Source organism: Aedes albopictus, chromosome 2, assembly GCF_035046485.1.
Source record: "Aedes albopictus strain Foshan chromosome 2, AalbF5, whole genome shotgun sequence".
NCBI classification, from domain to species: Eukaryota; Metazoa; Arthropoda; class Insecta; order Diptera; family Culicidae; genus Aedes; species Aedes albopictus.
Genome location: NC_085137.1, coordinates 180,791,755 through 180,929,959, shown reverse-complemented (window position 1 = coordinate 180,929,959; position 138,205 = coordinate 180,791,755). Strand labels below are relative to the sequence as shown.

Genomic DNA, 138,205 nt, shown 5'->3' with positions numbered 1-138,205 from the left:
GCTAAATATTTGTGAGTTGTAGATTTAGAACGTTAAAGAGAGTATGAGAAAGAGACATTGAGGATTCAATTACAAAATAAAAATCACGTGATTTGTGGACGCTCCCACATCTGTAGCCTTTATCAGTCACTGTTGGTAAAAAAACCATTTGTGGCAAGGTTTCACAGTGACAGGACAGGCTGTTTGTGAGTCGTTGCCAATGGCGCAACACGTGGTTTTTCCACCTGATAATGTATTAGGAACAAGGTGAGAAAACATCTACCTATAAATCGTGTGTCAATTGGAGGCTCATAAATTGAATAAAGAATTGATTCTGAGCAATAACAGACTGATGTGATAGTTGGCACAATTGTCCAATGTCACAAAATCAATTAACCCTGCTTGTGCATTAGGGCTATTTTGACCAAAATTATAATGAATTGGGAAGGCTATTGTGAAACAAATAATGTGGCATAGACAAACGAGGACTACAACACGTTACTAGTAGTATCGAGTAGTTTATGTCATTTTAAATGGATTTTATATTTATTGTGAATATTTAATGATTTAGGGCCCCCAAAACCATGCTGATGGTCAGTCCAGCATCTATTCTCAGTGATTTTTTTTCTTAGCTTCCATAGTCATTGGCAAAGAAAGCCCTTCTCCTGTGGACGTGCTCATATAACCCTTATGTTGGAAGATGTTCAACAGAGAGGGATTTTTCCGATTTAGTAATCACCGATTCACCACCGACAATAAAACAAAATTGGTTTGGATGTCATGGGTGGTATATTGGAATCCTGGGTAGATTAATAAATTCCTGCGCAAAGAACAAAAGATGTACATTTTTCAATTGAGGGCTTTTCGCAGGCATTTTGTCTTACAAACTATGGTTACATAATGAAAAGGAATACTCACGTTTAGTCTCCCTCGTATTTCTGTATGCTTTCGGTCTTTTCACTCGGTTTGGTCTTCGTTTGGTCGAATAGGAGGCAATCAGTGAAGTACTAGATTGAAAGTAGTGAGCTGGATTTTTGTATGGTGAGATGATCAATTTTCCATTTCTGCAATGAAATGGTGCAAACAGCGTAGGTTATATGATTTATTGGCTAATTTGATGCTATTTGAGCAAAAGTTTGAATAACTGTGTTGTTGTTATATTTTTTCCTGCAACTTCAACAACACAGTTATCCAAACTTTTGCTCAAACAGCATCAAATTAGTCAATAAATCATATAACCCACGCTGTTTGCACCATTTCATTGCAGAAATGGAGAATTGATCATCTCGCCATACAAAAATCCAGCTCACTACTTTCAATCTAGTACTTCACTGATTGCCTCCTATTCCCTAAGAATGTCGTTCACTTAAACTTAGGGAAATACAATATTGAATGGGTTTTCTTACCGCACATTTGTGCGCATGCAAGCTTGAGCGATTTTAGAGGTTACAAAGTGACACTGTGGGGTCTCCAGTTAGCCTAGTGGTTAAGGCTATGGATCGCCAATCCAGAGACGGCGGGTTCGATTCCCATTCCGGTCGGGAAAATTTTCTCGACTCCCTGGGCATAGTGTATCATTGTACTTGCCTCACAATATACAAATTCATGCAATGGCAGGCAAAGAAAGCCCTTCAATTAATAACTGTGGAAGTGCTCAAAGAACACTAAGTTGAAGCGAGGCAGGCCAAGTCCCAGTGCGGACGTAGAGCCATAAAGAAGAAGAAGAAGAAGAAAGTGACACTGGATCGAGAACTGTATGCAACTAGGGGAATAATTATTTCATGTTTTAGTTCACTAGAAAACTCACTGTATACTAATTACCTACTTGCAAATTCACTATTTGATATTATGCCACGGCATAGTATAAGATTTCATTTTTAAAGTGGGTCAAAATGAGCCACTACATACTGTAAAACGTGGAGTGAATTCTAGAATGTGCTTGTCCCTATAAAGTTCTTGTTCACAATGAATTTTTTTTTTTTATCTGTATTAACGAGATTTTTAGCCCTAGGCTAGTTCATCTCGGGATTCACAATGAATAGCATTGGTTTGACGTTTCGGGTAAACGGTTTGTACAATACTTGCGTGCGCTGGTGTGTGTGCTTGGTATGACGTCGGATGAGAAGGTGCGCCTCTGCGCCAGGGGCGTAGTCAACACCTTAGCCACATCGAACGTGTCCCCGTTTATCGTAAAACTACTGCCTAGGTTTGCCCTGTCGTTCGCGGTTCCACCTGCCAACATGTACCTACTTTGTTTTTTTATGCTTTTACCATTGGTCCGTCCTTTGTTGTTTCACGTTTCAGGCGGGCTGTACAGTTCTTCCACCGTTCCAAATGCTCTAGCAATGATGTCTATGTCATCAGAAAAAACAGACAAATTGGCCAGATCTCATTAAAACAGGGTGGCCAGTGACTTGCAGATTTTGATTTCCCGGTTTTCTCCCGGTTTTTTCCCGGAATTTTTATATTTTTTCCCGGTTTTAATATTTTTACTTGAATTGAAAAACTATCGGTACAGGAACTGTTCGTAATGAAAACTTTAATGACTTAGAATATCTACACTCTTCTTACATGATATAATCAAGCAAAAATATGATCAATGGCAAATAAACAAAATTAAAATTGTGGAAGTATTTTTACAGTTACACAAAAATACAGTGTTTGTAGAACCTATTCTTAAGAAATTCTAATTATACCGATTCTTGGGATTGACCTAGTAAAAATTACACAATGTTACCTTTTGACGTCTATACACTTATAAGAATTCCTAGAGGATTCCCAAAATGAATTGCTAAAGAATCCACAGAAATCCCGAAGAAATCCCAAAGACTATTCTGGAGGGAATCCAGCAGAAACTGTATGAGAAATCCAAGAACAAAAGCATGGACCAGCATGAACTGCTGCAGAAGACAAAAAAAATCCTCCCAGAGAAACTCGCCGGAATTTTAGAAAGAACCCCTGTAGAAATCTTATAAGTAATTTCTGAGGAAATCTTAGAAAAAAAAAAGATTTCCCGTAGAAACTTTTGAATAAATCCCTGGAGCAATTTCAAGAGGATCTTTTGGGTAACTCAGAAATAATTTCTTACGAATTCCATTTCCTAGTGGCAATTTTTTACAATTCCAATAAAACATATTATAGGCATCTGTAAAAACTGTACTTGTGCGTTTTTGCAACTGTAAAGCACTTCCACATTTTTTCTACTTTTTAGGTTGAACGTCAAAATATCATTTCCACTAAGGTTGACACAATATGTCTGATAGTAGTGTAAAATTTTTATAGATTTTTCTTAATAATTTAATTTAAATAACATGCTCAGATTCAGCTTATATTAACACACAGGCTTCCATGAAAAGTATTCGAACTTGATGAAGAGAAATTATATTACAGTTATAATGATACTGTTGCGCTAGCATGAAGCATATTGCTGAATTCCATTGAGAAAACGCAAATTTCTGCTGTAGAGTTCGAGATAGCCTTAAGCTAGAACATTATAGGGTGACAGTGGGTATTATCGGCAGGTTTGTTCTCTTCATCATGGGGAGTTTTTGTCAGCCAAATTGCCTAAAACTTGGCCATATAATTCAGCTTAGTTGGGAAGGATGTGAGACCAACTCTGAGTTCAATAGGTTTCAAAAAACCCCTAAAGACGAAGAGAACAAAACGGTCGAGAATAGGTAATTTGCTCTATTATGTTTAAATTTTGCATATTTTTGCAATTTTTTCACTCACAAATTTAAGTGTAAAGCTTTGGCTACATTGTTTTGTGTTCGTCTGTTATGTTCCATATAAAAGAATTATTTGTTTTGGGTTCAGTCTAGTTGAACATAACTGTTGTTAAAATTCGGCTCACTAACGACAATAACCTATTGATAAAATTTTTAACAACTCAATGTAACGCAAGCTGTATTTTCAATGCATATTGTGTTCAACCAACAACAAGCTCGGCACTACAAATTATTCTCATGGAGAATAAGAAAAACGTTAAACGTAAAACGTTTTCCCGGTGGCAATCTGAATTCCCGTATATTTCCCGGTTTTCTCCCGGTGATTATGAATTCCCGGCTTTTTCCCGGTTCTCCCGGTTTTCCCGGTTCGCTGGCCACCCTGCATTAAAATCGTGCCCCAGCTCTTGCGCCTGGCTCGTCGCAGGCATGGAAGTCCATCACCTTGTCGCATCGCAGTCCCCGGCGAGATTCCAACGAGCTAGACAGATCGCCCGAAATCTTTACGCAGTTTTTTACACCGTCCATCTTCGCTTTCATCAGTCTAGTGAGCTTCCCGGAGAAGCCGTTCTCGTCCATGATTTTATAGCTCTGTGCGGTCGATACTGTCGTACGCCGCCTTGAAGTCCATGAACAGGTGGTGCTTTGCAATCTGGTATTCGCGACATTTTTGGAGGATTTGCCGCACGGTAAAGATCTTGTCCGTTGTCCGAGAGGTCATCGACGAAGCCGGCTTGATAACTTCCCAAAAACTCATTCATTTTAGGTGATAGACGATGGAAGATGATCTGGGATAGCACTTTGCAGGTAGCATTCAGAATTGCGACTCTCAGAAGTTCTTACACTCCAACTTGTCGTCTTTCTTGTAGATGTGGCATATGACTCCTTCCTTTCAATCCTCTGGTAGCTGTTCTGTTTCCCAGATCTGGACTATCAGCCGGTGTAGATAGATAGATGGCCAACTTTTCCGGTTCCATCTTGATGATTTCCACTCCTATATCATCTTTACCAGTTGTTTTCTTGTTCTTGAGCTGCTGGATAGCTTCCTTATTTTCCTTGGGAGTTGGCTCATTGTTTCTCCCTGGCGTATTGACGTAGTCATTTCTTCCGCTGCCTTGGATCTCCATGTCTGCGCTCCTCGCACCATTCACTAAGGGCCAGAATCGCAATCTAGCGGAACTAAATTAATTACTCCAAAACGAAGCATTTTCGACACATGGTGTCTTCGACAAAGTTGTTTGACATCAGCAGGGGCATCTTTTTCTTAGAACGTAGTAGTTCGCAACTCGTCCGCAAAGGTGGCGCCACTATCTAACTTCTTTGTTTTACGTCCTAGAGACTTGGCGTCTTCGGCAAAGTTGTTTATTTTGGAAAAATAAACAACTCTTTCTCAGACGCCAAAATTCCATAGCCTACTGTTTTCGAGTTATTTAAAAAGTAAAAACAAATCAATGAAAAAACCGTTTTTAAGCTAATTTTGACATTTTTACCAGAAACCATGTGAGTTTATTTTTTTTTTCCTAATGCATATGTGTCAAACCACTCACATTGTACAGGAATATGTTGAATATTATCATTAAAAATTTAAAATAAAAATACAAATTCGAAAAAACAGTGTGAATTTTAAGCCTTAATATCTCACAAAGCGCAAAAAATCGCAACATCAAATTTTCAGCAAATACGAAGCAATACTAGGTGAACATACTGCCAAAAATTTGGAGAGGTATTTTTTGGTGTTTTTGAGATAATAGCTTTTTAGTAACAGTATAAATACAAGTAATGTCAGCATGTAACTTTTTACTGTTACACATTAGAGAGTTTATGTCTTCAAAAAAGTTGTTCATTTTGACTAAATAAACAACTCTTTCTTAGACGTCAAAATTTCGAATTATTGCATATAAACTAGATTATATTGATAAAAAATGACAATAAAACCCATTTTGATACAATACTATGAACTATTTTTATTGTTTTTACTTTTACGATACATAGTAGGTCATGAACATGCCAGTTTCGTGGAGCTTCTGTTTCACAATCTTCCATCAGCGTCCTTCCCATCCAGAAACAGATCCACAAGCTTTCGATAAGATATTTCGCGCTCTAAAATTTAAAATGATTGACAAAATAGGTTAAGCTTAAAACACTTGGAAATTAACATCCAAAACATTAAAAGATATCTTGACCCATGCTGACAATAGTAAACTGACATTTGCTTGAACTTCTATGTATCGTAAAAGTAAAAACAATAAAAAATAGTTCATAGTATTGCATCAAAATGTATTTTATTATCAGTTTTTATTAATAACATCTAGTTTATATACAATAATTCGAAAACAGTAGGCCGTGGAATTTTGACGTCTAGGAAAGAGTTGTTCATTTAGTCAAAATGAACAACTTTTTCGGAGACATAAACTCTCTAATGTGTAACAGTAAAAAGTTACATGCTGGCACTACTTATATTTATACTGTTACTAAAAAGCTATTATCTCCAAAACGCCAAAAAATACCTCTCCAAATTTTTGACAGTATGTTCACCTAGTATTGCTTCGTATTTTCTGAAAATTTGATGTTGCGATTTTTTGCGCTTTGTGAGATATTAAGGCTTGAAATTCACACTATTTTTTCGAATTTATATTTTTATTTTAATTTTTTAATGATAATATTCAACATATTCCCGTACAATGTGATTGGTTTGACACATATGCATTAGGAAAAAAAATAAACTCACATGGTTTCTGGTAAAAATGTCAAAATTAGCTTATAAAACGGGTTTTTCATTGATTTGTTTTTATTTTTCAAATAACTTGAAATTAGTAGGCTGTGGAATTTTGATGTCTGAGAAAGAGTTGTTTATTTTGCCAAAATAAACAGCTTTGTCGAAGACGCGAAGTCTCTAGGACGTAAAACAAAGAAGTTAGATAGTGGCGCCACCTATGCGGACGAGTTGCGAACTACTACGTTCTTAGCAATAGATGCTCCTGCTGATGTCAAACAACTTTGTCGAAGACACTATATGTCAGAAATGCTTCGTTTAGGAGTAATTAATTTAGTTCCGCTAGATTGCGATTCTGGCCCTTAGTGCATTGAGGTGTTCGTCGTAGTGCTGCTATCCAGGCTCCGTTCCACATATCCAACATTGACCAATGCATTGGTCTTAGGTGCGTTGTTGATGGCAGCTTCTATCGTACTCCAGCAGTCCTCGAGACGGGCTTCATCGAGTTCGCTCTCGTCCGACAACAATGTCTCGAGATTCTGCGCGTATCCGGTGACCACATCCGGTTGCTTCAGTCGCTTCAGATTATACCGAGGCGGTCGTCGGAATCGTACATTTGTAAGCGCGGAGAGCTTTTGACGCTTTTTCACCACCAATCCATAAGTCGTGACGTAGATAATGTAAGAGGAGTGCTATCCGTCAATCAGGACGTGGTCGATTTGGAATTCCGTCTGCTGTGGTGTTGTAAAGGTGTAACGATAAGGGCGGCTATGCTGGAAGTAGGTGCTACGTATGACAATCCTTTTAGAGGCGGCGAAATCATTCAGTCGTAGGGCAAAGCTCTCCAAAATTGGACAAAATTCAACTTTTTTCAGCTCAATGCACTAGTTTTCACGTGAGTATGCTTAAATTAGATGAATTGCGTCAATATTTTCCGGATTTCATTGCCATGCACCCCCCCCCCCCTCAACTTCGTCACAAGTTGGCGCGTATGACATATGCGTACATGGTTTTTTTTTTATTTACAAAGGTAATATAATAACTTATAATAAAGGCTCAAACGGCATAAATCCATATCAGAGCCAAATCTTGAAAATGGGCCAAAAATCCTAATCTTGAATGAAAATGTCATCTACCGCTGAAATATCTTGCAAACTCTGAAACGAAAGATTTAGAAAAAAAGGAATATCATATTATATAGGATATATCATTTAAAAATCTATAAAGTATTTTCATCAAACAAAGATTTTTGCTTCCCAAAATATCGCGAACAGATTCTGGAACCCTGTGATGATGTATCCTAATATTGCTGTGTGCGTTCAGGATGCAAACGGTGCCCAAATGCGCTCCAAACGCGATAACACAGTGTTACCAAAGGCAACTTAGCAACCATAGTCACAACCACCGCCAACCTAGGATTCAAAAGCTCCCACTGACATCGGGTTACTTGTTAGAAAATCTTACCGCATTTGGTGCTCCCGCATTTGATATTTGCATTTCAAATGCACACAGCAATATCACCAATAAATTTAGTTCTAGGTACAACATATCTAAAACAATTAAAAACAATATGGTCAATATCCTCATAGGTTGAGCAAATATCACATAAATTTGAATCTTTTATATCAATACGATATAAATGACTGTTACATATATAATGATTAGACATAAGTTTCAAAAATGTACAAATGAAGTTTCGTCCAACAAATAAATTTTTAAACCATCAATTTTGATTGACTATGGGCCAAATGGAATGACACCAACGTCCCTTATCACTAGAATCCCATAAATATTGCCAACTTATTAACGACTGATTTTTCAACTCCGTAAAATATTCAGATGAAGCAATTTGTCGACGATATTCAACCCCATTACGAACACCTAATTTGGCTAAAGCATCAGCTTGCTCATTACCATAAATATTAGAATGAGCAGGAACCCACACAAATTTGATAACAAAACCCTGGAGATGTACCGTCAAGGCACCATTCACCGTGGATCTAAGAGGATTCGGGGCAAATAAGGGCTGTCATTTGACACCAGTCTCATAAACATTGTTGGTGCCGCTTTTAATTGCCTTCATTATAGGTTAAAATTAAAGCAATATCAACAGAAGTAGAAAATTTTTCACAAAATTTGGTGATATAGTACAATTAGTAAAGGGTAGTAGGGTCGCCTAATCCCGTGGTAGGTCACCATTCACCGTGGTAGTAGGGACCCATTCACCGTGTATGAGAAATTTTATTCTACTTTGTTTAAAAATGATCAAAACAACCCAGCCAAGGGAATTTTCTTCGTTTAAATTCATTTCAAGTAATAACTTGCATGATTTTATTAGAAAAATGAATTTTCAAATTTTCGATTTTTTCTAGATATATGGGACAATATGGACACGGTGAATGGAGACCATTGATTTTTAGGGTACCCATTTACCGTGCCTTTTTGGTTTCAAATAAAAAGTACGAGTAATCGTACTTTCTTGTTGAACTTACTTCGGTAATGCAAAATACATACCTGATATGTGAATTTAATTGCTTCTTGGTGGAATAAAAACGTTACTACATTTAGTTTATCGCTTAAATCACCTAAGCGCAGTTTTCGTTTTTTCACTATGAATGCAGTGAACGAGCAGAACCCCGCTTCATCTAAACACACTTTAGTGTCAAAATGATACTTTAAAATGTTTTTAATGAGCGTTTTGACATGGTAACAATACATTAGTGTTGTATTGGTGAAATTGAAGGGAAATTGTCATATCATTCAGTCATAATATGGAAATAATGAAAAAATATTCGAAGGCACACGGTGAATGGAGCCCCCACGGTGAATGGCGCCTTGACGGTAAATTATATAGTTTTTCTTTCAACTTCAAAATCATATGATGCGTTTTAAAATTAAAATTAGTGGATTTGATGGCATTCAAACAACCTAAACTATCTTAACATATAACAAAAATATTTGGCGATAAATTTCTGATCAAAGTACATGTAGGTATAATATAATGCACTTAATTCAGCAATAAAAATTGAGCAAGGAGCTTGTAGTTTGAAAAAATATGTAGAAGAATAATTGTAAATACCAAATCCAGCTACATTTTGGATTAATGATCCATCAGAAAAGTAAAATTGATTAGGGTCCAAGCCAACAAATTTACGTTGAAATAAAATAGGTGCAAAACGAGGATATTCATAATTTGGAATTTGTTTTAGTTCATGATAAAGAGACAAATCAACTAGAGGATGAAATGAATGAATATCAATACTATAATTATGGAAATGACATAAGGGAACCGAACTTGGTATGATATTTACCGAAGAACAATAATTAAAAGAATCTAAAATTCTACAAGTAGGATTTATTTCAGATAAGTATTTCAAAATATTAACTACTGGATGATTATTATTGAAGCATTGCAACATAAATTTGCTATTTAATTCATTGAAACGAATTTTAAGAGGAAGGGTTCCTGATAAGACTTCTACTGTTTGAGTATGAGTAGAATTCATTAATTTTAAACAAATTCTTAGACAACGAAATTGAATTTCATGCGTACATGGTTATTTTTACAAAAATGACCATAACTCAAGAAAGGAAAAAAAGTCCATTCCAAAAATTTCAGCGATCAAAGCTTATGAAATAACCTGCTCAGATTTTTTTTTATTTTCCGCGAGTTCGGGAATAGTTTTTCCGGCTTTTCTTTTTGAATTTTCTCAACGGTGGAAAATTTTGTGGAAAACTTTTTCCACTTCATATTTTTTTTTATATGACTCGAAAAACAATGAACGATTTTGTACCGACTTTTCGAACGCTCTAAGCAGAATACCCTCTTAGAATGAGTGTAATCAGTTTCGTATACCTTTTAATTCCGCCCTAATTGCTTATCCTTTGACAGATACCTACGCGTATTTCGACTACCACTTGTAATCTTCCTCAGTGTCAGTGGCAGGCTTGTCCGCACTGAGCGCGTGAAAATTCTGCTCTTTTGATTTACACCACCAAAACCATCATATTTATGCAATCTTCCTATCTTGCCTGATAGAAGGATGTTTGAATATCCTAAATATCATTTCGAATTGTCAAAAAATCGCACCACAGTGCCGCACTGAACGCGTAAAGAGAAATTCACTGGGGTGAATTCACCCGGGTGAAATTCTTTTTGCGAGCGCAGTGTGGCACTGCGTTGTGATTTTTTGACAGTTTGAAATGACATTTAGGATATTCATACATCCTTCTATCAGGTAAGATAGGAAGATTGCATAAATATGATGGTTTTGGTGGTGTAAATCAAAAGAGCAGAATTTTCATGCGCTCAGTGCGGACAAGCCTGGTCAGTGGATTACAAGTGGTAGTCGAAATACGTATCGGATAAGTAATTAGGGCGGAATTAAAAGGTACGAAACTGATTAAACTAATTCGAAAAAAAAAGAACGATTATTAAATGGCTTATTAATTAATTAATTAATTAATTAAAAATTTAAAAAAATAAAAAATTAATCAATGGGATCGGGGTAGAAAAATTCATTTTATCGATAAATTTACCAAAAAATTGATGAATAAACTGACGGGGAACTGGTATTTCCCTTTCAAACTTCTAAATTTTCACGACATAACCTCTACTTTTTTTTATGTATGTAAAAGTATGTTGTAAACTATGTTTAGCAAAAGTTACAAATTACTGGGAAATTGTCATTGTCTTGAAACGAGATATAAGAGATACGTCTTGTTGCGACTACGGTTAAACGTAAAAGCCAAAGAGCAATTGCTCACACCGTTTATTCATTGTTTAGAATATAATACAATAGTATCATGCATCACATAGGGTGACCGTAAGGGTGGTATACACCACAGTTCTCCCCCCTCAACTTTGTTTTTTTATTTTATTCAACAATATCTGTACATTCATTACAAAACACATAATGCACTTACATGAACAGAAAATAACGGATAAATTACAAACTCAGAACTTTTTAGTAAACTCTTCTATACATATTATATATAATTCAGAACCTATTTTTATAATAGACTTCAGTTCTCCTTTTTCCAGCTCGCTATACATCTTTTTAAAGAAATACTTATTTTCGTCGCACAAATAATCATTTCGACCGCCTTTGCATTCGGTGATTCTTTTTTCTTGCTGCTGTGTGGACAACCTGTTACATTGAAAAGCGGACGTCTCCGAACACGACCATTTGCATACCATTGTATCACGCATTTCGATTCTTAGCACAAACAAAAATGCGAAAGCCAATTCGCCTTTAATTATTGTAATATTCGTAATTATTACCTTCAATGGAAGTATTGTATTGATATTTTAAGCAATCAACTAGACATACATCTACTCTTCAACACTTTTGAGAGATAAATCAGTTATGTAACATTTCCTATAACACAAAATCATAAAAAATACTTCAACAAGCATTATCACAAGGAATTTTCCCATATCACTATCAAAACGGACTAGCGCATTAACGCCTTTTTTTTTAATCCCAATATAATGCACAGGCAAATGGTTTGGCACTTAACTATACTATCATTTCTCCTGTAAACTTGTTCAGGAATCTATGGATCCGTCGTCAGAAGCTAACACAATACGTATTGTCGATGCCCGCCTAATCGGTATATGGTGAAAACGCTGGAGCAAATTGATTTTAATTTAGTCACTTTTTTGCGGATCCGATCGTTCATTGTTATCCTCGTCGCCACTTTTATGTATGTAAAAGTATGTTGTAAACTATGTTTAGCAAAAGTTACAAATTACTGGGAAATTGTCATTGTCTTGAAACGAGATATAAGAGATACGTCTTGTTGCGACTACGGTTAAACGTAAAAGCCAAAGAGCAATTGCTCACACCGTTTATTCATTGTTTAGAATATAATACAATAGTATCATGCATCACATAGGGTGACCGTAAGGGTGGTATACACCACACTTTTGATCGCCAATTGAGTGGATAACAATAATTTCAATTTTTTTCTATATCCCCATCAGGGGTGCTCATTGGGTGCTCATCTTGCCCCAATTCAGGGAACCCACTAAAATTTAAATGTTTTTTTTTTAAGAAAACATTTTTTTAATGCAAGTTGAAATGCTTTGCAGTAATTTAGTTATGTTGGCTGATAACCAGAATTTTGATCGCATATCAGTCCTATCTTTGCTGGGTTTCCTATTCATATGGGACAATTATGCGATTATAGGCAGTATGATTCTCAATCGACAACAAAATCTGTGAAGTTCACTGAAATATGATTGAAGTTACAATGCATTGCAGTAAATTTGACGAAAAGTGTAGTCACCTCAACAACAAAACATTGTCAATTTTTCGTGGACACGCATCTTACAACACAGTATAGTTAAAAATACAATGCCCAGCTATTGAATTAAAATTATTTTTGGAAATGTTAACTGCACTGCTAATCAAACTGACAGTGTTTTAGTGGAATTAACTGGAAATTGTTGTCGGTTGAGAATCATAGGTACGGTTATTAACCCTAAAAGGGATACCTGGGGTCCATTGGACCCCAGGCGCCTTTCAGAGCTCGTCTTTGAAGGAACACGCTCTGCGAGGTGACGAAACTGAGGCCATGAAGGTATCCCTTGGATTTTGGTACAGGAATGGTCAGGAATTCAGTGCTGGGAGGGGGGGGGGGGGGTCTGGTCGAGCGTTACCGCCCATACAAAAATTTTAACGGGCTATGAAGTTGTTTGGACAAAATTCATCATAAAAGTAGTAAAACAGAGAGGTGCTCATCTTGCCCAGTCCTACCCTATTTTCAGTCCGTTTGACATTCACCATCATTCCTTACCACGTGCTGGAGTCTAAGGAATATTGCCAATGAGCCATTTTACGAGACGTTTCGGATCAGCTGATCGCTCATTTCATGAATGAAAATTTGACAGGAGGTTGCGCCCAAGCCCGTGAGTGTTAATATCAACACGCTAGTTCGGGAATACCCATTAATGGGTACTTTAGTACCCATTTCGAACTAAAGTGGCTTAACCCATTTAATGGGTATTCGCCATTTACCCATTAATGGGTTTTTGGGCTGAACTTCAAAAAATGGGTATTTTAACCCCATTGTTGAGTTTAGGAAAAAATGGGTAAAAAAGCCCCATTTTTCTAGTTTTTCCAGCTAAACCTGATTTTAATATTATAAAAAGTAATCTAAAATATGAAACATGAAATAAAACGCATTTCTGATAGTCATGATAACCTTTATTTTCCAGTTTATTCCAAATAGCTTCTCCTTTCATCCAGATTGCCTCTGTCGACGGCCGCAGAATCCTGAATAGGGAAAGATGGCTGTTTGTATGAATTGTAGAGAATAATAGTCTAATCGGGAACTTACCCTCCAGCTTAAAATGTCCTTGTGGGCCTGCTGCTTGATGGCATCCATTTCGACAACACCGATTCCAATCGCCTGGTCAGCTGCGGACTGGTTTATGCCGGGAAATTCGTCGGAACGCTTCTTCACCGCTGTGCACCGCAAAGAAAAGTCTAAAAATGGCGACGCCAGCTTCAAACTTATGCATGGGTGTTATATACCCATTTATAAGTTCGATGGTCATACTTCACAATGTGGAAAATTTACCCATTATATGGAACGGAAAAAATACCCATTATTTGACAGCTCAGTACTGATGCACAAAATGGGTATTTTGAACCCATTTAATGGGTATTCCCGAACTAGCGTGAATATCAACACTGTTGTCGTTTCGATCTTTCCTTAAAGAAGGATCGCGGTAGGCGGCGCTCGCGGACGGTTGAGTTTTTTGTTTGCTGTCACGTTTTTTCACTTTCGCGGATTTTAGATTCGGCCGAGAATTTGTGTAACTTTATTTGTCCAAAAATTGAGAAAAAAATCAATGTTGTGTACGAATTTGTATTTGGATGGAGCTGTTGGGTTGAAGGTGAAGCTGCAAGTACCATCCGGCGAAGTGGATGGAAGTGGAAGGCGAGTTTTCATGAAAATTGGCAGTTCTTCGAAGAAAACTGTGATTGAACGGTTCGAAACATACCGACATTTGGCCACCGCTGGCAAGTGATTTTTTTTTAATGTAATAATGTTTCCGTCGGAATTGGTCGTCGTTTTATTACTTTTCTCTTCGTCGCGCCCGGTAGTGTCAAACTTTTCTCTGGCAGATCTGGAGCTAGTACTCGTCGTGTGTTTAGCTGAGAAACTACTTTGGTCAGTTTAAGAATTACGGAATTGTAGCAAACGAAGAAAATCATCGGAAATTCAGAAAAAAATGTGTGGAAAATTTGGTTTATGTACCAAATAAATAATCTTATTCTGAACCATTCGTGTGTGTAGGTCGGTGAATGGGGTGGTAAAATATTAATTCAATTAGTATGTTCATGTTGAAAAATTGATTCTGAAGAAAATTGGCTGGTGGTGACAATCAGTAGCCAGTTTGTTTCCATTTTGTTCTCGAGGACGTAAAAAGTGTTTGTGAAGTGTTTCAGGTGCCACTAGCAACAGAGCAATGGATGGATAAACATCGAGATTGGTGAGTTCGTTTCATGCTATTATTCTATTGTGAAAGCTTAGAAAAGATAAATGTTCTTTGGATGCGGTCATCTTGCACATTCAACCTGGGTTCAGGAATTTATAGATTTTGGTAAATCATGACATGACTCTCTGAAATAATCATTTCATGTTACTGTGATAGACTAACATATTTGTAGTGATTTCCTATTTTGGTTGTCCTTATAATGGGTTTAGTTTTTTGTATATTCGGGAATGGGACCATTATTCTTTCTTTTTCGTTTCAGAGAGCGAGTAATGGCGCTTAAGCCTAGGCTTTAAAGCCAGGACACATGGACAAATGCCTGTGCCCCATCCCAGGAGAAGATACCTCAACTATAACGGAGTGTGCATTAACCTTCTTAGCAGCACCACTCCCAACGATTTTATGTTCAAACATCAATCCCCTACACCGAAACGGTTGGTACGGTTGTCCCCGTTTCTTCCTTCATTCAATTCGAAAAGGTTTGTCAATCATGTCATTCATAAGTGGATAACCTGATTGCCTTATATTTTTGAATTATCTTTCAGTCCAATAGTCTGCACAGTGGGCCTGGCCATTTTAATATTTGTATCACATCAATGATATGCTGCAAATATTAATACTGACAAGAAAATATCAGAAGAAATTTTGATATTTCCAGGATGCTTTTCAATACTGGCTGTGCAAGCACTAGAATAGAATAGAATAGAATATCAACACTGTTGTCGTTTCGTAAAATAGACTATATCGAAGACTGTACTTCATAGTGGGCTCCGACAACACTAAACTTAAAACTTCATGAAAGTTCGGATGAAATGACATATACTTTTGACTTTCATTATTTGTGATGCAAATAAATTAATATAATTTTATAAATAAACCTAAACCGACTTCGGAAAAATACACGAGAAAAAAATCCGAACAAACTAAAGGCGCCTCCCACTATTTAGGAAACTGCTTTGACTCGAATAAGTCTGTCTAATTTGTTTTGTATTCAATCTAGAACATTTCGTACATTTAAGATCTTACCGAAAAATTCAACAGGCTGGCATGTGTTTGAGAAACTGGCCCTCGCCGGACGCTTCGGCAAACTTGTTCCTCAGTAAGTACGTTCCGATGACTTCGGCGACCTCGTGGGGCCTATCTTCGTGAACGGCATGTCCGCATCGGGCCAACACCTGTAGCTGGAACTTACCTAGGAAAATCGGTATAAGGATTAAGGACAAACGTCTTCAAATCCCGCTTCAACAGTGCCTCAGAACTTCAAACGCACAAATCTCAAAAAACAAGCTTCACACAACAGTGCATTTCATTATTCTGTTCTTGCTCACTCGTAACAGGCTTAAAATAAGAAGATCAGGTGCGCTGGTTTTGTTAACGAAGAGATTTGTGCCCTCAAAATCGTGAGTAGGTGCCAAAGTCGGCCATTGTGGCGGCCATTTTGGGATTCTAACAAGTCTGTCCTTAATATTTGTGTTGAACGGAGTCGGTGATCAACCATCATATCTTACCCTGCATTTGGCCAACCGTCAGAGCTCGGTCAAGATTGTCGATTCCAGCCAGGAGCAGAAGTTTGGGAACTTTTACGTCCAAAAACTTTTGGCTAAGTCCCTGGAACCAGCCTTCCCAGTACTTTTCCGACTTGGATAGGTCGATTCGCCAGGTGTACTTCTTGAGATTGGCAGGCGGTACGGGGACTTCAGCGGGGGCTGGACCATCTCTATCGGCTGGCGATGGCATTTCACCGTCTTCAGCTATGGCGTTGGGGTTGGCAAACTTTGTTCGCCCTTCGAGAGATTCCTCGGCGAGTGGGAGTTCATTGGTGGAAAGTTTTCCGGTCTCGATGCTACGGAAAAATATGTCTATAAGATTTAATTAGTTTTAACGAATTCCCCATAGACCTACTTCACAATCTGGCCAGGCATCGAAACCCGCGCTGACTCAATGTTTCGAATTTGTCCACTCCGCACGCTCCACTCGACGGCATGTTGAATACTTTTGAAAGTGCTCGGTCGGGAACGCAGGAAGCTCTGCATACTGGCCAGTGCTTCAAGGGCGGTTCCCTCTACGACGTCGATCACCACGATTCCGATCAGACTGCTGATAACTTCCATGTTGGCCACATGGACGCAAATCGCTCCCCCCATTGAATGACCAATTAGGATCACCGGCGGTGCAGAATCTTCATACATGGAATGCAGAACATCGGCCACGTCCCTGGAAAAAGAGTTTTATTCAATCTGAATTGTGAAGTAAATCAAATAAAAAAGATCACTTACTGTGCCAAAGTTTCCGCAGAAAGATCGTCTTCATGTTCAGTTGATGTGTCTCCATGCCCTCTGATATCAATGGCCAAGCACTGGCAGTGTATAATTTTTGAAATCTCCATCTAAAAGAATTATTGCAAATTATTAGTTAATTAATATTGAAATGCAAACAGCGATACCCTCAACTTACGCTAAAATGTGCCCAGGACAGAGCGGAAAATCCTCCTCCGTGCAGCATCACCAGCAGCGGACCGGGAGAGCGCGGTTTGTCTGTCAAGTACACCCGGAACACGCCATTCTTTGTGGTCACATCGCGGTTCTCGGTAAAATACTCGCTCCACATGATTGGATTGTAGTCCGTTTGCCGGCGAAACCCGCGGTCCCTGAGAAGTGACCAATAAAATAAATAAATATTGGCATTCAAGGTCATCACCCGCAGAAAATTTAAACCATATAAATTACTTACGTCGGCTTGGGAAACTTTGGATTTGGACACATTGGCGGCAGGCGGGACTTCATCATGACGCGCTGCAGGTTGGACATATTAGTTTTACGCCGGAGGATTTGGATTACGTTTCGTACAGGATTTGATACCCTTTTCTGCACCGATTGGTCCGAAAAGGGGAGCAAAAATGGACCGGACCAAAACAAAATCGATGCGGCACAAGAGAAGCGAATTTTGATTTGACGTTTGTTTCTTCATCGGAGTTTGTTTCAAGCGGCACGCTTGATGCCGCGGCACGGTCAGCACATTGGGACGGGCATATGGGCAAAAATTTCAATATTTGCAGTTCAGAAGGAATTTCTCTGTCTAAATATCTTGATGCATGGAAAATTCCTTGTCTGAATCGCTCAAAAAATTGTTTTTTCTTCGATCGTAATATTATTCTCCGTGCAGTTGAAACCCGGAATTTTCGACTAGCGAAGTTGGATTATTCTCCAAATCCGTGCGCCGGACTATAGGTATAGTTATTATGAATTCGATTGGAAATCAAAAAACTTTTTTATAGAAAAATATTTTTGCTAATTTTGAGTTGTTTACAACATACATCGGAAGTGACGTATATGATAGTGCATCATTGAACGCACATAGCGCACCCCACCCGGTACTGAAAAAAAGTGTCGCTAGTCGAAATGTGTCGCTAGTCAAAACGTCGCTATTCGGTTTGGTGCTGGCGCCATAATATAAGGGGCTGTCCATTAATTACGTAAGGGTTTATGGAGGGAGGGGGGGGGGGTTTGAGAAATCTTACGCGCCATACAAAAATTTTTGGGTTCTGATACAAAAAACCTTACAAGGGGGAGGGGGTGTCGAAAAATCGCTAAAATTCCCTCACGTAATTAATGGACAGCCCCTAACTTCGGTAGTGGTGCGATGTAAATATTGCGGACCATGTTTACTAGGTATAGTCCATTTTACGGGCCGTTTTAATGAATGAAATTTTGACAGAAGGTAGCGTCCTAACCCGTGAAAATTAATACCGTCTACCCTCGTTGGTTTGGCCTAATCTAATCCCGCTTAATCACTAACTGTAAACGCAACGTTTCTTATACTGTAGATAACCATTAGCAATTGTCATTGAACCATTTCTCAGACTGTGCGAGATAACAGTAAGATAACCATACCATGTACAGATTTGCTAGTTTGACAAATGATAATCCGCCAATTTACAGTAAGTGGAATAGGCGGTTAAGATTGGTTACCATAAAAAATCGCTCGTTTTCTCGAACAAATTTTTCGCAATACAAAGGATATGGTCAATATACTATTCACTTTTTCAGACAATTCACTGCATAGCAAATGATTAGAGAACAGTTTAACCATAAATTTGGAAGAAAACTAATACTATTAAGTCTATGCAAATACTGTATGTCAGGGGTTCTCAAACTTTTTCAGCTTGCGACCCACTATTGATTGCTATAGAATTTGGCGACCCACCAGCACGTATTTTCATAGCAAACAGCACTTTAGAAAATTTTGACTGACTTTTGTAATACATTTTATCGTCTTCGTATCGTGATTAGCTTACATTCCGGTAGCACTTAATCTGGCAATTTTTTTTTTAATTTACAGAAATTCTTTCATTTTTGTCAAAATAAGGTTAAGGTGCCTTAGTGATCGTTTTAGCTAACTTTTTGTCTTTAGGAGATGTTTTTAAGTTTCTTATTCAAATTTAATCAGTCTGCTTCATGAAACACTTGTGAACACCACACATTTTAGGTATTCTATCACACATTTAAGAAATAAAAAGAACATAGAATTTATACAAAGTCTTTGAAAAAAATAGTTTAATTTAATGCTTCTGCAGAACCTTCCAAACAGATCCAGTTGAAAATTTTGATTTGTATTTACGGCGAGTGGAGTTTTCAAAATTATTATGTTGCCGTATGGTCAGATTAGTCAGATGAGGTTTTGAAATTGTCAAAAGGTCAGATTTTTTAAATCTAGCAGAAGTTCGGTTGGAATAATCAGATAGTTTGATGAATAAAACCAAGCGTTCGTTGGTTCTTTGACGAGATTTGGGATATCTTTTTTTTAAATTCTACGTACTGAACTGGGCGTATAAATCTAACTAAAAATGCAAACTGCAAGCCAATACTTAAACTCATTATTTTCCATACCACTAAGGAAATCTGAAATTTTACCTGAATCTTACACCTTCTTATTAAAATCTCATATTTTCAGCGAGTTTCAGAATCGATTTCAGAACGCAGAAAGTAGTTTCAACATTAAATATTGTTCGTGCAATTGAAAATCGGAATTTTTGACACGCGAAAATCGATGTTTCTCCTAAACCGTGTGTCGGACGTACGTCGGGCACAGAGCGCTGGATAGAGGGCCAGGTCCGCTATCCAGCGCACTACGTCCGACGTTAGGTTTCATGTATAGATTTTGAGAAAATTCGATTGTCGGGTGTGGGGAAACTTCGGGTTTCAACCGCGACGACAATATTATGCAGTTAGTCTGTTAGTTATAATATAAATCTTGGAATAAATTAATTAGGCAGGATCCTGATTTCTAGAAGTGACTCAATCCATTCTCCAAGAGTGTATTTGTAAATTAAAAATAGATTACAGAATTATTTGATATAAGCAGTGCTGAAAATTTCATTTCGTCATATCTAAATTCAATCACCTACAGCTCATTTTAGAAGCTGAACCTGAGAATATGGTATATGATATGAAAACCTTGTGCAGTCAAACCAGTTCTGCAAGAAAGTCACGGAAAAACCACTATTTTTTCAATATTTAAGGTAAATGTCACGGACTACCTTTGAAAAATGCCAAATGATATTCACCGTGAATATCATTGGCATTTTTCGAAGGTAGCCCGTGACATTTACCTTAAATATTCGAAAATAGCATTTTTTCCGTGACTTTCTTACAGAACTGGTCTAGCTGCACAAGCTTTTAATATACCATATTCTCAGGTTCAGCTTCTAAAATGATCTGTAGGTGATTATGACGAAATGAATTTTTCAGCACTGAATATAAGTTAACTAAGACATTTTATTATAATATCGTCCAAGCATTCGCGACCCACCAAAAATCAGCCCGCGACCCATAGTTTGAGAAACGCTGCTGTATGTCACACTAGTGATTTATAGTTATTCATATAATCAAAAAATTTAATGATTTTATTTATGTGTGAAAACACATAACCGAATGGACCGAGTTCATTCCGACGTTTATAACCGCCACACATAAATTTTGTTGGTGTAATAGATACAGTTTTATGTGTCATCCCTTATAGTAAAAATCCATAAAATATCACACATAATTTCAAATGAGCCTCTGCACGAATCTGGTGTACTGCTCACTCCCACAGAAAATTTGAAAACAGCGCGCACAGTAAAAGTCAAATGTGACTTTTACTGTGCGCGCTGTTTTCAAATTTTCTGTGGGAGTGAGCAGGACAGGGCAAATTCGTACAGAGGTTCATAGTCGCTAATGAACCTACGTCTCCCGTGAACTTTGTAGCTGAAACATTGTGCGGGTAAATATAAAATAATTGATATTTTATTGAATATTGCTATATTACATTACATTTTTCTATTTCAGAGTGACTGGAAGGATCGAACCTAAAACCAGACATTGAGCAACGTTCCTCAGCAAGAATTTTAACCCTCGAGCGATCGCGCTGTTGTATTTTGTACAACACGTTGAAAAAATCTCGCCTTTTGTACTCAGCATTAGCGTGGTGCTGACGCAGGTAGTCAACCGCGCGAGTTACGGAAGGTTAAACGTGTTATAGGAACACAGATAGTAGGTGGACTTTGTCTCAGGGATTTGCGGGAATAATTGCTGGTAAGTTGTTGATAAATCGTTAAAAGCCTCTCTTCTAAAGCATAATTCCTTTTAATTTCCTTTGCAGTTGATTAGACTCATCGCCAAATTTATGGCTGTAGAACCCCACACGACGGTACCATCATGCCAGCAAAATTCTCATCGCTGCAAGTGGCCCCAACATATTTTTTCATCTGCTGCCGGCTAAAGAATAAGATGTGTATTACAATCATGTGTATTGCAAAGACAAACATATTGTATAAAGTGAGTGAAAAAATAAACTGCTAGATTGATTCATTTGTTTTTTGTTTTTTGTGCAAAATAAAAAAAGAATAATTGAAAATATCGATGAAGGATGCAACAAAAATCATTAAATTTTGCAAATGAAATAAATAAGTCATTGAAGATCAAAAGTAAATACTAGATAATTGAATTTTATAAGAGCCACACATACGTCCAATAAGTTGAGAGTTCATCTGAAGGTATGTGTACGGAACATTTTTACTATTTGTGAAATCTAATTGCAAAAATCCATAGTAGCTGACACATAATAGCAATATGGATATTTTTATCAGTGTAGTAGAGGCATGCTTTTTTTGTTCCTACGAAAACAGTTACGTAACTACAGCGCATTTGGCCCCTCAGCTCCAATGTCGTACACGCTTGTTATGCATTACAGCCAGCGTGTACCATCAGGGTACCAGATTCCGCTCATCTAAGGCCAGTTTCGCAGAAAAACATCATCTGTTGAATGACTGTTAAGTCAATTTGTAATGTTTTTCCATTTTATGCTAGTCCAAGCTAAGTACATTCAGATACAAATCAAGACTTATGTAAAACTTTTCATAAAAGTATGATTTTATGACATTTGGTGTGAGACCAAAGTGGTCCTAACTCCGCTTACGAACAAAGTTATGCCATCTTTTAAATAGACTTTTGCGGAAAAGTGCATTATTTTTGCAACTCTATGTTTTTACAATTATTTTTTCCTGTTCCGTAGGAGTGTATAATAGGGGTTAAACAAACTGTGTACTAAAATCGGTAGATTTTACGATTTTGACGTATTTTTTTGTGTGAACGGTTATTGGAGCACATGAAATTACCAACAGCTTTTTTGGGCCCAATAAGCCGCTCAAAAAATTTCATTGTTTTGTTTTTAAAATTTATGTTATCCGGTAAATATTGAATAAAATGGCTTTGCTCTCCTCTAATTTATATTGTCCAAGAATATCAGAACCGAAAAGAGTGTATTTATGCGTTTAAACTTGATTTTTGCCAGAGTGAGCGGCTACTGGTACACTGACGGTACGACTTTGCAGCTGGGGGGCAAATGCGCTCTAGTTACGCGCATGGTTACTTGATAACCGCAAATGGCATCGAAAAATATGGAAAAGATTAATAGGGTGCTAAAATTAAAGACGAAATCTCGCTTATACTGAATAATACGATCAAGCATGGTAAATATTTTAATCGGAATTGTACTTTACTCGTACAGCTATTCAGTGCTGTAACAAGTTACAAAATCAATATTTTCCATTTTTTTAAATGCCAGTTAGTGCTCCTGGTATTATGGATAAATGCTCAATATACTCTCTCTCTCTCTTCTTGGCGTAACGTCCTCACTGGGTTTCATGTCCTGAGGTTTGGGTTTTCTGGTGACCAAAAGATCGTGAACACTCGCGGACATAAAACAATTAAACTTTATTGAAACGATAACTATTTACATTTATTACATATTAAAAGTGATGCGCGCGAGCAGCATCGCGCTGCTGCTGCTAATTTGCACCCGATCCCGTTGGGCTTTGTTGATCGACAACAACGGGAGCACAACAATAAAATTTACGCGCCCACCGTACCATCGTCATGATGGATATTGAATCTATCATGCGAGCTACAGGGCTGTGATGTCGTTACCATTTTGGTACACAACACTGGGAGAAAGCCTGCTTCTCAGCTTAGTGTTCTATGAGCACTTCCACAGTTATTAACTGAGAGCTTCCGCTGCCAATGACCATTTTGCATGTGTATATCGTGTGATGCTCAATATACTGTTTCCCATATATGACATGTTCAAAAATTGAGTTTCTGCCAGCTTTTCTCAAAATTGGACCTCTGTGTAACGGAGGCCCAACTAAAAAAATCACCCAACTATTAAACCCCCGACCAGCGGGTCCCGACTGTACATTGTTCAAGTGAAACGAGCATTTCACTTGAAAACTCTTCAAAAACGTTCAATTCACGGATATCCAGATTAGGGAGCGTTTATAAATTACGTCACGCAAAAACTGCTCATTTTCATGTAAGAAAAATCTTACGATCATTTTTTTCTAAAATTGATGGAAAATCTCTTTACAAATTTGCAAACAAAAAAAAATCATTGGGTTTTGGAAGGCTTCATATGGACATGATATTCGGAAATGATGATGATTCTCAGTATATTTTTACATTTAAAATGTTATAATTAAAAGAAATTTCATTAAATGCATAAAAAGGCTCTAGTTAATTGCAGTTCATACTTATAATAGTCTCGATTATTTCAACAAACAACATTTTTATAATCTTTTTTTGTTGTCCGGTTGTTTTGTACCTACTGATCAATTAAAGCAGTCCAATAACTTGTCATGAAGTCTGTCCCAATCAGATACCGAAGTCGCAGAGGAAGTTCCCATCAATCCAGCCAGATTCGGTTTGAATTGACCGCCGTGGTTCGGATCGCCGGCAGTATATCCTTCTCCAGCACGGACAGATAGTCCATCTTGTGTCGCACCAGGTTCATTTTGAACTCAGATTGCTGGACGTGCTCGATGCAGCCCTCGGTTCCGATGCTATGCCCTTGGCCGCAGAACAGACACCGTTCGATTTTCGGATTGCGTTTGATTTTGCCACATTTGGATTCCCGGTGAGTCAATTTCGGTTTCACCGGTAGGCACACGCCGCAACGCGGTTTACTCATACAGTCGTTTGTCCGATGGCCGTACCGGAGGCAACGAACGCAATAAGACGGTTTACGTTTGTACAGTTCGAACGGAATAGTCTCTCCCTTGAAATTCATCGAATCGGGAAGCTCCGACCCCTGAATGGCGATCGTGACTTCTGTTTTGCCATCGTTTAGGCGTCGTTTGCGCCACTGGAGCACTTTGTAGTCTTCGGAAAAACACTCCTGGAGCTCGGAAAACTTGGAGTTGAACTTTCCGAAACGAGCCACCCCAAGGGTGGAAACGAAACTCATAGGAATGTAAACTCGAAATCCACCGCTGTCCTCTTGGTGTAGGTCAACGAACTTATTGGCTGACTCCCCGTTGCTGAACATTACGATGGCTTTGCTCGGGTAAACACGTTGAATGTACGGCAGCGGTTTTCGAGGCAATGATTTCACGGCAATATCGTTGTCAGCTTCCTTCGAAAGGGATCTGAACGGAATCAGTTTGCTCTCGAACTTATTCAACAAGTCCTTGTTGGTATATTTCACTTTCTTATCTGAAACAATGAAAAAAACTATGTAGTCTAGTATGTACTAAAGTCACTAAGCAACGACTTAACATGTGGGCGTGGGGTCCATATAGCTACAAGCTGTAGAAACTTAGCATGACCGTGCTGAGGGTAACGAATTCGATTTCCGGTTGGTCCAGAAACTTTTCGTAATACAAGAAATGTTCTTCACTTGCTTGGGTATGCCACACGACATACACATACAAAATGGCCTTTGACAGAGGAAGCTCTCGATTACAAAATCTCAGAAGCGCTCATAGAGCTTAGTAGAAAAGCAGGCTTAGTCCCAGTGGGGACGTTACACCAAGCAGAAAAAGCATGTGATGTGGATCTGAGAACCGGATGTTAGAAGAATGCCGGGCGAATCTTAAGAGCTCAATGAGGTTGAAAATGTAGAATTTTGCTAAGCGTAATTCATGGACGTTCCGTAAACCAAACCTTCACCAACCTTTATTTGCTTATCAACCCAATCATTATTTATAGTTTATAGCCTGTCTATAGTCAATCAATTCAGCAATGAATTTGATACATAATTGTGGTGGTGACCCACAATTGTGTAATGACTGTAATTTAGCTTTACTATTCCATAATCCCCAAAATGCTCGTTTACCACTTACCCCATCGGATAATTACTCCATAGAGAGGCAATTTGTTCGATTCATTGTACTTGTAGTCATCTTTTTTAACTGGAACTTCCTTTTCCTTATGATTCTTCGGTTTTGCGGGTTTCAATTTCTTTGACGGCTCTTGTTGTGAGCGCTCCATTGTTTCTCTGCAAGTAAATTGGTGGTAAGGACAAAAAACAATGATTACAAAGCCGTACCTATATACCTACCCGGGGATATACTGCCGCACAACCAATTCGTCCTGCCAACCTTCACAACCGATTAAACTTTATTTCTGTTACTCAGCTATGCAAATTTTGATTATAGGTTGTTAGGTATTTAAAATAAAATTCTATTAATTCGGCTTATTCGACAAATCCGGCAAAACATAAAACGGGACGGCCGGTTTTGTTTATCCTCAGTTTTGTTTACCTATCATATTTCAAATTAGATCAGTTTCAGAACAGTGTGACAGGGTGACCATCAGGAGTTCGATCGAGAAAGGTGCACCCAGGCCCCTGACACGGCCTATATCAATGCATTGGAATCATGGTAGACAGGCGCTAATAAATAGCGCCCACTGTCAAATGCGAAAACATCAACATCAACAATTTTTTGTTTAACTTTTTTTTTTGGTTTGTTGATCAGTTTTTGGAATCATTTTTTCCACCTCTTAGGGAACGTTCAAAAATTACGTCCAACATTTGGGGGAGGGGGGGGGTGTCTAGAAAAGTGTGACAGTACGTGTATTGGGTATAGGGAAATTGCGTGACAGAGGGGGGAGGGGGGGTCTAGAAATCCCGAAAAACGATGGACGTAATTTTTGAATCTTCCCTTATGATCACAAAACACTTCAAACTCGCTTTAATTAATATTAATACGTACACTTATAGGTACACGTACACTAATAGGAGCATGCGATTAGTTGAATAAAGCAACCCAGCAAACACGCATTGTGAATGTGATTTCGTGTGTGGCTCACAACATCAAACAAAAGCTGCGTTTTTGATTACACGCTCGTTTCAATTTGCACGAATATGAGTATAAGGCAGTTAGATGTTGGCTACGATAAATTTCATTCATGCCAGGGGCCTGGGTGCACCAAAGGAAAAAGACGTGGGCTCATGAGCCTCTGCACGAATCTGGCGTACTGCTCACTCCCACAGAAAATTTGAAAACAGTTCGCACAGTAAAAGTCAAATGTGACTTTTACTGTGCGCGGTGTTTTCAAATTTTCTGTGGGAGTGAGCAGGACAGGGCAAATTCGCACAGAGGCTCATTCACAAATGTTCAACATCTTGCTGTTCGTTGGCGTGTGACGTCATCGTGGACAAGTTTCTTGCACCAGGGTGCCGAGCAGGGTGCGATGACGTCACGTTTTCGATTCCCGCCTTTGTACCAATGTTTAGGGAACTCAAATGCATTCCCTGATAAAAAGTATCATAAAAATACGATAAATTTTATTGTTACAACACCATTTTTTCGAAAAATATTCACCATTAAACATATTGTAATTTACACAACACACTCACCATCACCCCTATTGTTCTATACCATTCGGCGAATGGTAAATGGCACTTTTACAATAAAAAATGGTGGTCGTTATGTATCTTAACCATAAAATTTTGAGAAAATTTTCATACACTTTTTCGCGAAAAACAATAGAATGTATTGTGTTTTTATGAGACATTTTTAGGGCAATTTTCAAAAGAAAACAATATATCTTAATGTTTTTTAATTGTTCTTAAAATACAAATACAATTAATTGAATGGCGTCAAATGAATCGTTGTTACAATAAAAATACAATAATATTTGTTGTTATATTTGTAAGCAGTTTTCGCTTTTGAAAATCCATAGAATTTATATTTCCCGCTAACATTTATATCCAGCATTTACGAGCACTAACGTCCGCCAGAATGATATGCACATTTTATGATAAGAATCAAACACTCTGATGTCTGTCCAGACATCATGGTCCAGATCATAGACCAGATGGTATGTATTGCTTGGCAGCTGTTGATAAGATCTATCTTCAATCTTTTCAAATAACTGCCAAATATCACAAGTCAGACCTCTGGTCGTATGATCCTTACCATAAATCGTTCACAATTCATGTGGCCATTAGTATCTGTAAATGCTGGAGAAAAATGTTACCGAGAAATATGAATTCTTTGGTTTTTCAAAGGCGAAATCTGTTTACATAACAACAAATATTATTGCATGTTTATTTTAACATCGGTTCAATTCACCCCATTAAACTAATTATATTTGTATTGTTATCAATGGTAGTTTACTATTTACTAGATTCCTTTAATTTATTGGAAAACATTAGAAAAATCATTGTTCATCTTTTTCTTGTCTTAACATCCTCACTTGGCTAAACCTGCTTTTCAGCTAGTTTTCTATAAGTACTTCCTCAGTTATTCATTGAGAGCTTCCTCTGCCAACACGGCTTGACGTCTGTCAGTTTTAGCGAACAACATTCGATAACCGAAACATCTACTGTACTCAAATTTAAAACGAAAACTATAAAAAATATGTAAAGTGATTTTGTATTTGATTATACAAACATGGTCCAAGCAACAATAATACTTATTGTTATTTATTTGTTACAAATTGTTTTTAAGTGTAATTGAGAAATAAACTCTTTTTTAATAAAAAGTCCATGAGAACTTTGCAGGCACTTTTGCAACTATTTAAAAACAACTTAAATTAATTTTTACTGATAGTAACTTTACATTATTATAGAACTATTGAAAAACAATCGAATCAATCAGTCACTAAAAAAGCTAATGTTCACTTATTGTACGAACTATATGGGCTTGATTTCTATTGTAAAAAGTAACAATATATCTACTATGTGTTTTATTGTGAACAATAAAACCAGTCATTTGTTAATAATATTTACCATGTAATGAATGGTAATTTTTTATCCGGGTTGTCAATGGGGGAACCCAAATTGATGTTGGCTGCAAACAATCCTAGGATACTGCAAGATGACGTCACGAATGAACGTTTGGTTCATTCTCGTTCGTCCCTTCCTTTTCTCTCCCACACGAATTTTGACATTTTCCGGTGGTTTGTTTTGATTCCCATTCGTTGCCATTCTTTTATTTCTCGGAGAGAAAATTGAGGTTAAATTTCGATGCAAAACTCTATTGAGTGGGAATATTGAGCTTTGCAAGGATTTCGCGACGATCGTGCAAATGTTCAATCTTTGACAGCACAATGTTAACACATCCAACAACAAAGGAAACAGTGCATAAACAAACCGATTAGCCGAAACACCACCCCAAAATAACGTTCCGTTACTGGAAAACTGTAGCGGCGACATCAACCAATGTATGCTGAAACCGGCGTGCATATTTTGTGGTGGGCCAATTTTGTTTGCACACTAAGATTCTGATTTTCCAGCTCAGTAAAATTTTCGCTGAGTTCTGTAATTTTTTCATCTTTTTACTGAGTTTTCAACAGCAGATTTAACTCGGTATTATGGCGCCAGCACCAAACCGAATAGCGACGTTTTGACTAGTGACACTTTTCGACTAGCGACACTTTTTTTCAGTGCCGGGTGTAGTGCGCTGTGTGCGTTCAATGATGCACTATCATACACGTCACTTCCGATGTAAGTTGTAAACATCCCAAAATAAACAAAAATATTTTTCTCAAAAAAAGTTTTTCGATCTCCAACCAAATTGATAATACACTCGGTAATCAATATTTACCGTTCATCTGTAATTTTTGACAGTTCATTTGCAGAACTCGGTAACTTATTTACAGAGTATTCAGTCGATATAGGGCTCTGCATGAAATTCTCTCCTTCTCTTTTACTCTTACAGAAATTTTGTATACAACAAGGCCAAGAAACGTCAAAATCCCATACAAAATCGAAACAATGCAGTGCCCTATGGACCTAGGTCTGTGCCAATAAGGGAGAGAAAAAAAAGAGAGTATTGCGCAGTTCCCACCCAACTGGACCCCTTCCGCAGTTAGTATAAGTGCGGGATCGTGAATAAAACTGCGATTTTGCATCGGATCGTTTTGGTGTCTTCTGCGCACTTATTCAGCACTTTGAAATGCATAAGTGCGCAGAAGACACCGACACGATTCGATGCAAAATCGCAGTTTTATTTACGATCCCGCACTTATACTAACTGCGAAAGGGGTCCAGTGGGGTGGGAAATGCGTAATATTCAGCAAAAGGGATAACCGAGCGTACCGAGTTAAATCTGCTGTTGAGAACTCAGTAAAAAGATGGGGGAAATATCGAGCTGAACTTCACGGACAAATCAAACTACCTAATTTTTGGGTCGATTTTACTCAAAGCTGAGTATATCGAATAAACTTGTTACCCAAAAACAAACAGAGATGCATCTACCCAACGGGGGTCCTTGAGCCCAATAAGCCAATTTTGGGTAAATGCAGGTTTACTCAAATTTGGGTTGAATGAGGGGGAGTCTTGGGTTGAATTTACCTACTCTTAAGTAAATGTTTTTGCTGGAGGTGAAGGCAATTTACCTAGTGTGAGTTTAATCGATTTACTCAAATTTGGCTTAGGGCCGATTTCTTCACCCTGGCTTAGGCGTTAAGCCAGGTTTAACTATATGGGAAAGCCTGGCTTACGAGTTAAGCCGAGGTGAAGAAATCGGCCCTTATTGGGCCGAACTATGGGATTGCGTCAAAAAAACTCAATTTTGGGTAGTTTGGCGGTTCCGCGTACACGGAGAGACGAAACTACCCAAAAGTGAGTTCTTTCCACCCAACTTCGGGGTTGCGTGCGTCAAGCCAATTTTGAGTTAATGGAATCGATGTTTTTGTTGGGTTGTTCCCGCTTGCTTCCATGTGAAAAAAATACCTAATTTTAAGTTTTTTCCACCCAACCCAAATTTTGACTAGGTTGTATTCACTCAAATTTGAGTACTGTGCTAGAAACTCAGCGTTGGCTTGACGCACGGAACTGCAAAAGTTGGGCTGTTTCTCTCTTCACTCTCTGACAACAACAGAAAGAGCGCATGAAAAGGGAGATGAAAAAGAACTCAAAATTAAGTTTAAAAGTACCTAATTTTGAGTTTTTCAGTTTCTCCGTGTAGTGTGTGCCTGTGCGTCGTATTTGGCGCAAGATCGTCAATAGGGTACTGCACTGTTTTGATTTTGTATGGGATTTTGACATTTCTTGGCCTTGTTGTTTACAAAATCTCAATAAGAGCGATAAGAGAGGGAGAGAATTTCGTGCAGAGCCCTATAGGGCACTGCATTGTTTTGATTTTGTATGGGATTTTGACGTTTCTTGGCCTTGTTGTTTACAAAATTTCTGTAAGAGTGAAAGAGAAGACGCGAATTTCATGCAGTGCCCTATAGGGATGTCATATTGAGTTCTCCAAATTTTATCTCACGAAACCTATCACAAGCCTATCCATATACGGGAGAACAAAAGATGTTTACAAAGTTCTTACAGATAGATTAACACGGGAAATCTGAACACAAACCACTACCACACAGGAATTTGGATTGGTCAATACACTCAGAAAAAAATCTATACTAAATAGTATACATCCCACACTATTTCACTATTCACCTGGTTGACCCCAAGCTAAGTTTAAATGCAGATCATACTGGCTCAGTATAACTTTGACTTACACGTAATCCAGTATAAGATTGATATACCTAGGCTAGTTTAACTCTGAATTAATGTTATTTTGCGTAGAAATTGTTCTTGTTTTTATTTTTGTAATAACCTAACCAAAATAAAACAAAATTAAAGATTACGACCAATAATTTATTCATTCGTATTTAAAACAACACAGATGCTTGGAGATGGCCAACAGCACAAATTCAAATCGATCTTACTGGTTCATCACTATCATCCAATCGTGCTCCGAGTAATGAACTTGTACTTCCATCCAGAATAAGATTCTGGCACTTGACGGGCAAACAGTACCAACAGTCGGTGGAAATAGTACTCGCACGGTTCCAAAAATCTTCCACTATGCTGAACAGATTGTCACACTTCAGCACGATCCGCCGGTTGCACACTTTCCACATCCTGGTTTGCGGGATTAAATTGCCGGAACAGGCCGGATCATGCACAAATACGATTTCGATGCAGAGATTCCATTGAAGTTTCTGAAACGAAGTTCAATGTTCTTAAAATTTGTTCAACCGGAAATGAGAAACCAACTTACCGTCAATCCGTTAATGGGTTTGAAGCTGGCAGGAACATTCCGTTTTTTTTTGTAGATTATCCGGGGACCAAAAAACGCGCAAATAACACAACTGACATGGCCGATTTGTTTTTGAATACAATGAGAAAACTTATCCAGTATAAATCTGATTAAGTTTAGGTTTTAATTTAGAAAAGTATAATTCAGTAACAAATTTTGAAAACGACGTATAATCAATGCTACACCATTGATTATACGTCGTTTTCAAAATTTGTTACTGAATTGTTATACTACGCCTACACGAAAAGAAATTTCCATATCGAATGTATAAGAAAATGTTATACATTTTTGCCATTTCGTTTTCCTAATAGAATATATCGGAAAATGTAATGTAAGGCATAACACACAATGAATAAAAAGTATAAGTTTAGCTTATGAATGTCATTCACTATTTGTAATGACTAGTATTAGAAAGTGTTATATTATTTATTCATCACATCTAATGAAGTTTATTATCGTATGTTTTGATTATTGGTTCTAATTTATTTGTTTCTTCATATTCAAAAACAGAAAGAAAGAAAAAGATTCAACATTGGCATAATGTTTTTTTTTTTTTAATAAAATCACTTCAGCACTGGAAAAAATAGTCCGGATCTTGGTCCCGGAAAATCAGGCCAATCAGGCCCCCTCGGTATGCCTTCTTGGAATCATAATCTAGGCATCTCATGGCGAATTTGAGAGGATGTTAGAGCACTTGCTTGATCCACTCAGAAAGCGATAGCGGCCGCAAGCGTTCAAGGATTCAGCTGAAGAAATGCGGGGGACGTGTGTTTTGTTGGCCATGAAGACGGAACTATGCGGGGATGGAGCAAGGAATGGAAGGAAGCACCGATTCAGCCGATGCTTTCATGAGTTCTACCGTTACGATTCTGCCGGCTTCGACTGTGAAAGAGGAAAATTTCATGAGCTATTTCACTGATAAATATAATGTACTTTTAGTACCTACCGCAATCTACCGTAATCTCTGTCTATGATGCTGCCACAGAAACCCTAATCAGTTTAATTCGCTAGCTCCGAAAGAAAACGTGCAACAATGGCTTCCTCCGTTAGAAAATACGACGGTACGTTTGGTTCATGAAGGAGTTTTTTTTTTCAAAGCACAATCTTAACAAAAGTATTAGTTAAAACTTATATATTTAAACCACAGACAAACAGACGCAACAGTTTGAACATTTTTCGATTCAAATCATAGTCACGGAATCATATTCGCCCAATGCTAAAATTACTATGTTTGGCCGACCACCAGCTAGGTGGCGGTAGTGAGCAAACGTCAAACTCGAACAAAAACGATGCGAGCGCCATGGTTGGAAAGTTGGCCAACTATCCAATTTTGAAAAAGACTGTTGAATCGGTGTACGATGGGAATTATCAGAGTGTTACGTCTGTTTGTCTGTGTTTAAACCATAACACAAAACTTATACATGGTATAAGGATATGTTATAACTGATATTAGGTTCTAACATGAGTGTAATAAGGTGATGTTATGAAAGGAATTAGGGTGTATCTAATGAAAAACATGGATTAAAACTTATGAAGAAAATAATTAAATTTCTTTTCGTGTAGTGTAAATTATCAAAATGATAAAAACGGTTAAAATTTAAACTTACTACGATTTGTAATGATTTTGAGTGTACGTGATTCCTTGCGGGTTCATTTGGTGAGTGAAACGCAAACGATGTTTCGGTTCAGTGCTCGATTAGATCTGTTTCGAGTTGTTGACGAAACCGAGGCAAAAGACAAACGTCAAAAGCACGCGTGATCTGTTTACCTTTTTCGCTTACCGTCGCCGGCGCTCGTGGCTAAAATTGGCCGGTTCTTCGCGCGGACTCAGTCGCGTAGATTCTTGATTCCGAAGTTCAGGGTTTCTTTAGTTTGCTCGTTATGGATGACACCGTATGCTACATCAAACCAGAGTAAGTAGTAATCTGGGATATCGGTAACAATGCATCACATTTTTCCTCTACTCTAGGTTCCTGGTTCCCCGGCTGCCCGAGGAAAAGAAACCCGAGGACAACCCACCGGCAGTGTCAGCCACCTCAGCGGATGGCACGGAAGAGCCGCCGTCCAAGAAGGGGCGCTTCGACAAGAAAAAGAATCGAGGACAGAACAAACATCGGGGTCTGCCGTTCAAAGAGAAGGACGATGCTCGACTTTGCAAAAGTCTGCTGGAGGGAAAGTCGAGCGACGAGTTATGCGAGAATCCGCAATGCAGGTTCTCCCACGATCTGGACCAGTTCATGCAGTTGAAACCGAAGGATATCGGAGAAACATGCTACATTTATTCGCTGAAGGGATACTGTAACTTTGGCGTTACGTGCAGATTTGCCAGTGCCCATTTGGATGAGAAATGGAACAACAAGATTGACGAAGGGGTCAAGCGGGAGAACTCTAGTCTTGTCAGTCCCTGCCTGAAGTTCGATCTGCAGTACCAGTTGCGTAAGAAGAGCTACAATTATAGCAAAGCGAACAAAATAATTGCAAAGTTCGAGCGGCTGCAAAAGGAAGACAAGAGCGCGGATGGGGAGGGGTTGAATGGCGACGGTACTCCAAAAGCCAAGCCAATTGGCTCATGTACCGATGAGGATGTGATCAAACTGCGCAGTGAAGAACGGCGGAAGATCAATTTTAAGGACAAATTGTACCTAAGTCCGCTGACGACGGTGGGAAATCTCCCTTTCCGAAGAATTTGCAAGGAGTACGGGGTGGACATTACCTGCGGCGAAATGGCCTGTTCGTTGCCGATTATAAACGGCATGATGCAGGAATGGGCACTGACGAAGCGACATCCATCGGAGGATTTGTTCGGAGTGCAGATTTGTGGGCACAGTCAAAAGTTGGTGTCGTACGCAACGCAGGTAAGTTCTCTGGGTCATTTGGGTTGTAAGATTGCTTAATGTCATTTCACGCGTAGGTAATAGCCGAAAATGCCGACGTAGACTTCATCGATCTGAACCTCGGGTGTCCAATCGACTTGATCTTCAACCAGGGAGGAGGCAGTGCATTGCTCCGCAGACGAAACGTTCTGGAAGTGATGATTCAGAGTTGTTCCAGAATATTGGCCGACTATAACAAGGAATTTACGGTGAAGACCCGTATGGGAATCTACGCCAACAAGTTTGTAGCGCACGAGCTGGTGCCGAAGTTTGAAGAGTGGGGAGCCAGCTTGGTGACCATTCATGGCCGAACCAAAGAGCAGCGCTATACGAAGAAAGCCGACTGGGATTACATCAGACAGTGCGCTCAACAGGTCAAGAGCATCCCCATCTATGGAAATGGGGACATTTTTTGCTACCAGGATTACCTGGATGCCAAGGAACGGGCTCCGGAACTGGCCGGTGTGATGATCGGAAGGGGAGCCCTCATTAAGCCGTGGGTGTTCCAGGAAATCAAGGAGCAAAAAACCCTGGATCCGTCCAGCAGTGAACGGATGGATATGTTGAAACGTTATGTAAATTACGGACTGGAACATTGGGGAAGCGATACCAAGGGTGTCGAGAATACAAGACGGTAGGTATTTGCAATGCAATGTCAGCGCTATTTTCCTTACATGTTGCCGCCGTTTACTTTTTTTCTGCAGATTTTTACTAGAGTGGCAATCGTTCCTTTACCGATATGTTCCCTCCGGTTTGCTGGAGAGGCCACCACAGAAGATTAACCAACGGCCTGAACCGTTCCGGGGTCGTGACGATCTAGAAACGTTGATGGCTTCGCCAAACAGTGCGGATTGGGTCAAGCTGAGGTATGTTTCACTTATTTAATTCAGAAATAAAAATAATTATTTTTAACTTTTCAGTGAAATGTTGCTCGGGCCGGTTCCGGAGGGATTCAATTTCGTACCGAAGCATAAGGCCAATTCGTACTGAATGGATCAATTGTTACCTTTGTGCTAACAGGTATGTTGTAAAATTTCAAAGATTTTATTTTACTTGAACTTATAATTGAAATTGACTGAATTTTTTGTTCGTGAAGGGTTTATTGAATGCCGAAATAATCCTATTGTTAACTCAAAATTTTGAATTTGCGTTTATATTTCCAAAAGCAGTGCGCCTTTTTTTGGAAGAAGAAGGTGTCTGGTCGGTTACAAATTTTCCTATATGTGATTATTGAGTAGGGGGTTGAAAATTATGCTCCACTTCGTTATATAAAGGATAAATAAACTTATGATACTTACAGTCCTGAGCACCCTCGGTGGTGCAGAGGGCCAAATTGAAAGATTTCCATCCTGAGCGATTTCCCGCCATCGCCTTGACCTGTGGCCAGATCTAATTTCTGCCGGCTTGCTTTATTTCGTTGTTAAAGCTGCGTTGGCATGAGCCTCTTTGTTTGCCTCTGCTGCGATGTCCTGCTGGGTACCAATCGAACGCTTGCTTAGGTGTTCCATGGTAATTGGTAATGGGCTGCTACAGCAACCCACGGTTTAATTCATAATCAATCGCACCTACCATGATCTCGTCGATTACGATAAGGAACAGTAGCGGTGATATTATACATCCTTGCTTCACTCCAGCAACGACTCGAATGGGATCGGACAAGACACCGTTGTACAATACTCTGCACGAAAATGCCCTGTACTGTGGTTCAATGAGGCTTATGATTTTCTCAGGGACACCTTTGTGCCTAAGCCTCCACGCATACTTTCCTGATTGACACTATCGAAAGCTTTTTCGTAATCAATGAACACCAGGTAGAGACACTCCGTTTTCGCTCATTTCTCCGAGATCATGGCGTCCCATAACGTCCTCATGATCCGAGTTGTCGGAACCAACCTTTGCGTTTAAGTCACCCATGAGCATCTTGATATCACCTTTCGGAATCTTGTCCACGACAGCATTCAGTTGGCAGTAAAAGTTCTCTTTGTCTTGCATTTCGGCAGCATTTGGCGCGTATTCTGATCTACAATATCCAAACCTCTTATATTAGGATCAAGCAGAAATTTCTCCAAAACCCCCTAGACGACGACGGCTTGGGCATTACTGGAGGAATGATACGGAGGACTTTTCAAAGCATGTATTCCTTGTTGACTCCAGATGTCAATCAGTTTGGAGTTAAACGGAGGGCCTCCATCGGTCACAATGACGTCAGAAAGAACAAACCTTGCAAACAAAGGCATGAATTTGCTTTTTACCTTAGTAGCATCCGTACCGTATCTCCTATAATCCACTTGTGTAGACACAGGTCACAATACCTTATTGGGGATAATAAAACATAGTGGATAATTACCGTGGAGGGCCCATATTCTGCGCACCTAAGACTTTTTCAATTTCAATCAGCTGTAATAAATTTCAAATCGAACCGATTTGGCTGAATTTTTGATCGCGCATAGTTATCAGCTTTGCGAATCAGGGAAAATATAATTCTTATACTAAACACTCAATTTATATGTAAAATCATGAAAATTCTAAAGTACCGTCAAGGCACCATTCACCGTGGATTTAAGAGGATTCGGGGCAAATAAGGGCTGTCATTTGACACCAGCCTTATAAACATTGTTGGTGCCGCTTTTAATTGCCTTCATTATAGGTTAAAATTAAAGCAATATCCACAGAATTAGAAAATTTTTCACAAAATTTGGTGATATAGTGCAATTAGTAAAGGGTAGTAGGGTCGCCTAATTCCGTGGTAGGTCACCATTCACCGTGGTAGTAGGGACCCATTCACCGTGTGTGAGAAATTTTTTTCTACTTTGTTTAGAAATGATCGAAACAACCCAGCCAAGGGAATTTTCTTCGTTTAAATTCATTTCAAGTAATAACTTGCAAGATTTTATTGAAAAAACAAATTTTCAAATTTCCGATTTTTTCTAGATATATGGGACAATATGGGGCACGGTGAATGGAGACCATTGATTTCTAGGGTACCCATTCACCGTGCCTTTTTGTTTCAATTAAAAGTACGAGTAATCGCACTTTCTTGTTAAACTTACTTCGGTAATGCAAAATACATACCAGTTATGTGAATTTAATTGCTTCTTGGTGGAATAAAAACGATACTACATTTAGTTTATCGCTTAAATCACCTTAGCGCAGTTTTCGTTTTTTCACTATGAATGCAGTGAACGAGCAGAAACCCGCTTCATGTAAACACACTTTAGTGTCAAAATGATACTTTTAAATGTATCTAATGAGCATTTTGACATGGTAACAATACATTAGTGTTGTATTGGTGAAATTGAAGGGAAATTGTCATACCATTCAATCATAATATGGAAATAATGAAAAAATATTCGAAGGCACACGGTGAATGGAGCCCCCACGGTGAATGGCGCCTTGACGGTATGTCTTTGTTCCTAATTCTGCGCACCCTTTTTTGGAATGTTCCTTATTCTGCGCACTAATGTTCCTAATTCTGCGCACATGGGAAAAACTTTAAAAAGATAACATATTGTAATGAGAACATGATTCATAGATGAAATTAAATTGAATTCTTCATTTTGAACTTTTATACGACAATACGACCATATTGGAACTTTGCATGTTCCCAACATTGATAGTACATACTTTGATTACTAAGCAAAGGGAATTTCAATCATGATACACAAAAGGATTTTGTAGCATTATCGAATACTACTATGTAAAGCTTTTTATCCGCATATGTATATATTAGTAAAATTTACTTTCATTTCTAATGGCAATATAAATTTTTCGTTATTGCAAGGTGGTACAATCTTAGTTTGCAAACTGAGACTTCTTTCTTTTCCAACTCCAGGGTTTCCTCTGTCTAAGAAAATTCTATGTAAACTCACATCATTTGACGAATGTTTGCATGAATACATAAAATTTCTCCCGAGGTTGATAGCAAATGTTTAAAACAAATGATTAGTCCGGTCGAACTATCAGTTCAAAAATGCAAGAATCGTAAACGACCTTTAAAATTTATAAGCTAACTTTTTGAACCGTAATTACATTCACCGGATTGCTAGAAACATAGAATAACCTAGTTATAATAAGGGTGGCATTTATATGAAGTTTGTTTATTAATTATGTGTTCAAAACTTAGTGTTGAGATGTTATTTATGTCGCAAAACACTTCAGCTCATGGGGCAACTTTTACGCAGTTTTGCTAACGGACAGATTTCAGGCAATTTGCAGTACTTGCAACACCATTTTATTTTTTTACAAAATAATGGTTATTATTTTGAAAAAAATATCTTCACAAACTTTTTCACTACTATTGAAACAATATTCGAAAAATATAGGGGAAATTGTGTATTTTCGGCAGTTTTGTTCTCTTCGTCATGGTTTTTTTTTTTTGAAAGCTGTTGAACTCAGAGTTGGCCTCAAATCCTTCCCAACCAAGCTGAATTATATGACCAAGTTTCAGGAAATTTGGCCGATAAAAACCCCCCATGACGAAGAAAACAAACATGCCGATAATACCCATTGTCACCCTATTTGAAGCTAATATTGTACTAGCGTCTATGATTTTGTGGTACATTCGAGAAGGTGCGCCGAATCAAGGACTGCGCAGAATTAGGACCGGTCACGGTGTATCATACCCTAGCGAATCACTAAACTTTTTAAACGAGTGAGGAGTGCTGCCTTAAACTTGCTGGAAATAGCGACTTCGTTAACACTTCGCTTTTCAATTATTTAAAAACTTTCTGCAGGGCAATTGTTGTGGTGATATAGCATGTACACTCCCGTTCAAAAGTTTGGGGTCACCCCCTCAAAAACATGTCATTTTTTTAGGCCAATATCTCCGCCAATTTGTGTCCGATTTTAAAACCCTAGGTTTCATTCAAAAGATAATAAGTCAAAGAAACTTTGAACATGATTTAAAAGAAACTTTTTCAAAAAATTTTGTATGTAAACTTAACCCAAAGTTGCCAAATTTTTTTAAAATTGAATATAAACTTACGGCAGTGTCGCTGGAAGTTGAGTCGACCAAATTTTAAGATGAGAGCGGAAATATGACCCATTTTCTATTAGCTTTCAACTGCTTTTTACAGAACTTAGCTAAAAAATCTAGAAAAAAAGTTATTAAGTAAATTAATTCTTGATGTCATCGACCAAAAGTTTGGGGTCACCCCTCAAAATGCTGTATCGGCCAAAAGTTTGGGGTCACTATCGTAAAACATGGAAAAGTGATTTGTTGATATCTTTGTCATCTTTCATTCAATTTTAATTCTTCTTGGCTTATTTGAAACAAAATGAATGATACTTTCTGCATAGACATTGAATCACACATATTTGTTGAAATTTACATACTAAAACTTAACGTAAAGTTGCCTCATTTTTTGAAGCGTGGGAAAATGTGCTAACTTTATATAACATTTTTATATACAAAAATCGTTAAATACGTTAAGTTGAAGACATCAAACGTAAATTTAGTTAATTATCTTTGAAATGAGCCAAAAATAATTAAAATTGAACAATAGATGACGAAGATATCACCAAATCACTTTTCTATGTTTTACGAAAGTGACCCCAAACTTTTGGCCGATACATCATATTGAGGGGTGACCCCAAACTTTTGGTCGATGACATTAAGGATTAATTTACTTAATAACTTTTTTTCTAGATTTTTTAGCTAAGTTCTGTAAAAAGCAGTTCAAAGCTAATAGAAAATGGGTCATATTACCGCTCTCATCCTAAAATTTGGTCGACCCAATTTCCAGCGACACTGCCGTAAGTTTATATTCAATTTTAAGAAAATTTGTCAATTTTGGGTTAAGTTTAAATACAAAAAATTTTGTATAAGTTTCTTTTAAATCATGTTCAAAGTTTCTTTGACTTATTTTCTTTTGAATGAAACCTAGGGTTTTGAAATCGGACACAAATTGGCGGAGATATGGGCCTAAAAAAATGACATGTTTTTGAAAGGGTGACCCCAAACTTTTGAACGGGAGTGTATGTGAAACTGGCAACACGGGTACATCTGCCTCTGAAACTATAGTGATTAGTTTATTGCTGGTTGAGGAGGGAAGCAGTTCATAGTGCACGAAGAGATACCAAATTGTATGTATTGTATCATTAGAAGTTAGCACAAATGTATATATGTAATTAAGTTAATAAAATGAATTTCAGCATTGAAGCTGCAACCACGGAAGCTGCTCTCGATAGTTGGTGTGTCGTGCCGAAAATGAATATCCTCCCCAACAGCAATTGTAGGCAATAAATAATTACCGCACTACACGTGACCAATTACACTTGAGGTGATCTAGGCGATTTGCGATTTGCACTAGGGCTGCAAATTCCTTGCGCCAGCCAACTGAACACTACACACCACGGGGATCGAACTTAACGATATCACTCGCTAATCGCGGATTACAACGCGGATAATATTTAGCGAAACCCGAAAATTTTCACATCGTTCGCTACTGAACTAACCGAAGGTTAGTTTTAAGAGGTTTCGGTACTGAGGGATTAAACTAAAACCGAGATGTTCAATTATACACGCTCAAACTAGACTGAGCTATTCTTTATTTGTTCAACTCTTCGAACCGATCGACAGATCGTAAGTCGCAGGGCTGGTATGCTCTTATTGCCACTGATACAACATGGAACAGTAGGTTGTTGGTCTAAGGTCCCCTATCCATCGTGGTGGGGCTGCCACCTTAGGTATAGCTTCCAGTGGAGGAGCATTTCATACTCAACTGCTGGATGCCAGAGCAGACGATGTTTGAGCCGCACCTCCTTGATGAACAGACGCTCGGGACGTACCTCCTCAATCTAGATGAAGTCAGAAGGACAACAGTGCCCAGGTTGCACTACCAGTTAAGCACATAACTCTTAGCTGGCGGTCTTTGTTCGCTTGACCCGTGGAAGCATGAGGTAGAAACTTGTCAGGACCAGAGCTATGTTGGACCCTCTCCTTACGACTGATTTGTCAAACAAATGCGTTTAATCGGGTCTCCAGTTAGGCTAGTGGTTAAGGCTATGGATCGCCAAGCTGGAAACGATGGACTCCCTGGGCATAGTGTATTATTGTGCTTGCCTCACAATATTCAAATTCATGCAATGGCCTCTAATAAACAACTGTGGAAGTTCTTAAAGAACACTAAGTTGAAAAGAGGAAGGAATAAGTTAAAAATGTAGGGTTGTTTAAAAATAAAAATTAGAAAAATCAAAAACCAAATTTTTATCTGTATTAACGAGTTTTTAGCCCTTGGCTAGTTCATCTCGGGACCCACGCTTTACTTCCCTTCCGAAGGAAGAACTCACATTTTGCGAGTTTGTCGGGAGTGGGATTAGATCCCAGGTCCCCGGCGTAATAGTCAAGTGTTCTAACCATCACACCAGGTCCGCTCCTTTAAAACCAAAATTCACAAAGTCACAAATTACAAAGAATCACTTTCCGAAAAATGTTTAAATCGATTTTAGATTACTAAAATTATATTTAAATCATAATCAATAATTTTGGAGATGGAGCATAATTTTGACAATTAGTGTGTTTTATGGATTGAACGGAATACATGAGGAGTCAATGTTCCGTAATGTTTTTCCTACAGAGGGTTCGGTTTTTGCAAACATTTTCTTTATTATAATGCTTGATGCAAAATTCTTAGATATTTCTTTGCAAGCTTGCGATTCTATTTTTTGGTTTCACTCGAAAGAACTTATCTGCAGATGCGCAAGTGCTCCCTTTTTGCATTATATTTTGATGATTTTGTTCTACCATCTATTATTGTAGCAAGGCATCTGCCTATAATACTGGAATAATCTGAAAAGCGATTTGATCAAGATTGTGCTGTTGTTAGTGATCAATCACTCTCCTGTATGAAGGGCCAAAAAGGGTTGTGCGGACCCACAAGCAGAGACACTTGGGAAAATAATCTCCTTCCAAAAGAAAGTTCTCACGAACAACTGCAAAATTAAGCCCACGATTGACAGTATACTCCCAATAGATGGGGTCGTAGAGCCCACTCTCAATCCACACAAAAGTTAACAACAAGGAGAAGGCAGTTCCAGGCTCCTGCCCAAATCGTTTCAATCAGGTACCATGATGGTCCCTTTCTTTCTCAATATATGATATGATATGTGTGATTGTTTATTATATGATAGAACAAAATGTTCTGTATACCTTTTTGTTAGCTCGTATGTTGACTGTGATTCCTACCCTGATTCGACCTATTCAAATCGAATGCCAGATTTATATTCATGTTTTGAACAGACGAATAAAATTTGCTTGCTGATGAGATCACTTATGGTTACATATGACCGACTGGTTTAGCTCACTTCTATGCAGTTTTTAAAATAACATGATAATAATTCGATGATATTTGATTTTTGTAGAAACAATAAAGCATATAGTTATGCGAATAGTTAATATTTACACTTCACAGAAGATAATGGGGTTCTAAATGACATGCAAAAACTGATATTATCGTTTTAGCGTCAAAAATAGGCTCTAGTAAGATTAAGAACCCCAGCTAAGGATACTCGAGGATACAGCCGAAAACATCAGGATATTCAACTAATAGTTATACAAATTGAACCTAGTGGGGTTTGATTTGCATCCATTTGCATCCAAGATAGTTATTGAGCCTTGAAAAATGGCTATTTTTTACTCAAAAATAGCCATAACTAACCCTATTTACATTTTAGAACCCTATTCACTTCTACAAAGATGTTTATTTTGACATTTTACATAACTTTGTAGAACATTGCAACTTTCTAAATCTGCGCGTTCTCGAAATATATGAATAAAACGATTTTTGGGGGGTCATTCATAAAATACTTCTGTATCTTGAAACAATTAAGAGATAGAGGGTTGGTGTCTTCGGCAAAGATATTTGTATTGAGCATATCTACAACTTTGCCAAAGACACCATGTTGAAAAAACGTGAAACAAAAAAGTTGAATTTTACAGCGCCGCCTGTGGCAAAGTTGCGAACTAAAACTAAACGCCATTGCAATGACAATGCATTGGATGCGCCCTATTTTTATAAAATTTTCATCCGAAGACACTATTAGGCACCCTACACACCAGTCAAACGGTTTGACCAACATTGCCACCGCCCCCAGGTTAGTCGAACCAGCGAATGTTTCTGCAACCGTATGACGAACTGCCAAATCGTGTTGCACCAACATGTCACTTTGGTTGCACCAACATCATCCCCCATTTGAAATCGCACTATGTTTGTGCAACAACACTACACACGGTACGATCGGTTCGTCAAACATTGGCTCCGCCCACTGTTGGTTTGAGTAAAATCAAACTGGTTTGATTTTTGCCGACCAAACCGTCAACCGTCAAATCGGTTTGACGAACTGCCAAATCGGTTCGTCAAACAGCATTACACACGGTCAAACACAGCACCAACTCAACCACCAACCTGGGGGCGGAGTCAATGTTGGTCAAACCGTTTGAGTAGTGTGTAGGGTGCCTTAAGACGCTACTGAAAAAAGTTCACGTTTTTGGCCAATTGTTCCCACCGTGCAGCGTTATGTTTTTTTGTAGGTACGTAATTCTATTGGGGACTACGAAGGTTGATAAACCGGGAAACACTCTTTCTTCCTACGGGGTTTCTTATGGGAGTATGTGTGAAAAAAAAGCAAAAAATCTTCCCTCCTTCACTTTCTCACAGAAAACCGCAAACAAAATCATCACCTTTGTAGTCCCCAATATTGCAATTGGTAGACCGAATAAAATTGAATTTTTGGGTCGTTTATCTTTTTTCATGTAGCCGAAAGACTTCTTTTCGATGTAACATTGATAGTGCCCAGACTAGCATCATAAAACCCACATATTGTTCACGAATAAAAAATCATGCAGTAGTACAAACATAAGTGTTGAGGCCGTGTAGAGCACTCGAGTCTAAGAGGAGGGGAATTCGCTTTTGCGCGGACGTGACTCTGGATGTAAGGAATGCATTTAAGGCGAAACTGGAAGCATTTCCTCACTTTTTGGTTTTTGATTTTTTATTAAATAACGAAGCAATATTTTCAAAATCGGTTTTCGTGCACTTCTAGAGTATAGATCAAGGTATCTTCTGATTTTTTTTGTAGTGGAAAATGTTTTTCGTTTTTGCAGAAACCATTTTTGAATAAAATTTCACAAAAAATGGTTTCTGCAAAAATGGAAAACATTTTCCAACTCAAAAAAATACAGAAGATACCTTGATCCATACTCTACATGTGCACGAAAACCGATTTTGAAAATATTGCTTCGTTATTTAATAAAAAAATCAAAAACCGAAAAAATGAGAAAATGCTTCCAGTTTCGCCTTAATAGCGCCAGCTGGTCTGCTATTGCCGATGCGCTCTTGCGTGGGATACCGGAGTACCTGTACAAGATTCTCGGAAGTTACTTTCAGAATCGTGTACTAGTCTACGACACGGAGGTGGGTCGGAAGTGCTTCACATAACCTCAGGAATCCCGCAAGGTTCCATCCTGGGTCCGGTGTTATGGAATGTCATGTACGACGAGGTGTTGAGGTTAGAGTACCCAGTGGGAGTGGTGATTGTCGGATTTGCCGACGACATTACGCTCGAAGTCTACGGTGAAACGATCGAGGAGGTAAAGTTGACTACCAACCACTCGATCAAGGTTGTAGAGGCGTAGATGACATCCAGGAAACTGGAGTTGGCTCACCACAAAACTGAGGTGGTGGTTGTGAACAACCGGAAGTCGGAGCAGCAGACGGAGACCAGTGTAGGAGAGTGCACTATCCTGTCAAAGCGCTCCGTCAAACACTTGGGCGTGATGATCGACGGTAAGCTTACTTTCGGTAGCCACGTCGATTATGCCTGTAAAAGAGCCTCCACAGCTATTGCGGCACTGTCCCGGATGATGTCCAATAGCTCTGCGGTGTACGCAAGTAAGCGCAAGCTTCTGGCTAGTGTTGCTACGTCCATACTTAGGTATGGCGGCCCGGCGTGGGGCACCGCGCTAAGTACTAAATGCTACCGACGGAAGCTGGAAAGTACTTACAGGCTTATGTGCCTGAGGGTTGCGAGCGCATACCGTACCGTGTCACACGACGCTCTCTGTGTCATTACTGGTATGGTGCCTATCAGCATTCTTATCAGTGAGGACATGGAGTGCTTCGAAATGCGCGGCACAAGAGGCATACGCAGGACTGCCAGGATGGCCTCTATGGTCAAATGGCAGCGCGCGTGGGACCAAGATGTTTATAAGGAAGGTGTTAGCGTATAAGCAGTAAGTGGATGCGGGGAGTGCGGCACACTGCGGGGGGATGGAGGTGACAGCCGGCCAGTTTGTTTATGCTGCAGTACGCTACAGAAGCGTTGCTGGGCCGCATCGGCAACAACATTCTCAACACGGATAACCAATGTTAACATATTTCCATGGCACTCATAAAATGAGTAATATTCCCCCAGGTTTAAAATTTGCTCGTGCCCCCGCATTTTTGTTAATTTTATATACAATGGTGATTTCTTAACCAAAAGAGATTGCTTTGCCGAAAATATTGCAAAATATTTGCTTAAGTGGGTTTACGACCTAATTTGCAATCCGTGTAAGTAGGAAACACTCGATGAGTGTCATAGAGTGTGTCTGATTTTAGTGCTGAAAAGTTAAGCGTGAATGGTTTCTGTGGGGTTGCTACGTTGCTAGGGCTGAAAGTTTTTGTTTGTCATCTCACTAGTGAAAAAAATTGAATACAAACTTGCAAGCTGTCGTTAGGTTTTCCAATATGGCGGATGGTGGAATCTGACATATTGGATTACCTTCCTTTTACTTACCTTGCGTGGGACAGTTCCACCAAAGGAAGGTGGATCCATAGGTTGATACCGAGGGTAGATAGTTGGATTAATAGGCGCCATGGGGAAGTTACATTCCACCTGACACAGGTCCTTACAGGTCATGGTTGCTTCCGACAGTATGTACACCGTTTCGGGCATGCGGATTCTCCCGAATGCCCAGTGTGCAATGGTTTAGAGGAAACGGCGGAACACGTTTTGTTCGTGTGCCCGCGTTTTCGCACAATGCGTGACCGTATGCTTGCCACATGCGGGGAGGACCAAGGATGGAAATCTAGTGATCATGATAAGATCCCGAATGTGTCGCGGTTGAAGCGCATCGCGCGATCATAGCAACAACGATAGAACGTTGTCGTCAAGCATTATAACAAACCACGCTCCGCGAAAATTGAATCGCGAGGCATGTGCGGCCATGATGCGAACGTTATCATGAAGTCGAAATGATAAATACCGAAAATCATTCACTTTTTGTGCATTCTTGTTGCTCTAATATCAAGAAATGCCAATGAATGTATTGTTTTTGATAATGAATTCTGTTTATTGGTCCATAAGAGGTTTAAATCCAGGTTTAAATCGTGATGAATAAAATTTATCGCGACTTGTAACATGATCTGATAACGTGTGATCCCATGATAAAGCGTGCATCAGATGCTTTGATTGCCTATGATCCCATGATACAAACACGGGGCGAGGGTGTTGGCATCATGCTACTGACAGAGCAAAGGCAATCTTGGATTGTTCTTATCCTGTATCATTTGTCACTAGAAGTGATTTTCTTCCATCCTTGGGGAGGACACAAACCCGGACAATTTGGTCCAGAGGATGTGTAGGGATGAGTTTGGCTGGAACGCCGTTTCAACGGCTATTACCCATATTGTCTGGGAGCTACAGAGGAGGTGGCGCGTGGACTCGGAGAATGGCTAGATGCAGTACAAGAGGTGGTCCAGGGGTTCGGAGTCGGTTTCGTAGGTCATACCGGTGCCCTGCGGCCCCGAGATCGACCCTTACAGCGATTAAGTGGCCGCGGAGAGGAAGTCCCGGTACCGGTGCTGTCGTGGCGTCGGTCTACTGGGTTCGATCCGAGCCCGCGGTTGGAAAGGGGTCCCCGGCAAGGGTCGGGGCAGGTGGAGACCCTGCTGTCAGCAACCTTCTGGTGCAGCTGAGAGGGCCTGAAGGGTAGTGATACCCTTGCCTTGAGCAGGTCAGATCGGGTTGCACGTGGGCATCAGTTCTTGATGGCTGCAAAGCAGTTGGGCGCGGGCGGGATTGACCGTGCCCGCCTTCCGAGGACAAAGGGAGTGGCGAGGATCACTCGGGAAACTGGCTAAGCGCCAGCATGTTAGGGGCCGTCCATATACCACGTGGACAGCTTAGAGGGGAGAGGGGGTTAGCGAAAAGTCCACGCTTGTGCATGGAGAGGGGGGTGGGGGTTCGTCAAATGTCCACGTGGACAACATTGACATATAAATTAGGAAAAAAAAATCTACAAACGAAACAAATTATGTCGCATTATTGATGAGATTCTCTTCAACAGTTCTTTCATACATTTTATTTTATTATACATTGTCTTTCAGTTGTAAGTTACTTCTTCAAGGAAAAAAATCATGGTATTGATACACAGACTAATTTGTTTTAAATTATGAAAATTACTAATTACTTAGTTTTCTTCACCGATGAATATTCGGGAGATTTAAAATGGAGTGTAGACCATGCAAATGTTGGTGCTTCAGGCAGAAAATTTTCTTGTACCGACTTTTCGAACCCTCTAAGCAGAATATTCTTCGAATGAGTGTAATCAGTTTCGTACCTTTTAATTCCGCCCTATGTTGCTTATCCTTTGACAGATACGCGTATTTCGTCTACCACTTGTAATCTTCCTCAGTGTCAGTTATCCACTGCTGATAACTGGATAACTGATTACACACATTCGAAGAAAATTTTCTTTGAAGTTCTGTATGTTTCATATCAAATTTTTAAACTACTTCAAAGTTTCAAAATACATGTAGGGATTTGCAGGCTTATCTCAAAAACTTTTTTTGTAGGTTCCTTTAAAATTTGAGATGTTTCTAATGGATATTGAAGTCTAAACCTCAGCAATACAATTTAGTTGCTGTAAATCTTGTTTTTGTAAGAATCTAAGAAATATAATCTTATCTCAACAAAAATCTAAGATTTAAAATAACCTTATCTCAGCAAACAATCAGACAATCATAGATTGAACACTTATAAAAACCACCGTCTTCAATCAGAGGCTGTACAGACTAAACATTGAACAATCACTAACATTAGGCGATGGATATTACACGAAAAACACCCAATGAAGAATTTTCCGATTGACGAAAATCTTTCACCATCTGGAGCAAGAATTAAACCCACACTCTCACAAACATTAAGCTCAATTAAAACAATGTTGAAAATTTGTAGGTATTTTGTGCTACTTGTTTGTATTCTATGTTAAATAAAGCTATAGAATATTTGTATTTAATAAAGTTTTCAATTATATTTAAGACATTGTTTACGAAGAAAAAAAAAACAATATTTAAAAAAAAACTTTTCAAAATCACTTTTTTCATTTATTTTAGAAATATGATAAAAAACTTTTTTTCGGATGTCCACGTGGACATTGGGGGAGGGGGGTAGGGGTCAATGAAAAGTCCACGCTTGTCCATGGGGAGGGGGGAGGCGGTAAAAAACCATGAATTTTCTGTCCACGTGGTATATGGACGGCCCCTTACCGTGATGGACTCTCCAGAGCGAGTCATCGATGTTCGTTGCTGCTAGGCTACGCAGCTAACCTTGAGGGTGCGATGTGCACTAGCCCCTCTCTGAAGCAATACATGCTTGGTGGTTCCGGAGAGACGTAGGGTTTGGCGACCATAGGAATGGTTTAGTGGGTACGAGGAGAGAGCAGTCCTGGCTTTTACTTTTGTTGTAGAAGACGGCTTCAGACCTACACTACCCTAACCTTCTGTTAAGGTGTCTGCTGAGCAGATTATCCCCCTATGGTTTAGAAGGAAAAAAGTCCGTGTAGAGTATATCTGGTTGGAATTTTATATAAATACATGGAATGATGATGAACCTGGGCGTGTTAGTGTAAGTAGGTACGAGACACTGAAGACGACCTTATAGTTGAGATCGAAATACGTATCTATCAAAGGATACAAATTAAAAGGAACAGTATTTAACACGATTTTCTTTTTAAAACATGCAACATTTCTGAAAAGTACGTAAAGATAATTTGTGGGGTACTAAAGGAAAAACTCAATTACTTTATTAGAAATCATTATCTGTTAAAAATCTAACTTCAGTATTTTAACGTTTGGTTATGCTACACATAGTGAGTACTCTTTATTTGATTTGATACAAAAAAATAAATTTGAGAAATGTTGAACACTGCAGTCGAAACTACATGAAATTACAAGGACCATGCATTGCATACTTTTAAGCGTTTATAGTGTTATATTTCTGCCCCAATTTAAAAGTCCTTTTTCTATTCTTTTTGAGTGATTATCATCTCTCTCACTTGTTTAGAGCTGTATTGTATCTATACGGATCAGAATATAACGATAGTGTAGAAGTAGTGCTAAAATGGAACTCGAGAAAATTATCACATATTGAGGACCAACAATGAAGAATTTTTTTTGGAACTACACCATAGACTTCAATTTTTTTCGTTCAATCATGCTTATTTTATTGGAACTTGACCTTTGATAACAAATTTATTTAAAGATTTCAATTGTGAGACACCTTGGGCGTTAACGGGTTAAGGGCAGGAGAAAGGTGATTAAGAAATCTGTATAGAAGCATTTTCCTATATATTGCGACATTTGCACCCATTTAGACTCGGCCCGAATTCATTATTATCACAGTCGAATTTCGCACACGACTTCGCAGCGGCTAGCGTATACAAATTCGGTTGAGTTCATGACAGAAGTGTCGGATGCACAACAGGTACACAAAATAAGTGTAGAATTAGCTTAAGTTAAAATACACATAAATACAAACAAAAAAAAAAAAAAAAAAGGTACACAAAATAAGTTTGATTAGTGTGAAATGTTGTTGGGAAATGATGATTCAGTGGATTATCAAATTATCACAGTAGTCTAAACATTGATGAGAAACCCAATATACCAAAAGTATTTGAAGTGTGGATTCCCGCTGTTGTATGAAGCTTCAAAAAATCAATAAATAGAATTGCTAAAAAGTTATCAGCTAAACTAAAACCGCCAAATTAAATAAAAAGTGAATGTGAAAAAAAAACATATTTTTTTCATTATCGGATATCGGATCCGATATCGATAATTGGAAACAGATTCGTTTCGATTCCAAAAATTGGGCAAACCGATATCGATAATATCGATAAATGAGGTCGCGGCACACCAGGTAGTGTAGGGGACTATGGGGCAAGATGACCACCTTGACTTTTAAGCACACAGCATAAAAAAAACAAAAGATCGTGGGGTGGCCAGACTTTGTCACGAGATAACAACCATCGTGTTGTCTTCCGAAGGTCTCCAGTAAATTCAGCTTACCCTGCTACAACAAGCCATCAGGTAGATCATTCCTTTCCGGTATGACTCTGCAGCCATAGGTAATCCTTGCGCTGATGGTGGGTACACAATCATCATCATCATCATCATCATCACAGCATAAAAAAAAAAACAAAAGATGCAGCCTTCGGAATGTCTTAAGTAAGCAATCTTTAGAATTAAATCTCAAAATTTATTTTAACCGTTTCCGACATATACAAAGAATAAACGAAAGGCATTCGTAACATCAACAGACACAATCACACACTGACACACCAGACTCACTTAATATAACTAAGAGCTTCTTCGACGTCTAGTTTCGAGCCCAGGTAAATCGGACAACGCTGATGGATCGAGGTTGGCACTACATCCAGAATCTCCTTGTCCTTACCGGCACTGGCTTTGCCGCCGGCTTTCGTAACGATGTAAGCCATCGGATTGCACTCGTACAGAAGTCGCAGCTTTCCGTTCTTGGCGGCAGCCGTTGCCGGGTAGATGAAGATTCCTCCGTATTTGATCGTTCGGTGCACATCGGCCACCATGCTGCCCACGTAACGTGCTCCGTACGGTTTTCCCTTGGCAGGGTCTTTCTTGTCCTGGACGTAGTTGTACACCGATGGGTCCCACGTCGAGGAGTATCCTTCGTTGATGGAGTAGATGTTACCCCGCTCGGGAATGCGCATGTTGTAGTCCGTTAGGACAAACTCTCCGATCGATGGATCGTACATAAAGCCATGTACACCTTCTCCCAGGCTGATAACGATCATCGTTGCCGAACCGTAGAGGGCATACCCGGCGGCTACCATCTTGTTGCCAGCTTGAAGGGCATCCGCAACAGATGGTTCCGTTCCTTCGTTTGCTTGTCTGAAATTTTAAGTTGAGATCCTTAGTTGCACATTTGTCGTAATTATAGTTCTTCGCACTTTTTACCTGGTAATTCCGAAAATGGATCCAATCGACACAAGGCAGTCAATGTTGCTGGAACCATCGAGCGGATCGAACGAAACCACATATTTGCCCCTCTTCTCGGTCTCGATTTCGATGACGTTGTCGTTCTCCTCCGAAACCAGCAGGCAGGTCGAGTACGAGGACTTCAGCATGTTGATGAAAATTTCGTTGGACAGGACATCTAGCTTTTTCACCTGTTCGCCTTGGACGTTGGTGTCACCTGAGATTCCTTGCCTGTTGAAAAGATTGGTTAAGTTTAAAATTTAAGGGACGGTATCTTCTGTGAAGTCGCCTCACGTACAGTTTGGCAATTCCGGCCTTACGAACAGCCGAGCTGATGGCCTTGATGGCAGTCTGGATGCAGTTGAGCAGCTGGGACAGGTCCCCGGTGGCTTGTTTGTATTTCTTTTGCTCCTGCAGCACAAAACGCGTAAGCGTCATGCAGTTGGAGTCAAAGGCAGGTCCTTGCTGGGTCATGATGAGGATCGGAGCTGTGAAGAGTTAGATTCCGTTTAGAAACAAGTAGGTTTTAGTTACAGAATTTCAGCTAATACGCAATCCAAGCGACGTGAAGCGATCAACGTGCATAGGGTTACCTCAGAATTGTGTAACGAGAAAAGAAAATCCTATTTTTTGTCTAAGATCAAGAAAACTTTCTTGATCTTGCGGCAACTCTAGAAATAGCTCAGTCAATTGACTTGATTTTTGGAGTACGGTAAGATACGCAGAGTATCTAGCCATGTACAAAATTTCATATCAATTGGTTTGAAATTGACTGAGTTATAGCAGCAAGTGCCCAAAATAGGTGCCCCTGCCCAAATGGTCCCATACCCTATTCTGATTCTCTATACTGTTGAGCTGATGATCCTAAACAGGCAAAGCGTGTTACATTTTTATTACATTGATTGTGCATTTCTCTAGAAGTTGAGCAATAGACTGGGCCATTCGTTATAAGGCAGCATCCATTTATTACGTAACGCTGAAATCGACATTTGTCGACCCCCCCTCCCCCTTCCGTAACGTTTTTTTGTACGAAAACCCGTTAGAGCGTTACGTAATTTGTGGATGGCGCCTAATGAAAAACATATCAAATTTGACCAGTTCAAGAATTTTCAACTGATCAACTTTCATATGTTCACATGACTTTTTAGCTGAACTTTATAAAAAGCATTTGATCTGTTATTGTAAACAACAGAGGATGCTCTCAATATTTTCGATATTTTTAGGTATCTATGTTATTAATTAAATGTAGGTACATGTATTTTTATAATTAGGCATATACATTAATTATACGTACAAATACTCTAAAAATTGTTGCACTATTGATCAATTGTCACCCTAATGATAATAACATTTTCATAAGTCTTAACATAGCGTGTCCAAATTTTTATTGTGATTGTGTTAATTATTATACAAATCAGTTTAGATCAGCTTTTTCGTTGATGCGATTAGGTGCTATAATCTAGAAAGCAATTAATAAATAACACGACAAAGAATAAATCACGCATGCCAAACACATATATGAAGTGGATACATACTCGTCATAATGAAATTTAATTGTTGATAATCCTATTGACAAGTGTGTGCTATAAATTAAATAAAAGAAATGTGTTACTGTTCGACTGCTCTGAAACATGTTTTTTTTGTAAACAAATGCATACCCGGATGCCACATAAATGGCCTATAAGCTTATACCCAAGTAACAACACTGTTAAAGATTTACGTATTGCACTACACTGCCCCCACTCGCATAACAGTCCCATCTTTGCTGGGTTTCCTATTCATATGGGGCTGTTATGCGAGTGGGGGCAGTACAGGGGATAGACAAAATGATCGGGACATGCAAAATGTTTACTCTTCAAAACTACTGACTGAACTTCAGTTAAGTAAAAAACAGCAAATTCGCCTGCTGCAGATCCTACATGAATTTCTTCAGGCATTTCTTCTGAATTCCTCCATAAATTTTTACTGATTTTCCTACGGAAGTTTTTTCTCAGTTTCCTCCTAGAGTTCTTTTTGAGATGCATTCAGGAGGCTTTCTGGAATCCCTCCAGGATTGTCTTCCGCGATTGAATTAAGAGTTCTTTCTAAGATTTCTTCAGAAGTTCGTTCGTGGGACCTCCAGGAGTTCCTACTGAAATTACTCTAGCAGTTTCTTCTGGTGTTCCTCTAGGACTTAATTCTGGAATTCTCAAGAAGTTGTTTCTTGGATTCGTCATGAAGTATCTTTTTGGATTTCCTTTTTTGAGAATTCTCCAGCAGTTCCTTCTAGGAATTCTTCAAAAGTTTCTTCTGTCATTTTTCAAAGAGTTATTTCTGAGATTCTGATCAGTTTCTTTCCAGAAGCTTCTTTGAGAATCAATTTCTTCAGGAGTTCCTTTACGGTTACCTCCCAGAGCTTTTTCTGAGATTCCTCTAAGATTTTCCAAGACTGATCAGAAGTTGCTTCTGGGATTCGTCCAAGATTTCCCTTAAAGATTCTTCCTTCTGGAAATTTCAACCGTGATTTCTTCCGATATCCTCCAGAAGTTCCTTCTGGAATTCACTTCTTCCTTTTATGATTTTATATGGGCGATTCATTTGATATTTTTTGACAAGTCTATCCAGGATTCCTTCAGAAATTCCCTCTGTGATTCTGCTAGGATATTGTTTTTGAAATTCCTAAAGAGGTTCAGTCTGGCATTTATCCAGGAGCACCAGGAATCCTCCAGGAATTAAGTTTGTTTATCATGAGGTTTCGATAAAGGTTCCTTAAGAGAATGGGGTTCCTTATGAAATATCTTCAGAAATACTGTTTCCAGAAGGAATCCCTGGAGAAATGCAATCCCAGAAGGATCTTGTGAAGGAAACTCAAAACGAACATCTGAAAGAATTTATACAAAACAGTCGAAATAATTCCATGGAAAATGTTGGGGAATCGAGGAGGGAGTAATCCCGGAAGAAATTCCTAAAATAATCGCGGAATAAGTTCTAGGAGGAATCCCCCAAGATTTTTTTCTTGGATGAAATCAAGAAAGAATTCTTGGAAGGAATTACTTAAACGACACCGGAAAGAATTTCAGGAGGAAACCTGGAAGCATCCAGAGTGAAATTCCTAAAGGGAACCACAAAGAACTTCTGGTGTTATCTCCGGAGAAAATACTGAAGGAATTTCAGAAGCAAGTATGGGAGAAATTCATGAACGAATTCTAGAAGGATAAGAGTTAAAGAAAGTATCCCGCAAGAAATTCTTGGCCGAATCCAGGAAAGATCTCTTGGATCAATCCCAGAAAGAACTCTTGGAGACATCCTATAGGAATCCAGGAAGCAATTTCTGGAAGAATCCACCGATTCCTGGAGAAATCTCGAAATTTTTCAAAAGGAGGAATCTCAGAAAAAAACTCATTTAAAAATCCCAGAAGACTTTTGAAGAAATCCTAAATGGAAGGAGTGAATTCTGGATGAATCTTTTGGAGGAATACCAGTAGAAATTCCCAGAAGAAAGAATATTTGAAGTAGCTCTTGGATGAATCCCAGAAGCAACTACTGGTCAATCTTAGATAATCTTGAAGAAATCCCAGAAAAAAACTCCTGAGGGGAATTCTCGAAGGAGCTTTTGGAGGAATCCAATCCTTGAAAAATCACAGAGAAAACTTTTTCAGAATTCTCAGAAGAAACTTCTGGAGAATTCTCAAACGAAATCCTAAAATGAAATTCTTTACGATTCCAAGAAGATACTTCTCGAGGATCGTTAGAATTAATTCCTGGAGGAACACCAGAAGAAACTGCTGGAGTAGTTTCAGTAGGAACTCTAGAAGGAACCTCTGTAGAAATCTTAGAAAGAACTCTTAGATCAATCGCGGAAGACAATCCTGGGTCCCTGGAGGAATTTCAGAGAGAGCCCCTGAATGAATCTCAGAAAGAATTCTAGGAGCAAACTGAGAAGAAACTTTTGTAGGAAAATCAGAAGGAATTTATGCAGGAATCCCAGAAGGAACTTCTGGAGGAATGTCTGAAAAAGTTAATGTAGGATTATCACTCTGTAGCAGGTGAATTCGCTAGTATTTTTTACTGTATAGTTTATACCATTGATTTTTGAACTCGGTAAGCTGATGATCATTTTTAGTGTAGAATCATGCCCTGAGTTCGAAAACGTGGAGGAAAAAAATACAATAGAGCGGATTTTTTTTTCGATTTTTCATTCAAGGCTGTCGATTTGAAATCGATTTTTGTTCTATTTTTAAGGACATGTCTGCAGACTTGTTAGAATCCCAAAATGGCCGCCACAATGACCGACTTTGACACCTACTCGCGATTTTGAGGGCACAAATCTCTTCGTAAACGAAACCAGCGCACCTGATCTTCTTATTTTAAGCTAATAGCGAGTGAGCAAGAACAGAATTATGAAATGAACTATTGTGTGAAGCTTGCTTCTTGAGATTTATGCGTTTGAAGTTCTAATGCACTCTTGAAGCGGGATGTCAAGACGTTTGTCCTTAAGCAAAGTTGCTCCCTTTATACATTTTTATTTCACTAACCAATGCTCCGATTGAGCTGAAATTTTTACTATAACCGGGTAACATCTAATGTTTCAAATGTACATTGAGAAAGATTTTTTTATTGTTTTTTTCTTAATTCAAGGAGATTATTCTATATAACCACCAATATCTCGAATCCCACTAATTTGATGCAAAAATTTTGTCCAGATAATCGAAACACCCTGGGCATTGGGCAAAGACACAACCTTGTGATCAGCTTGGTTGCTGTCATGGATAATGAAGTTATTAATGTCGTTGTGGAATAAATTGAATCTAATAAAAAAGCTAGGAAAAATGTTGATATCTACAGAATTTAGTAGAAATTCATGCCAGAGTTCATAGAGAAACGGCAAGTAGAATGTATAGATGAAATTGCCGAGAAATTTCTTTTGAAATTGATAGTGCAATCGGTGGTGTCGTTATTGCGAAATCCTTAGAGAATTTCTAATGGATCCCTGCTGAAATCTCTGAAGAAGTTGCTGGTCGATCACCATAAAGAATGAACACTTAACAAAAACTTGTTCTAACGCAACTGCTAGGGGAGGTTCACAAAACTCTCAAATCAAAAAGAAATATTAGGAATAATAGAAAAGGGCCTCCAGTTAGACTAGTGGTAGGAATCTATGGACCTATGGATTTTATCACGAGTTCGCCATGGATTCAGCCTTATTTCAATAAGCAAATTTCCCAATTCAAAACAATTTAGACTAAAACTCTTCATAATATAACCTGCTCTAAAAAAGCTTCTACCGTGTTCTCCGATTTGAGTAACTCGTAAGCTGCCTAAGTAAAATCAAACTTGAGAGCTCCAAAAATGCTTCTGAGTTTCGAAAAAAAAAATCCTTTGATTCTTCCAAGAATTGTGTCGAAAATTGTTCCTAATATTTTCAGAAGCTCTAGACAGAAACAAAAAACAACCAAATTCAGCGGGAGTTTCTGCAGAGTCAGTTTTGGATTTCCTCTAGAATTCTGCCGAAGATTTTCTTCAGAACTTCGACTTTTTTCTAAAACAATTGCGCAAAAAAAGGTTAATTAGTTTTGAAGAAAAAATTAAAAATTTCATTGATAGTTGGACAAATAATTGAAGTCTTTCTCAAAATAATCACAACATATCAAGAAGGCGCCGTCCATAAACTACGTTCACTCATTTTTGGCCATCTCAGACCCTCCGCTCCCCCCTCGTAGACTTTTGTTCATACAAAATTTTCGAAATTTGTGTGGAGCGTAGACTTTGGCCACTTTCCGCAACTCCCCGTATCCCCTAAGAGTGTACGTAGTTTATGGACAGACCCCCTAACATCTTGCCAGTAGACAGTAATTTGAAGTTCTTATGATAAAAATCAAATCAAGAGAAGTTTTTTGCTCTATTTTTTTCTTGCTTCACATTTTTTTTTGTGAATGAAATTTTGTGGGAGCCCCTGAAATGTGGGGGCCCAGGGCCCCGGTCCCCGCTCCCTAAACCTGTCCACTCCAAAAATTATTTTTTTCCATTTCTTTTAATATTTGGAAGTATATTTATACATCTTTTGATCTGATGATTTCTTTAGAAATTATTTTGTATATTTTTAAATGTCAAGAAACCTTGTGGCAAAGAATGATTGATGATGATAATGATTAGAAATAAAGGTAGGCGAGGCATAATGAGCAGCTTAAGCATTTTGCCACCAAACACAGTGAAATAGGCGCAATCAATGTGTAATTTTGACGTATAATCCTCATTTGAACCATAACAGATAAAAACTAATCGTTGAAGTTCCGATTAAAGCTATAAATGTTGCAAAATTTGATGTTTTTTTAAACGTATAAAATCATGGATTGCGTGGTTGTGGGGCATAATTTTGTGCACAATCAAATGCTAATTAACTATTCTTGTCAATGATACAGCATACCGGCAACAACCAATTAGAATTTAAAGGGATTAAATTGGTTTAATTTGTAGGGAATTGTGGGGTTTCAAGGAGTGTACTATTAAGGATTTTTAAACGGTGATAATATAATGCAGTTACTGATTTTTTATTAAGCTAATAAATTGAAAATTAATGACAAAACTTTACTATATGCATCAAAACAGAGAAAACCAAAATTGAACTTCGTTTGTTTAAGCTTCCGTAACTCGCGCGGTTGACTACCTGCGTCAGCACCACGCTATTGCTGAATTCAAAAAGCGAGATTTTTTCAACGTGTTGTACAAAATACAACAGCGCGATCGCTCGAGGGTTAAGATGTTTACCATTTTCATTGTTTTTCTACCAGTTGCTCATTTTGCCCCACGGGAATCGAAGTAGGCTTCGCCGCGAACGGACGCGTTTCAATTTCGCTTGTCAATTTTTTTCGCGCTCCCGTTTGATGTTTTTTAACTATCAATTCGACTGTCGCTACGCCATCCGGAAACTGATCGCGTGTGATTATGGATTCTGCTGGATATGAACTCCAGAAAAAGAAATCAGATTTAGAATATGGAAGAAAGTGCATCGTTTTGAAAAGTTTCTTCCGCGATTCCTTCAGCGATTTGTGCGGTACTTCGCCACCCGAGTGAAAAGTGGATGCCTGTGAAGTCTCTCGCGGAAGTGCCGTAGTTTCGTTATGATTGAACTCTTTTCTCCAATCATGTGTCTAATTTTACGTCGGTGCTCTGCCTACCGCCCCCGAATATGAGAAAAAAGTTGGATTTATGTGAAAGATCCGCATATCGATGGATTTTAATGTAACAAAGGTCGTGTGTTTTGTTACCAGAATCGTGTAATTCAGTGCCGGGTAAACATCGCTCGTATTTGGTGAGCCGTATAGCACTACGTCGCCAAAACGTCGCCATAGAAACGAAGATGTCAGAAATGAATCCGGTTGTCAACATAAGGCCACCAGATGGACGTCAGAAATATCATTTCTCAATCAACGGATCCACGGATGAATAAACTAAATTTGGTGAGAACGTTTCATGCTTCTATTTACTATTTCATTATTACATACCTCTATTTATACAACCATATAATAAATCAAATCTCGGAGCGTTTGGTACGGTATGTCCACGCATCCTTCCTCCCCTGTAGATTCGAGAAGTGATCCGATTTTAAACAAAAGCTTAAGGAAATCGAATCATTTCAAAGAATCATCTTCGCGGTAAACGCTACGCAGTAGGCCTGGCCGCTTTGACGCTTGTGTCATATCTTTGATATGCTGCAAGCATCAATATTGACAAGAAAAATAATCGGGCGTAATCTAACCCAATTATTTTCCAGGATGCTTTCTTGTACTGGCTGCGTATGTGTTAGATTATATTAGATTAGATTAGTTGCTCATTTTGCCCCACCCTACTAACAACTTTTTGAAGTATATTTTTCAACAAAATAATCATACAAATATTTTTAAAATGTTGTAAATATATTGCATTAGCCCAGGAAATATCAGGAAACTTAATATATACCCACTTCGTTGTTATTTAGATTTCCAAAACCTTATTTTAGGTCAGATGATTTTTATAATATTTCCTCATTACATGACCACTTCACGCATTTTGATTATTTTTTCTAATCAAAGGACTTTTTTGAATAATTTTTCGTCATCAATTCATTGGATTTGAGATAATTAAGCTACAACTAAGCAATTTGTTTTGAAAATTTATAAATCTTCTATATATATATATATATATATATATATATATATATATATATATATATATATATATATATATATATATATATATATATATATATATATATATATATATATATATATATATATATATATATATATATATATAAATGCAGTGGCATACGTGGGACCGCGCATAACTTGCGAACGGAAGGTCCGATTTGGGTCATCTTAGTTTTGTTCTGTTAGTTTTCACCCAAGGAAGGTTTATGAGGCATAAAACATGGAAAAATTGTGAGTTTTTGAAAATTGATATTTATGCAATTTGCGTACGGGCACTTGGTCTTGAAACGTCAAAAAACGCAGTAGGCAAGACAAAGTTTGCCGGGGTCAGCTAGTTTACAGTAAAAATACAGTAGGCAAGACAAAGTTTGCCGGGGTCAGCTAGTTTACAGTAAAAATACAAGGTGCTCATTATGCCCCGCCTACCCCTACCGTGAGTGCACAATCATGGCTCACTTAGTGGTATTTTTTACCTCCAAAATTCGATCAAAAATAAAATAAAACAAAAACGAAGCCAGCGGTACGTTTTGATTCATCCTCGTTCCTGTAAAAAAGAAATAGGTTTCTAGAGAAATTTGTTAATTTTTGATAAATCATCGAAAAAAGCTTGAAAATAAAGCATTTTCAAAATATCTCTTTTGAGGATCGATGAAATATCACGCTTCAAGCTGGATTGATAACTTTTAGAATCTCAAAGTCATAGTCATCATCATATATATAAAATCCCAGCGTTGTCTGTCTGTCTGTCCGTAACGCTTTGAAATGTTTCGTTGAAATGTTTCACCATAGTTGTATCAAATTTCTAAAAGGAACGAGAACATTCTGGATGTTTATTTTACTTTCCAGAAATAATAAGAAGAACCTTCTGGAATGTTCTGGAACATCAATATTCGAAAAACTCTAAAAACTTTCTGAAAATTCCAGAAAATAAAATTCTGGAATGCTCTAAAATATGGAACTTCTTAAATTTTAGAGAACCCCTTAAAGTTTCTGGACGCTTTAGAAAGAAGAAGAAGAAGGACCTTCTGCAGCATTATGAAACATCTTTTTTTTTTGCGTAACGTCCCAATTGGGACAAAGCCTGCTTCTCAGCTTAGTGTCTATGAGCTCAGTTATTAACTGAGAACTTCGTCTTCTAACAACCACTTCTAAGTTGTTAAACGTTTTAGAAAAAAACCTTCTAGAATGTTCTAGAGCATGAAACTTTATTATATTGGGAAAAGGTTATGGACGTTAGGGAACGAGCAAGGATGCAAAAAAAACCTTCTAGAGTGTTCTGGAACATAAAAATCCATATAATTTCCAGAAACCTCCTGAAAGATACTGAACGTTACAAAAGTGAAAGAATCATCTAAGATATTCTGGATATCACACTTCCTCAAATATCGAAAACTTTCTGTGCGTTACTGAACGTTTCAAACAGAGAAAGGAGAAGAACCTTCTGGAATGTTCTGTACACTTTTCATTCTTAATTTCAAGAACTTTCTGGAAGTCAATGAAAGTCCAAGAAAGAAGTAAAGGGCCTTCTAAAATATTCTGGAACACCAAAAATTCATAGAATGTCGAGACCTTTCTAGAGATTACTGGATGTTTCAGAAAGAAGAATAATCTACGAAAATTTTCTAGATAATCAAAATTCTTAAAATTTTCGAGAAGTTACTGGACAAAACAAGACAAAGACCTTCTGTAAACTTTTTTAAATTTACGAAAAGTATCTAAGAGTTTGTGAACGTTCCAGAAAGAAAGAAAAATATCCTTTAAGAAGGTTCTGGAACAATCAAATTCATAAAATGTTTGAGAAATTTCTGGAAGCTACTGAACATTCCAAATGAAAACAGAAAAAAAATCTCTAGAATATTCAGGAACATTAAACTTTCCAGGTACTTTCTAGAAGTTACTGAATGTTTCAGAAAGACTAAGAAAACTAACCTGAACAAATTTTTTAATGCCGATTATGTTCGGGGAGTTTGTCAACGTTCAAGAAAAAAAATGTCAAATGGACCTTCTGAAAAGTTCTGGAAAAAAAGAATTCATTAAATTTTGAGAACTTTCTGTAGATTACTAAACGTTCAAGAGAGAAGCATTCTGGAGAGAGATTCTGGAATGTTATCGAAAACAGTTTCATTGAAGAAGTGTAACTGGAATTTTAAAAACAATCTTTTTCTAGCTAACGTGGCTAGCCACGTCGGGTCAGCTAGTATAATATATTATTGGTAAGTAGGAGAACCTACGTATTTTGGACATAGCGTTACGCCAATATATTTTGGTCACTTCCATTTGTTTTTGCTGTAAGCAGGGATAGGAACACTCACTTGTAACGAGTTACATTCACTTGCTATTTTCACAGCTCAGAAGCGTGGAATCAAGAAGCGATGTATGGGCGACTTTTGCCTTGTGATTTCGTAAAGCTTTGCCGAACAGAGTAGGGGTCGCACACGAATCCCAAGGTCGTGACAGAGCTGTGAAAGCGACTCTCCACGAGGTGAGTGTAATTTACACGACTCACGACTTCGGTGTGCGTGTGCGACCCCTACTCTATTCGGCAAAGTTTTAGACGAAATCACAAGGTAAAAGTCGTCCATACATCGTTTCTCGATTGCACGCTTCTGAGTTGAAAAAACTGCAAGTGAGTGCAACTCTTTCGAAGTGAGTGTTCCCATCCTTGGCCGTAAGTGTCCAAAATATATTGGCGCGTTGCTGTGTCCAAAATATGTTGGTTCCCCTACTTTCAACCATAACCAGAACTTTATTAACTTGCTTTGTTATCAATGCGGAACAAATTTGGTTCCTTTGACCCATTCTCACGCCCTCGAAGGGGTGAGAATGGCTCAATTTTCATACACTTGTAGTTTTAAGGAAAATTGATGAATTCCATAAATGTTTTCATCATTTGTACATACATTACTAAAGATCAGGTTCCAGTGATCAAAGGACTTTTTCATGCTAAAAAGCAAAAGTTATTGGACAATGAATGTGAAAGTATGCATTTTTAACCCATTCTCACCCCCAACGACGGTATCCAAATAGTCGCACAAAGTTACGTTAAAAAGGGTTAATAAAATGATTATGTATTATGCATATTTACGTGAATGATCTCGGATTACATTAACGTAGGGTGGGGCGAGGCAAGATGGGTCACGGGGCAAGATGGGTCAGTGCCATTTTCGGGCGCATTACTTATGTTTTGATTATGTTAATAATTTTGTTAGATGACCAGCATGAATATACAAAAGTTTGGAGCATTGATTGAAAAATTATTCACTCTCATTGGAATTAAAAAATAAAATGGTTTTTAGCCATTTTTCTTATGCGATACATTCCATATAATCCCCATATAAACGGCCGCGGGGCCAGATGGGTCACCTTCAATTTTGAACGTATTTTTGGAACATTCCAAAGTTATTTATTTTTTATTATAAGACTATCTCATAAATGACTTCAATCAAGTGGAATGAACGCTCAAAATTATAACATAAAATTATGATAATTTTTTAGTGAAAACATCGATTTTCAAGTCGCCTTAGGACCACTCAAATCGTAAAGTTTTTTATATTCCAAATAAATTTATAAAATGTTCACTAGTAGCTCTTGTTTACTCAGTATGGATATGGAGCATATATGAATGCCGAACAAATCTCATATTTTGACGTTTTTCGTTGAGAAAATGTGAATTACTTAAAAGGTGACCCATCTTGCCCCGCACTTTTTTCACGGTGCAAAATCGATCACTTTTTAAAATTGCTTGTTTAACGTCATATTTTGTATTTAATTAACTTTTTATTGACTTTTAGCATAGCTAACTAGTGTAATAAAGAGTAGCGGACGAGTACAAACCAATACGATTTGTATTTACAAAGTTATGGTGATCCATCCTTAGGTGACCCATCTTGCCCCGCCCCACCCTACGTAATATGAGTTTTATTGGATTTTGTAAACACCCCTTCAATTTTAATAAGTTTCAAAATAAATTTAATAATGAAATACTGTTGATAATAATTTTAGAATATTATTATTTCAATATATGCCTGCTTTTGACATGACGGATGTCTTCTAATCAGTAGGTTATCGCTCTGCTTCAGCGTTTTCCTACAACATGTTTTGGTCTTTCAAAACAAACTTTCAAAATGGACCAACCGACGACCGACCACCGTTCGTAAATGGGCATTGAAAGGTCACCATCGTCAAAGTCAAGCCACAAAAACCAAAACGCCGAATCAGAAGCAGATAGAGTTGCGAAGACAACACCAAACCAGAATGTAACAACAAGGAACCACAAAGAAACGCCACACTATAAATAAATTCGCGTTGCTGGGCTATCTGGTTTATGGTTTGCGGCGCCGTCGATAGGTACTTATATCCCCTTGGCATACTGTTGGGACAAGATTTGATTCAAGATACCTACTGTTCATGTAGATCATACACTTCGAGATGAATCTACATTTGCAACTTTTTACTCGATATAACTACACCTTGATTAGATAATTATTTATAACAACATCATCTTACCTTTTTAATTGCAAATTTAAAGCCACGTAGAACCCGATCTAAGTATTGAGCAGACAAAAATTACCACTTTCACTCTTGCCTCGCGTCCCGACTGTCTAACGATAGCGCGACCGTTCCACTAGACGACTACAGCCAAACTGATTTTGCAACAGGTTCGGGCAACGCGAGTTCAACACACATTGCATCGCACCCGCTTAGGAACCACTACCAAAATTTGGAAATTGTCTTTCGATTCTTCTTAATACCCGCCGCAATTAGGTATGATAATGGAGTGTTTTTGAAGCCAGTTTGAAGCATCCTGAAAGATTTGTGTCTCTGTGCTTATCACTTTTTGGAAAGTTTTATACTGTTGTTGATCTGGTTTGAAAACATGATACGAAATCGGTTACACGCGTAAGAATTTACGTCAGTATGATCATTAGACTGATGCAAGAAGTTTATTGTTCATTAAAATTCGTTGAATATGAAATTTAGAAAGTTGTACATAAAAATACAAAGCAGAACACATTTTATTTTATTACATTTGCACCCGGAATCAAATTTGTAGAACATTTTGTAACTTATTTTTATTGTGCAATAAGTCAAATAGACTAGAAGAAATTAAAACCCAAAATCAAAGGTATAATGTTTTATGATGGTTCTCAACCCCTCTTTAAGACTAATTGGTTATCAGAATGTTACTTGGGCATTATTATACTGAAATAATATTTATAAAGAAGAAATTATGGTACTGATTTGCATAAAATTTATAAAGCAAAGCTATGACAAGACCATGCGGCTCAAATACAGTCCGGATTCGCTGGTTGGGTCACGACTGCGCCCCGATTACCGAATCGTGTTCGTTCGTTGGGGCAACTGACAACTGATGAAAATGCTCTAGACACACGCACGTGACGAGAAATACGTCACGGAACACTCACATACTTGCGTAAACGTTCTGTATACAGGAGCTGTGATGCGACGGCGGTCAGACGTCAAACTCGTTTTGACATCTATTTTGACATTGACAGTGCTTTTTAGTTGGGTTTTGCCCCAACCAGTGAACATTCAAATATCGAGACAGCCCATCTAACGAGCTCTCAACGAACGAATCGTCACTGTATAAGATGTATCTTGTTTCAGTGAACATGGTTATGAACGAAGGTAGATGTATAGCGAAAATGGCTACTGTTATAAGGATTACGTAGTATTATTTCAGCGATCGCTTTCGGTATTCCTCTAGGGATTTTCCTCTTTTGATTACGACGAGAATTACTTCAAGGGATTCTACACGGATTACTTCAGAAACCCCTCCAGGAATTCCTAACAGAACTGCTCCAACAATTCATTTTTCAAAACATTTGTTGAAGTGGATAAATCATTTTTCTTCGTGAGCATTCTTATGCAATAGATGCTAAATAGACTTTAAAAGGATACATGTATCAAAAAACTAAACTTTTTTGACATCTTGCCAGGTAAAGTTGGCAAAAACCTTAGGGTGTCCATATTGCCCCGCCTACCCCTACTGAAGAAATTGTAGAAATTATTGAGGAAAACCTGAAAGAATTCTAAAAAGAATACGTAGAGGAACTCTTGGAGGAATCCCCATAGCAGTTCCTGGATTCCCAGGAGGAATCTCGGAATCAATCTCAAGAGAAAATCCTCAGGGAATCTTTTAACAGCTTCTGGAGGAAGTCTAGGATTAATTCCTAGAGGAGTTTGTGAAAGAATTCCAGGAGGAATTCCTGAAGGAATCCCAAGAAAAGTTCTTGAAGGCAAATAATCGCGGAAGTTGTTCCTGAAAGAATCACAGAAGGAATTTCCGAGTGAATCCCTGGAGGAATTCTTGGAGGAATTTTGTAAGAAAACCCCATGAGGAATCCCGAAAGCAATCCTTAGGGAATCTCAGGAGAGCTTTCTTAACGAATTCCTGGTGTAGGAATCCCTGGATAAAAAAATATTGAAGGAATAGTTAGATAGATCCTAAAGGAGTTTTTGTACAAAATTTTCAAGCAATTCCTGGATAATTTTTTTAATATTCTCTTGTAAAACTTCCTGAAAGAATTTCTGGAAGACATTTCAGTAGAAATAATTCGAATATTCCAGATAAATGCAATCTCTGGCAGAATTCTGGAAGGAATATATGAAGAAATCGCTGAGAAATTTCTGAAGGAATACCTTAAAGGATCTCTGGAGAAACTACTGAAGGAAACCACGGAAACAGCACTGGAACAATCACTGGAGGAACCTCTAAAAATATCTCAAAACAAATCCCCGAAGAAATGTCTGGTGAAATCCCTAGATGAATTATTGAAGGAATCTCTGGAGAAATCCATGTTATTGATGGAATCATTGCAGCAAGCTATAAAAAAAACTGGATGAATTGTTCATACCAGGGTTCCCAACTAACATTTTCAGCGCTATAAGCTTCAGTCATTTACCGACACGAATGCACACTAATGTGTAAAGTGTCGAAAATAAATTAACTACCCAAGTAACACAACATGCTCTATAAGAGTTCAAATTTCACTATTCATACATAACGTAGTGTATTTTTCTTGTATTATTTACTTAATTTTGAACACTTGTATAATCAAAACAGCGCAAAAAATGGCGGCTTATAAAACATCTTACATGTGATATAAGATGTATCTCAACACATTAATATCGCTAAACAATATGATATAGGACATATCATCCAACTCCCAAAAATGTTCAATAATGGTAGCGCTATTTTACATGCAATTCAAAAATTATGGTGAAACATTCGATTTTGCTCATCCAGATTTCAAGCGCTCTAGGTTCAATTAGAAATGCCAACCATAACCATTAAAAATAAGCCATCCAAATTGTGCTATTCTATCAGTTTATTGACTCCACATGTAGATACAATATGGCTGATTTTCTATCACACTTACAGTGCCGTACAAAACATGTAAACAACTATGCAAATCTTAATAATAATGGTTTTTCAGCCTAAAATGTATCACTGTTTTGGGCACACGTAGAGATAAGAGTAATGTAAAATTTATAAATAGTTTTGTTTGAAGAATTTATAATGATTTGAAGGTAAAAACATGTGCAATTGATTTCCATATTTTTATTTGTGCATGCATATTTTTAACAGGTACTGTAATTTGGATGGTTTGCTATAGAAGAGACGCTATATATGAAGATCTTGCGTTAAAAATACGTTTATAATACATAATCAAAACAATCATACAACAAACGTTTTATTAAGCTATAATTATGTTTTGCGGTTAAAATTTAAACTCCGAAATAACTACACTACAACTAAGTTTCAGCATACCTAGTTGAATCTGTCAAAATGTAAACGTAAACATTGCATTGTAATTGTTCCTTTCACTCTGCTGTTGGTGCAGATTCTGATTCGTTTTTGTTTAATATCTGACCACTAGTTTTTGGAAATTTGAGATTTAGAATACACAAGTTTACAAAATAAAACGAAAGTCGTGAACTTCTGTCAACGACCAAAATTTTTGAAGCACAATTTGATGCTGATTTCGAAACCGACCTTCAAAAAATTTAAAGTAGAACAGTTTTTAAGATTTAGCTCAATATCGAGTTTTGCAACTTTTCAAAATATGTAATTTACTAAAATTCAAATATATTGCGTTTTGTTCAACCAATTTTAAATCTTTTTCCATAAATTAAAAGCTGAATACAATACCATTCGGTCATCTGAATACAGGTTTTGCGTCAGATTGATGAAATTCAAGATATTGGCGAGTTTTAGGGACGATCTTCTTAAATTTTAGCAAAATTCCATAACTTTTTTGAAGAAATGTATTTTTTTCAATAAGAAAAAACCAACTTAAAAATTGTTTCTCGACGTTAATTTGACATATCATATGTAGGCGAGTTACAGTAAAAAAATCAGCTCAATCGGAGCATTGATTACGGAGAATGAGGTGTGTGAAGTGAGCGACGTTGCTTAAAAATAGAACAAAAATCGATTTCAAATCATCAACCTTGTATGGAAAGTCGAAAAATTTTCCGCTCTACTGTATTTTTTTTCCTTCGCGTTTTTGAACTCAGGGCATGATTCTACACCAAAAATGATCATCAGCTTACCGAGTTCAAAAATGCTGTAAACTAGTGTTATTCGCAATCTGATTTGGAATAACATCAGCTGCTGCCGAGAGGACTTAGGATGGTGCTTGGTGATAAGCTAAACGGTGTGTGAGCAGCCACTATTCAAATTGCGAGTTGCGTCCTAAAATTCAATAACAACTTACCCAGATCAAACTTTTCTCGAGACCCTGTGTAAACTAGACAGCTTTCGTAAATCTTTCTCGACATCATCGTCATCGTCGGAGATCTTTCAGACCATTGCCGATCAAAATATGGTTCATGAAGCTTTAATCTGTGTTGAATTTTGCAGTTAGGAAAACTCGGCAAACCCAAATGAGCTGCTGTTGTAAAATAAAAACATTGTGGCTTTCATGAGTGAGTTGCATGATGCTCCAGTATTGTTATATATTAGTAAAATATACTTGGTGTGATCCGTGATATTTTTTTTGCTGTTTGTAATCGGCTGACATTATAAAAGCCTAATAATAACATAATGTGCTTCCTGATACACTTATATTACCGTTATAAAACATCTTTTGAAGCTTAAATTTTGAAAGATGTTCTCTATGTTACTTGGGTAACTAACTAACTTCAGTCATTTGCTTTCTGTTGTGTAACCATCGTATAAAAGCAGTGAACGCTGATTAAAAGGGAAGCTAGTGAAATATAAATCATAAGCAAATACACGACTGCAAAACAAGCACCATACAGCTACCAAACTCGGTTTTCAGAAATCCATTGCTTGTCACTGGGGCTGCCTTTACTCCACTCTATTCCAACTCCGGGAGATTTCCCCGAAGATATGAAAACTTGAACAAATCGAATAGGAGTCCCCACTAACAAAACAGCTGCTACTATACAGTACAATTCGTTATACTGACAAATCCCCAAACCAGCAGCGCTTTAAGGACAAACGTCTTAAAATCCCGCTTCAACAGTGCATCGGAACTTCAGACGCACAAATCTCAAGAAGCAAGATTCAAACAACAGTGCGTTTTATTATTCTGTTCTTGCTCACTTGTAATCAGCCTAAAATGAGAAGATCAGGTGCGCTGGATTTGTTTACGAAGAGATTTGTGCGCTCGAAATCGTGAGTAGGTGACAAAGTCGGCCATTGTGGCGGCCATATTGGGATCCTAACAAGTCTGTCCTTAAAGTCCGTTATGCGATTTCATTACAGCTAGAAGCTGTAATGTACGAACACGTCGGAACCCTGCACGCATAAAACACTAAAAGAATGGTGTAGATCCGTTGGCCCGTTCCCGAGCCTATTCGTGACATACAGACACCATTCCATTTTTATTTATATAGATAGATAGATACATATATCACTAATATATTTAAATTTAAATTCAGCATGGGTGTGCAAAAACTATATTTTTTTTTGCAACAGTCTAAATTAGTCATCGTTTAAGAAGGGTTCAATCTTCAAGTAGGGTGGGGCGGGGCAAGATGGGTCACCTGAGGATGGACCACCATAACTTTGTAAATACAAATCGTATTGGTTTGTATTCGTCCGCTACTCTTTAATACACTAGTTAGCTATGCTAAAAGTTGATAGAAGGTTCATTAAATACAAAATTTAATGTTAAACAAGCAGTTTTAAAAAGTGATCGATTTTGCGCCGTGAAAAAAGGGCGGGGCAAGATGGGTCACCTTTTAGGTAATTCACATTTTCTCAACGAAAAACGTCAAAATATAAGATTTGTTCCGCAGTCATATATGCTCCATATCCATACTGAGTAAACAAGAGCTACTAGTAAACATTTTATAAATTTATTTGGAATATAAAAAACTTTACGATTTGAGTGGTCCTGAGGCGACTTGAAAATCGATGTTTTTACTAAAAAAATTATCATAATTTCATGGTATAATTTTAAGCGTTCATTCCGCTTGATTGAAGTCAGTTATGAGATAGTCTTGTAATAAAAAATAAATAACTTTTGAATGCTCCAAAAATACCTTCAAAATTGAAGGTGACCCATCTTGCCCCGCGGCCGTTTATATTGAGATTATATGGGATGTATCGCATAAGAAAAATGGCTAAAACCATTTTATTTTTCATTTCCAATGAGAGTGAATAATTTTTCAATCAATGCCCCAAACTTTTGTATATTCATGCTGGTCATCTAACAAAATTATTAACATAATCAAAACATGAGTAATGCGCCCGAAAATGGCACTGACCCATCTTGCCCCGCGACCCATCTTGCCCCGCCCCACCCTACCAATACAATGACGAACGCCACAATGGTCACGATGTCAAGAAGTCGAGCCCCTTGTTTTGTTTTGAGGCCGGCTTTTTTTTTCATTCTACCACATCCAAAAAGGAGAGGATTTCGTAACATTAATCGTATACAGTCAGTGTCGTCAAACAAGTGCGGTTAACCGGCAACGCGGTGTTCGTCGCCGATTGCCGGGGTTTAATTGCACGTACCCACATATACTTATTTAACCGGCGAGATAACAAAACCGCATGGTCGCATCAAACGGACGGACCGGTATGGGTTGTTTGTACATATTGCGCCTTTCATGTGTATAGGTCCATCGGTTTAGTAATTATACCTATGATATTTTACGGGTTTCTTATCACTATTAGGTGAACCTAACAACATGACAACGGAAAGTAACTTTCTCATACGATGCTATTTACGTTCCGTTTAGCGTCATATTGAATGCCGAAGATAGGGGTTAAATCTTCCTACGATTTTTTCCTCATAAAATGCACAGGAAATTAAAGATTCTACATTAACACAAAACTAGCCTAAAATAATATAGTTGTCATTGATTCCATTGATTTGACAAACCAAAGGATCTCCTGTAGGAAGGCTTCTGAGGAAGTTTTCGTAGAAGATCCTGGAGAATAGTATACCTAAGGAACATTCTTGAAAAAAAAAAAATCGGAAAAATCTCCCACGGGAGTTCTTGCAAGAACTCGTCCAAAATTCCCAAAGCAACTGCTGGAGGAAGTTCTGGAAGAATTTTCCAAGGTTCTTCTTTATGAATTCCCAAAATATATCTCATGAAGCAATCCCCTAACGAACATTTGCACCAATTCTGTAATTATTGAGTAATAATCACGAATTTTCTAGAGATATCACATAAATCACAGACAAACAGATGCGACACTAACGAAATTTCCTCGCTTAGATCCGGTAGGTAGGGAATCGCGCCACTTGGGCGGTGGCTTCTATATTCGTCTGTTTTCCACTATAACTCAGTCAAATTTGAACCAATTGACACAACTTTTGGCATGTGGTGAGATAGGTATAGTATCTACCGGTTTACAACATTTCAAGTCAATCGGTTCAAAATTGACTGAGTTATAGTGGAAAACAGACGAATATAGAAGCCACCGCCCAAGTGGCGCGATACCCTACTTACGAACAATTTATGTGATTAATTTGAGGAGCTCTTGCTATGCCTTCGGCGAGCGATCTTCCGGATTTTTTGTTAGCTGGCCAATCCGGTGTCTGTCGGCATGAGCATCAATAATGATAATAACACAGCGTAACAAAAATTAACTTTTGGTCTGTCTCAAGAGCAAACTTATGTGTCTCTGACAGATTTTAGGCTGCTGAATCCGAATCCGGGCTCAGATTTGCTCCAACACGTCACAATTTTGAGCTATACCTCAATTTATAGGGCAAAATATGCGATTTTGGGCTTTTTTGACTGCAAACCATTAAGCATGGAAATATTTTTTTTAATCAATCAAAAGGTCAATTAACATCTAAATTAACGACTCATGCTAAATATTTCGTTTTACCAAATCGAATTTGATAGTTTTAAGTGATTTATGTTAGGTACGATATTTCCCATACAAGTCACCCTCCAAAAGTTGCATGCAAGTTTTCATACTTACGTAAAATGCTTAAATCTATCAAATTTGATTAGGTAAAACAAAATATTTTGCATGAGTCGTTAATTTAGATGTAAATTGACCAATTAACCTTTTGATTGCTTAAAAAAAATATTTCCATGCTTTATGGTTTGCAGTCAAAAAAGCCCAAAATCGCATATTTTGCCCTATAAATTGAGGTATAGCTCAAAATTGTTACGTCTTGGAGCAAATCTGAGCCCGGATTCGGATTCAGCGGCCCAAAATCCTTCGGAGACACATAAGTTTGCTCTTGAGACAAAAAAATGTTGCGCTGTGTAATGGAAGCCATTACCAATGGAAAATAGCAACTGCCAAGGCAAAATATTAGTTAATTTTGTAATTGTAATTGTAATTGTAATTGCTCAGTCCACACCCTAGCCGACAACTGTCAGCCCATCTGCTTGTAGGCAGATGTGGACCTACTAAGCCTCCCCCGTTAACATGTCCTACACCGAATTAGCACACCGGGATCTTCCACAGGCAGGCGCTGGCGTTACCAGTCCCAACAAGTGTCAGATACATTAAATAGATGGGGTAGAGGATATAGGAAGATGTGGGAATAGGATGGGAAGAGGCAGAAAATGAAGAGATAGTAGAGAGGTTTCGATTTTGTTGCTGAAATGAGAAAAAGAAAGAATGATAAAGAACATTAGCGATATGTTCATAGATTATGATTTGGTCGATAATTTCTCATCTATTTTGTTTCCATATCGTTGCATCGGTAACCATTTTCATCGCCTTTCTAGTTTTGTTAGGGCCATCTCGCGTTTTTTTCGTCATGTCCTCTTTGCCGGTTGGCGACGTTCGGTATGTAAGTAGAAAAGCATGCATTTAATATGATTAGTACGACAGTAATTGTGATTGCTCAGTACTTCCAGCCCATTTGTCCGCAGTACATATCAGGCATCCCGTTTTAATAAGTCCTACACAGAATTAGAAACCCGGATCTTCCACAGACAGTCCTAACTAGTGTCAGATAAGTTCAATTGAGGATAGGAAGCGGCAAAATGAGAAAACAGTAGATAAGGTTTGGTACATTGGTAGCTGTGTTCATGTGATGTCTGTCTGAAATTGAAAAACTATCTTCCGTAAGTGTTTAACTCTCTACCCCAAATGAAATACCGGAAAAATATCTGATCAGATGTATAGTTTGGCAATTCTATGTCCATACATCTTTTATCAAGAAAGAATAATGTTGTTTACTGTTATAAAATAATTCAGTTAAAGGGCAGCTAATGCATTGTAATCTAGAATAAACCTACAGAAAATGTCCCAATAAAAAGTTAACACTAGTTCAACTAACTACACAAACTAAAAAGTGTTATTATATTTTACCAATGATTTCATCCTAATCTTGACCCTAACATAGTTATGCGCTTAGTGTAAGTGGACGCCGCTTATGATTTTGGTTGGACAATGACCAAAAATAATGTTGTTTCGACAATAGTCACATACTATGCCCTACGACATTGACGATTCTATTGTCTATGGCTCACCTATTTAGCGCCACCCAGCAGGGACTTGGTCTGGTACCCAATTCAGTATATCCGCTCCACGTAATGTACCGTACCTCTTTCGATTTGTGATATATTACGCGGAACATTACTCTCTTCATTCGGATAGCGGCTATGTAACCCATTGGATTAAAAACCTCCATCAAACATGAAGCGATTAATCGGAGACTGAAGACTCTATACCAAATTTGGCTCAGAGACAGGTAATCAGTGAGGTCAGTTTTTCTCGTTTGTCAGAGACGATTGATACGTATTAAGACAAACTTTCCACTGCATCTGCCAGCAATAATCGGTGATCGATCAACATTTCGAGTACCTACCCCAATTTACACAAGAATGCCAAGGATCACCGATCATGCTTTACAATACAGCTGGAAAAACTAGAGCAACACCTGGCCACAATGATGCATAAAGCACTAAAGCGGACCGGAAGTGTCGGTGAGCCAGCCCCACCAAGGCAAAATATTAGTTAATTTTGAAGACGAAAAATCGAATTTTTGATGTAAACAAACGATTCTCTTCTCAGGGTCCCGTAACGTGGGTAGATCACCTTATAATGGTGCGTTACGGCGTAAGATCTTCCATAACAAATTTTGATCTTGTATTTTCTTAGCTTTGTTATTTTAAATGCAGAAAAAATCCAAGATCACAATTTGCTCTACTTTTTTTTCTTTTACATGTTATGTTTTTCATTGTTAATAAACCATCTCTTTCAGGAGGATTCAGGTAATTTGTAATTATGTTACTGTTGTGAGCGTATCACCATTTAAAAATCTATAATTTTACTTTTTATTTCAGATTTGGAATCGAACACCCAACAAGGAATTAGGAAAAGAACCAGGCATCAACCAAAAATATTGCGTGCACCTGAACGTTGACCAAACGTTTCCTTTGAACTTTACCCTTTCACTAACATCCAAATTCCCGTGACGCCTAGGCCTGAAAGAATGTAGAGGTCTCTATGTACTTTCATAGGTGTCCAACTAATCTTCCTTCCCCATCCCTGAGCTGTCGCAAGGACGTGGCCAGGACAGCACTCGACCGTTGGAGGATTGCGTCAATCTTGTCTAAGAGTCAGAGATTAGTCCCAAATCTTTGTGCTTTGATAACGGACAGGAAAGATGCAACCCTCATAACAGCGATCCAGGGCTGTACCACCTACGAATTTGTGCGACTTGCTAAATGCTAATGCTGATGCTAATGCTAAACAAACGATTCTCTCCTCATCTCACCTACACACTTAAATTCAGAAATTAATCTCGGTAAACGGTTTATCGAGAATCCAACAGCCGATATCTCGGTAAAATATTTACCAAGGATGGGAACACTCACTTGCAGAGAGTTACACTCACTTGATGTTTTCTCAGCTCAGAAGCGTGCAATCAAGAAATGATGTATGGACGACTTTTGCTTTGTGGTTTTGTCTAAAAGTTTGCCGAATGGAGTAGGGGTCGCACTCGCATATCAAAGTCGTGAAAGAGCTTCGAAGGCAACTCTCCACGAGGTGAATGTAAATTACACTCACCTCGTGGAGAGTCGCATTCACAGCTCTGTCACGACTTTGATATGCGTGTGTGACACCTACTCTATTCCGCAAACTTTTAGACAAAACCACAAGGCAAAAGTCGTCCATACATCATTTCTTGATTGCACGCTTCTGAGCTGAGAAAACATCAAGTGAGTGTAACTCTCTGCAAGTGAGTGTTCCCATCCCTGATATTTACCGATTCTCGGTAAAATGTTTACCGAGATTTCGGTAAGCCATTACCGAGTCTCGGTGAGTTTTGCCGAGAACTCGGTAAAAAGTTGGATTACCGAGATCTCGGCAAAGTTTTAACGACATCTCGGTAAAACTTTTACCGAGATTCAGTGAAAATTATTACCGGATTCTCGGCTGTGGTACAAATTTGGGCTTGATTGGTTAACTCTACTTTATGACATTATAACTCCCAGAGTAGTGAATAATTTTTCGTATTTTTTACATACAATAATCGTGAGTATGTATTAGGATTTATGCAAAATTTAAGCTAAATCCATCAATAAACAAAAAAGTTGTTCATACACCAATCGGACACATCTCATATACACTCCCGTTCAAAAGTTTGGGGTCACCCCCTCAAAAACATGTCATTTTTTTAGGCCCATATCTCCACCAATTTGCGTCCGATTTCAAAACCCTAGGTTTCATTCAAAAGATAATAAGTCAAAGAAACTTTGAACATGATGTAAAAGAAACTTTTTCAAAAAATTTTGTATGTAAACTTAACCCAAAGTTGCCAAATTTTCTAAAAAATAAATATAAACTTACGGCAGTCTCGCTGGAAGTTGGGTCGACCAAATTTTAAGATGAAAGCGGTAATATGACCCATTAACAGGGTGGCCACTCAACTCGGTAAAATAAATTCCCGGTTATTTCCCGGTTTTTCCCGGTATCTAAAAATTTTTTCCCGGTTTTCTAGAAATTGATTTATATGGTTAAATCGGAACACTGATATTGCTATTTTCTATTTTCTCACTTTTCTGATTTTGTAAACAGTTTAACCTTACTAGAAGCGCACCATTGTCAAAAGTCTAACAATGTCAAAAGATATCATTCATCACAAACAGCCCAAGTGAAGTAGACTTTTGGCTCATTGATCGCGTTCTAGGAGGTTGACAATTTATGGCGGTTTTAATAAATTTTACATTTATATATTTTTTGAATTCCCCAACAACATAGCACCATAACTGTTCAATTTTATGCTTTAAGCTTGAACTGTTTAACGCTCAAAATGACATAAAAATACTTGAATGCGATTTTTTTGTACCAGAAGTTCTTTTGTAATGTGCGAGTTAGTAATGTGCAATTCAGAAAACGTTAGTAAAATCTCGAACAAAGCGAAAACTAAATCATGCCTAACAATTAGAAGCGAATGAGACCTGCTATTAGAGCATCTTTGGTGGAAAAACAAAATCAAATATAGGCCACATTTAGTAAGAAGCCCATATTTTCTCTAGTCTTAAAAACTTAAAATATTTTTCAAGAAAGTATTTTCGGAGTTTTATACATATTAGATATGCTCTATTTAAAGTTACGGCAAAGATTTCTAATAGAAATGCCAAATGAAATTTTTGAAAAAAAAACTCAAATCAATTTCTCGAGAATCTACTGGAGCAATCCCTGGGAGATTATTCGAAAAATCTCTTGAAAAAACTTGTAAAGGTAATCTGAAATGTAAAAAACTTTTTGTGGAATCTCTGGAATAATTATTAAAGGATTCCTTGATAATGTTCACTGTTGAGATGTTTGACAGTACCTATACTAATGAAACAGGGACTCCTGAAGAAATCCATGGGAGGATTCAAATAGGTATAATACAGTTGGAATTCCCAAATAAATTACTCCAAAAGTATTTGACGAAAAGCATGTAAAATCTTTAAGAACGTCTTTAGAAATTATTTATAATTTTATCAATAATTTTCTTGATAAAAAGGAAATAATTGGTAAAACTGCTTGATATGGTTGAATTGTTTTGGAAAAGTTACTTGTGAGACGTTTCAAGAAATGCCTGGGAAAATATCTTGTTAAATCTCTTAATGAATGTTTGGAGAAATCTCTAGGAGAATCTGCGAAGAAAACCTTGGTTTATCATCAAGAGAAATGTTAGGCAACCTGGAAGAATCGATTGTATACTATCTAAATAACATGTCCAACATGGAATACTGGAAAAAAATGTTATGAAATTCTTAAAGACGATCGATTTAGCAGAATTTCTAAAATCATACACATTTGTAATTGTAAAGGAACACTGCGGTAAAATAAGGCATTTTTTTAATATTGCAATATATTTTTTTGTAATGATACAATACACTGACTGTCCTACCCAAGACACACTATTTAAAGTTTTACATTTATACCTTAGCTTTTTCAAAAACAATTGTAATTCTCTACAACAGTTCTATTAAAAAAGTCCAAGATTTAAAATCAAAATTTAAGAAAAATCTAAAATAAATCTTATGATTAAGTTTTGAACTCTGCATCTAGTATCTGCGATATAGTATCTTTAGATTACAAAAATATTGATCATGTTTAAGAAAAAATAATGGTTCTCATGTAGATGCAATAGAAATTACTATCCTGGACCTGCAATTTTAAGGGTGGTTTATGTTCTAAGCAAATTCCCGGTTTTTCCCAGTTTTTCCCGGTTGTTTGCGATTCCCGGGTAATTCCCGGTTTTCCCGGAATTCCCGGTTGAGTGGCCACCCTGCATTAATCCTTGATGTCATCGACCAAAAGTTTGGGGTCACCCCTCAAAATGCTGTATCGGCCAAAAGTTTGGGGTCACTTTCGTAAAACATGGAAAAGTGATTTGGTGATATCTTCGCCATCTATAGTTCAATTTTAATTATTTTTGGCTCATTTCAAAGATAATTAATCAAATTTATGTTTGATGTCTTCAACTTAACGTATTTAACGATTTTTGTATATAAAAATGTTATGTAAAGTTAGCACATTTTACCACGCTTCAAAAAATGAGGCAACTTTACGTTAAGTTTTAGTACACTGAAACCTCCATTTAAGTCGTTGCATGGCTGATCGAAAATAATTTTTACCGTGCAGGCAATGACTAAACTATACAGTTTAATATTTTTTGACAAATCTCCTTTGTCATGCGAAGTGTTAAAAAATATAAAAGTCTTTAGTTTTATCATTGCTTGTACGGTAAAAATTATTTTTGATAAGCTATGCATCGACTTAAATGGAGGTTTCAGTGTATGTAAATTTCAACAAATATGTGTGGTTCAATGTCTATGCAGTAAGTATCATTCATTTTGTTTCAAATAAGCCAAGAAGAATTAAAATTGAATGAAAGATGACAAAAATATCAACAAATCACTTTTCCATGTTTTACGATAGTGACCCCAAACTTTTGGCCGATACAGCATTTTGAGGGGTGACCCCAAACTTTTGGTCGATGACATCAAGGATTAATTTACTTAATAACTTTTTTTCTAGATTTTTTAGCTAAGTTCTGTAAAAAGCAGTTGAAAGCTAATAGAAAATGGGTCATATTACCGCTTTCATCTTAAAATTTGGTCGACCCAACTTCCAGCGAGACTGCCGTAAGTTTATATTAATTTTTTAGAAAATTTGGCAACTTTGGATTGAGTTTACATATAAAATTTTTTGAAAAAGTTTCTTTTACATCATGTTCAAAGTTTCTTTGACTTATTATCTTTTGAATGAAACCTAGGGTTTTGAAATCGGACGCAAATTGGTGGAGATATGGTCCTAAAAAAATGACATGTTTTTGAGGGGGTGACCCCAAACTTTTGAACGGGAGTGTAGAACTGGATGGGGCTACTTTGGACATTTTTAACTATAACAAAACTGCATTTTAACTTCCAGGGTTATTTAGAAAACTACATTGAACCACTACTGTAGCATACTAAGGAGTGTATCGGAAATTAACTATAAACATTCAGGATGCTCTACCTCGAAGCATGTTTGGTCTTATCATTTCAGTTCTTCTATCAAATCTTCACAATACAGTCAAGTTTAGAACAGCCTGAAAAAATTTGAAAAATGTTTAGCATTATTGAAAATATTGTAGAATGAATACATCTCACAAATTAAAGTTTTGGACAAATTGTTCTTTTTTAAAGATTTTTCAGCGTTTCAATAACCTGTAGCGAATCAAACTTGTACGGTGAAAAATCCAAAAAATATTAAATATTGTTAGCAGTTATGTACACATAACATATCACCGAACACCAACCTAAAAAAAATATTTATGATCGAAAAACCCTCAGCATTTAAAAAATGGCCTATCCTAAAAAAACAATAATTTTTGTCGAACTTTGACAGTCTGTTTTAAATATCTTCAAAGGTTATACAATTCCGTTCTCTACTAAAGCTGCCTCGTCATTAAGTTTAAAAACATTTCCAATTAAAAAAAAATTAATTATCAATTTGATGTATTTTTTATTTGCGTAATCGTGCTTTGAATGAGCATAAAAAAATGGGGTCCCTGAAAAATTACCTTTTTTCATTTTTAAGAATTGCGCTAAAATGGAGTCAAATTTTTTCTTGAAAATAATTTTTTATCTATATTATGAGCAATCTGGGAAAGAATATATTTGTGCTAAAATATTTAAAAAAATAAAAAAAAAAATCCATTTTTTCCGCAATTTCAAATTTTTAAGAGGTGTCCAAAATTTCAAGATCATGCGTTTAAACTTTGAGATTGATGTCCATGTAAAATAATTATTTTTACAAAAGCAAAAGTGCCATTCCAATTTCTGAGGACCTTCAAAAATAAAATTATTTATAACTCGAATAAATTATTTTTTAGGATGTTTTGAACATATATAGTTAATTTCCGATACACTCCTTATATTGTACATGATTTCAATAAATATATGCGTTTTTAGATGGTTCTGTGCTATCTTTGATATTATGAGCAGCGTGATATTGTAATATAGATAGCCTTAAAAAGGGACCATCAATCCTTTATGTAGATGAAAAGGTCATTTATAATGTCCCTAATAAAAAATATGATACAACGTGCTTAACAACCCTTTCGGGCTATCATAATGATCATACATGGAATGATACAATCATTCACCTAATCAACAGTGTATAATACATTTTTATTAGGGGTATAACGAATCAAATATTCGATTGTATATGCTACACTGATACATTTTGAATGAATTGGTCAACCCTTTGAAATTTATGAACTGTAGAAACAATGCATACAGAGCAAATATTCTGATACCTTATATATATTTTTTTGGTTTATGCGATGTTTTTTTCCGTGTCCTGACCAAGGGAGTGTGATTTTGGAGGCAAAGTGAAAAAGCCGCTTCTTTTCATTCGGACCGGCCGCGTCGTCGTCGTCGTCGATTTGACTGTGATCATCTTCGTACGGAGCGGTTTTGTGTGATTTTGGAGGCAAAGTGAAAAAGCCGCTTTTTTCATTCGGACCGGCCGCGTCGTCGTCGTCGTCAATTTGAATGTGCACATCGTCGCGCCCTTGTATAGTTTTAGCGGTTCAGTGTGATTTCGGAGAAGAGGCCAGTTAGTGGAAGATGCTGCAGCACATACGCACTGGACACTTCGAAGGATGTTTATTGGTGAGCTCGTTCCATTTTATCATAATAATTACTGCTAAAGGATGTATCAAATTCTGCTCTAGTTTTTGTTTATTTATCTAACAAATATTTAAAAGTTCGTCACGTCATGTGTCGGCGCTAGTTTCCAATGCACATTCAATGGTTCGTCATCTTCGGTGTCGACATCTGTAATATTTTAGTCAAAGTGAATAAATGTTTTGACTCAAGTAAAGATTGCATGAATCACATCACTTACCAAAGTGAATCCAAATCATGTGACTCTCCCCCTCCCCACTAACAAAAACTCCTTCCCGTGACAGTCGTGGAGAAAATGAGGTGATCTCGGTCTCTAGTAGCAACGTACGTCACACTAACATTCCTTTCCTTCCTCGATGACTGTAAGGACGTGGCCGGCGCCGTTATTGACTAATAAAGTCTGGAATTCTCGAACTGTGCACATTGAGAGCGGTATACCTATAGTTACTCCCAAGCTCCGTTTGTTGGTTCCTTGTGCAATTTCGATTGTTCTGGTCAATCACGGAGTAGCAACTACGAATTGTACGGTCATCTATACTCATGCTCATGCTCATGTTTTTTCGTGTCCTGACCAAGGATGGGATCATTCATTTGCAATCATTTACATTCACTTGCGAATAACTCGCTTCAGAAACATCCTAGCAAAAATAAATGTATGTAGCACTTTTTCATTTTTGTTTTACCTGAAACCTTGTAGAACAATGTAGAAGCGTAGCGTCAATAATAAAGTCAACAGAAGGCAGCAAACGCAACTCTCCACGGCGTGAATGTAATTTACATTCACCGCGTGGAGAGTTGCTTTCACAGCTCGTTTACAAATTTGGTATGCGTGTGCGACCCTAATGCTATTCGGCGAACTTTCAGATAAAACTACAAGGTTCAATTCATCCATACATAGTTTTTTGATAGAATGCTTCTGAACTGAGATAGTATCAAGTGAATGTAAATCTTTGCAAATGAATGATCCATCAGGACTTCTAACAAGCAATAAAAAGTCTGTTTGAAAAACAATTTCAACCGAATGAAGGGGAAAATATTGCTTCATAATAGTCTCAAATACATCAAACAGATCTCACTGCCTCAGAATATTTCAATGTGATGCAAGTCCAAGTTTATCATGTAGGGATTCCTCCTGGAAATCCGTTAGAGTTTCCTCTAAGAATTTTCTTAGATATTCTTACAAAAAATCTTTTAGGAATTCTTCCGTAATCTCTTGGAAATTCCTCCAGAATTCTTCTAGAATTTCACTTCGAGCTTCCTCCAAGAATTCTCTTGGGGATTCCTTCATGCATTGTCCAAAGTCTACGAGGGGTGGAGAGAATGGCGGGATTACGAAATGGACTACGTCTAAAACAGCATGGCATTCGGATCAATAAACTACAATCAGGCAAAAGCTTAAATTTCTCTTTGTGAGTATTTTATATATAAAAATAAATATGCATACTTTAAAAATTATAAAACAGCGAAAAGCTACATCACGTTTTCTAACTAGATTTACACAGTAACATACAAAACCGGACACGATCTCTAGTAACTATTATTCTTGAAATCGTACCGAAACTATAGCCTATCCTCACGGTTTACGCGATTTGCATACTGTGCAATAGTCCGTATTGTACTTGTCGGGCAAACAATTTTCGTGGAAATAGTGCCGACAGTTGAACACCACTATGTCGGTTTCTGTTCGAGGAGGATCTGTGGTGGAGAACAGAGTGTTATTGGAGCAATGATTTATAGACTTAGATTTCCTCGAAAGACTAAATTGACTCACCCTTAACGATGATATCCCTTCGACACAGGCCACAGGTATTCTCCCCGGTTATTGGTAGCGCGCCCTGTTGCACCTTGGCCAGCCGTTCGTGCATGTTGAAGTAGTCAGTAACTAAAATCTGATTACAACCGTGCTGTATGGAAACCTGCAGGCTGAAACCGCACAGCATTTTTATTATCGAGTTTTTCAGCCCTGGAATTTCCTGGCCCTTTTTGATTTTGTTCACCAGTATTTCCGGATTGATGAAGCCGGCTATACCGTCCAATAGCTTTGTCATGATGTACGGATTATCGACGGATTCGTTGATCAGATCGTTCCAAAGGTCCATATCATCATGCTCCTTACAGAAATCGATCGCCATCTGAATGTCTTCCAACTTGTGGATGATGATCGATAGCGCCTCGCGGGTGTTGCCCATTCGGCCCAGCAAGTAAACCATTTCCGGGTAGAACAGCTTCTGTTTGCAAATATCGAACGCTTCCTGTATCGGGTAGTTGTTCGATCGCTTGAGAAACGAGAGCAACTTGCTGGGGTCGTACTTTGCGTAGAGAGTGACTAGCTTCCAATGGAATTTTCCTGAATTGTCCGTCTTATCGTACGCATCCAGATACCGATACAAGTAGTCCTCTCGACTTTCCAGCTCCTTTACAACGTCTTCCGCGGGAATCTTGTTCTTTTCTAGCAGCATGGCGATTGCTTTATCACTATCTAGTTCGATTAATTGCACTATCGTATCCTTGATGACTGAGTAAAGGTTGTGATTCCTGATAAGCTCGAATACATCCTTGTGTTGAAGCCTAGAGAAACAGTAAAAAATGAATATTTCATTGCTACAATCCCTAAGAAATACCTAGGAAGTTCTAGGTGTAGTCCCAAAGAGATCCTTGTGTTATTCATTCATGCAATATAGAATATACTTACTTTAAATACATCGTTAACGCTTTGTCGTACTCCTTCTCGTGAGAATACAATATAGCTAGCGCTTCCAGCAGGATATTCGCGTCCTTTTTGTTAAAATGGTCATTGATCGCATTGATCACTGCCTTAGTATTGTACAACCATGGTTCCCACTCTTTGACAATATGCAAAAATCCGTCGGGATCCAGCTGAAGGTACTCATACAGAACCATTTCGTACACGTGCGGGTTCAGTCTACACTCTGCTGACCGTGGAAGGTAACCGCTTACCGAGCGGAGCTGTTTCACCTTGACAAACTTGTACACCTCTTCCTCCCACAGTTGCGTATTGTTTTGGAAGGCACGCAGACACAGTTTGGCGGCATCGTCGAACTGCTTCAACGACAGTAGATGGTCCAGGTATAGGCGAGCGACGTTGGCGAGCGAGTACTTGCCGCCATGTTTTGCGATCACCTCCATGGCTTCTTCGAACTTTCTGAAATAAATAGTTAAGGAAAATTTTAAATGATTATCATGCACAAAACCCATTAATCATTTCATGCCTTCTAAAACCTCTAGCATTAGCATTAGCATTAAGCGAGTCGCACAAATACGTAGGTGGTACAGTCCTAGACCGTTTTCGTGCAGAATAGCCCGAACTTTTTCCAAATTTTGTCCACTGATACACAACAAGTTGATCAACTTTCAGTGAAAATGTGAGAATATTTGATGCATTTTTCGAAAAGTTACAGCTAATGGGGCATTTTTCGAAAAGTGAAAATTTTGCCTGTCCCGATCATTTTGTCTATCCCCTGTATCTAAAGGTCCAATCTGCAAAAGAGAGGCTCTCTTTGTTTCGATTCTCTTGAAATTATTAGGGTAAGAAATCAAACGTTGAACTAGTCAAATTGTAATCTTAATTTGAACCATTTCAAAATTCATTAAAACGAAGTACTTCTCAGGCGAATATTGTCCCGAGAAAGATGTTAAACAGCTTTCCGTAATATAACCTGATAACATGGACTTTGAAGGCATTGAAAAAAGCGTTTTTGTCATGGAAAACAGGCAAATGAAAAATCACTGTGATTTCACCCATTTCCCCCCCAGAGAAAGCACATTTTCGGTGCACTCGTACAGCCGAGCGTACAGCTCATGCATTGTATCACACGCAATATGTGAACACGTCAAATGAAAGCTTATTTATCGTAGAATCGACCAACCGAATAATATTCCGCATTATTTGTCATAAAATTATCAAATTTAAGTGATTCTTACTTGGAGAATGTTATCTTAAGTTGAACCATTTGTAATCTAAATTTGAACTAGTAAACGGGGGTGAGCTTCTAGTGTTGGCCTGTAGATTGCGCTAGTGGTTGCTTTGTTTACTCTTGGGGGATGAAAAATTCCAAATTTAGTTTCCAAATTCCTAAAGAATTTCGAACATTCTGAGTTGGGATTCCACTGCCTAATGAAAAATAGGTATGAGAATTAGCAGATTCATGTGATTTTTCATTGTTTAGCATGGAATTGGCTATTTTTTGAGTTGCTCGAGCTGCTGCCGCCAGTAGTTCAAATTAAGATTAAAATAAATGGTTCAAATTATGATTACGATGGTTCAAATTAAGATTAAAATCATTGTTGATGAAACATCAAATATTTCAATGAAATTCGGTGCAAATACAATTTTTTACCATTTAACAGAAAGCTTATACCCGTGGCTTTCATGTACATACGATTTTGCCGTAGTAAATTATTTCCATGTGGGAGAAAAAATCACTTAAAATTTGCACTGCTTCAGAAAGCCGCAATAGGAGGCAATCAGTGAAGTACTAGATTGAAAGTAGTGAGCTGGATTTTTGTATGGTGAGATGATCGATTCTCCATTTCTGCAATGAAATGGTGCAAACAGCGTGGGTTATATGATTTCTTGTCTAATTTGATGCTGTTTGAGCAGAAGCTTGGGTAACTGTGTTGTTGAAGTTTCTAGAAATAAATAATACAACAACACATTAATCCAAACTTTTGCTCAATCAGCATCAAATTAGGCAAGAAATCATATAACCCACGCTGTTTGCACCATTTCATTGCAGAAATGGAGAATCGATCATCTCACCATACAAAAATCCAGCTCACTACTTTCAATCTAGTACTTCACTGATTGCCTCCTATTTGGTTCAAATTTTGATTACCTACCCTACGATGTCACAGTAAACATTTTGACAATTTGTGATGTATGGATCGTAAAACGATTGTTTCATCTAAATAAACAATCTGTCTTTTTACGTTGAAATCTCTGTTTGTTCTAACAAACTGTCAAAAATTTCGTCAAATGGAAATATTTGTATTTTCAAACAATGCAACAGTTCAGTTGAAACTGGAAATCAGTTTGTCGTAAACTGAAAAATCGGTTGGTTTGAACTAAAATTTAATTATGTTTACAATTTATTTCTCTACGTGTGGATGGTGATACTCGGTGATTACGTATTCAATTTGGTTGGAAACCCCTTGCGCTTGATGCAGCTCAAATCGCTGCATTTGCAAACACGATCCCAACACTTTGACAAATCGGAAACAAAACAAAATTTTGCAAGACGCACGAAACAAACAACAACAAGCGCGACGTACACGGAGAGACGAAACTACCCAAAAGTAAGTTCTTTCCACCCAACTTCGGGGTTGCGTGCGTCAAGCCAATTTTGAGTTGATGGAATCGATGTTTTTGTTGGGTTGTTCCCGCTTACTTCCATGTGAAAAAAATACCTAATTTTAAGTTTTTTCCACCCAACCGAAATTTTGACTAGGTTGTATTCACTCAAATTTGAGTACTGTGCTAGAAACTCAATTTTGGCTTGACGCACGGAACTGCAAAAGTTGGGCTGTTTCTCTCTTCACTCTCTGACAACAACAGAAAGAGCGCATGAAAAGGGAGATGAAAAAGAACTCAAAATTGAGTTTAAAAGTACCTAATTTTGAGTTTTTCTGTTTCTCCGTGTACGATATGGACCAGTAGGTCTGTGCCAAAAAGGGAGAAGCGCGACGTAAAATTCAAGAAATTTTAAATCCTTGTTTGTTTTTCGCCTTTTTCGATAATTTGAAGATTTTATATTTAGTGGAATGCGTCGTAGTTGTGCGGTATTTTCCTGTGCAAATAGGGACTCCAACAAAAATGACAACGTATCCATGTACAGATTTCCTGCCGATCCTGCCTTGTAAGTAATGAATAGAATAAAATACCAGAAATCTATCTCTTATGAATAAATATGTTTTTTTTTTATAATAATTTTCTTATAAACTATTGCAGGTGTGAAAAATGGGTTGAATTTTGCAGATCAGACCAGATCAACGAAATGCTGGTCCTGCAGGGCGTTGCTAAACTGCGAAGTTCCTCGTTTTGTGTCTGTTCGGATCACTTTGCGAAGCCGTGTTTCGTGAGTCCCAGGAACAATGCACAGGGGTAAATTAGCCAAAAGTTTCAGATTTTGTAAAACAGAATAAAACATCCCAATATTTCACAGCATTTACAAAGGAAGTGTCCCAACCATCATCGCCGGGCATCCGATGTTGGTGTCAAGCTTCAAAAAGGCCAATCAGATACCGGAGTACAGTGATCTGGTCCCCGAAGAGTCCGAACAGTGTGAAGAAGATCACATGACCGTAGAAGTGCTCCAGGAAGAACTAGATGAAGCTGTAGAACCACCCGATGCTGAGCCAGCAAACGTGCAACCAACCCAACCACCTGCGTGTGATGCCAATCAATCAAGTTTGCCCACTGCGGCAGTCAGCGGGATCATCCACCCGAGTGTATTTGACTGCCAGTGCGAAGTGAAAAGTGAATTTGAACCTAAATTCTACGCAGAGCGATCACGGGCCGTAGGTTTAGTGGAGGAATTGGATGATACCAAAAAGAAGATAGTGAAACTTAGGAAACCGTACCGACAGAAGCAAAGAGCACTCCATATAGTAAACGACAGTATCAAAAGGGCGAAAGATAAATTACGAAGGCTAGCGAAGGAACACCACATAACGGTGGATTTGGTCTCAAGTGATGAAGAAGAACAAAATTTTGTGTTTTAACGTGTTATTACTTGGTATGTTTAAGTTGCTATTAAAATAACCATCACTTAGTCGAGATTGTTATTTATTTAATGAGTAATCCCAATAACGGGTGCTTGTGTTAGCTTCGAGTTATATTTAGTCAATTCTCTTACTAGGTAACATTTTATTCAACGATTTAGCGTGACTTCATCAATGTAAGACAAACTGCAACGAAGCAAGTAAATCTACCACCACGCTGTCAACTCGTCGAAACTTCCCTCGTCCTCCTCTTCGTCGCTCTCCACCGTTATCGATTCCTGCTGCATTTCAAGTGTTCCTTTAGCAAGTTGCTTTTTCAACTCCGCATACTTCCTCTTCAGTTCGTCCCGTCTCACCTTCCGTAACGTGATCCGATCGTGCATCTTTTGCAATTTTGTTGTCGTGTTTGCCAGTTTCTTTTTATTATGCTCGATTAGATTTTGGAGGCGTTTGTTTTTCTTTACTTCGTGCTCATAGCGCGGTTTAAAGTTCGAACAAATTTTGCACTGTTTTTTAGGTACACTCGTTTGTACCTCAACGGGTTCTACAAACTCCTGCTTGAACCCATTCTCAAATTGAAACTGCTGATCGTCCGATTTCAGTCGTATGAATTCAAAGTTTGCACCGTCTCCGGCTGATTCTCGTTCCATTTCATGCGGTTCGAGCATTTCGACCAGTACCGTATCGATATGAGGCGGATCAAGAAGAGCTTCAGGCTCTGCCTCCAAGTCGAATCCTTTCTCGAGCAGCATCTTTCGTGTCATGTGCGTTTTTCCGATTCGATTTGGAACGGCCCCCGGAAAAAGCGTAACTCTCCTACCGATAACTTCCGCTACCATCGAAGGGTCGAAGTGCTGCGAACAGATGACATACTTGGACATTCCATACGGACCGGTAGCTGTAAAACGTTCGGTGATCTCGGGACAATGGCAAAATTCAACCCATTGAGCGCATCTAAAATTTAATGTTGTTATGAGTATAGAAAGGAACTAGAGTTACGCTTACTTACCTGTCTGGATCGGAAGGAAAGGTAAAAAATTTATATCTTTTATCACCTTTTCTGTTTAAACACGATACCACGCCACAATGATTCATTGTAAAGTCCGAGTAATTTCAATATTCATAATAAAACTGTAAGCAATCGTTCCACAGTGTTTACGAAGCTCTTCACATAAGATGCATTTTTCTGCTTATCAACAGTGAAACAAGAGATGCATTTCGAGGGGCGAACCAATGTTCAAAAGTTACAATGTGTAACGACCAAAAAAAAAATCAAAGTATTTATTGTATTTTTTACGAATGATCAGACTTTCATGACGAAATTGAACTCGCCTAAAAATCGTGCTCATCAGTCATTTTCAAAAGCTTTTCGCCTTCCGACCCTGATCCAGGCGAAAGCAGCTGATTTTGTTATGACAACATAAGCAGCTGGTAGCAAGAGAACAATCAGGATGAACGTAAACATCGGAAGACCAGCTGATTTTGTTGTGTAAACATGACCAGCTGGTAGTCCGAGAACAATGAGAACCAATGGTAAACATTGCGTCGGCGGGCGAACGCTGTCATAAAATCGAGCGAATTGCTAAAGGGTGGCCACAAAGAGCGACAGCGAAATCGATAGCGAAATCGGAGAAGGACGAAATTTATTGCACTGAAGTCTAATCAGTAAAAAAAATCGCAATAAAAAGCATCACTTTTATTGATTGATGCACCAAGCGGTAAGAAGAAGAATTTTGACATCCAAGCGGTGTGCCGTTTACATCCATCGACCAATCAGCGACGAGGATCTAATCGACGGCACACCGCTTGGATGTCAAAACTTCTTCTTCTTTTCGCTTGGTGCATCAATCAATAGCGATTTTTTTTTCGACTTAGGGCCAATTTCTTCACCTCGGCTTAACCACAGAGAACAGACATCCAAGTCCAGTTCCGAAACTGTGTAAGGAATTTAACGGCCATTTGAAATCGGCAACACAAGTGGCAATAGCGTGGCGCTGCAATCGGTTAATTTCCCATACTAATTTAATTCACCACTTGAAATGTTTCAATTCACCACTGACTGTGGCAATATGGTGTTTGGTGGCGTTAGTGTTGTCATCGTGTATTGGTTTGCAACCTTACTCAAGTAAAGATTCAAATACTTACACAACTTTCCGAATGAAATTTGTTCTAGCCTGGATGTCTGTTCTCTGTGGCTTAACCTTAAGCCTGGAACACATAGCGTCCGTTCCGTCGAGGTTTGCGTTTTTTTGACAGTTTTCCCATGGGAAATGTGTCAAACTACTGTCACGCATACGCAAACGTATGCATTGTGTGGGGCATTTTACCCATACAGTTAAACCTGGCTTAACGCTTAAGCCAAGGTGAAGAAATCGCCCCTTAGACTTTTATGCAATAAATTTCGTCGTACTCAAATTTCAATTTCGATTTCGCTGTCACTCTCAGTCACAGGGTTTTTGCAACTCGCCCGATAGTGTGACAGTTTTCGCCGGCCGTCTCAATGTTTACCATCTGAGATTTACCATTAAGGTCTTTTGTTCTCGATCCACCAGCTGGTCATTTTACACAACAAAACCAGCTGGTTTACCGATGTTTACGTTTATTCTCATTGTTCTCAGCTACCAACTGTTTATGTTTTTATAACAAATCAGCTGGTTTCGCCTGAATCGGGGAAAGAAGGCGAAAAGATGTCATAAATGTTAGGTTAGTACCATATTAGGGCGAGTTAAATTTCGTCGTCAAAGTCTGATTATTCGTAAAAAATACAATATAAACTAAAATAATAATTATACAGGGTTATTATTATTAGCTTTATTAGGGAGATTTTCAGCCCGAGGCTGGTTCATCTCCAAATATATAGGGTTCATTTTTTTGCGTACACAGAAAAAACTGTTGTGTAATATTACATCTGAACTGCTGCAACCCGGTCAATACGTCGGTTGCATAAATATTACATCGAACATCGGACGATGTACACATAAGATTTGTTCTTGTTGTTATTTTACATCAAAACTATGTAATCGTACATAGGAATCGTGATTACATTGATTATTTAGGGTCTGTGTCAATTGGCGAATTAAAATAGTTATTTATGTGACGAGTTGCAAAAAGTTGATTTTTTCAGCACGAGTCGGCAAGCCTCGTTGGATAAATACGAAGAGTGCTGAAAAAAGCGATTTTTGCAACGAGTTCCATACAAAATTTTATACAATGATTTTTTTCATAATGCAACTCATTTGAGTTGCATAATGTTCATAATGCAACTCAAATGAGTTGCATAATGTTCATAATGCAACTCAAATGAGTTGCATTATGAACATTATACAACTATTTTTCATTATACAACTATTTTCAGTTGCATAATGAACTAGTTCGGACAAAATGGCCATTATGATACTAAAATGAGTTAAAAAAAATATAAATTATGATACTGAATTGCATAATTATTTTTTACTTAAATTTGACAGTTCAACACTTAAACTTGACAGTTCTCCTAAGGAAATAATTATCGAACTGTCAACTTGAATAGGTCGATGAATCTGCATATTTGGGAACCACACAGAAAAAAATACGTCCTATTCAACAGATTTATTTTTATCGATTACATCCGTCAGAAAAAAAATACTACAGGCAAACCCCTCGGTAAGCAAACAAAAATGCAACTGTCAGCGAATGCACGGTGGATGTCAAAAACCAAAACATTCTACATGCAGTTCTTGTTCAACTTTCTTCACAAATTGTAGGTAAATTTCCAATTTCATCTGAAATCAAGTAAATTATTTATATTATTAATCATAAATAATCTTTATCTTCAAGCTGAACCTTCAAAATTGGCGCAACACAAACATCGACACGGCCCAGAAGCAACAGCGCAAGCAAGCTTCGTCGAAAGCCGCCTCCGCCGCCGCCGCCAACCCGAACCAGCAGAATGGCTATTGGGCGGTACCAACATCTGCACAAGCGGACCTGCATCGGCATGGTGCCGCTGTTTTGCTGCTTCCTGGCCGGTGTGTGCCTGACGGTGCTGATCGGTGGAACGCGACAAACGTGCGAATCGATGGGGGCACGGGTGTACGAACCGGAGAATTCCTATTTTCTTATGTTGCTGATAGTGAGCGCACCGGGCAATGTGGAAAGACGGAACGCCATCAGGGAAACCTATTTGAATCTGAGGCCACGGATGTTGAACGAGAGCTACCAGGAGGAGGCGATCTATGTGCCGCTGTATGAGGAGGGAACGGGACAACTGCTGATGGAGAGTGTCCAGAAGCAACGGGAATTACTGGAAGGTTATCGGAGGTGGCAGCTAAAGAAGGTGAAAAACATAAAAGTGATTAATTTCAAGGTGAAAACGCTGTTTGCTGTAGGGACGTATGGACTGTCTCGGAGCGAAAGGAAAACCATTTACGAAGAACAGCGAGTGTACAATGACGTTTTGGAGTTGGAGGATCTGCAAGATTCGTATGGGAATTTGACAACGAAAATCATCCAGAGCATGACTCACATTGATAAAGTGTACGATTTCAAGTATTTGATGAAAGTGGATGACGACAGCTATCTGAAGTTGGACTTGATATCGGAGGACTTGCTCAGCTATTACGAAAAGCTGCATCAGGTACGATCGAGACATCACAATCCGATAGAACTATACTGGGGTTATTTCAAAGGGGCAGCCACCGTTCAACAACGCGGCCAATGGAAAGAATCCAATTATAAGCTTTGCGATCGTTATCTCCCATACGCTCTGGGAGGGGGTTATGTGTTATCTAAAAACCTTGTCACGTTTATCGCCTCTTATGGCTTATCACTCAGCGCGTTCAAAAGCGAAGATATGGCTGTAGGCACTTGGCTGGCCCCGTTCGGCAACATCCATCGGCGGCACGATGTGCGCTTCGATACGGCTTGGATGCCGCGGAAATGCCAACCCTACCATCTGGTGCTCCACAAACGGACGGCCCACCAGATGAAGGAAATCTACGACGGTCACCAGCTGTGTCACAACGAGGAACAACCATCGCAGCCCCAGGGTCCAAAAGAGTACTTTTATGATTGGAGCGTCCCACCATCCCAGTGCTGCAAGACGTTTGTGTAGTAGAGAGAAGGTAGCAAGCAACAAAACAGTCGTTTACCAGTATTTTACTTTCGGACCAGCACCTAGTTTTTAGTTTATTTAATACAATAATGTGATGGCAAGCAAGTGCAGCAAAATCGTCCCCTACAATATAACGATTTAGATATCTATTACTGTAATGCAGCTTTGAACGGTATAGACATTAAGGCTGATACGATTTGTAAATATACTTAATTGATGAAGATAACCGAAGTAGATGCAGCAATCGTTTCCCCCCATAGATAAGAGAGAGAGAGAGTCGTAATGAAAAATCCATTAGTTATTAAATATAATATTTTCAAAACGAGTTCGGCTTGTTATGTTTACTTAAAGTTGAGAAAATAGCATCAGAAATTCATTGGACGAAGAACTCCAATCTCAAAAACTGTGCACTATGGCCAACCAGAAAGCTAAGGGGTGGTGTCCGACCTTGCGAATCAGTCTTGAAAAGAAATGCAACGGTAAGTTCACAAGTAGATACATAATACGAACCGAGAACAAAAGCAACGACCCAGCAAACAAAAACGAGCTTTTGTTGGAAACTCGGTAGGTGAATCTGCCGATCTCTCAGCTTTATTGGGAGCACCCGCATACACGCCGATCTACGTAATAAGCGTGTGTCCCGCTTCCAAGCGCTGCAGGAGATGTGTTGAACAGGACAGGATTCATGATGCGAGTGATTAGGAGCTAATCACATGCGAGTGATTGAGAGCTAATCACATACTATCTATGTCCCAGAGTTGCGGCAACATACGCGACCTAAACGCTCAGGTATTCCAGGAGGAGGAGGAGGAGTTCAGACCAACGATTGCAAAGTCCAGCGCCCAACAGCCTACAACTGATTGATTTCGCCGCCTCCAAGAATATGACCTATGCCTTAGCCACAACTGTAAAGATTTGGGAGAAGAAGATATTCCCGGAGCAGTGGATGGAAGGTATCATGTGTCCCATATTATCTACAACAAGGGCAACAAGTTGGATTGCGGGAACTATCGCGTGATTACACTACTGAGCACTGCCTACAAGGTACTCTTTCAAATTTTGCAACAGACTTCGTGGGGCAGTATCAGGCTGAATTCATGGGTAAACGCGCTACAACGTAAAAAACGGGAGCGACTGTCATCATTTTGCTTAAAAAAAATGATCGTCGAGTGTGAGGACTAATGGAGGATGGTGAGTCACATGTTTGACCAGTGGGACTGGAGCAATGGAAATAGCTGGGGCGACATGTCGAGCACTCACAAAACAGAGATCAAGACAGCGACTATTTTCGTTGACAATGTAATTGATTTGCCATAACGTGGCGGAGCTGTAACTATCTAAAAGTTTGGATGTACCTACATTCAACTTAGATCGATCCGGGATCGGGGTGTAGAAACCCATTGCAGGACGATTTCCAATTGATTTCCGGTAAGTTGAAATCGTCAATTATTATGAATTCGTCGGCCGCATTAGCCTTTTCAATAACCGCCGCTAACGATCGGGAATGAGCGTCGATTAAGGCGGTGTCACGGGTTCGATCCGGGGACACAAAGATAACACACATAAACACTTTGCAATTTGTAAGCTGGATACACGCCAATTGCTGTTCTACACTATCCCAGTCGTCATTGCTCAAAACTCTAGTTTTGAACATCCTTTTGGTAGCTATTAAAACGCTGCCACCAGTTGATTTGCGACTGTTTCGAGGTCCACAATCACAGCGACAAACTTCGTATTCCGTACCAAAAATCTGTCCAGAGAGAGTTCGTCAGTCCAACCACGTTACAGTTAGAACAATGATGTCGTAACACCCATCGGAGATCGCGATATGGTATTGGTCAACGTTACTATTCATTCCACCAGATCAATACACCTTCATGATGATCTCGCTTTGCTGTCTTGGATTTGGAAGAAGCTGCCATCGGGTATCGGAAGGTATTCACTAGTTCTGGCAAGACCATCACCTCCGCACCATGGGGACCCCGCCTAGCTGAGGCCTTGAAAACCCTTTTCGATCCCACGTTATCCGTCGTTATCCTCCATTGGTCGTACAATCGAGCGTCCTTCGGGATCCGCTTATATTCAACACCGTGTTCCGGAAATCCCGGGGCCTCGAAAATGGAAAAAACGTTCAAGAGGCGAATTTCTTGTTTTCAAATCGCACTTGCCTAGAAGTCGGTTTCGTAAGACCCCTTATTCCAACTCACGCACAGGACCGGGACGGCTGATGGTCACAGGCGGGAAGGGCTCGACTGCGGTGAGAGGAATTGTGGCTTCCTCAGTGCTAATGGCAAGTGTGCGTCCCGGTGTCAGGATTGGAGATGGTGAACGTTCTTTTATTATTGAAGTCAAACTAGAAGTAACGGATGGTACAGCGCACGAGGTGATCGCTGGCGGAATGGGCTCGACTGCGATAAGAGGAATAGGAGCTACCTTGAGACTTGTGGCAAGTGTGCGTCCCGGGGTGATGAAGGTATTATTTCGCTTATTCCATAAAAACGACGGCTTCTGGTGCAATACAGCACCCGGGCGCCAAAACTTTTCATCGAATCTGTTGTCGGTGAATTCCCTGTTTAGGACACCTTTCGGCCACGTCGATGTAGAAAGAGCTTTAGATTTCAATTCCAAGTTCATGCCAATTTTGTACGAAATGAAGGACATTGTGCTTATGTCCCTTTCTTTGGCCACGAGCCGGACGATTTGAACGTCTTCGGTACCGAGGCGTTTTTTAGCTAAGGCGCAGACCTGTTCAACAGACACATCTCTCGCTATCCGCGACAGGTACAGCCAAAACTTAAGCTGATTCGGTGGAACAGTGGTGATTTCTATTGACGGAGAAGGAGTACTACCGGTTCCTAGCAGCAAGGGCGGCTGCTTATCCATGGTGGGTTTAGCAGTTGTATTGAACAGTCTCCTACTTCGTGTGAACCTTGGATCAATCCCAATACGTTAAGAGTACTTCGGAGTACATGAACTCGAATTGATCAGCTTCGCAAAGTTGGTTCGAATTTCGGCCAAGTTCATCCATTATTTCGGTTTCCAGTTTTTCATAATATCGCTGTGAGAGTTGAGAGCATGCTTTTGACCTACTTCATAAACGGCACGAGATGTATTCCGAAAACGCATGTCTTTCATAAGCGACTTACACGAGGGACAGAACCACATAAATTTATTGAGTCTCATCACTTCCTCGAACGTATCGGCAGCAACTCCATAGCAGCTGTGGGGTGTGAATAATGATTAGTGATATTCCCCTTGCGTGTCCTTCCCCTAGTAAGAGCATCGGTGACAGCAATCATCATTGACCAATCCAAATTCCTGTGTGGTAGTGGTTTGTGTTCAGATTTCCCGTGTTAATCTATCTGTAAGAACTTTGTAAACATCTTTTGTTCTCACGTATTGGATAGGCTTGCATTAGGTTTCGTGAGACATTTTTTGGACAACTCAATGGCGAGACAGTGAGTGTCTGTGGTGAGTGTGTTGCTGCCTCATTGAGGAGTGGAGCTTTGGCGGAGCCAGTCGCCTGTATTGTCCCGTATCATGCCAAGTGATTCTACTGCAGTTTGCTAAGAATGTCGGAAACGGATTGTTATAGTGAGTTGCGTGATTCACAGCAGCTTGGATGGAAGATTGCCTTACAAAAGCCTTGACACTCTATTTGAATGTCTCCGATATCACCAGCACAGGAACAACATATACTAGAGACATTTCGTTTTCGAGAATTTTCAACTGTTTCGTTCGAAAATGTCAATCAAACCCACCTCGTATCGGATATACTAGTCCACGAAGGTAAACAAAACAACACACGCGCGATCGATCACAAGTACGGTAGTCAAGCGAAGTGTAATGAGAGGACACACAAGCTATAATATGTATACGCAAATCTTGTGTAGTATCTTAGGATATGCCAAAAAAATTGCCGAAGACCGCAAAGTGGTCCGACACATCTGACAAAAGTTATTACGGGCAGATCCTCTGATGGTGCTTAACATTTAACATGCAAAGGAATAACATCAATAATAAAATCTGAATTTTTGACATGAATTACCTAGAACATAACTTTTTCCACAAGCGTCGGATCACTTTGCGGTCTTTGGCAAAGTTTTTTGGCATATCCTAGGCTTCAACGTCATTAATTACATGGTTTTAGACAAAAAAAAAATTTTTGCACAGTTGTTTTGGACGCTAATATAGATTGAAAAAGCTTTGTTCCGGGGTGATGCGATCAAATTTTGATTTTCTCTATACAACGTTGACCCACTCTAGTATAACGTCAACATTGCACATTAATTAAATATTATAAGTTGAAATCCCACATTAATTTTGCTTAATTGTCTGAATTTGAAGATAAAATGCTTAAGCTGCTCATTGTGCCCCACCTAACCCTATTGAGTAACTTTCAGGATACTACAGTATGAGAAGAAAAAAATGTTCAGTACTCACCCGTGTTCTAGCAGCCACTTCACGCGATCATCCGTTTCATATAAAGTAGCCACTACAATATCCTTTGGCGACACTATAAAATACTGGTTTTCTTCTATTAGACAATCCAGATGATAATCATCCCACTTATACTCTTGATGCCTGTAAAGATAACGAATTAAGATCATTACTAAGATTAAATCTAATCACGAAAATTATTACCCCCTCATCGAGAGACTGTCGGTGCAAATTTCAATATAATCACTTGCTTTATACTGTAGAACACACAAAATTGGCCGTAGGGCTTTGTTCGTCTCCGAGTCACGCTCCTTCGAGTACCCCAGCACGACCAGTTGATGGGACTCCAAAGGCGCCACACCGCAAACGTAGAACTCGGTTTGGAATGTTGACACTGGAATGGATATGAGATGGGTATAATTTATTAACGTTCGTAACCTACTTCAGCATCTATACTCACTGGGATCTACGATGTGCGCTGGGAGATTTCGACTGGACACCTCTATGGGATTTCGTTTTCTTATCACACATATCCGAATGGTGTCCACCCATCCGATGAGCAGAGTCGTTTGATTGGACCAGTTCAGATTGCAACGGAAGTCTGTCAGTCTGCCTCTGTAATGTGCATAAAGCATAAAGGTTCGAGAATATCTGGTGGTGTTTAGTCAGCAGGGCACTACTTACGCTTTTGGTTCTTCCCATTTGATCAGTCCTAGCGAGCATCGTTCGTTCAAATCGTAAACGTGGACACCCAGCGAACTGGCCCATGCAATGAATTGGCCGTTCCATTTGATTGCACTGACCGGTCCTTCGGAGTCGCTCAGTATCGTGGACTTTAACCCTTTGAGGAATGTTTTCTCGTACATCATCAGCTTGTTGTCGCCTGTAAATGATAATGAGAAAGGAATCCCGGGAGGAATCAATAATGGAATGTCATTACTACTAACAATTACATATTTCGACTAAGTTTTAGATTTAGACCAAACATATTAAATTTTGCAATAAACACCGAAATTGTATTTTTTGTTGGGCTGTGATACTACCCAACAATGTTGCCTATGCCAGTATCCTTGGCCTAATGAAATTGTGCAACTAAAAAATTATTGTTTACAATAAAACAACAAATTACTAGCTCTCAAGTAATCGCCATATGTCCATATCCTTATCTCATCCCAGATCTGCTTCCTTCCCCTTTATCTCAAACCAGAGATATTTTATCATAAACTCACCTATCAGAAAACGGCGTCCCGACCCGGACCTGTAGTGCATCGGATCCAGCTCGACCGCTTTGATCGCTTTATCCAGCTTTAGCTTCTGGTTGTTCTCATCCGTGCACAGGCCATCGATGATGATCATCCCATCGTCGGAACAGGTCGCTATGTGCTCGCCCTTGCTGTCCACCGAAATCTTGTTCACCGACAGGGTGTGCGGATTATAGTTCGGCAGGCCCATATTGAGCGCCGTAATGACTCGGTTACCCTGATGGTCCAACATGTGAATCCGTCCCCAGTGGGTACCCAAGCAAAGGAACTGCAATGAGCGGAAAATTTATTGAATGGCGATGACTAATCCAGGTCATTGTTGAGGAGTGTTTGATGCTAGCTAGAACTCTTACTTTCGAATGGACGGCGATGCAACTGACGGCTTCCTCGCTAAGGATCTTATTCAGATCGTTCGTTAGTCTTACATATTTGAGCTTTGGTTCCACTTCCTCTTCCGTGATGCTGCACGAATCGGCCGACTCCGGATCATTCTACGATGGCGATATGTTTACAGTAAAAATCATGGAACAGTGGATTGTAGTTCAAAAAGCACTTACCTGTTCCATCATGGAAGGTTGTGAAACTTGATGGAAAGATTAACTTTGATACTCAGGATTAACTTTGCGCAATTGTTTTCCAATAAAAACGATCTAAACCACAAAGAATGAGAAAAGATTTCACTAAAAACTGCCCGTAAAATTATCAAAACAAATTTTGGTGACATTTGATAATGAGGATAATGATGATGATTTTATGATGATAACACGGTGTACCCTGTGACTGAGTTTATTTGATACTTAAAAGAATTTTACGCGAAAAATGTTTTGACGTGCGACTACGGATTCTATGAGCCATTTTACGAAGTGACAACAATGTTGATGATGATATTGTCGGGCCGCCACCAAACTGGACTTCGCACAATCAAGTCGCGACGCGACCCAACTCGCGACGTTTTATAATCATGCCAAAAGTAGTGCGCATCCTTCCCTTTGTTGTCAGCAACACAGCGCACTAGATGCGAAACAGTTGCGACACTTGTGGACCAAGCAAATGACAATTTTTGATTGAATATCGGTCTTGATTCCAACCGGATAGACAATATTGATTTTCACGGGTTATTGGACGCTACCTCCTGTCAAAATTCATTAATAAAATCGGCTCGTAAAATGGACTATTGTACATGAATATTGATTTATTTTAGACCGAAGTCGGTATGTGAAATCAAATATCCCCAACAAAAGTTCGCCGAAGTATAGCGCATTTAGTTCACCACTGGACTATCGCACTAGTTTTCACGAGTGCGAAAACGCTGATAAAAGTGCGCGATTGCATCAAATCAACTCGGTGTCTTCAGAGCACTTGTTCACCATAGATTGAAGAAATAGTGCGCCGAAGACATCAACCTGATTTGATGCAATCGCGCACTTTTATTTACATTTTCGCACTTATGAAGTCGCAGTTCGCAGTCCAGTGGTGAACTAAATGCGGTATATTTATATTGCGATTTTTTTTTCGACTTAGACTTTGATGCGATAAATTTCGTCGTACTCATATTTCGCTTTCGATTTCGCTGTCAATCTCAGTCGCAGGGTTTTTGCAACTCGCCCGATAATGTGACAGTTTTCGCCGGCCGTCTCAATGTTTACCATCAAGGTCTTTTTGTTCTTGGTCCACCAGCTGGTCATGTTTACACAACAAAACCAGCTGGTTCACCGATGTTTACGTTCATTCTTATTGTTCTCGGCTACCAGCTGTTTATGTTTTCATAACAAAATCAGCTGGTTTCGCCTGGATCGGGGAAAGAAGGCGAAAATGTGTCATAAATGTTAGGTTAGTACCATATTAGGGCGAGTTCAATTTCGTCGCCAAAGTCTGATTATTCGTAAAAAATACAATATACAACTGAAATAAGTTGCATAATGAAAAAAATGTTGCATAATGTTCGCTATGCAACTCATTTGCGTTGCATTATGATCATTTTGCAACTCAAATGAGTTGTATAATGAAAAAAATCATTGAATAATAGTTATTTATGTAACGAGTTGCAAAAAGTTGATTTTTTCAGCACGAGTCGTACATTTAGCCAACGAGGCTTGCCGAGTTGGATAAATACGAAGAGTGTTGAAAAAATCGAGTTTTGCAACGAGTCCCATACACAATTTTATGCAATGATTTTTTTTCATAATGCAACCCATTTGAGTTGCATAATGTTCATAATGCCCCGCATAGACATTTACAATTCACGATATCGTTTAAATCATAAGACATTCATCCGTGGAATGATAACTACAAAAGCAATAATAGTTCTATGATTTCATGATTAAAATCGAAAAAAGGAAATTATTCAATACTTTTCAAGTATCATAACATTTGTGATAACGATACATTGAATGATACATGAATAATTTCTAATAATATATTTTCATCTAGGTGGCAATGGATTTTAATATTTTCAGACTTTTTCAATGTTTGAACATTACAATGACATATGTAACTACTGTAGTGTGTGCTTCCAGTTCTTTATCAGTGACAAATTTAAGGTCTTTTAAATCCTTCTGAGCCTGTTACGTTTAAGTCTGTTCTAAGGTTTCGAGTACATTTGAAAACTAAATTAATGTTAGAACGAAGTAGATTAGAGAACCCATTGCTCCGCACGCCACATTTTGAACACCCCTGCGAAAGCGATTTCATCTCAACCCAACCACCGAAACAGCAATCATCACGTTACAAAGTGGGCTGCCATCAGTGTCGCAAACAGTCATTGAGAGAGCGGGAGAATGGTATGGAGTCAACCCGCACTCGATAATATACACAAGCGATCGCCGCAACAGACTCGACGACGACGACGACGTTGGTGTCCGTCTACACGAAAGAACAGGGAGCATAATCGTGTGAGAAGTTCGGCAGCAGAGAAACGCTTACGCTTAGCCTCGGCAGCAAACACGACGGAGCGAGCAAGAAAGAAAGCATTGCTTCTCTTCACGCCGCTCTGAGTAATTCGCACCAATACTTTCGCAGACGGCAGTCAGAGGTGGGAACAGAGAAGTAGTCAAGTCGATGACGAGGATCAGTTCCATCTAGTGAGCAGGCCACATCACACGGTAGATCCACGTCGGCCGAGAAACAAAAACCGTCTCCACCGTAGTTGGCAGGAAAAACGGCGCGTAGATTTGGTCGATAGAAAGACTGAATTTTGATCTCGAGTGAGCGCTAAACCGAACCGTTCCGTTTTGGTGAGGAATTCCGTGCGGCGGGGAACAATTTCGTCGTGGGCGGTGGATATTCGTGTTGGCCGTGATCGTCCATATTGGACTGGCTCGATGGTGTGATTGCCGGACCGAAAGTGAAGTCTTTAGTCCGCCATCTTTGGACTTCGCGTGGAGGAATTTCCCACGTGCTTGAAATTCAAGTAAGTCGAAAGTTTTGCTTCAGCGACGTTGAATTCTTATTTCTGCTCATGGATACAGGTTGGCTCACCTTTCGACGAGCGATCCGGACAGATTACTGCGTCCGCCAGCAGCAGACAAAACGCCTTGTGCTACAGTGTTGCCTCACCAGATTGGAACAGTGACAGAAGATCTCCGGTGTGGATTAGTGGACACCGACGGGTAAGAACTCCAGCGGCAGCTGCGGACAACAGCACTGATTGTTCTCGGTTCCACAGGTTCGACAGTGTTGCCTCATCGCATTCATACAGAAGTAGAACGACATCGTTCTCGTGCTGCTCTGGTAGCATCGCATGCGTCAATCCAAACCGGTAAGAACACCAGAGAACGTCTCAGACACTGGTTCTAAATTAATGCCGTTCGTTTCACAGTACTCTCGCTGGGTCGACAGAAGGAAGAGGAATCGCCTCTGGACACCGCTCTAAGAGATTCGTGGCCGCCAGCCGATCGGCATAAACAAAGCCTTCCACAGGAAGTAAGTGGATTGTCCTCATGCGAAGCCGGTCTAGAGGCTAATGTTGGCGGCGCCCTAGGGCTTTGTTTTTTTTTATTCGCAGCTCATCCGTCGGCACTTGAAGGCAATAATCGGTCGCCCAGTGGCGACAGTTGGTCAGCGACGAGCAGGTTTGGGACGATTGAGCACACGGATCGCGGGTGGCGGTCGTACCACCGGACATCACCGAACCACACTCTACCAGGAGAGCCGCCGGGGGAGTTAGGCCCTGGCAAAGGCGAATCGAGACGGATCCGAGCACACCGGCGCGACGCTGGCAAGGCAGGGTTTGAACCATGCGCAGGAAGATGACGTCGGCGATGATGGCTGCGGGCGGAGCGGCAATGTGGTAGGGGCGCCCCAAGAGTGAGTACAGAGAAAATGTATAATTAGAATGTAAGAGGAATAGCTAGAGAAAAGAGAGGATAAGCAAGGAAGGATAGGAAGAGGAGGCAGGATGATAAGGAGGAGGAATCCAGAATAAATGTAATTTCTGAAAATTTTTTGCTTTGTGGATTTTGATTTCAGTTTTGTGGCTTTTCCCTGAGCTCTTCGGGACTGCTGAGGGCTTTCATTCCCCCCTTAGCAGGAATCTTGCAACAAGCCTTTCTGAGCACAAAAGAAACTACACTCCAGTTGGGCTCAAGCGGGGACGAGTGCGGGAATCTCATTGTCATTAAAAACTGCCACTCTTGACGGCTGCTGTTTCCATGTCAGCAGCTGCAGTTCTCTAATTTCTGTGAATGTACTTGAAAGCTTACCTTTTCCGGCTTCCCCTGCATTCCGAAGTCGAACTCCCTATTTTCAAGTTTCCACCTGGCGATTTCTTTATCGGAGCACCCCCGCTGCTGATGGTCTTTACCAACTGCTTTTTTCCTTCACAACAAAACTGGGTTCCAACCTACCGCGAGCACTGATTCCGGTTGGTGTAGTGCATAAGCAGCACACGAAGAGTTATCAAACAAATGTTGAACACACTTCAATCGCGGTTCGATTCCCGATTCAACAAATAAAAACGCAGCGGATGTAAACAGTGCTTCACATTATCATAGGAAAATTTGACAGTGTCCAACAAGTGCCCGCAGGGGTGAACTTTTTTCGGGTCGGTAAAGCAGGTTTGGTGAAATATTTCCGTTTTGTTTTTATTATTCAGTGTATCATGAAGTTGATGATAAAGTGATTATAATGTGTATAATTCAGCATAATTTTTGTTCGATAAATATGGCATTTTTGAATGGTAACGATACTTAACAACCCATTCGGTATATCATTAAAACTCCCAAAATTATAACTTCTATCATGAATATGATTTGTGGTATTACCGATTTATAATCCAGTTTATGATAACACGAATAATAAGAAAATCTTACACTGTAAAATAGATGTATGATACCGGTTTATTCGGGGCAACTCAAATGAGTTGCATTATGAATATTATACAACTATTTTTCATTATGCAACTCATTCCAGTTGCATAATGAACCAGTTCGGAAAAATTGGCCTTTATGATACCAAAATGAGTTATATAAAATATAAATTATGATACTGAATTGGGTTGTTTAGTGAATAAAATATTCTCGAAAATATTGCTATTTTCTATAGCCTAATCGAAAGAGCTCATTTTTCTGAGTATAACGTGTTTTTATTGGATTCCAAAACAAAGGTATGATGGTTAAATCAACAAAACAGTTTTAATTTTCGTGGATAGAATGACAGTTCAATCGATAAAGTGACAGTTCGACCCGAACAAAAAAATTTCCTCATACAAACTTTAAATGAATTTTAAAAATAGTTCCCAGACTCCAAAAATTATGAAATTTTGGATTTCGACTAATTTTTGGGCGGAGAATCCGATTATGAAATAATCCTGATACCCCTAAAGAACCCAATAGGACAGATCGGTGAAGTACTAGATTTGTAGTAATGAGCTGAATTTTAGTATGGTGAGAAGGTCAATTCTCCGTTTCTGCAATGAAATGGTGCAAAAAGCGTGGGTATTATGATTCCTTGATTAATTTGATGCTGTTTGAGCAAAACTTTTGACAACAGTGTTGTTGTTTTCTACATTTCTCGCAACATAAACAACATACCCAAGCAACCAAAAGTTCGGATTCCACTTGAAGAACGAACTCAGAAGTTCAAGTTCGGTTCAATTCCAGGTTTCGTTGAACTTAATTCTCCAAAAAGTTACTCTTGTATTGTTTATGAACTTGGAAGTACATGTACAAGCTTTTGACTTCTCTTCAAAACGACATTAAAGTCGGAAAAAGGTTCAAAAAGAACTTATGTTGAACTTTAAAACAGAGTTCAATCAAATATTAACCGAACTCATGTTGAACTTTAGCGTGCCTTTAAAATTCAAATATAGTTCATTTGAACATATTCCAACAACTTGAAATCATCCGTTCCGAACTTGTTTCGAACTTGTTTTGAACTTACTACTGAAAGTTCGGATAAATATTAACCGTACCAAAAGTGAACTTCACTTGAACTTCGGCGACAGCGGGGCCGGGGAGAAGTTCTCATTCAATTAAATCACTCGGAAATCGAGCCCCGCAGCCACAGCTTGTGTTAATTTCACAAGTACACTTTGTTTCACTATAATATTTGAACGTACTTACTTGTAATCAACGCAAAGGATCCGTATTGTGTGGCTCAAAGGCTGCCCCCGCAGCGGAAAACTGTTCCCCCCAGGCTGCCGCCGGGGGTTTTTCGGCTGCGCACAAAAATTTTCCAGCTTTGCTGGATGTTTTCACACCCGTCTCACTTGTCACTGCAGCGCACCGGTAATCGACGCAATCGTATTCACTGTAAACCAAGCTGAAAACTTATAATCTTTCCTTGAAGTCGATACACTGGCCTTAATTTATTGCTTCGCACTGCGAACCACAACAAACTGAAAATATCAAACTGCGTAAGTTCACAAGAAGTTCCACGTGAACTTCTTTCGAACTTTCGACTTCAAAAACTATTCCAAGTTCAGGGAAAGTTCACACGCGAACCTGATTGAGCTCTACTATATGATATCAGCACATTGAGTAAAATCCCACCCGCATAGAGATTTACAGTTTGTCTTAATCTCCAAATAGTAAATGTCTTGTATCTGTTCTTCTTAATGTATGACAAATAGTTGCTTCTTTGTCGCTGAATGTGAGATTCAACGCGGTCGACTATTAATCATGGTATGTACAATGCACACCAAGTGGTAACAATATATTATACTGTGCAAGTATTGTTAAATGATATGGAAATGGGAGTTCGCAAATAATGGTGGCAATATAAACTCACCTTATACCAAACTGTTCGTGCGTATTCCTTGCAACCCACTTACACACGTGTGTTTCATTATATGTTACTTATGTTCAACAATATGACAAACTGTTGCATGCATCGGTATTTGTGAAACAATGAAAATCGGCTGATGTATGGCTGTAATGTCAATTTCCAAAACAAAGAGAAAAAAAAATCGACCCAGCAGCAGCAGTTAACGTTCTTGAAAGTGGTAAGTATTTTATCTATCGGAGAAATTTTGTCTACCCAACGAAAACATACAGTGTATCTTTTCTTTTCGTAGGCGGAAACGGTTTCCACCCGGTGACCGACTGATCGTCCTCGTCAGTGGCCAACAGGTGGCCGCTAAAACAAAACAACATCGCGCATCATCCGGAAGGTTCGGCAACGAGGCATGAGGTGCACCGTCCGCCCACGGTGAGTATTTTGTACCACCTGCAAGATTCTGGTGTTTCTTGAGTTGAACAATGAACTAAGAATCGACTATATTTCTTTTGTAGGCATTTCCTTGTGCGCGGTTGCGCTTCCAACGCCAGGGCAATCAAGTATGGATTGACCTTCCCTTGATTGAATCCCCAATTATACTCTAGCGGCTGGAGCTTCGGGAATTCCGTGACTTCTCCAGAATCCTGCTGACAACGACACGCAAGCTTGAAGCTGGAGCAGAAAACGACATTTTTTGGCATATCGGACAATATATCGGGTGATGGAGTCTATTACGGAGTATTAAATAAAATTGTTCTATTAATTCTTATTTAATTCGCTTCTTGTTTCTCTCTTCATTACTTTATATATGTAATACGGAATGCAGTTATTCTACTATGAAGAACTATAAATCAACAGTAATACATACTGTATTCGTTTTTCTTTCAAGTTTATGGTCAAACTGTTCCCCAACCATTTGCTATGCAATGAATCGTCTGAAAAACTGGATAGTATATCGACCATATTCTTTACTGTATTGCGAAAAATTTGTTCGGGAAAATGAGCGAATTTTTATGGTAACCTATCTTAACCGCCTATTCCACATACTGTAATTTGGCGGCTTACCATTTGTCAAACGGGCAAATCTGTACGTGGTATGGTTATCTTACTGTTGTCTCGGACAGTTTGAGAAATGGTTAAATGACAATTGCTAATAGTCATCAACAGTATGAGAAACGCTGCATTTACAGTTAGTGGTTATGCGGGCACAGTGCATAACAACACATACATGGAGTAGTGGTTAGGCACCGACTTTCAACGAGGAGATCCCGAGTTCAAATCTCAGTAAGTAAAAAACATCAAACATTATTTCAAGGTATTAGTCAATTTGGATTCCACATGAACTAATGGTTCTTAATAATAAATTACTTTTGTGGACTAAACAATTTTTTTTTCATTTTCTCGAAGTTTATTTTTAAGCTGAATAGCGTTCCTTTCAGCGACACAAGTGTACTTTTTGTGAACTGAAGTTCGGTTAATTACTTAAAAAGTGAGCTGAATAGAATGCTATTCATATACCTTCGAATAGCTGATTAAGCCCAAACATGCTATTTTATCCGAACTTTTGGTTGCTTGGGTAGTTATCCAAAGTTTTGCTCAAACAGCATCAAATTAGGCAAGGAATCGTAATACCCACGCTTTTTGAACCATTTCATTGCAGAAACGGAGAATTGACCTTCTCACCATACTAAAATTCAGCTCATTACTACAAATCTAGTACTACACCAAACGTGCCCCATTGCATAAAATTTTATTTGCAACTCGTTATAAATTTCGATTTTTTCAGCTTTATTCGTATTTATTCAACTCGGCAAGCTTCGTGCTGAAAAAAGAAAAAAAAACTTTTTGCAACTTGGTCTATAAATAAATAAATAAATAAATAAATAAATAAATAAATAAATAAATAAATAAATAAATAAATAAATAAATAAATAAATAAATAAATAAATAAATAAATAAATAAATAAATAAATAAATAAATAAATAAATAAATAAATAAATAAATAAATAAATAAATAAATAAATAAATAAATAAATAAATAAATAAATAAATAAATAAATAAATAAATAAATAAATAAATAAATAAATAAATAAATAAATAAATAAATAAATAAATAAATAAATAAATAAATAAATAAATAAATAAATAAATAAATAAATAAATAAATAAATAAATAAATAAATAAATAAATAAATAAATAAATAAATAAATAAATAAATAAATAAATAAATAAATAAATAAATAAATAAATAAATAAATAAATAAATAAATAAATAAATAAATAAATAAATAAATAAATAAATAAATAAATAAATAAATAAATAAATAAATAAATAAATAAATAAATAAATAAATAAATAAATAAATAAATAAATAAATAAATAAATAAATAAATAAATAAATAAATAAATAAATAAATAAATAAATAAATAAATAAATAAATAAATAAATAAATAAATAAATAAATAAATAAATAAATAAATAAATAAATAAATAAATAAATAAATAAATAAATAAATAAATAAATAAATAAATAAATAAATAAATAAATAAATAAATAAATAAATAAATAAATAAATAAATAAATAAATAAATAAATAAATAAATAAATAAATAAATAAATAAATAAATAAATAAATAAATAAATAAATAAATAAATAAATAAATAAATAAATAAATAAATAAATAAATAAATAAATAAATAAATAAATAAATAAATAAATAAATAAATAAATAAATAAATAAATAAATAAATAAATAAATAAATAAATAAATAAATAAATAAATAAATAAATAAATAAATAAATAAATAAATAAATAAATAAATAAATAAATAAATAAATAAATAAATAAATAAATAAATAAATAAATAAATAAATAAATAAATAAATAAATAAATAAATAAATAAATAAATAAATAAATAAATGAATAAATAAATAAATAAATAAATAAATAAATAAATAAATAAATAAATAAATAAATAAATAAATAAATAAATAAATAAATAAATAAATAAATAAATAAATAAATAAATAAATAAATAAATAAATAAATAAATAAATAAATAAATAAATAAATAAATAAATAAATAAATAAATAAATAAATAAATAAATAAATAAATAAATAAATAAATAAATAAATAAATAAATAAATAAATAAATAAATAAATAAATAAATAAATAAATAAATAAATAAATTAATTAATTAATTAATTAATTAATTAATTAATTAATTAATTAATAAATTAATAAATATGTAACACTATTTTCTTCAACCCAACCTTATGTGCATCGTGGATCTCTCCTCGTTTTACCTTAATCCCGAATCCGCACACAATCAATCTCAGTCACAGGGTTAATCAAAACAAAAACAAAGTACTAACACCACGCCGTTTTGCCACCCACCGACCCATCCCACCCGTGATTTGGCGCGCCGGACGCGGGTGGTGTGTGAGTTCAAGCGAGGGGGTAGCTTCTCAACCGACGGCGACGGCGGACGATTATCGATTGATCCGAATTTTGGGGATTCCAAAGTCACACTTTTTGACTAGAGCAGGCGAAAGTGTAGGATATATCCGTTTAAAGCAAGTTTCCCGGTACGAAAGCCAGTGATTTTTCAAAATTGTGTGGCCAATGAGTGAGTCTAGTGTCCGACAGCGGAAAAAAACCGGAACCAGCGATGGAAAACCCCGGAAAGCGTAAGATTTTTTTTGTCATTGATTAGACCGTAAACATGACGAAACTGTATTGATTATCAATGTGCTCTGTTTTTAGGAAGACAACCCAGCAGAGTCTGCCGGGGGTCAACCAGCAGAACAAGATGTGGGCTCGGCTAGTGCTGATCGTTGGGATAGCAGTGGTGGTTTACTTTACGACGTTCCGAACCAGGGAGAAGAAATTTGCTACGCAAAGGGAAACGCTGGAACTGCGCACGCAAAAGTTGGACTGCTCAAAGTTGTACTTCGAAGAGATCGCTAAATACGCCGGGTGTATTCCCGCCGACTGTGGAAGATTTGTGAGTGACAAAGTCGTGGGCCCGGCGGAAGTGGATGTTTTGTTGAATCTAGCGAAATCTGGGTTCCGATTCGGGCGTTCGTCCGGAGGAGCATCAATATTGGACCTTCACTCGGGTGCCCTTTCCAAGGACACCCAGTTCATCAACATCTATAAAATCCCGGAAGCGAAGGCGATATTCTCCGCCGAGCACATCAACACCTACAAACACGTGAAGGACAAAATTCAGCTGGCGGTGGCCGAGAATTTCAAGATCAACAAGGACGCGCTATTTCTGACTCATCCGACGTTTTTCTCGCGACTGACCAACGAAACGGCGAAAACCATCCACGACGAGTACTGGCATCCACACGTGGACAAAGAAACGTACAATTCCTTCCACTACACCACCCTGCTGTACCTGACCGATTTCGGGAAGGATTTCACCGGGGGTCGGTTTGTGTTCATCGACAGCGCCGGTAAGCATAACAAAACGAACGTTTACATCGAACCCAAACGGGGCCGGGTCAGTGGATTCACTTCCGGGGCGGAGAATCTGCACCACGTGGAACAGGTTAGCGCTGGGGTGCGGTACGCCATAACGATTTCCTTTACCTGCAACCAGGAACACGCCATGGGGGATCCGAAGTTTTCGCTGGATGAAGACGACGGACCAGAATTGATGTGAATGGATAGCAAATGAGCGTGTGTTTTGTAGGTTCATTGACTAGTTTTGAGTTTTTTCTATTAGCTGACGTTATGTTATTGCAAATCTACCAGCAATAAACCCAGCAAAGTATGTAGGAGCACACATTATGGTATTAAGTCGTTTGCCATAATAATTGTTTGCACCTCGTTGCCATTTTATCATACGATCATTTATGATTTACAATAGCATATTAATTGAATTAATTCTGGTACTTTTTTAGAGTTTCTTAGTTATATTTTCAGGGTGTCCATTCATAAGAAAAAATAGGAAATAGAGTCTGGGACCATTTGGGCAGGAGCACCTATTTTGGGCACTTGCTGCTATAACTCAGACAATTTTGAACCGATTGGCTTGATTTTTGAGACACTAATAGCTAGGCACAGTAGCTAGCTATGTTTCAAAATTCAAGTCAATCGGTTTAAAATTTCCCTACCTATAAATTTAAAATCATCGAAAAAAAAAAACGTGAAATATGTAGTCGGGAAATTTTAAAACGCATCGGAGAAAAATCTTTATGTTGCACTTATTGTCTTAGTGACAATGACGAGCAAGTCTTGAATAATCTGAGAACAGCGGGGTTGATGGAATATTGGCAGACTTTTTTTTAGGAACATAATCTTTGTAAAATTCAAAAACTCTTTGGATTATAAACTTACATATCGTAACATTAATCGTAACAAATCGTTTTTGGAACGTTTTTGTATTGTTTTTGACTCAACTACGAACGTTGAGTATGCGTGTGTACATAGTAAGTAACGCTGTATGTTCAGAATTAGGACCACTTCTTATAGTATCCATAATTTGGAACATGCCATTTTGCTAGACAACAAACCAACTTGATGGTATTTTGGGGCAGTATCCCTCGAAATAAGAACCTATATTATTTTTAGCCTTTTTCCACATATAAACTCAACCGCCGTAAAGATGAATCAAACCGTGCTAAAATTAAGCTGATCGGTTCATTCGTTCGTGAGATTTAATGCCTTAAAGGGATTTGCAACTCATTAGTCTATATAAAAAGGATGCATATGTGAAAAATAAGAAATGTGCAGTACATTTGCAGTTGTTCTATCATAATACAATTTCCAAATGCGAGCACAACTAATCCTTTTGAAAAACCCTGTTTTGAATTTGAAGTTTGACCATCTCACTCTAATGAAGTCATGTGATGCTCAATTGCGAGCTAATTCATCAGCCATTTTATTTCCAGCGATGGATAAGAATACTAAGCCTACACCAAATTGTAAGTTAGCCAGATTGTTTGAAATCTTCTATTTACGAAAATATATTTTAGCTTGAGCTGTTCTACAAAGCTGAAAGAAAGTGGTGTCTTAACAGGAATTTTGAACTCAATTTTCGATACAATAGCTAAGACAGTTTCCTAAAGAATTGCAAACCAAAAAATTAAAAAATAAGGTAGAAACGATTCAGAAAAAAATGCTAAAGGTATTCCCAAAAAAGTTGTTGAAGGAACTTTCAGAGCAATTTTTGAACTGATTTTCAAAGAAACTCCTTAAGGAATTGGTGCATGGATTTTCAAAATCAAAGTAATAACTGAAAAAAAACGATGTAACTACATAGAAGATACTTGACGTTTACATAAAACCGACATTTTCAAAGAACACAATTGCGACGTTGTGAGCGAATTTCGAATTAACCTGTTCTTTCAATGTGTAAGCTTCTTCTGAGAAGCTTTTCCAAATAAAGTAACATATGGTAAAGAACGCTAGATACACAACGAAATCAAGCTTTTAGCTTTTAAAAACAGTAGCATCACATAGTGAGTGAATTTCTAACGAATTTGTTGTCTTTGTTCAGGCTTTTGTTCTCTGAACTATTTAGCTGAATACAAAACAGGTTGGACTTGCGTCGGACTCAATGGGACACGATTGTGAAGTATTACATTTGTAGTAAATGAGCTGAATTTGTGTATGATGAATCGTAGGTATTATGATGCTGTTCGAGCAAAACTTTGAAAAACTGTGCTGTTGAAGAGACAAGAAATGAAGAAAACAATAACAGAGTTTTCCAATGTTTTGCTCAAGCAACATCAAATTAGACAAGAAATCATAATACCAACGCTTTTTGCACGATTTCCTTACAGAAATGGAGAACTTACCTTCTCACCATACAAAAATTCAGCTCATTACTACAAATCTAGTAGTTCACCGATCATGTCCTATTGAGGTTCAATAAACCGGGTACCCGATTTTCCGGAGCTCGATTATCCTGTAAAAAAGCGATTATTTAACAAAAATAACTCATTGTTTAGGATAGCCAATAGAAAACGAATTTCGAATTAAAACGTATTATTTGTGAATGTTGTTGTTCTTCAGAGATACATTGTCGAAGATATACGACGTTTCAACTAAAACGGAAGCTCATAAGAACACGCAATGAGTGATTCTCGAACTAAATTGTTTTCCAAGTGAAAGCTCTTAGTCTTCCGAACAACTTTGCCGAAGAAAGTATCCTTCTAAATGGTCCAAAATCCTTTTAAATGGTAGCAGATTCCCGGGGGCCACTGTTCCCGGAACCACTGTTTAACAATATCAACACATACTTGACGAAATTATCTTTCAAATACGACAATTCAAGCATAACTTTTCAATCCGACGTAACTCGAGAATGTAAACAAATCCGGCTTAATTGCTGCATGCATGATTCATAAAGCAATTTGAAGAATCTACATTACTGTTTGATGATTTATTGCTTAATTTGTTTAACTAAGCATATTTTTCGAAACGACGTATCTAACTATTTTGATGTTTACAACTTTACTGATAGATACACCGTTTTGATATATGAGAAAACCAAACGACGAATCTAGCTAAAATCAAAAGTAAGAGATACACCAAACTGCCACCATACAAAAGCGACGTATCTGGCATGACAACCAACCCAGTGTGTGTGTATTTTTGTCAAAATTCATTGTGAAAATGATATGGAATGAGTAGTTTTTGTTTCTTAGCTAGTGCGTGCTATATCCCTGGTGATGTTAAGCACGAAAAATTATATGAAAAGTCTTTTTATAAAAAAACTATTTTAGTGAAATGGTCGTCAACATTGACCATGAATTTACTCAGATCAGTGAAAAAGTTAGATACGTCGATTTGAAAAATTATGCTTGACTTGAGCCATTACTTATACTTGTATGTGTACGAACAAACTTTTGTTAGCGTTGCATGCGTGATTTACCACAACAAGTTGAACAAAATGTGGACCAAAATTGTAAAACATGAAAACGTTTTATTTGTCGCATATTTTCAATTTCTGATTTATCTTGATTTATTCTGATTTCCCATGGGAAACCTAAGAGTTCTGGAGAGCTAAAGATGAGCGATTTATATGGAGATTTAACTTTTTTGCGCTCCGTCCTGAAAGGGATATTTGAAAAAAGATTTCTACCTGAAAAACCTTAGCTCACGAGAGTGGACACCACGTGGACATACGATGCCGTCTGAAATACTTCTCTCCAGATAACCAGATGTCTCATCTCGGGAAGGGAATTTCGAGGAAAATGTCCTATAGAGTAATGCGGGGCAAAAGTTCGCAGTGGGTCTTTCTCTGTGCACGAGTTAAGAACCCAGGCAAACTTGTCTGGGTTCGACACATTATCAGGCCAGATGCTCGTCAATAAAAATAGGAACGATTTCGTTATGCAGTAGCAGAGTTATGCAAAAAAAATGTGTTTTTAGCTGTTTTGATGTATTTTTTGAACCTTTTGGAATATGAATTTGTAATGACTGAAAGTAGAAGAACTACATAACCTCTTTATGTCGAAGAATCGTCATTCCATAGTAGTTCGAGAGCTGCACTCGAATAAACAAAAATCTTTCAGTGCTTTTTGTAGGAAGGAACATTGTTAAAGCCTCGACAGTGGGGCAAAAGTTTGCACTGTATATCTGAATCTATAGCATCAATATAGTTACACAATATGTGAAGCAATGACGATTTCGTATAGAAATTACTATATGATGAATAATAAGGCAATCAGTGTGTTCGCCTGTTTAAAACAAAAAATGAAAAATGGCTGAAAAAACATTTCGGAACATTTTTTCGCCATACTCGTGTCATCCTTTGAAAGTTTTTGGGAGTATTGTGTTGTTCTACTTTTTTGGGGTCTTTCATAGCTTAGTTTGTAAATTCATACTTATAATACATCACCATACTGACGAAGGTTAGATTAAAATTATGGTCCCATTTAATAGTTTTGCACCATATTTGATTTTTTTCAAGAATTTTGTGTAACACGTACAACTATAATTACTCCGCAATGTATTTTGATAACTTCAATAACGCTGGAAAGGAAAGCTCTTAGTTAAAAGTTGTGGAAGTGTTCATAAAATACACTGTATACTTGAGCTGAGAACCAGGCCGTGTTCCAGTTGGTATGTAATACCATGAATAAAAGGAAACACATTTCGTGCCTAGAGTGAAAGGGTGAACATGAATTTACATGAAATAAATGAACTTCACACCAATAAACTATCCTTCACAATGTGCGAACTTTTGCCCCGCACAATGCGAACTTTTGCCCCCAGTATGTGGCTAAAGTTCGCATTTGAGTACTTCTATTAAAATGTTTATTACTAGAACTACAAAAAGAACGTGAAAAAATCTAGTACTGCATTTTGAAAGTGACATGATAGGTATTCGTTTAACGAGGAAAAACGATATTATTTTCTTTTTATTTAATAATTTTTTGATAAAGATTGTTAGGTGCGAACTTTTACCCCGCATTACTCTATGAAAAATTACAAGCAATTGTAAAGCTATGTTCATTTAGAATCCGGAATGACAAAATCACGTATATCTTAGGGATGGAATAACAAACATAAAAGGTGAAGCCCTCAAAACAAAGGTTATTTATTGTACTTTCATGGAATAATATCATTGAAATTATTTATTTTTATTTTTCACACATTTTCTCACTTTTTCAGTGTTGACCTCTCTAAAAATCTGCACAACGGTGGTAAATTTTAGCAACAACCCCTTCCGCACGTTTGTTCAACAAACAGGTCATCTATGCAGTGTCCTGAGTGCCTTGACTAGTCTGACTAGGATTCCGAAGAAAAAATGCCAAACTTTTTTTTTTATTGCGAAATGTGGGGCAATTCAGTGAATTGAGAAAACGCGAAATTTGAGTGTTTTTTTTTTTCGTTGATAAACACTACCCATCTGTGACGATACCACTGAACGTCTCCGGCTGTCATGGCAGCTCATCAAAATAGGTAAAACCTCTACACATATCCCTTGTGTGCGTTTTTGAAAAGCAGCACGCGATTCTTGAGGCTGTTATCCTTGTATGAATTGGTTCTCATCATCTTGTTGCGAAAAAACCATGCCCAGAGTTCGAACTTCTTGCCAAATCTTCAAATTCAAAGCAGATTTATCAATGAACCCAAGCTTTTTTCTTCCGAGGACACTTCCTTATGCCATGGTTAACAACATCTGTGCACATAACACATAAGGGGTTTTGACGATATTAACATTTTTCGCGACTGTCGTACCTAAACCACGCTAAATTTTCAACGTGTTTGTTCAAGATTTTTTTTCCTCCTCTTGACTTCAATCTGAAATAACTTTTCACTCGTTGCAAGAAAATCGATGAAATTTTCACCATTTAAAGAGGATTAGTGTATGATCAGAGTGCTGCAAAAGAATGATGATTATGTTCATAGAGAGCGCCACAGAAAATGAGACATGATTCCGGATTCTAAGTGAACATAGCTTTAAGATCACTGTGAGCAAGGACCACTTTGTCCCAATTTATTAAAAGTGGAAACAACGAGGTCTGTTTTGATTGTATTGGTTTTGATTGGATTGATCTCACTTAGCCCTGAACCTTGGAATCAAGAATAACTCCTTCGTCCATGAAACCTTGGAATCAAGAATAACTCCAAAGTACTCTACTCGGCCAGTGACATCAATTTCAGAATCAAAGAGATGCAAAGGTCGAATGTCATTACGGTTTCGCCTTTCCGTGAAACGAACAATATACATGTTTACTCGAATTGTCCAAAAGGCCATATTGACGACACCACATTGCACCCCTCAACTAGGTATCTGAGGAGCGTTTTGGATCAGGTCGGAAATCAGGGTGGTGATGCACATACCAACTAACAATGTTAGGCAGTTGTCGGCCGCTTTTATTGAGTTACCTCAATAGCGTATCCACTACGAGATTCCACACAAGTGGTGATCAGACTCCCCCTTGGGGGCATCCATGGACCCTCAATTTTTCAGAACATGTTTAAAATAATCTAGTCGCTTGTGGACTGAGTGGACTTCAACTCAACCGATTCTATAGTTATGATACTCAGCAAGAGCTGTGAATAATAACTACCAGAAAAGACACGACAGATTTTGGAATGATCCACACATCCAGGGAAGTGTGTACTGAATAAGCATTTCAAAACTTCTTTATCAGAGGAGGTGAAGCTTTGGCCATTTTTTCGTATTTTTAGAAACTATAGGGTGCGGGCACCGGTTTTGGCCAGTCTAAGGGAAATCTTTTTTATAAAAATAACCAATAATCCTATGAAAACAACCAATGCGTCAAAAGAAAGGTTTCAATCTATATTTTGAAGGAAAAATGCAGAAATCATGCCAATACTTGATTTTTGTATTAAAAGTGGCACTGGCCAAAATAGAAGCTCTGCCGCAGTTTTGGCCATATTCTTAAGTTTGGTTTCTATTTTGGCCAATCACGTGTATTTCTTATGGGAGTGGCCAAATTAGAAGCACCCTGGCCAAAATAGATATATGGGAGCTGATTTTTTAAGGAAATATATTTTTTTTCTTCCAGTTTTTAATCAAAATGTGTGGTTTTCCCAGCTGTAATCATCATATTGTATTAGGATCTACTAGTAAAAAATAAATTTACGCCGATTTAGATCGCAACAGGCTCAATACCGCACTATGGCCAAAACTCCGGACTGGCCAAAAACTGAAGCTTCTACCCTAGTTGAACACAGTTTAAAAAATAATAGGGGGATTCACATAACAGCGTAAACTGTTTAAACCACGTATATGACCACCCAATAGGATTGTTTGCAGCCAACATCAATTGGGTTCCCCCATTGACAATGCATTTGAGTTCCCTAAACATTGGTACAAGATGCGGGAATCGAAAACGTGACGTCATCGCACCCTGGTGGTTTAAACTGATTAACCGTTGCGATCACCAAGGCCATCTTTGATTATTTCATTCGCAAAATCATGAAACATTTCAAATAAGCAGAAAATCCTGGCTTACACAGCAATTTAACCTGTTTAGTGAGTACCCCTAATATCGGCCAACTGGTTCAAAAGTTATCATTTTACGAAAATGTTTAGTTTTGAAACTTACCTTATCGTAAAGTTGGTCATCCTAATGACCAATAAAGTGGCTACTGCAAAAGTTTGAAAGGATACCAGATAGAATCACCTTCATCTATGGTGTTCAGCTTGAGTTCTCGGGAAACTGCATTCGAATGGACACCCTGTATAATGCCAAATGGCCATAAGTGGCCCTACGCTTATCGTAGCAGGACCACATATTTCGATAGTCTTCGTCCCCGCTTTTAAATAAACAATGACATCTAAATTTTAACTTAGTTTAGTCATTGCCAGATAGTAGTAAAAGAGCCAATCTGTTCAACACCACTGCACCATAACCGCATGCACACTGATCAGTATGTGAAACGCACCAATTACAAACTAGTATTGCCAAATATCTGTTACCGAATAATGAATAACATTCCTATTTTGTTCGTGTAATTTCCACAGAAGATTTTAATTGAACACAAGAAGATTCCTTTTTTAATAAGCAGGATTATTTCTTTAGTATTGTTTTCTATATTTATAGAGATTCGGTTTTAAATAGAACAATTGTCCGTGATGATTTATTAAAGTATTTTTATTTACAGAAATTTACATAATTACAGATAAATCAACTAAATTTTTAAGTGTCTTTTCTCATTTTATCCGAAATGTTCGATCTCTAACCATGAGTAGGGGGTTAGGGGCAAGATAGCCACCCTAAGCATAAGCTTCGAAGGTGCAGTAATAGGACGCAATCAGTGAAGTACTAGATTGAAAGTAGTGAGCTGGATTTTTGTATGGTGAGATGATCAGTTCTCCATTTCTGCGATAAAATGGTGCAAACAGCGTGGGTTATATGGTTTCTTGCCTAATTTGATGCTGTTTGAGCAAAACTTTGGGTAACTGTGTTGTTGAAGTTGCAAGAAATAAATAATACAACAACACAGTTACCCAAACTTTTGCTCAAATAACATCAAATTAGTCAATAAATCATATAACCCACGCTGTTTGTACCGTTCATTACAGAAATGGAGAACTGATCATCTCACCATACAAAAATCCAGCTCACTACTTTCAATCTAGTACTTCACTGATTGCTTCCTATTGCAATGAAAATATGTCTACTTAGCAATCACTCGCTTCATTTCATGTCTATTCTGCCTTATTATTTAATACAAAAAAGCAATTTGTTTTGCCCTTTGAATGGTTAATAAACTGATTTGAAAAATGTGTGTTTTGACATGCAATTTTCACTATATGGAGCAAGACGGCCACCCTCTCGGAGCACGTTGACCACAGAGCATTATTTTGAAAATTAGTTTGTTTCAATCCCTAGGCAAACGAAATACATGAAGAGTGAATGATTGATAATATTTCTCCTGCAGAGGATTCGATTTTTGCAAACATTTTCTTTATTATAATACTTGAAGCAAAATTCATAGATGTCTTTGAAAATTTGCGATTATTTGTTTTATTTTTTAGCAAATTAGTTTGAAACAATATACCTCCAGATGGTGAAGTGCCCCCTTTTTGCATTATTTTACACATAACCCTGTTATAACATGTAATCTAACGGCCTAGACAAAAAAAAGTAATTAATCTTCTGTCAATAACTCCAAAGTTGTTCGAAGGAATCATCCTCTTCTCTTCTTGGCGTAACGTCCTCACTGGGACAAAGCCTGCTTCTCAGCTTAGTGTTCTATGAGCACTTCCACAGTTATTAACTGAGAGCTTCCTCTGCCAATGACCATTTTGCATGTGTATATCGTGTGGAAGGCACGAAGATACTCTAATGCCCAAGGAAGTCAAAGAAATTTGCTTTACGAAAAGATCCTGGACCGACCGGGAATCGAACCCGTCACTCTCAGCATGGTCATGCTGAATACCCGTGCGTTTACCGCCTCGGCTATATGGGCCCTAAGGTATCATCTCACCCGCAATTAATTTTGTTAGCTTCAGTTGATATTCAAAAACGATCAAATCAAATCAATCGATCAAATATGACTATACATGTCCATGGTTGCCCCTCCGTGATTGATCTGAGCTGGTACCAATTGCACTGAGATCCAAATGAATAAGGGGGTTGGGACACTCCACTTATTGTCAAAGTGCAATTTAAGCAGCTCATACATTCTTGATCAATAACGGCGCCGGCATAGCAAGAAAACATTGCCGACTGTGGAGCGAATCTGGTGTGAGGGTTGAAGCACGCTACTATCACGTCGAGGACCTGAGATCGAATCTCAATCCCGATCAACTCGCAAAATGTGAGTTCATTCTTCGGAAGGGAAGAAAAGCGTGGGTTTGCTAAAGAAGTCCCTTTCGAGATTCCTCCAGGAGTTCCTTTTTGGTTTCCTTCAGGAATTCACTCAGATATTCATTCCGAGATCTCTGCAGGAAAACTCTTTGGCATTCTTCCAAATCCCCTCAAGGAGTTGCTTGTGGGATTCCTCCAGGAGCTTTTTTCCCAGATTATTTCAGCACTTCCTTCCTGGATTTTTCTGGGATTTCTCGAGGACTTCCTTCTAAGATTTATCCAGGCTTTTTTTTCCACACAGATCGAAAAAAGAATGTAAAATTCTGTGACAAATGATGCACATGATTGGAGCGTGGGATATCACAGAAGTTTACATGACATATCATGTAAAAGTCATAAAATATCATGTAAACTTCCTTTATATGTCATGTAATTCAGCATGACTGTGTGTTTACATGACATATAACGCAAATTTACATGATATATCATGTCTACCAACATAACACTAAGTTTACATGACTAAACTAAAAATTACATGACGTGTAAATCTCATTATTTTTATCTCTGCAGGACTCCTCCATGAACTTTTTCCGGCATTCCTCTATTCACTCCTTCTGGAATGCCTCCAAAATTGTCTTCCTTAGATTTCACCAGGAGTTCTATTTGGATATCTTCCGGGATTCTCCAAAAGTTATTTTCGGGATTCCTTCAGGAGTTTCTTCTGAGACTCTACAAATAGCTCCTTCTAAGATTCTTCCAGGAATTTATTCAAGATTTCTCAAAAAGTTCCATCTAGAATTGCTCCAAGAACTCTCCACGGGATTTCTTTTGGAATTTCTCTATGATTTCCTTTCAAGATTCCTCCAGGAGTTTCTTCTGAAGTTCTTCTGGAAGTTCCTTGAGGGATTTTTTTGAGATTCCTCCAAATCCTTTTGGGATGTTTGCAGAAGCTTTTTCTGGGATTCCCAGTAGGAATTCCTGTGAAAATGTTATCCTTGTCCTATTAGGCAAAGAACATCATGAAAAATCCTTACGAAGCTGCTAGAGGAGCTTCTTAAGAAATTGTTGGAGGAATTCTTCAAGGAAGTCCTGTACAAACTATATAAGGAACTCCTAGAATAATGCCAAAAAGCCAAACACTTAGAAAATGTTTCCTTTGCAACCTTTGCGGCGTGCAGTGCCCTATAGCAAGCAGCAAACTATTGGTCGTAAAAAGCATTTGAGCGAAATTGATTTTCATACACATTATTCTTTCATTCATTATTCTTTACGCAGGATTTCAAAACCATTTTCTCAGATACAGTTGTTGCCTCCGATTGCTGCATGTCTTATGAAAGGAAGCCGGCATTTATGTTCATTATTTGTTACTTACATTAATGTGATGGAAATAAAATAGATCATGCAATATATATATTTTTTTCGATTTACTGGATAATAATACTTAATGCAAGTAAAAATTTTATTAATTACGAAATACTATTTTTCAATGAGCTTAGTAGAAAGCTACGTAGCATATCATAAACCCCTGCCCCCTATCGTCACACTTCGTCACAAAACCACAAACACCCCCCCACCCCCCAAACCTACGTCATTTATGAACGACCCCTATGGTCAAGCGGAACAGCACGCTTTGGTTGCATAACTTGTAGGCGTTATATATAGATACACTGTGCTGTGAGTGGAACTTGGAAGGGCGGGAAACAACTTTTTTCCAATTCGTTTCTGGTTCTAGCGATGGCTATGAACATATGAATATACCTACATGAGTTGTAGGGGAAATTGGGTATTTTCGGCAGTTTTGTTCTCTTCGTCATGGTTTTTTTTTTTTTTTTGAAAGGTGTTGAACTCAGAGTTGGCCTTAAATCCTTCCCAACCAAGCTGAGTTATTGTGGATTTACCGGCTACTTGTATTCTACCGGTTACTTGAGTAGCCGTTACAATGTAGCCGTTTTCATATAAAAATCAACTTGATTGTCAAAAAATGAATGTCGCTGAATAGCTAGTGGCAACGAGGATTAGCGCATACAATGAAAATGTTCAAAAACATTTTTAAGTTACTCTTTTTATAAAACGGCTACTTTGGAGGCCATAATGAAGCGACCGGTAGAATACAAGTAGCCGGTAAATCCACAATATATGACCAAGGTTTATTAAATTTGGTCGACAAAAACCACCCATGACAAAGAGAAAAAACCTGCCGATAATACCCATTGTCACCAATCTTGAAAATTCGTAAACAAATGTGCTCGATTTGAAAAAGCTGCCTCTTTTTGCAAGTGAGCAAAGCCAAGATAAACAAGTGCGGCTTGGTTCGTTGCTTAGTTCGTCCGATTTGTGCTTCTAAAGTTGGTACAGTATGACCCATAAAAAAAATGCGAAAGTTTTCAAAGTCATCGTTCCCCTACTTCGAACTGATTAACCTTGCATGTATCTAATAGTATTGTAGATCCACTTATCCACTTATGACAGAGGTTCCCAAACTTTTTGTTATCGTGGCGCCCTTTGAAATTTTCCAAAATGTCGCGGCGCACCAAAGTTTTTAACAAGGTTTTTTTTAAATTTTAAACAACATTAACTTTAAAATGTCAAAGCCAAAATCGTATAACACTTCTTATATCAGGTTTTTTTATTTAGAGAAAACTTGGAAAACTAACTATATTTTTAAATAGATTTTCTCAAAGAAAAAAAATATTTGTAAGATTTCAAAAATCATGTTGATTTTATTAGAGAGCCTTATTAACAAGAAAAAAAACTCAAATGTACAGATGAAACAATCTGCTGTTTTCAACAATTCAGTTAACAATTCTAAAGCGTTTGCAATAATTAAAGAATTCTAATTGAATTAAAATGACTTCACAGAACTTGACCTGTTTCATTTTTTTGCAGAAATTGCAAATCAACACATTCAAACACTTTTTTTTATTTAGGAAAATTTCAGCAAACAAACACACATCAAGAGATTGTAAAGAACCTGCTAGGTGGGCTTTGATTGAACTTTTTATTTTTATAAATTTCAACTCAACCCTTTGAGGGTGGAGTGGCCATATATAACCCCGGTGAAGAAACTGAGCATAACAAACTTGATCGACTTCAACGAGGTTGCGGCAGTACTGATGAAACAGTCTGGTTCAAAAAGGTTAAAAACGGCAAATTTGCATGCCGCTAAACGTTAAGCTGTTCCGAAGACCTTGTCATTATTCTGAAAAGAATTTAAATAAGGTTCTTGAAATCAAAATTTTGGACAATATAGTAAAATCAAAAGCTAAGCTGAAGCTTAAGAGATCAAAAACAATTAAAAAAAAAATTAAAAATTTAAAAATTTGGTTTCAATTGATATTTTTAAAAAGGATACCAGAAATCCTATGGAATAATCGAAGATGCAGGAAAAGATGTGAAGCGACGTTATTTTCACCAAACAAAAGAAAAATAAAGGTGTTCCGCAATACAAATAAAGAGTTTGTTCTTTTTGTTTCGTTACAACACAAAAGCCTGCGGCGCACCTGGAAAAGGTTCACGGCGCACCAGGGCGCCGCGGCGCACAGTTTGGGAAGCACTGACTTATGATAATGGCAAAGGAACATAGACTGATTTCATGCACATACCTTTGGAAATATAACGTTGAACATATGGACACAGACAAACAGACGTAACACTCTTCAAAACGACTTGGCACACGCATTTAACGATCAATTCAAATTTCGTTTGATTTGCGCGATCGTTCCACCAGATGCGCTAGTGTTCGATCGCTTTGACTTTGGCCAGTGTATACGTTGCTGAATGATGCAAACGAAAATTACAGGCGATTTGTGTAGTAGAACGTCAAATCGAAATCCATCATGGCCAACAGTGTCACGTGCGGTTCTACCAACAGGTGGCAGTGTGCTCATACAAATGACACTGGGCAAAAGTTTATGATGAATTTCCACTAAGAGTTACGTCTGTTTGTCTGTGATATGGATGTCGAAATCGTCCACGCGCCAGAGGCCGTTTTTTAAGGATATAATTTTCTTTCAATTGCTTTCAATCAAATTTTATTTTCAAAATAGTACTTTTATGGCAGGATAAGGTCTTCAGTAGTTCGTTGGTTCGTCGGACAAAACGGAAAAGTTATTAACTTATAAATTAAGAGACATTTTCCGAAAATTGAATTACATATTTGACAAATGATAATTTTTAGAAAATATTATGTTTTAAGCATGAAATTGTTTTTAAGTACTTAGTATTTGTACCTATCATAAAGGTAGGTTTATATGCCTTCATCGACAAAAAATTGTTTTGAAAAATGTTCAAACAGTGTTAAGTTTTTTATTAATTTATCTTAATATACGGTTTTTAATATGTAACACCTTTTTTAGTTTTTGTTTCCTTAACATTTGAAATTATTTTTAAAATATTGTTCAAACATGGGCGTATTAAAGAGTACATATTTCTTCATGGTTTTCATGTGTTTAAAAGTTTTAATCTTAGTTCATTTTGCTCTGAAAATTAGAGGAAAACTTGATTTTATTTAGAAATGGTTCACAATTATAAGGTATCCCATATACGTAACCAATGAATATTTTGACAAAAAAATTAGAGATCCTGTATGACAATGACCTCCTTATTGTATCCTAATCCAAAAAAGTTTGATTCATTAGGATTATTTCATTAAAAATCATCAGATACCGCAAAAATGGAATTTCGCATTTTTTTATGGGTCATACTGTATGTAAAGTTGTAATGGGATTTCTAGCTGTTTTACCTAAAGACTAGTAAAGGCTAGATTTATGTGACGAGCTAACTCTTACCACGGGTGGCCATCTTGCTCCAAATGATTACTTTATCTATGCATTTTTTATATAAAATTATGAATTGAAAATATTTGAATTTTATTTCCGTGGTGTAACAATAGCCATGTATTGATATACAAAGGAAGGTTAGAAGTTAAAAGGAAATTCACACCGTCTTATACCAGAGGCTGCACATTACCTACACTAGGCAACGGACAACACACCTAGTGGCTTAAGTTGTTTCAGGTAATTTGGACAAACCGTTACACGTATTTTTTCAATTTGATTTAGCCGTAAATGTCCAAAATATATACGCGTCTTCGGAACTTATTTCGAGACTCCATCGAGATGCTTCTCTGGGGTTTCTCACCGGATTTTTTTTTCAGAGTTTCTTTCTGGTAAATTAGTCAAGGTAATTTATTCGTGATTTCTACAGAAATACCTACAAGTCGACTCCCGGTCGGTACATTTTTTTTCGTAATAGAAAATTTCCTTGACTTCCTTGATATAGAATGAGTTCGTGCCTACCACACGATACACACATGCAAAATAGTCATTGGCTGAGGAATCTCTCAGTTAATAACTGTGAAAGTGATAATACAAAACTGAGACGCATGCTTTATCTCAGTAGGGAAGTTATGTCAAGAAGAAGATGATACTCAATATTTTATGTGCGCATGCATTTTGCGCATTTTGTAAAGGATAGGAAACATTTCCCAAACGTTCAGAGCAGGGTTGCATCTTGGGTTACATATGTTGCAATAGAAATTATCAGAACCTTATACCTACGTACACTAATGTTAGTAAACACTCACTTTCAACGCAACACTTGCACCCCCCATTCGACCGATGATGATGGCCGCCGCGTGTAATGATACGGACGAACGGACATCAGTTTTGACGTCAGAAAACGTGACGACTGCAGGCAGCCAGCAGCCTGATTGAGAAACAAAAAAAAAGTGACCAGCGATCATCGGGCTATCGCCAGCGATCGACGGGCGTAGGTAATATGAGTGCGCAACTATCAACGTGTAATATTTTTGCTCTTATGGACATCTAAAAGTCACATTGAGCGCGCTCGATCGGATCGATCGCGCGCGCAGATCTCGCCCGCTAATGCACCTCTAGGTTACAGCGGCGTTTACATACGTTCTACTCTGATAAGGAAGCAAAGCGGTGTTTCTTATAGGTCGTGTAATGGGATGCACTTTGGTCTTGAAGTTACATACATCACTAGAGTTGCATCTCTCAGCTTAGCTCTGGTTTACTGCAGAATGGACCATCTGTGCTGGTAATGTGCAGAATAAGCCGAAAAACTTTTGAATAACAACTTATTGAAGTCTTTCTCTGCAGCAATAACCAAAAGCAGTATTTTTTCCCTTCTAAACCATCTGCTCAACAGACACCTGAACAAGAAGGTCCAGGTAGTGTGGGGTTAAGGCCGTCTTCTGCAACAAAAGTAAAAGTCGATTCTACTCTCTCATCGACCCACTAAACAAATTCCCATAATCGCCAAACCCTATAGGTCTCTGGGAAACCACCAAGAAGGCATTGCTTTAGAGATGAGATAATGCACATCACATTCTCAAGGTCTGCAGAAACGAACATCGATGACTCGCTTTGAAGAGTCCACGACTCCATCAAGATAGCATGCTGGCGCTTAGCCAGTTTCTCGTATGGTCCTCAACAATCCTTTTGTTCTCGGAAGGCGGGGCAGGGTCAACCACCATGCCCGCGCCCAACTTTTTTGTATGAACTGATACTTGCGTACAACACGATTTGAAGGCAAGGGTATTACTACCTTTCAGGCTCTATCAGTTGATGACAGTGGGGCTTCCACCTACCCCGGCCCTTACCGGGGACCTCTTTCCAATCGCGTGCTCGGATCCAACCCATAAGCAGTATGAGTTCATAAAAATTAGTAGTTTGACAGATTTTCCTTGGGAAATCTCGTCTAAGGAGTCTCACAATTTGAATCCTCATAAAAATGTATTATCAGCAGTAAATTTACAATAAAACAAACATGATTTCACAAAAAAAAATTAAGGTCTATGGAGAAAGTAGAAAATCTTCAGGATTGCGGAAGAATCTGGAGAAGAATTCTGGTAGGAATTCTGGGAAAAATCCCGAAAAGAATCCCTGAAGGAATCTAGGGAAGACATTCAAGACAACTGCCGTTAGAAATCCAAGAAGAAGATCATAGGAAAAAAAAACTATGGAAGAAATCTCTTTTGGAATACACGGAGGAATTCCTGATAGAATCCTCTATCCTACCATCCTTCCTACCCTCTTCCCAACTCTCTTCCCTACCGCCAACCCCCTGTCAGCCAAACGTCAAATCGAAATCCGCCATGACCGACAGTGTGGCGCGCGGTTTTACCAACAGGTGGCAGTGTGCTCATAAAAAGACACCGGGCAGAAATTTTTCATGAATTTCCTCTAAGCGTTACGTTTGTTTGTCTGTGGCCCTACTCAAGTGACCGGTGGAATTAAAGTAGCCGGCGAATCCACAATATCAAGTACAAGTGGAGTGTTGGTAACTGAATTCACAATATGTAAGCACTTGTATGCAAACAGGGTTCTAAAATTAAAGACGAAATCTCGCTTATATTGAATAATACGATCAAGCATGGTATTCTAATCGGAATTGTATTTTACGCGAACTTGAAAAACAAAGGAATAATGAGATAATTCGAAATAAGTAAAATGGTAAATAGTTCTACTTTGACACTTGAGGTCAACCTTGTGTGACGAAGCTCGACATTTTTCGCACTGGGAATTCAAAAAAGTATGTGTTATAAGCTAGGGACGAGACAAAAGACTAAAAAAAATTATATATTTTCAACTACGGTTAATAAAAACGTCAAAAATGAGTAAATATGTACTCTTGTACCATATATTGTGGTTTAAAACAAGAATCCAGATAGGACTTTAGGAGCCTATTTTACTCACTTGCATTAGGCTTGTCCAATTTTTATAAAAAGGTTCTGTGATTTGTTACAAATAAAAGAAAAATAGAACAATTAATGGCCCACGTTGGGAGTTATGTTACAAATAAACAAAAAATAGAACAATAAATGTCCCACATTGGGTGCCATATCACGAACAAACAATAATGGAACCCTATAAATGTTCTATTTTTTTCACTTGGCTCCGTAAAAAAAATAAACAGAACACTACAAATGCACAATAGTGCACGACTTGACACACACACATAAAACATAAATTTGATACAATACAACACTAAACGTAACATTTGGCCTGCTACACTAATGGGTAACAATTAACGATCACAGGATTACTGCCGTGAATCGCATATCTGTCCCATTTGCATAGGAAATCCAGCAAAGATGGGACTGATATGCGATTCACGGCAGATTACGAGGTTTCATTTATTGGTTTTGGTGCATCAGTCAATCCTGGAATAGTGTTTTGTTTGGCTGATTGCATTTTGTTGTCCCGAGAGCGGTCGCGTCGTGTACTGAGTACACGCACCATGAAAAAATGCACGCATGTGGTACACATCGTGAGCGCGGCGTCGGTGTACGTAGTCAAAGACGCGACTACTCGAGGGTTAACAAAATGATTGCCAAACAAAACACTACTCCAGACAGGGATGGGAACATTCACTTGCAAAGAATTACACTCACTTGCTATTTTCTCAGCTCAGAAGCTTGATTTTGTCTAATTTTAACTAATCCTAATGGATCATCTTGAAATGGATTTCAATGCAAGACGGCTGCGTGTTGATGTCCTTGCTAGGGAACGGTTTGCCTCTCTTGCAGTCATTTGTCGCTAGAAATGACCTGAAAGTATGCTACCATTCCGGTTACTAGGGGCTGTCTTCCTCCTGAGCGATATAAATGCTATTAAATTTGGAAAATATTCAAAAGTTAAAATCGAACTTACAACGGAGAAATAAAACTGGTACCGTCAGTGGGGGTGTAATTGGGCCAAAATTGCATAGAACATCTCTTTGTGTGTCGTTACAACAATATTTTAGCTCTAAATCAATGGTGTATTCGGTAGACACGTTCATTTTTATACTGTTTAGGATTGTTTAAAGTGAAAATGCTTTAACTTTAATTTTGACAATGATATAGCTTTAATGAAATTGGCCCGATTCCACCCCTTCTAGGCCAAACACTGATAAAACTGATAAAACAAAACAAAAAGCCGTTCGTTGGATCACTAATCGGTAATAAATCAATAACTTTTTCCACAACCATCCTATCGTTTTGTGGTCTTCGAAGGAAAGTTTCACAAATGATTTTTCTGCAAGAAACGTTGATCGATTTGAATTATGGAGACAAAGGGCGACCTCTGGGATTTTTTGATTGAAAGTGTAACTTTTCCCATAGTAAATCCTATGAAAACTTTGAGCCGCTTGCGCTAAATTATAGTTTCACCGATTGCGCTGAAATTTTGTACAGATCATATGGGACCTAAATTGGATCTAAAAAGTCGACTGGAGCGAGGATTTATTTTTTCTATACAAGCGTGTCCCATACTAATATCCACTATCCCATAAATATAACTCCAACTAACATTCTCAAAAGACGAAAGTAATATTTCTTTATCATCTGCCTAGCAACTGACATGCGTGAAATTTAATTTTGCATGAATCCATATTTCCAAAATTTTACACCGTATTATGCATAAAATAATGTGAATACTCTCAGTCGTTTTAATTCACATTTGTAAGGCTCTCGTACTGATTGCATTGCTTTTATATGGCCCAAAGTCACCCCCAAAATGAAGTATTTGTACTGCAGCTTGAGTAAATAAGTTTTTCATGCAAAATAGCATACAAAACCAAGAAACCTTATTATACTTTTCAAAGCAACTACCCAACACACCGAGAAAACAGTAATGCATTACATGTTCAGTTTTCAGCTGTTTTCTGCTGGGCATTTTAAAACAACGATATTGTACAGTACGCCTAACCATAAAATTCACATCAAGTTTTCTTAATAGAAAATTGACTAAATGTGACTTTTTTCTACATCGGATGGTCAACGCAAGTTATATTTACTGTATACCATCCACTTTTTGATAATCACTTTGATAAATTTTAGTATTTTGAGCGAAACATCTTTCTTGATTTTTGGCCCAAAGTTACCTCCCAGACCCAATGTCACCCCGACTGGCGGTAACAGATATTCTCAACTCCAACCCCATATTTTGATTAGCATCTGAACAGAAGTATTACCTGGCCAAAATTTCAGCCAAATCCATTGAAATTAAGAGATGCTTCATATCAATTATGTGTTTTTCGACTATTTTTGAACGAAAAAAATAATAACCACACTAAAACTTGTCGAAAATTAAATCTACAGTATTGATGTTTTTGTCATAATGACAAACAGTCTAATGGCACCTTAAGAAGCAAATAACTAGAAGACATTAGAGAATGTGATGCCGTTTTAGGATGTCCAACTTGATGCGTATATTATTAGGGTGTTCCTGAACAAATTCTATCAAAAATTTAACTTTTTATGGTGCTTTGGATTATAAATGTGATAATTACATATGTCTCCTTTATTTTTATTGGCATACGTTGTTCGAAGAACTTGTAGCAAACAAGTGCCAAAATATTTAATTTTCGACAATTTTGAGTGTAGTTATGATTTTTTGCATTTTTTGCAACGACTGTAATGGAAACTTGCTGACAGACAAGACAATGGTGGTTGCCAGGTGGAGAGAGCACTTTGAGGTATTTTTGAACGGTAAAAGTGGAAGAGCGACGGACAGAATTCGAATCGACGACGACGAACAAGCTATGGAACCTCCAACGCTAGACGAGGTCAAGACAGCCATTAGGGGACTGAAGAACAACAAGGCTGCTGGGAAGGACGAACTCCCGGCCGAGCTTCTCCTAGCACGGTAGTGAGCAGCTATAATAACTCTTACATCGTATTATATTAAAGACTAGCTGTCCCGGCAAACTCTGTCTTGCCAATCTTGTGGTGGTTTGACAGCTTTTGAGCTCATTTAAGCACCGCACTCTAGATTGGTTTGATTTTGATCATGTTGATTTTCTTCCCAGTTCATAAAAATCAGTACTTTATCAATTTTCCAACTTTTTGAGTTGATTTTCGTAATCTTTTGTACATATAAACACAGCCAACACGAATACAAACCAAACCGTGTAAGAGCCATGCTGATCGGTTCATCCGTTCGTGAGTTTTGTTGCCTCAAAGGGACTTAAAACTCATTTTTATATATATAGATGTGGAAGGAGGAAGAACTGCCTGCTAGTTGGTTGGATGTCTCATTTGCCCTCTTTTCAAGAAAACTGGAGTGCGCGATTTACAGAGGAATAACACTCCTCAATTCAGCGTACAAATTTTTGTCCGGAGTTCTGTTCCACAGGCTGAGGCCGATTGAGGACTCCTTCGTTGGCGAATATCAGGCAGTATTTCGTGAGGGCCGATCAACGACGGATCAGATGTTCACCCTGTGGCAGATTCTCGATAAATTTCGGGAGTACAACTTGCAGACCCATCATCTGTATATTGATTTCAAGGCGGCGTACGATTCAGTGAAGAGAAACGAGTTATGGCAGATTGTGATCGAACATGGATTTCCGGCGAAGCTGATTGGACTGATTCGTGCGACGCTTGACGGATCGAAATCAAGTGTACGGGTGCCGGATGAAATTTCGTCATCGTTCGTAACCTTTGACGGACTGAAGCAGGGCGATGCTCTTCCGAACTTACTGTTCAGCATATAGCACTGGAAGGAGCGATAAGGAGAGCTGGTGTGCACACGAGCGGAACCATTGTCACGAAGTCGCATATGCTCCTAGGCTTCGCGGACGATATCGACATCATCGGAATCAACCGTCGAGCCGTGGAAGAGGCGTTCGTACCTTTTAAGAGGGAGACTGTGAAAATTGGACTTACGATTAACACCACAGAAACTAAGTACATCATTGCTGGTGGTCCACGTCGGTCCGGACGTGGTAGTGGTGACGAAGTGGTGCTAGGTGGTGAAAAGTTTGAAGTTGTGGAGGAATTTGTTTATCTTGGTACTCTAGTGACGTGCGATAATGATGAAACGTGGACGTTGAGAGAAGTTGATCGGAGAGCTTTTGGAGTCTTCGAACGTAAAGTGCTGCGAACAATACTCGGCGGTAAATTGGAGGACAGCATCTGGCGGCGTCGCATGAACTGTGAATTGTACCAGGTATATAAAGAGATGGATATAGTGAAGCGAATACAACACGGTAGGCTGGACACGTGGCTCGTATGCCAGAGGAACGACAAGCAAAAATTATATTTAGCAGAGAACCAGGAAGGGGTCGTCGGCTTCGTGGAAGGCCGCGCACATGTTGGCCCTTGCAGTTGAGGAGGACCTAAGGACTCTAAACGTTCAGGGCGACTGGAAGCGATTGACCCGGGACCGAGGCCAGTGGAGGTGGATACTTCATTCGGCGTAGACTCACCTCTACGAGTTGTGCAGCCCATCAAGTATCAAGTAAGTATGATTTTTTGGAGATCGAAAATAGTCAAAAACACAAAATTGATTTCATGCACTTCTTAATTTCAGTGTATTTGGCTGAAACTTTGATTAGTTACTTCTTTTCGGATGTCAAGCAAAATACGCGGGTTGACTTTAGAATCCAAGAACATTTTTCGAAAAAGTGGAGAGGCCCAACTTGCATGCATGCATTACTAGACTGTCCGAAATACAAAAATGTTTAAAAATTCCACGGGGCACCCCCTAAAATCGTGCCTTTGGATGAGAAGAACAATCTGTGAAAGATTCAGCTCAATTGGTTGAAAACTGAGCTGGCGCAAATAAGTTGAAGGTTTGTATGGGATGTTCAGTCCAAATATATGGGAAATTGGATGACCTCCAGTCTCTTGTATACCACGCCGGTTTGGCGAGTTCGATTTGGCTCAGAATTGAAAGAATCGTAGTTGATACCCTAATGAACAACTTTGTAGAAGACCATATCACGATAAAACTAAATTTAGTTACGGTTTCAGCCAACGAAAGCAGGATGGAGAAATCTTCCCCAGTTTACACCAGAGTTGCTCTCTGTCACTATCAATGGTAGGCGAACCGCCGATTTTGATAGGCTGGCTGCGATCCAAGTCAGCGTGTGCTTTGTTGAGTCATCGTCACTTTCCTTTTTCCATCACAACTGAACTGATTGCGATGGCGGGTGAATGTCACTAATGGACCATCTTTAAAATTCGTTTAAAAATCAATATAAACACTTACTGTGGTGAAATTTGAATATGTGGTACAGAATAACAAGTTTTTCATGTTAGTCATTAAAAATGTTAAGTTTTGGCTTAAATCGCTAAAATATCAGTTCAGTTGCTACGATAGTGCTCTGAAGTGCGGTTCAATATCAAGTCATTGCCGATTACTATCGTTTTGATATTGATCGGCCTACAGTGATAGTGAAGGTGGTGCAAAATCAGTAGTCAACTGACATGATTGATATTTCACAGCTCTGGTTTACACTCGATTGTTACATGCAGCACATGTATTCCGTTCGAAACTTGCGCACTACATCATAGGCGGCTATGTTGTCCTTCATTTCCATTGCTCACACACGTGGATGGGTTTCGAGACAGTGTCTCTATCCTGCTTTCGTTGGCTGAAACAGGCTGAAACCGCAACTAAATTTAGTTTTATCGTGATATAGTCTTCTGCAAAGTTGTTCATTAGGGTATCAACTACGATTCTTTCAATTCTGAGCCAAATCGGCGCGGTGTATGAGAGACTGGAGGTCATCAAATTTCCCATATATTTGGACTGAACATCCCATACAAACCTTCAAATCATTTGTGCCAGCTCAGTTTTCAACCGACTGAGCTGAATCTTTCACAGATTGTTCTTCTCATCCAAAGGCACGATTCTAGGGGGTGCCCCGTGAATTTTGAAAACTTTTTTTTCGCGTCATACAAATGTGGGCCGGTCTAATGCATTACAGACAGATAGAAAGACCAGAAATCGAACACAGCATGCCATTATGTAATAGTATTAGCAACTTAAGAGAAAGGACACCTGAAAGAACATGATAATGATAATTAGTCTGTTGATAGGTGAATCTCTGTTGAAGTAAGCCGCAACACATCGTATGATGACATGATCGATCGAATGGTTGTTTCCGAACCAGTCAAATCTCGTTCTGAAGCCGTTGTTGATTAGATTTTTATTCAAAACACTGCCGCCTGCTTCTCAAGTTTCTTCTCAGCTCGTCTCAATCTAGACACCTAGCACAGTCCCATGCGAAAATGCATACTCTGCTCACGATTTGGACACGCGTATCACTAGTGACAACGCGCTCGTAATATGAGGTTAGGCAAATCGGAAGAAGCGCGCGCCCGCGATAACTGAGAAAGTGATTGATAGCGCCAGTGCGCCTTCTGCTGATCAAATTGGCGGTTAAGGTCTCGGCAACTCGCCACCGATACTGCTACTGCTGCTAAACGTTCCCAACTTGTATTCCCTTCGGGCTCGATTTTCGTTATTGTCAAGGAATTCGAAATATTAAAAATATCTACAAATTGGAAAGTTGCAAAACAGAAAATACCTAAACACCCTATGTTTTATGAACTCGTGAATAAGTCCTAATGACATAAGCGATCAGCATCCGATAGCAGCTGTTAGAAAGTAATAAGAAAATCGTGTTAAGTACTGTTCCTTTGAATTCTACTAAGAATTTGCATCCTTTGACAGATACGTATTTCCATCTCAACTGTAAGGTCGTCTTGTTACTTGACTCGACTTGTACAAGTGAAGCGTCCTGTACCGTCCAGGGGCATTGATATTGGCGTAAAATTGAAATTCAAGCACCTGGGCAGTTGTTCTAATGGGAGCGTGGGGGGGGAAAATGCACCTTTTTCATTTGAATTAAATTTTAATATCGGAGTGTGTGGGATATTTAGGTCTATGCACAAGACACTGAAGACGACCTTACAGTTGAGGTCGAAATACGTATCTGTCGAAGGATGCACATTAGTGTGGGACACCATAATACATTTTACTCCTGTACACTTTTTGAGCTCCATTTTGGCCCCATATCAACTGTGCAAAATTTCAGCTCGATCGGAGAAACTATATTTTAGCGCCAGCCGTTTTAAATTTTCATACGATTTACTATGGGGAAAATCACTTTTTCAAAGAACAGGTTGCCCCTTAACCCCTAAAAATATATCGATGAATGATTTCTGTTGGAAATTTTACGAGGAACAAATCCTCTGAAGACCGCAAAGCGATCGAAGGCATGTGGAAAAAGTTATTGACTGAAAACCGAATGACATGCCCACGCTGTTTAACACGTAAGGAATAACAATAAATAATAAAATCTCGTAATTTTATCGATCGGGTAAGGCTTAATAACTTTTTCCACAAATGTCGCATCGCTTTGCGGTCTTCGGTGGTCTGATTCCTCGTGAAGTTATCTACAGGAATCATTCAACGACTTATTTTTAGAGATCAATGGTTGACCTCAAGCGATTTTTCTTTGAAGAGGTAAATTTTCCCCATAGTAAATCGTATGAAAAACTAAGAATGGCGGGCGCTAAAATATAGTTTCTTTGGTCGATCTGAAATTTTGCACAGTTGATATGGGACCAAAATGGAGCTCAAAAAGTATACAGGAGTTGGAGTTTTTCCATTTTTTATATTTTCCCATATAAACCGTGTACCAGGCTAATGCACATTCTTAGTGGAATTCAAAGGAACAGTACTTAACACGATTTTTTTTTACTTACAGATATTCCCCTAACAAGCCCAGGTTCATCATCATCAGCTGTTAGAAGTTCAGTTTCAGGAGAAGCCTGTAGTGAAGTTTTAACATTCCTTTTAATTTTTCTCCATAACAAGATGGCATATGAATTCCCAAGAATAGATTGGCAAAAAAAAGGTTTTATGATGGTTCTTGACTTGAAGTTCAGGTTGCTACTTGGGATACAAATTGCGAATCTCTGCAATATTCACGCTATAGTATGATGTATTGTTGTGGCTTGCACTGATAAGCACGGGCATCGAGAGCTTTTTTTTTTATTTTATACTTGAAACCAGGGCACGTGTATGGTGGTGGTGGTGGTTGGTTTGGTGATGCAAAATCAGCTGATTGCAAGCGGCTAGGTCAGTTGAGATTTGGCGGAGGTTGGGCACATGGCTACAACAGTGCCATTTGTGCGGACAGCTGAAATCAAGTTCATCGACGTATGTGATGCAACTGTTTGGATTTCTTTCACGGGGAAGTTGATAACACTTTATCAAACAATGGATGGAAATTTCTAACTCGACGATGATCCTTGTTTTGTTATTGGCCTTTATGGAAGTTCTACCAACAAGCCCCACACAAGTTCTGTCAAAAACTACCCAACAAACATTTTGGCTGTACAAGAGTTGAACAAACAACTGTTAAGCAAACTTCAGCTTAAGAAACTGTCATTCAGCTACCGCTGTTTCTTGGGTATGGTTAGACAAGTGTAGTGTCTACCTAATGATTGTGTGCATAGGATATCTACCTACATAAAATACTATTCATTACAGTACCTAAATGTCTAGGTATGTTTCATTATGTCTACCTAAGGTAGTATAAATACGGGTGGTCATTGGACCACAGAGGGGAGACTGCATAAGCATTGGACTTATCAACATCTTTAATATTCTTCTTTTGTAGGATATAAAAGTGGCGACGAGGATCAAGGAACGTGTAATTTCTTTTGAGTTATTCCGAAATTATTTCCTTTTGGTTTTCAGGATGTTGTATAACAATTTGTTATTTTTGTGGAGAACGGAATTGTTCTGGTAGAATTGCCATTATGTTGTGAACAGAATGTTCTTTTTGGCCGATGGTGCATTGACAAAATTGTCTTTTTGTTTTGGTAATAACGAAATGTTATTTTTTGTGGTGAACGAAATTGTTCTTTTGTGGCGGAATTGTCATATGTTATGTTTTGGTGAATGGATTTGTGTTATTTGTACTTTTTGGTAAAGTTGCTGATATTGGGATAGCAAAATCGTTTTTTTTTGTTTTTGTAGTTTTGTTAGCGAGCAGATATGGTCTTTGAAAGTCAGTTTATTTGTGCTATCATTATTTTGGTGATGAATGTTATTTTTTGAAGTTTTCTAAAGGGGAAAGGACTGTAGTGTCTACCTAATGATTGTGTGCATAGGATATCTACCTACATAAAATACTATTCATTACAGTACCTAAATGTCTAGGTATGTTTCATTATGTCTACCTAAGGTAGTATAAATACGGGTGGTCATTGGACCACAGAGGGGAGACTGCATAAGCATTGGACTTATCAACATCTTTAATATTCTTCTTTTGTAGGATATAAAAACAAGGTAGTTCAAATCATTAAAGAAGAAGAAAATATCATATTCATTTCAAAGTCTTCAAATATTAGAAACAATGCCCTATTACTAATCAAGATTATTGAAGGATTTTGTTCACGGATGAAAATTTGCATTAGAAGTTGTAGACTTGGAAAATTTCATTACATTTCCGCAAAAATGGCATTAAGTCGGCTCTATAGTCGAATATAGAACCTGGCTAACAGAGCTAACGGTTTCCATATCCTTTTGTAGAGCTGCTCAGAAGCCAGTTTACAGTGCCTATAAGCAAGCATTAGGAGAGCTTATATGAAGCTTTTTAGCACTGAAAAGCTGTTCAATGATCGTTATAATGCTCAGAACAGTGATTAGTGGTTACTTGGGGATATTTAGATCAAAAAAAATTTGGTATTAGAGGGTTAAGGCATGTTTGGCAGTTTTTGATGAAAAGTTCAAAAAAAATGAATAGGTACTTTAACGAATAGTTTGCTGAGGACATTTATAGGCAAAAAAATATCCACAAAAAGCACGCTGAAACATTTGAAATTGGTCAAGCCGTTCAAAAGTTATCGGGCCTTTAAGTTAGTTTTGTTTTGTAAAAAGAAAAAATGAAAGAAATCTTTAAAAACTCATATTTTGCGTGACTTTGAAAAAAAATCTACAAGTTTATTCGAAAATTAATTTGAGAAAAAAAGATTGAAAATCGGTTGAAAATCGAAACAGTTATGGCAAAGTGAAAGCACAGACAAACAGACGTAATTGTTAGAGGAAATTCATCAAAAAATTTTGCCTGGTGTCATTTTCATGAGCACACTGCCACCTGTTGGTAGAACCGCGCGCGACACTGTTGGCCATGATGGATTTCGATTTAACG

The 138,205-nt window shown here is 38.2% G+C and overlaps 8 protein-coding genes and 3 long non-coding RNA genes across 13 annotated transcripts; 6 read left to right on the top strand and 5 right to left on the bottom strand.

Moving 5' to 3' along the window:
• Positions 1–15,853: 15,853 nt before the first annotated feature.
• Positions 15,854–17,903, bottom strand: LOC109409264 (protein phosphatase methylesterase 1). The gene is made up of 6 exons (XM_019682683.3): positions 17,660–17,903; positions 17,384–17,576; positions 17,206–17,315; positions 16,832–17,143; positions 16,438–16,772; positions 15,854–16,121 (listed from the first exon to the last, which is right to left on the bottom strand). Exons 1-6 carry the CDS (start codon positions 17,734–17,736, stop codon positions 15,964–15,966), a joined length of 1,185 nt encoding a protein of 394 aa, XP_019538228.3. The 5' UTR covers positions 17,737–17,903; the 3' UTR covers positions 15,854–15,963.
• A 3,525-nt stretch (positions 17,904–21,428) lies between these two features.
• On the top strand, positions 21,429–21,777 carry LOC134286173 (uncharacterized). Its single transcript, XR_009996858.1, has 2 exons — positions 21,429–21,501; positions 21,569–21,777. It is a non-coding gene; the product is annotated as an uncharacterized LOC134286173 (long non-coding RNA).
• Positions 21,778–23,896: 2,119 nt separating this feature from the next.
• On the bottom strand, positions 23,897–25,741 carry LOC109419589 (uncharacterized). The gene is made up of 2 exons (XM_062847748.1): positions 25,587–25,741; positions 23,897–24,957 (listed from the first exon to the last, which is right to left on the bottom strand). Exons 1-2 carry the CDS (start codon positions 25,732–25,734, stop codon positions 24,149–24,151), a joined length of 957 nt encoding a protein of 318 aa, XP_062703732.1. The 5' UTR covers positions 25,735–25,741; the 3' UTR covers positions 23,897–24,148.
• A 5,589-nt stretch (positions 25,742–31,330) lies between these two features.
• LOC134286172 (uncharacterized) lies at positions 31,331–31,934 on the bottom strand. The gene is made up of 2 exons (XR_009996857.1): positions 31,758–31,934; positions 31,331–31,698 (listed from the first exon to the last, which is right to left on the bottom strand). It is a non-coding gene; the product is annotated as an uncharacterized LOC134286172 (long non-coding RNA).
• Positions 31,935–33,493: 1,559 nt separating this feature from the next.
• Positions 33,494–35,749, top strand: LOC109409261 (tRNA-dihydrouridine(47) synthase [NAD(P)(+)]-like). The gene is made up of 5 exons (XM_019682679.3): positions 33,494–33,709; positions 33,766–34,651; positions 34,708–35,303; positions 35,374–35,535; positions 35,590–35,749. The coding sequence occupies exons 1-5, from the start codon at positions 33,678–33,680 to the stop codon at positions 35,657–35,659; spliced, it is 1,746 nt and encodes a 581-aa protein (XP_019538224.3). The 5' UTR covers positions 33,494–33,677; the 3' UTR covers positions 35,660–35,749.
• A 15,421-nt stretch (positions 35,750–51,170) lies between these two features.
• On the bottom strand, positions 51,171–99,469 carry LOC109409255 (vacuolar protein sorting-associated protein 41 homolog). Its single transcript, XM_062847880.1, has 14 exons — positions 99,311–99,469; positions 99,107–99,244; positions 98,721–99,021; positions 98,176–98,374; positions 97,952–98,106; positions 97,696–97,885; positions 97,495–97,635; positions 83,911–84,381; positions 82,990–83,786; positions 82,796–82,913; positions 68,852–68,979; positions 52,241–52,430; positions 51,922–52,173; positions 51,171–51,855 (listed from the first exon to the last, which is right to left on the bottom strand). The coding sequence occupies exons 1-14, from the start codon at positions 99,320–99,322 to the stop codon at positions 51,273–51,275; spliced, it is 3,675 nt and encodes a 1,224-aa protein (XP_062703864.1). The 5' UTR covers positions 99,323–99,469; the 3' UTR covers positions 51,171–51,272.
• Positions 86,411–88,009, top strand: LOC109409260 (THAP domain-containing protein 3). Of its 2 annotated transcripts, XM_062847745.1 has the most exons (4): positions 86,411–86,509; positions 86,927–87,094; positions 87,187–87,339; positions 87,401–88,009. In XM_062847745.1, exons 2-4 carry the CDS (start codon positions 87,000–87,002, stop codon positions 87,957–87,959), a joined length of 807 nt encoding a protein of 268 aa, XP_062703729.1. In that variant the 5' UTR covers positions 86,411–86,509; positions 86,927–86,999; the 3' UTR covers positions 87,960–88,009. The 2 variants fall into 2 exon arrangements, with proteins under 2 accessions (XP_062703729.1, XP_019538223.2); XM_019682678.3 differs by lacking the exon at positions 86,411–86,509 and having other exon boundaries at positions 86,565–87,094.
• LOC109419593 (uncharacterized) lies at positions 88,007–89,194 on the bottom strand. Its single transcript, XM_019693821.3, has 2 exons — positions 88,969–89,194; positions 88,007–88,913 (listed from the first exon to the last, which is right to left on the bottom strand). Exons 1-2 carry the CDS (start codon positions 89,052–89,054, stop codon positions 88,166–88,168), a joined length of 834 nt encoding a protein of 277 aa, XP_019549366.3. The 5' UTR covers positions 89,055–89,194; the 3' UTR covers positions 88,007–88,165.
• On the top strand, positions 91,565–93,377 carry LOC109419591 (beta-1,3-galactosyltransferase 6). 2 transcript variants are annotated; one of them, XM_019693819.3, is made up of 2 exons: positions 91,565–91,698; positions 91,776–93,377. In XM_019693819.3, exon 2 carries the CDS (start codon positions 91,888–91,890, stop codon positions 93,049–93,051), a length of 1,164 nt encoding a protein of 387 aa, XP_019549364.3. In that variant the 5' UTR covers positions 91,565–91,698; positions 91,776–91,887; the 3' UTR covers positions 93,052–93,377. The 2 variants fall into 2 exon arrangements, with proteins under 2 accessions (XP_019549364.3, XP_019549363.3); XM_019693818.3 differs by having other exon boundaries at positions 91,565–91,702.
• Positions 99,470–105,831: 6,362 nt separating the features above from the next.
• LOC115260256 (uncharacterized) lies at positions 105,832–107,716 on the top strand. Its single transcript, XR_003894459.2, has 3 exons — positions 105,832–106,194; positions 106,267–106,400; positions 106,484–107,716. It is a non-coding gene; the product is annotated as an uncharacterized LOC115260256 (long non-coding RNA).
• A 1,654-nt stretch (positions 107,717–109,370) lies between these two features.
• Positions 109,371–111,778, top strand: LOC109409253 (2-oxoglutarate and iron-dependent oxygenase domain-containing protein 3). The gene is made up of 2 exons (XM_019682670.3): positions 109,371–109,669; positions 109,746–111,778. The coding sequence occupies exons 1-2, from the start codon at positions 109,605–109,607 to the stop codon at positions 110,650–110,652; spliced, it is 972 nt and encodes a 323-aa protein (XP_019538215.3). The 5' UTR covers positions 109,371–109,604; the 3' UTR covers positions 110,653–111,778.
• The last annotated feature ends 26,427 nt before the right edge of the window (positions 111,779–138,205 follow it).

Bases quoted from the DNA above. Each gene is read 5' to 3' on its own strand.
- LOC109419593 (XM_019693821.3), bottom strand. From the start codon at position 89,054: ATGAATCATTGTGGCGTGGTATCGTGTTTAAACAGAAAAGGTGATAAA. The intron at 88,914-88,968 runs GTAAGTAAGCGT...ATTAAATTTTAG, and splicing joins TTTCCTTCCGATCCAGACAG to ATGCGCTCAATGGGTTGAAT.
- LOC109409260 (XM_062847745.1), top strand. From the start codon at position 87,000: ATGCGTCGTAGTTGTGCGGTATTTTCCTGTGCAAATAGGGACTCCAAC. The intron at 87,095-87,186 runs GTAAGTAATGAA...AAACTATTGCAG, and splicing joins TTTCCTGCCGATCCTGCCTT to GTGTGAAAAATGGGTTGAAT. The intron at 87,340-87,400 runs GTAAATTAGCCA...AATATTTCACAG, and splicing joins CCCAGGAACAATGCACAGGG to CATTTACAAAGGAAGTGTCC.
- LOC109409253 (XM_019682670.3), top strand. From the start codon at position 109,605: ATGAGTGAGTCTAGTGTCCGACAGCGGAAAAAAACCGGAACCAGCGAT. The intron at 109,670-109,745 runs GTAAGATTTTTT...CTCTGTTTTTAG, and splicing joins GATGGAAAACCCCGGAAAGC to GAAGACAACCCAGCAGAGTC.
- LOC109419591 (XM_019693819.3), top strand. From the start codon at position 91,888: ATGGCTATTGGGCGGTACCAACATCTGCACAAGCGGACCTGCATCGGC.
- LOC109419589 (XM_062847748.1), bottom strand. From the start codon at position 25,734: ATGGAGCGCTCACAACAAGAGCCGTCAAAGAAATTGAAACCCGCAAAA. The intron at 24,958-25,586 runs GTAAGTGGTAAA...TCATTGTTTCAG, and splicing joins TGGAGTAATTATCCGATGGG to ATAAGAAAGTGAAATATACC.
- LOC109409264 (XM_019682683.3), bottom strand. From the start codon at position 17,736: ATGTCCAACCTGCAGCGCGTCATGATGAAGTCCCGCCTGCCGCCAATG. The intron at 17,144-17,205 runs GTAAGTGATCTT...CTCTTTTTCCAG, and splicing joins TCTGCGGAAACTTTGGCACA to GGACGTGGCCGATGTTCTGC. The intron at 16,122-16,437 runs GTAAGATATGAT...CGATTTTCCTAG, and splicing joins GACGGTTGGCCAAATGCAGG to GTAAGTTCCAGCTACAGGTG.
- LOC109409255 (XM_062847880.1), bottom strand. The intron at 52,431-68,851 runs GTAAGTTGTTAT...AACTCTTCACAG, and splicing joins TCGAGAAAAGTTTGATCTGG to CTCCGATCCTCATCATGACC. The intron at 51,856-51,921 runs GTAAAAAGTGCG...TTAAAATTTCAG, and splicing joins TCCATTTTCGGAATTACCAG to ACAAGCAAACGAAGGAACGG.
- LOC109409261 (XM_019682679.3), top strand. From the start codon at position 33,678: ATGGATGACACCGTATGCTACATCAAACCAGA. The intron at 33,710-33,765 runs GTAAGTAGTAAT...CCTCTACTCTAG, and splicing joins GTATGCTACATCAAACCAGA to GTTCCTGGTTCCCCGGCTGC. The intron at 35,536-35,589 runs GTATGTTTCACT...TTAACTTTTCAG, and splicing joins GCGGATTGGGTCAAGCTGAG to TGAAATGTTGCTCGGGCCGG.